We start from the raw sequence: 132,272 nt of genomic DNA on the forward strand, positions 1-132,272 counted from the left end.
ATTAGATATTATATTATTAGCTATTATTGTTGTGTCCGAATTTAAAAGTGACTTCTAGAAAACTTCCGTTTAGTTGCCATGATACGGTGACGGATTCAATATTGAATGACCGCTGTTCCCTTCCCTCCTTGACCACTTGTCCTCGCCCAAGGAAACAGGCAGTCGCTGCATAAAGGATGTGCTGAAACGAGACGGAACTCAGCCTGTGCCTGGGACGTTAAAGTTGAAAGGACGCGTTGCGTCGCGCCGCTCCATTGGCTGCGGCTACGCTACGTTCAATTTTCAATGAGCCGCCATATTAGCAAGCCAAGCCCCCTCTTTCATTCGGTTGTGGAAGGTAAGACATTGGTCGTAGTTTTCCAAAGTACTTATAGAGCGGTTGAATTAAACTCGTTGTACTTAGACTACTGATACCATTTTTTTTCTTCTTTATTTTGTTTCACCCAGATTACCATATTTTTCTAAAATGGCTACCCCGGGTCGACCTCTCGCCGGCCAGAGAAGCACATGCGGCACACCGATGAGCCCGACGAGGAAAACCAGACTGCAGGAGAAAGAGGAGCTCAGCAATCTGAACGATCGTCTGGCCGTCTATATCGATAGAGTCCGGAGCCTAGAGTCTGAAAACGATGTGCTTCACCTGCAAATCAGCGAGAAGGAAGAAGTACAAAGCCGGGAGGTTACCGGACTGAAAGCCCTTTATGAGACGGAGCTGGCCGACACCAGAAAGTCTCTGGACGACTCCTCCAAGGAGCGGGCCAGGCTGCAGATTGAACTGGGAAAGATCAAACTCGAGCATGAGCAGCTGCTCCAGAGGTAAGGCCTTAACTTTTCTGAAATATTGTATTACTGGATACAAAAACAAACTCAAAATGGCTAAACGGCTATACGCTGACTTTGATTTTCGAGCCATTTTCGCAACATTACGTACGCAAATCCACCCACAATGCGTTACGTTCTCCCCGGTTTGGAGAGAACGTCACTCCAAACTGTATTCAAAAATCTGGCGATGTAATGTTCTTGCTGTTAGACTTGCTTACCACATAAAATAAGTCTCGATGCATTTTCTCTCCAATACGGCATAGACATGATAGGCCAAGCAGCATTTACTTAAAAAACATATTTATTTTTTTTTTTAGAATTGGTTCACGCTGCTTGCTACCGCCCACCATTGTGTAGGCTATGGTGGAAGAAACCAGCTGACCAGGGTACAGCTGGTTTTCCATCCTAGCAGGTAATTGCATCCACCTGGTGTCCCAGCTGTAAATCAGCCTGTGGTTAGATGGCTAGAATGAAAACCAGCAGGGCTCTGGGTCCTGAGGACCAGGGCTGACAGCCACTGCCCTAAAAGAAGACCCACATGTGGGTAAAGAATTTGCATTGGCTCGATTCGTAGTCATAATTAAACAAATATTGACCCCATGTCTGTCAAATTTGAACTGGCTTTACATTGTCGTGCCATCGATCCCGCTACTCATACTGTTTCAGATTAGTCTTATTGTCTGTTGTGGATTCCTGCATCAAAGTGTGTCTGTACAAAGTTGTGTCTGCCTTCAGTTTGGACGTTTGCCCACTAGATGTCGTCTGTTTTTGAATGGCAGATAACACAGGCGTCCATGTCCATAGATGGACACGTGCTGCCTTCAGGGTCCTCTCATAAGCTCCTACTTATGAGTTGAGAAGATGTAAATACGACCTGCCGCGCATTCAAGTGCTTCTGGTCCGAAATGGCAAAATGGACTCCGTACCAAATGGTTTTTGGTGTATTTTGTTGTATGTTTTAGAAAAATCCCGTTTTCCCAGTCTCATTTATGGTTAGGGTTACAATATTTCCAACAGTATTTGAAGTTAACTGTTAGGTACAGCTAATGACGTGCAGTGCATGCACAAGGGGGCTACCCTACAATATAGCTAAGGAAAATAATCCTCATACTAATTCCATGATGACACTTAATTGTCAGATACTCCAGTAATATTAGACTACACAGAACTGCTAATTAGAGTAGTAGAGCTGCAACGATTAATCGATTAGTTGTCAACTATTAAATTAATCGCCAACTATTTTGTTAATTGATTAATCGGTTTGTGTAATTTTTTAAGAAAAATAAGTCAAATTCTCTGATTCCAGCTTCTTAAATGTGAATATTTTCTGGTTTCTTTCCTCCTCTATGACAGTAAACTGAATATCTTTGGGTTGTGGACAAAACAAGACATTTGAGGACGTCATCTTGGGCTTTGGGAAACACTGATCGACATTTTTCACCATTTACTGACATTTTATAGACCAAACAACTAATCGATTAATCGAGAAAATAATCGACAGATGAATCGACAGTGAAAATAATCGTTAGTTGCAGCCCTGGGTTGAAGTGATCGCGGTCTGCGCTTGAACTGAACAAGTTGATTTGGACAGACTCTGTGGAAATGCAGCGTCCATGGTACACACAAACCCAAACCTAGTAGTTTGAGTTTTTGTGCTAAAACAATATTGTATGTAGTGGTGTGCTGATCATGCTGTGGAGTTGGACATGTAGCCGTTATGAGCGCAACGGCACTCGTGAGCGGAAGATTATGGTAATGGGAAAAGCCGGATGTTTCTCCAAACGCTTACACAAGTGGCACTGTACAGAGGCAGTACTGTGTGTGTGTGTGTGTGGTCATGTGCCCTAACATAATTTATTGAACACAGGTGATCGTGACAGTGTGTGTGTGTGTGTTTTGCTGCGAGCCAGTTCAAATCATTTCAACACATTTGTTACACAGTTCAGTTTTCTTAAATAGTCCTGATACAGTACTACTCAAAGAGCAATAACTAAAATACACTAAATGCACATATTTCTACATTTTATGATACCAGCTGTGAAGTAGGCAATTCTGTTACCACTCACAGCTAGGCTATATATTATCAATGCTCAATGCCACAACTTAACCAGGAAGCATACTTAATCAGGAAAGTTTAACAGTTTTTCAGGCAAGTAAATTAAAATGACTCTAGTATTTTACACTTGTATTTTAAATGGGATCAAGGTGTCAGAATGCCTGAAAACCATAAAAAAACATTCCCTGGGGGAACCTGACCCGACCCCGGGACCCCCTAGCTGGCTACGTGTCCCTTTGGCCTGCTTCTTAATGTGCTTTAGCTCAGTCATTCTCAACCTTTTTCATATCAAGGACCCATAATTTAGTCCACATTAGGGCCACGGACCCCCATTTGATGAGTTTTGCCTCTCTGACCCAAGTCTGAGAATAGTTTTTTTGTTAGATATGATTTTATCTAGAATTCCATGACTATCTATCTATACTGTAGGTAGAGAGAAAACAGTGAAACGATGATCAAAATAGTCATGCTTCTACATTCTCTAATTGTGTTAACTTCTTGTAAATGAAATAATAGTGAAGTTAACAATTCATCAATTTGCTGGGGACCCCCTGGAACCCTCTCAAGGACCCCTGGTGGTCCCCGGACCCCATGTTGAGAACCACCGCTTTAGGTGAACACCCCTTGCTGCTACCTGTGTCCTTCAGCCATAATACCTTCTCACTTCCCAGCTGATGTTCTTGCACGGTCGTCTCCAACATGTCACACTTTCCTATTCATTTTCTATTCACTTTGTTTGGCAATTTGTACCTTGACTTGTCAGGCGTTTTGTCATGTAATGCAATGCTGTGGTCCCAGTGAGAATTCTCCTGTGACATGAAAGCCAGTAGGATCAGTGGCTTTGCCTCCCCCGGCAGATTTTTCTCACTAGAATGTGAAATACCAGACATACCGGCATGCATTCCATTCATACCTTGCTCAGCTTGGCAGCGCTCCGACCCGCCCGTCATGACCTGAGGCAAACCATGAGAAAATAACTGGCCCCAACCCCAGAGGGGCCTCCCGACAACTTCACTCACAAATCCTTTGAAAACGTCAGACTGTTCCCTTTGTTAAAACGGGCAGAGAGCTGGGAAACAGATGTAGCACTGGGCTACCTGAACCGGACATCTTTTGTGCAGTACTCATTATGCTATGCAGGCATGAGAAAGATTGAACAAAGATTGAACAAGTCTCATAGCCACTACCGTATAACTTCAAGTAATAGCAGTGAGTGAGTGAGCATCATTGGCAACCGGCTTCTAATTGAGACCGGCCTTTATTTGTCAAAACGTGTAGCCACACCCGGCCAGCAAAAGGGAATTTGAAGTTTTACGGTATATTAATCCGAGAGAGAGTCCAACTCATACTATTACATAGCCCTGCAATACCAAGTGACAGTGAGTGAGCACCCCCGCCCCCCCCTCCACACACAAGTCAACCCAGTCCCAGAATGATGTTGATATGATGTTCATATTGTTACACATGTAATACACTTTGGCAATACAAATATGTGAATTTTGTCATGCCAATAAAGCACCATAGAGAGAGAAGAAGACAAGTTATCAAGTTACTGTTTACAAATCCTGTTACTAACGCAGGAGAGATTGGAATCAGTACCAGTTTTATTCGGATACTTAAGTAAATACGCCAACAGAATGTATTTTATAGTGCATTTAAAAACCACATAAGTTGACCAAAGTGCTGTAAAAATTCTTTAGATTGATACAGGACAGAGCTGTACATTTTTAAGTAGGCTAGCCTAACCTTTGCATAACTGCATACAGATGAAACACTGCTTCAAAATGAAGACTTTTTTTCAGCACAAGATCCTCAATTTCCCTTGGCTGCCTATAGTAGGGCTGGGCGATAATTCAATATTATCGTTTATCGTCTTTCAGTGGAATCCTATCGTGATGATATGAAGATATTTTGATATCGTGACACACATTTCTGCTGTCTAAATTGATGATGACAAGCACATTTTACTTAAAAACTCTCATAAAATGAGGTATGGTAGGAATATTTGAATATTTCTGTTTTGTTTGACATCACACCTAACATTGCCATTCGGTTCAATGAGATGAAGATTAATTTGATTATTTAACGTGATTTTGCATACAGTACATGAACCATATCGTGATATATATTGATATCGAGAAAAATCCCTATGATTATCGTGATATTGATTTCAACTATATCGCCCAGCCCTAGCCTATAGGCGGGGACACAAAATATTTTTCCAATCATAATTGAGCAGCACACATTTAACAACTGAAATGTGCAGATTTTCAGTCTGTTGTGATGCACATGCACAATAGCTGTCTTTGAGGAGCATGAAATAAAGACCACAGACTTTATTGCGACAGTTTGTTTTTTCTTTTTTTTCTTTTTTAAATTGTTTTTTTGTGGTACACCTGCACTCACAATGTAAAACCCCTGACATCTTTAGGATTCCCATGCGATACCCCATCATAGGATTCTTGTGCCTTTTTTAAAACTTAAAGTCTCTGAAGTCACACAAACACCAGCATCACACACTTACATACATGCACCCGCTCTGCCTTGTCCTTCTCCCTCTAGCTACACCAAGAGGGACTCTGAGGCAGCAGGAGCCCAGGCCAGACTGAAAGACCTGGAGGCTCAGCTGAACTCTAAGGAGGCCATGCTGACTACGGCGCTGTCTGAGAAGAGAGGCTTGGAAGCCACTCTGGCGGATCTGCAAGAACAACTGCAAGAGGTAGGGCCTTACTATTAATATTCATATGATTTGGCTAGGTGTTGATCTAAAAGACAGAACTACCAAGTATTGTGCAAGCCTACAAGAAAAAGAGAAATGGTCTTTTTTTGCTTATTGATTACAATGTTTTGCATAAAATATCCTTGAATCGGCCATATCTCTTTTAGTTGTTTGTTGTTGTTTTTTACAAAAATGTAATAACCACTTTTTTTTTTATCCCTTACAAAATATTTGCAAAATCAGAAATGAATAGAATACAATCCATGTTAAAAAAAAATACCACAAGATGCACAACCATATTAAAAAAAAGCAAAAAGCTGTGATTTTCAGTCTAAAATATAACTTTCTAAAATCATTCTACAAGCAATATAAAAAGGTTGAAAAAAGGCTTTTGCTGTTAAGAAAATAAACAAACGCTCTATTTCTTAGCTGCTCGTCCTCTTCGTCCTTTTAGTTGTGTTAGTGTTACTGCAAGTCTGGTTAGTAGGCATGTAACGATTCACACCTTGTACCTTTCTGTCAGCAAAGGTACATATTATCCCATAAAATAAGACTAAGGGCGTTTTCACACCTGGGCTTTTAGTCCGGTTAAATCAGACTCTGGTTCGTTTTCCCCCTTGGTGCGATTCGTTTGGGCAGGTGTGGACACAGTAATCGCACTCGGGTGCGGACCAAAACAACCGCACCGAGACCCTTTAGAGGAGGCGGTCTCGGTCCGGTCCCGAACGAACTCTGGAGCAGTTCGTTTGTGGTGGGAACGTGATCCGACCTCGATCCGACCCAACTACCAGGTGTACTCAATTTACTAAGCACTTTGAATTGCCCCAGTGTATGAAATGTGCTATACAAATAAAGCTGCATTGCCTTGCCTTGCCTTACTCTGCAAGTTTGAGCTAAACGGCTCCTGTAGCCAGGTAGCAGGTATAGCAGATATAGCAGGTACAGCAGGTATAGCAGGTACAGCAGGTATAGCCAGTATAGCATTTTCAAGAGGTTTCCTCGAAGTGCATTGGGCATTCTGCTGGTAGAGTTTTGCCTGGTATATTGCCCAGATAATTACAACAGTTATGAGCAAATGCCAACTCTGCCGTTGCTCCATGTTGCATAGCAATGTGCACTAGTCCAGAACACAGGACCTTCTTCCTTTACTTTCTTGCTCCCGCCCCAGACACATCTGACCAATAAGCGGAGTGAACATTCTCACGTGGTTTGTAGTGATGCATTTTGGTTCGCTTGGATTTTGACACAGAATTAAGGAATACCAGGATAAAAACAATGAATCTTCTGACACGGCTAGCCATTAGTTGTAGTTGTTGGACTTGTTAAGATTGCTAGTAACCTTTTGCATTTGTCTACACTTGTTTTCTTGCACTGACCTTTGTGTTGCGTGTTACCAGTTGGATACAGGTCTGGCACAGGCCAAGAAGCATCTTGGAGATGAGATGCTACTTCGCCTTGACTTGGACAACCGCTGCCAAACTCTGACTGAGGAACTGGAGTTCCGCAAGAGCATGTACGAGGAGGTAAGAACTTCAATAACATCCCATTCAATCACTCTGACGAAACACTTGATACTGGGGCCATAACATACACATGGTTTATCAGACTTTCACGCATGTCTTCAGTTGGGTAGTTTTACATATGTTTGGGAGCATGTGAGTGATGTCCTTCAAATTTGGCGATGCTGACACCTAGGCCTGTGCTGATATGAAAATTTCATAGTACGATATTATCTCGATAATTATTACAAAGATGAAAACCTTAGCAGGAGAATTTGACAGGGATGGTGATTCTGATTTATCACTTGCAGCCTGATTATCCCCAGGAGGGCAAAGTTGACATTTCCATCAACCATTGACTTTCCCTATATGGGAGGTTACTTCACATAAGCAATCTAAAAAGCATACAGCTTTGATTTTGAAATATGTTGTACTAAGCATCAACACATCTTGGCTTTATTTCACAAAAATCCATTCAGTATTAGTTACATGAACGATAAAATTAGTTAAACTACACTACCCAGCATGCTTATAACCTAGTGTCGCTAGTTGGAATGTTCCATCTCCTGCAAAGGGAACAAGCTACAGTAGCCAAACAGCTAGTTACAGCTTCACAGGTTACTGTGAAAAAATGTTGGCAGTTACTGTCATGAGCCTGAACTCATATTTAGTGAAGTCCCTGTATCACTTACCTACCCATTAGGGCTGAACGATTTTGAAAAAATATCTAATTGCGATTATTTTGACTGATATTGCAATTGCGATATGATTTGCGATATTAGAGGGAATGATCATTTTTACATCGTTATTCTCATTTTCACATCGTTATTCTCATTTTCATTGAAAAAACATATTAAAATGATTATGGTGTGATTTTTGCGGGGATCTGTACCAAACAAAGATGTTTTCTTAAGTCTGTAGAATATGATGTGTAGGCCAGGACATCTCTGCAGCACCACAATATTTCATTTAAAATGGTATTTTGACACACATTTCGCCTTTAACAAATATTGCGCGTCCTGCGATTTGAAAATTGCAGTAGGCCATATTGCGATTTCGCTAAAATTTTTAATTAATTGTTCAGCCCTACTACCCATACGCAACTGCATCTACTCCCCACCCAGTCGGATCTTCCCCGCTGTCAACAGTTGGTACATTCTACATTGTACTCCATACAAAGTCTTTTCTGTGAGTTTCTATGCCTAAAATAACAAACGTGCAGATCGTCTAAAAGCTTATGGTACGTAGTGAGCCGAGACGTGAATCTCAACACCATTCGTTGCTTTGTTAGTTGCAGAACAAATTATTATTTGTGTTCAATGGAAAATCGCGTTAGCCATTTAGCCGCTAGTCAACCACGGGAAGGCTTCAGCCTACACTTCCGCTCCGGCTCCCAATCACGCTGTTCACTTCCCAATGAGTGGTAGAGGATTAGAGGGCTCCCCCTTCTGGAGGAAATAAAATATAATGATGACATACGAGACAGAACTGGGCCTGTGCTGTGTGTTTGAGTTTGTTATTCTGCCTTCCAACAAGTCGCCGGTTATTGCGGTGGTCACGGTAATAAAAATTAGGGAAGGTGTCATAATTGTTAATGTTTTTTACCGCTATATATAGTAATACCAGTTATTGTCCCATCCCTACTGACACCGTGTAGCAGTTAAAGGTGCGTTCATAATGATGCCAGTTGAGCCTAGGAGGTTAAAGCAACATTCCACTTAGTTTTAACATGGGGGTTATTGCCACTTGACCACCATGAAAACCAGAATATAAACTAATCGCTAAGATTGGATACAGCTGGGAGGAGTTTGTAGCGTTCAGATTTTTACTTCCCATTCATTTGAATGAGGCCATGAAAATAGCCTGAAAACTGACATTTAACAAGTTGGTGAACAGATTCTACAACCGATCCTGCTTTTAAAACAATGAAGCAATCTTGGGTCCTTCGTCATTTTGCATTTCTGTCCTTGCTTTACACTAAAATTACTATTTAAAAATAAAAATAGATCCGGTCTCCCAAATAGGAGCTAGCCTATCTCTCCTAAATGGTATCCCTCCGCTATGTTCTCGTCTATCAGTGAAAATGCTATTTGGTGAAATGACGCTCTAAAAAGTAAGACCAAACATCAATACATCGTCACAGTAGTTGGCATTAGGATTTGTTGTGCAGCCTGGGTCTCAGGCTGCAGCTGGGGGGGGGGGGTTATACATACATGAGATATAGCTAGGTATCCAGACTTGGACAAGACTTGAAAGTTTTCAAATCAAATTACAATCAAACTCACAGGCACACAGTGTAGATGAGTTCAAACAGGGGTAATGTGGTCCAACATTTGTGAAGGAAAGAGAATTCTCTGCAATCTGGAATCTGTTCAAACAAGATGAGGGTATGTAAACAAATTTGTGTTGTAAAAGCCAAAACAATATTTTTTTTTTAACCAGCTTTGGAATGAAAAAATACTCAACGATCTTATAATATGGCTCAGTGTTTAAACATTACCATAATCAAAGACAACCCTTATATTCTTAAAAAAAAGCTTGGTCTATGGAAGTAAAGGGCCAAGACACAACTGAATTTGTCTAGAGATGTGCTCAGGGCCAATATCAAGGGACCCATTTTTGCTTGACTCAGTGATATAAATCTTTGGACATTAATTTCTTCACATCAGCTACACAGTCATGTCATGCTTTTACCATCCTGGGATTGATTGGTTTATCCGATGGATCCCGAATTTCCCCAAGGGGATTAATAAAGTCTTATCTTATCTTATCTTATACAGCTGAGAATTGTTAGCATTGAAGTGCAGTGAAAAATATATCTTTTTTTGTGTGCTTAGTTATGTGTATGATTTCAGTGCTTTAGAGGGTAAATATCTCCTGCAGTTGTTTGTTGGTCTTACGGAGTACAGTCAAGGTTTCCATTTACGTTTTAACGCCAGATGATTTTTGAGCGGATTAAATTACATTTTGTAGAAGATTGTCTAAAGGTGTTGGTCTTTAGTCCAGTGTCTGTGTGACTTTGACTATGCCATTCGTTCATAGTTTGGGGCTTGAATTGATCGTTGAAACAAAACCTTGCTAACTTTTACTGTTGATGGTTACACTAACCCAGTGGGCCAAGTGGTTTGGATACCTTTGTTACTTTAAAGTGGTTGTGGAGGCATCTGTAATTTGCCTGGCCATACTAATGAAAGTAATATTTGTTGAGAAGGACCCAACATGCCCATTAGCAAAGCAGGGATTCTGTCTGGGTCTTCTGCAATGGTTGAGCCCCAAGGAATGGAGTTTTCTACACTTGATTTGGCTAGCAGTTACAGCCAAGTGGAAGGGATGGAGAAGGACTGACACAAGAAAGAACAAAGCGGGGGAAGGCGACTTTGGAGAATTGAGCAAAAAATTTGAAAGTATACAACAACAAAATCCCCGCCTCCCTCTCTGCCCCCTACCTCCCTCCCATAACTCCCTCTCCAAACGAGGCTCAGGTGTTCTAAAGCACTGCAAATTTAATAAATTCCAAATATTTTACACAAAACACAGCTCTGCTAGCTCAATCTAGTTGTTATTCGGCAGCAAAAATAATTTTTGTCAGCATAGATTAGTCATTGCATTTACAAACGCATTGTGATACAAACATTCGTTGAGCGAGGTTCACTCTGCACTTCACTCCAAACCATTTACGGAAAACACAGCTCTGCTAGATCAGTCTAGTGGTTACTGAAATATTTGCCAGCTTTTTTTTTTTTTTTTTTTTTTTTTTTTTTTTTTTTTTTGGTCACACATAGATTAGCTACTGCATTTGCAAAGCCATTGCTACCAAACACCGGTTGACTGATTGACCTGAATGTGGCTCCTTCTTGATAAACAGGTCTGAACACAAGTTTGTTCCTGTCCCAGTATTCAGTTTGGATTATGGCTGGTTGACATGATCTCTTCTGATTATAGGGCCTGGGACAGTCACAGAGACCGGATGTTTTTTTCTCTCAGAGCGTTTGATTTGTTGATAGCTGTCACTGTAAAGAGATTTTCACAGAATATTTCCAATGTGGTTCTAAAAAAAATGTCTACCCCAGCTTTAAGGGTGATGTAGCCAGACATAAGTAATATTGATCCAGTTTGAGGTAGGATTTAGGGGTTGGGCAAACCATCTCTGAAGATATATGAATTAAGTATTTGAATCACACCAAACACTTAAATTGTTTGAGATAATGGCATATTAGTATTGTGACTTTTGCATATTGTGTGTGAGCATAAGTTTCAAATATAAGTGTCACTTTTATCCTTTTTGGATGTCATACAAATTGAACAATTGTTGCCTTGTAGGAAGAGTAAGAGTAATCTGTGATGAACTAGTGTTGTCAAATACATACTGTATACTTTGTAGTGCTATTAGTTGATTGGCAGAAAATCACTTGATTAGAATTATGATAATCGATTTTAGTCATTTATTCAGTATCAGTAAAAATCCAAACATTTGCTGGTTACAGCTTCACAAATGATAAGATGCTTCCTTTTCTCTGTTTCATATACTTTTAGGAGTTTTATTGGCTGCTGATCAGATTAATTAAGCAATTTAAAACGTCTCTGTGGGCTCCACTAACCTGTGATGGCCATTTGTCATTGTTTTATGACATTTTATAGACTAAATGATCAATCAATGCCTATCCAATTAGAGTTGTTCCGATACCAGTATTGGAAATGCCTCCGATACAGCCTAAAATGCTGGATCGGGTATCGGCAAGTATGCGAGTCTATGCACCGAAAAAAAATCAACTTTAAAGTAGTTTCACCCGGATAAAACGGCAGATTTCCTGGAAATCTATACTTATATACTAAATTTATACTGTTACTGTACTATTTAAAATTTTAACTGTCTTCTATTTTACTAAATTGTGGCTGCACATTAACAGTTTTTTAAAGGAATTGTTATTTATTCCTAGATTTATTTATTTATGTTCTTTTTCAGTTATAACTGACTGTCAAACTAGATAATAAAGTTCTATGGCATTCATTTTCTGTATGTATTTGTTCATGTTTTACAAAGGGTTTAGCCTGAGCCAGGCCATACAACAATAGCGGTATCGGTTGATACGCAAGTTCAGGTATCGGAATTGGTATTGGGAAGGAAAAAATGGTATCGGAACATCTCTATATCCAATCAATCGGAAAAACAACAATAACTGACAGATTAAACTATAATAAAAATAATCGGGAGTTTCAGCCCTAATACTTTGGTTATTGTTTACGTTGAACTATTCATGATATTTTATGGAACCATGTAATGTTCAGATGTAACTAATTCCATGCTCTCGAACTGTAGTGCCTGGGTGAACACAACTGGTCACGTGAGGGGAGCCATGTTGTTGATAGGGTAGGCCTCGCCTTCTATAGTGGGTGAGTGTAAACTCCTGGTGTTGACGATGTTGTCCAGAATGATATTGAGATTTTTTTATGTAACCATTTGATGTGCTATTTTTCATGTATGTTGCCTGCAGTGCTAGTATTGTGTCTTTGTGTGTGCTCACAGACTGTGTGTATGCCACTGTTGTGGGGGTTTTTTTAGGTCTCTTCTTAGTGCGCTTACAAATGAAATCTTAGCTGCATAGCCCTAAAGCACTGCTGCACTATATTTTTAAACAAAAATACTATGCAGTGATAGCAGTGTTAGATGATCAAATGAAATGGATAGTCATCTAGAGTTTGCCTCTTGGTAGAAAAGATGCCATTGAACCACAGCTCTGTTATAGAATTTTTTCCCCCCTCAGATAACCAATTGACCACTATCTTGAGTCAGATTTTATACAACCACGTTCTAAAATAAACGCCGATGCTTCATTCATGTAGTTAGATCCTGTAACGATACGTGCGCAGATCTATCATTTTTGCTAGCAGTCCCGTCCAAAAAATGTAAACTTTTAATATAGAACAGGGTCAATTTACGTTTATATTTATTATATACATATATGTTTTTTTTACAAAGCAAAAAAAAAATGCGAGTACTCTATATGTTGAACTGTACTGACATCCATATCGAGTACTCATGCCCATCCCTAATCAAATCATGTCAATATTGCATATGAAATATAGGAAAGTTTCACGTTACCTCTTACTGAAAATCCTTTTGCATGTGGATACTGGTAGTTCACGCGGTGGGGAGGTGGTGGTGCGGTCGAAGCGACATTTTAAGTCATTTTAAATCCAGTGAATTTTGTTTTTTTATATTTTTTGGACATCTTACTACCTGGATGGCTGAACTGAATCTACACAGACATTTTGCAATAGTGCCACTAGGAGTCACCAAAGTCAAAAATGTTCAAATCATGCATGAAAGGGCGGTAAAGGGATAGTTCACCTAAAAGTAAAAATTCGGTCATGCCAGTACAAACTTAACCAGGATTTTGCCAGGTTCACTGCCTGAAGAGCTTTTTTCCAAACAATTGCAGTAAATGGAGGCCAGTCCTTTAGACTTCAAAAAGGGCAAAAAACGAAATTTTATAAATGATTTAATGCAAATCAAGTCTTCCTCCATTGTATTCAGCCTCTACGTTACCAAACCTTGCGAGATCATGCGGCCAAAGAAGACACACAAACCAAGCGGCCACAGTGGACGGAGGAAGAATCGATTTGCACTGAAGGATAACGCTGGTGTTTTTTAATGCATTTCTTATGTCAACAAATCCTATGAAAATAACAAAATCAACAATGCGTTTGCTCTACTCCTGTTACTTTCTGACTTCCCACGTTCCCTTTGTAGCCTTCAAACTGGAAGTCATTGGCTCCAATTGTAAGCTAAAAACCTTGAAATACAGCTCACAAAGACATAGTTTACATTTTAAAAATCACTAACTGTTACCACGAAAAGTCCGATTGTTGTAGTTATTACTTCATTACGCCGGGGACTATTTTCGATGCTATGGAACTATGTTCCTGAGATCGCAAAGTGTTTACAGCCGGCTTATGAAGTTGTTTGAGGAAAAAGTCGTCCGGCCTGGTGCATCGCGATGATGAAATATGCTGCCCAGAGCAACTACATGGCTCTGTGACGTGTTTTTAATAGTTTTTTAATGCAACGGAGTTCTATGGCTGCTGGGACATGGCTGCATTGGGCACCAGCTTCATCAAAAAAATCATTGCTGATTTTGTTATTTTCATAGGATTTGTTGACAGTAAGAAAGTTAAAAAACACCAGCCTTATCCTTTAAATAATTGACAAAAATGGCTGCCACTCCGACCATCCAGGAACATTGATTTGGATGGGCAAGACCATTCTATCCATTCAAGTTCTGTGGTTACAATAAGGTAGGGAACATTTATCTCTAGAAGATGAGAACAAAAGGAAATTATTAGTGAGAATATAATGCTATATTGTACACTCTGTATGTTTTTTAGTGGTGCCAGCCAAGTGTTGCAGCTTTAAGTATATTTTCCTCTTTGTACACAGATTTGATAACATTAGTATCTTGAACCCTTTGAAGACCACCACCAAGGTTAAAATTAACCTTTTTTTGAGTTGTTAGTTGTTAGTACTTAATCATAAGGAAGAGTGCAGGGAAATTTGCACTCAATATAGTACAAAGTTTTTTCCTAATTTTTCCTACATTGAACAATAGATTGCTTAATGTGTATGCAGGCGCTTTTAGCATTTTGTACGTCTCTAAGCAAGCTTACAGTACCGTGGGTGCTGGTGAAACATAGAAATCGCACAGTGGGTATTGCGTCAAGAAGGTTCCTCTTTGGTATGAGACAAAGCTTAGTTTTCTCTCTTCCACCCTTCCTCCGACAAGCAGGAGGAAGGATGGAAGAGACTTTGACTTTAACTGCAATTTTAGTTACATATCCACTACATCATATCTCATGTACAGTCATCTTCAAGGTATCTAATATAAATCTATCTTAACTCTGAATCACATTTCTGAACCTCAAATTATCTTTTAGTCAAAAGTCCCTTCAGACAGTGGATTAATAAAGCAGAAAAAAAATCCAATCTGTGCAACACTGAGTTGTGAAAATAAGCAAGACTTTCTTGCACAATCAAGTGCACAAACACACACATACTCTCTCACTATAGGTCTAAGCTTCACAGTAACTCACTGGGCCACTTGTTGGACTACTGTTTTTTTTTTTAGAGTGGCTTTTTTTAGCATTCTTAATTCATCTTCTATGTTAGGATTCTTAATTGGCAACTTAAAGGTAGATTCATGGGAGCAAGTAATGCCAAATTCACATTCACCTTTTGGAAATGTGTACCCCACCAGTAAATGCACATTTTTATCCTGCATTTGGCAAAGGTGAATGATGGGTGAATTTGTACTTTTTCTTTTCCTACACTGACTGCAACACATACATCCCAAGATTTGGAAAATCAGCCAAGAAACAAAACAAAATGCACTCTTCGGTGAGAGTCTCGACTCTATCTTAGTGTGTCTGGACCCACTCAGCAATTGGCTTTACCACTGTTAGAGCAGCAGATGGGAGGGAAACTGAACCCCACACTGTCCCATTGATAAGCTGGGCAATAGCCTGACATGCATGCTTCCCTCAGGGTAGCGGTGCATTGTGTTCTGCTGCGTGGTGGCCCAGCTTATCTGATTACACTCATTGACTGACCGGTGCACCCGCTGACCTGAAATCAACCACGCCGCCCTGACTCTTACGCAACTATCATCCCAACGGAATTGTTATCCTACTCCATTTAGCTTTGACTCTTTTCCGTGCTTGGCATCCACACAGCATTGTGATTCACCGTAGATGTGTTGCCGTCTTAACGTTTAGTTCCGTTTTGTTTATCGCTTCTGCTTGCCATTGCCGAGTTAACACTAGAAGGGCCAGTGGGTTTTCGGGGTCTAAGAAGATCAACAAGCTTTCAGTTTAAGGAGGGGTAATATAATTGTGACTACTAGTTCCTTGCATCACTGGTTTGTATAGAAAGTCGTGATTCTAGAAAAGTCATGCAGGGACTTTCAAATTTAAAAACGGCTGTTAATTCACAGCAGTTTGGCCTTTCTATTGTGAAACATTTGAGTGTTTACGGCATATGAACCTTCCATATGTATCCCCGTTTGAGGTTCGTATTCTCCCTGACTTCAAATCGGTTCGACATGAGCAAATCAAGACGGCGCAAAATTGCGACGATGTTCTCGGCCACTGACTCTGTGCTGTTTTTTGTTTTTTTTCTCTCGCAGGAGATCAAGGACAGCCGGTACAGGCACGCCACCCAGCTGGTGGAGGTCGACTCCGGGCGGAAGGAGGAATACGAGTTCAAGCTGGCCCAGGCTCTGACCGAGATGAGGGCCCAGCACGAGGAACAGGTCAAGGGGTACAAGGATTCGTTGGAGAACACCTACCTGGCCAAAGTATGAACACACACACACAGACACACAGGCTCATATGACACTGCAGAGGAATGAACCTGTTGTTGCCAGCTGCCATATCTTCCACTGGCATTTCAACCATTTCAGAATCATTCAAAACTGGCAAATACATGAATAACTCCAGTGGTGTAGTGCATGGTATACGCAGGTACACGGCGTATACCTACTTATTTTTCAGTCGGCATTGCGCATACCCACTTCTAAATCCCCTCTGATGCGCATCATTCAGTAGAGTGCTGCAAAGAGCGAGAGAGAGAGAGAGAGAGAGAGAGAGAATGAGCGAGAGAGAACGCGACAGAGAGAGAGAGACAGAGGGAGAGAGACAGAGGGAGAGCGCAAGAGACAGAGAGAGAGAGCGAGAGACAGACCGCACAAAGAGACTACTTCTGTTTGGATCTCTTCCCAACTCGTCTCTCCCTAACATTTTCGTCTCGTTTTTATTCGTCGACGAAATTGTCAATACACTTTGTGATAGTTTTTGTCATCATAAATTATTTTTTATTTAGTTATCTCGTTTTCGTCAATGAAAAAATGGCGATGACGAAAACTATTCGTCAACGAAATTAACATTTGCAAACTGCCCCATGACAAATAATGTTAATTTTATAATGGTGGCACACTCTGGCCTACACTATCTGCTGCAAATCAGCTGTTCCAAGAGACAGTTTACAAAAGAAACTACTGGCCCATAGACTACTTGCAAGGTGAGAGAATAGTTGTCCAATTTTCATGTGTGGATGGACTAAGGAATAAGGAATAGTTCACTCAAAATGCATAATTATGTCTCACCCTATCGTCTGTGGGCCAGTATTGATTGCAAAATCTGCCCCTCTTCTGTGGCTAATGTTAATTTCATAATGATCCTTACTCCCTGAAGTCAAGCAGCAGAAGTTAGTGACAATATGCAAATACTAGGCTACTGGCCTATTTTTGGGTGAACTAAATATGCAAGAGTAGTCTTACATGTCACTGTTTATAACACAGGACGTTTATCCTTTGCTGGACGGGCCGCTTTAAAACAAACTTTGGGGCATAAATTAAGTGTATACCCACTTCTCCAGGCACCACTACACCACTGAATAACTCCAACTACTAGGTAAACACACCAAAACACCCCAGCGCTTTCTCTCTTCTCTCGCTCTCGGTGAAGGACTTCCTCCTCGTCTTGCCAGGAAATGATCTGACACTTCGCCAGTTCCTCTTCTAGTAGTGGCTGCACACAAGTACATGTATGTGTGTGCGAACGCGTAGGAAACATTTTAGACCTTTCCCGACGCCATAACCGTCTTTTCCATCTCCCCCCCCCCCCCCCCCCAGCTGGAGGACTTTCGCCGGCTGTCGGAGATGAACAGCGCGTCGGCCGGCATGGCCCGCGAGGAGCTGCGGGAATCCACCCTGCGCATGGAGAGCCTGGCCGCCCAGCTGGCCAGCCTGCAGAAAGAGGTGAGGGGCCGTGTAGGGGGTGAGGTGAGGGGGCACGCGTATTGAAATGACGGTTTTTCCGCCGTATTTCCCCCAGAAATGGCCGTAAAGGTTGATAATGTTAAATGAACGCGTGTTCCCGTTGGGTCGTGGAATTTAGGCATTTCATGGAAGTTTTAAAGGTGTATTCCACACAGAGAAAGTAAGTGAATTTTATAATTTCTCTGGGTAAATTGGGAATATCAGGGAATTTAACAACTGACTATTTTAATAATTTTTTTATTTCAGTTGTCATCTTATGGATTGTTGTTGTCTTTTACTCCCTATTGTTCCTGCTGCCATTTAGATTCTGTTATCCAGGGCAATAGTGGCTTTGCATCTTCATTTATTTTTTATTTTTTAAGTAATTTACTAATGTGAGGGTTTTTTTTTTTTTTTGTTTTGAGGCAGGATTATTTTTAAATGTGCCTTGGGGTGTTTTCATCTCCCCACCTAGATTACAGATTGCATCCCTTTGTAGGTTTTCTTTATCATATTGTACCACAAACCATTTTGCAGCCACAAGTCTTAAGTCTTAATCCTGCAACTTGAGTAATCTTTCGTGTTCAACAATGCTATGTATTAGGGCTGCAACTAACGATTATTTTCATTGTCGATTAATCTGACGATTATTTTCTCGATTAATCGATTAGTTGTTTGGTCTATAAAATGTCAGAAAATGGTGAAAAATGTGGATCGGTGTTTCCCAAAGCCCAAGATGACGTCCTCAAATGTCTTGTTTTGTCCACAACCCAAAGATATTCAGTTTACTGTCATAGAGGAGGAAAGAAACCAGAAAATATTCACATTTAAGAAGCTGGAATCAGAGAATTTTGACTTATTTTTCTTCAAAAATCACTCAAAATGATTAATCGATTATCAAAATAGTTGGCGATTAATTTAATAGTTGACAACTAATCGATTAATCGTTGCAGCTCTACTACGTATTGAGTTTCATTTTCATATCGGCAATCATTTTATCAAAGCTGATACAAATGTTTTCCAAATGATGGATAATGAAAGTCCTGCTCCCTGACGCATGCGTAAACTCCGACTCTCTCTCGTCCGCGGTCAGACTCGGGGCTGGTGCGATCGCATCGGGGAGCTGGAGGCGGCGCTGGACCAGGAGAAGGACACCAGCCGCCGGCTCCTCGCGGAGAAGGAGCGGGAGGTGGCCGAGATCCGAGCCAAGATGCAGCAGCAGCTGAACGAGTACGAGCAGCTGCTGGACGTCAAGCTGGCCCTGGACATGGAGATCAGTGCCTACCGCAAACTGCTGGAGAGCGAGGAGGAGAGGTCAGGGCGCACGCGAGCCTACCGATTTGAACCGCCATGCACACCGAAAGCACTGGAGGACAAGATTAGGGCTGGGTATCGTTTAAAAAAAATCGCGATACCAGTACCAATACCAGTACCCTTAAAGCGATACCGATACCAATAGAGTACTTCATTCGATACCTTTTTTTTTACGTTCTGGTGGCATCTCAGCACGCTTTCTAGATCTGTGTACAAAAAGTATCGAATGCAGGTATCGTTTGACTGGAGACGTTTCGATACTACTTGGTACTGGGTTATTTCGGTCGATACCTTAAAGGTATCGAGTACCGATACCCAGCCCTAGACAAGATGCAGCCACACACACACACACACATTAACACATAGCTATAGTCTACATCAGGGCTCTATGCTTACTGTTTTTTTGGGGGGGGGTTTTGGGAACACCTGTCAAAAATGTAGGGGTACAGTCAAAGTGCCTAACATTAATGCATTATTATTATAATACTAAACAGACACACAGAAACATCTCTTCATAATTATAAGTGTTCTCAAGTTGAAACAATTTCAACTTTGTCTGAAGCACACCGCTCGTCAATGTCACTTCAGAGTTCCACCAACCAATAAGGGTGAAGCAGGGGCGGGACCAAGAGCAGGCTAAGTGAACTTGCTAACCAAGAGCCAACAGTTTGTTCAGGTTAACTGACGTGACTCTGCTCTGACTTGTAGCTTGAGAAGAGCCACAGTGTACTGTGTCACAGTAACCTACATCTACCTTATCAAGCCATGTGCTTTCAGCTAGACCATTACTGTATGGACCTACACCCATGACTTGTATCTTTTTCAGGTATATCTCTTTATTCTAGCCTCTGTATCAGACATTATTTTTGCTAAGCCAATTCTCCAATGGACCTCCATGATGGCCGTAGCTGTTTGCTGGATTTCTGACACAACTGCAAAGCTTCTGCATTGCCCCAGTACATCAGTCTAAGGGCGTTTTCACACCTGTCCGGTTAAATCAGACTCTGGTTTGTTTTCCCCCTTGGTGCGATTCGTTTGGGCAGGTGTGAACACAGTAATCGCACTCAGGTGCGGACCAAAACAACCGCACCGAGACCCTTTAGAGGAGGCGGTCTCAGTCCGGTCTCAAACAAACTCTGGAGCGGTTCGTTTGAGGGGGGAACGTGATCCGACCTCGATCCGACCCAACTACCAGGTGTACTCAATTTACTCCGCAAGTTTGAGCTAAACGGCTCCTATAGCCAGGTACAGCAGGTATAGCAGGTATAGCAGGTATAGCCAGTATAGCATTTTCAAGAGGTTTCCTCGAAGTGCATTGGACATTCTGCTGGTACAGTGTTGCCTGGTATATTGCCCAGATAATTACAACAGTTATGAGCAAATGCCAACTCTGCCGTTGCTCCATGTTGCATAGCAATGTGCACTAGTCCAGAACACAGGACCTTCTTCCTGTATTTACTTTCTTGCTCCCGCCCCAGACACATCTGACCAATAAGCGGAGTGAACGTTCTCACGTTGTTTGTTGTGATGCATTTTGGTTCGCTTGGATTTTTCTCCGTGTGAAAAGAAACCGAACCAAGGGGAAAACGCTCCAAGTTTACAAACTCATCAACTGATTCAGACCACAGCAAACGAACTATAGGTGTGAAAACGCCCTAACACTAGTGTTGCCCCCCCCTCCGCAGGCTGAAGCTGTCACCCAGCCCCTCGTCTCGAGTCACGGTGTCGCGAGCCTCGTCCAGCAGCCGCAGCGTCCGCACCACCAAGGGGAAGCGGAAGCGCGTGGAGCTGGAGGAGCACGAGGCCAGCCGCTCGGTGTCCATCGCCCACTCTGCCTCCGCCACGGGGCCCGTCTGCATCGACGAGCTCGACACCGACGGCAAGTTCATCCGCCTGCACAACACCGGCGAGGAGGTGAGGTCCCGCGTCGAGGGGGGGGTTATCGCATCGTTTTGGTTCGCTGCAATTAAAGACTCATAGATTTCAACTTTTTGTACATGAGGTGTAATTCTGTATTCTCTATGCCGACGTCCGTCTCAGGACCAGGCCATGGTGGGGTATGAGATGACCAAGACCATCGGAGAGGCCACGGCCACCTACAAGTTCACCCCCAAATATGTCCTGAAGGCCGGCCAGAAAGTCACGGTAAGACTTCGTTCATCTGTCTGCTCGAGTTAAGACAAGTGAAATAAGGCAAACGCCATGACTTGTGTAGTTTCACCAAAAAATGTGAATGGGACCTGCAGTAGTATCCATTTTATTCTCTTATGTTATATTATATCACTTCCAGCTGGTCATATTATGCATGTCCTATTTCTTAGACTGCCCATTTCTCAGTTCCCCCCCCCCCCCCCAGGTGGATCAATATATTCATCAACAGAAATAAATAGCTAACTCGTTGTCTAATAAATGCAATTATAATTTAAAAAAAAAAACAGAGATAACAGAGAAACTATGATCAAAACAGTCATTCTTCTACATTCTCTAACTGTGTTAACTTCTTGTAAATGAAATAATGCTGAAGTCAATTAATCAATTTTCTGGGGACCCCCTGGAACCCCCTCAAGGACCCCTGGTGGTCCCCAGACCCCACGTTGAGAACCACTGAGCTAGACAACGCCATAACCACATCACAAAGTGCAAGTGGGAATGTAGTGTTTCTTTAACGGTAGCATTGCTAAAGCCATGCGCTATTAATCAAATGGTAATATTTTAACCAGTCATAGCTTTCATCATAGTTGACACAGACCAAATATGAGAAATTATATCATGCACCAGCTGCTGAACCCCACAGGCAAATGTTTTGATGCAACTCAAACAGAAGCACTTTTACACTGTATGCAGTACCATAGCTGATAAAGAGGAAGACTGGACATAAAACACTGAAATGACATTTAGTATACTTATGTATACTGTAGAAATGTCCCCTAGTTGTCACTTGCTGTCTGGGTCAAGAACTCTTGACCTGAAGCCTCAGGAGAGACAGAAGGCTCAGCCGCACTTCAGTGACATCTAGAGGCTGTGAGACGCAACTGCAGGGCAATTTTGATTTTCTACATAATTGTGACTTTACTGTTTTTCTGTGGCACAGCTGCATCGTGGAAAACCAGGGGGAAAACAAATATTTTCAGAACTTTCATTTGCTATGTGCAATCAGAAATAGGCTGCTTTTGCCAAATTTTTGTTTCTTTATTATTATTATTTTTAAATTCATCTTTTAAATTGATCTTAAAATCATTTCCAGGTAGCATCTTAAAAAGAATAAAAAATACACTGCCCATCAAAAGTTTGGGGGCAGTTTCTTTATTTTTACTATTTTCCACATTTTAGAATAATAGTAAAGACATCAAACTATGAAATAACACAAATGGAATTATGCAGTGACCAAAAAAGTGTTAAACAAATCCAAACTATCTTATATTTTAGATTCTTTAAGTAGCCGCCCTTTGCCTTGATGGAAAGGCAAAGGCTTTGGAAAGAAATTCATACATAGGATCAACTTTACTATTTATATTTGTCTAAGAAACACATTTCAAGCATTTAAGAATACGCCTTTAGATCAAAATGGCTTTAAGAGAATGAAAAACATGGTACATTCAATCAGGTGGGTCCAGACTTTTTCTGAACTAAGCGTTAGAGAAGAATTGTTTCCTCATGTGTCCCCAATATGCTGTGTCCCCAGGTTTGGGCCTCCAGCGCCGGGGTGAGCTCCAACCCTCCGACAGACCTGGTGTGGAAGGGCCAGACCTCCTGGGGCTCAGGGGAGGACCTCCACGTGGCGCTGATGAACCCTCAGGGAGAGGTGAGCCGATCGCCCGACCGTCTCCACCCATCCACTCCTCCCTTCATTCATCCATCTCCAAACAACCCTCCTTAACATTCACATCCACTGTCTCTGTCCGTTCTTTCATTTGCCTTCATCTAAGTTTCATTCATTTGGTCCGACCATCAAATTATCCACCAACACAAAACAAGTTATGGGACACTCCCTATTATTTATGCTAACTGCTCTTTGTGTCTCTTCCTGATGTTACCTTTTGGCTAATGAGCGATACACACTGGATTTGAAAGGTTCCCAAGTGGTTATGAGCCACCAAACCTGTTTGTAGTTACACCTTTTGGCCACCAGTGTGAGCTGTGGTTCCAACTTTACAAGCACTACATGGTTTCATAACCAGACGGTAATAATAATAATGACAATAATAATACTAACCTTTGTTTGTATAGCACATTTCATACACAACATGCAGCTCAAAGTGCTTTACATCAATAGAAGGCAGATAAAAGACAGATAAGAAGATAAAATTCATATAAAAGAACAAGCAAAATGCATTGCATTAAAAGAAACAAATCAAGTAAAATAGAAAGATAAAAGAACACAATAAATACTCCCACTTTTAGATGCACATTGTGAGTGAACCCATATGTTTTTCTGTAATTTTCTTTTCCCCTGATTCTACTCTTGATCTGATATTTACGTCAGATCTCACTGCCATAGATTCTCCTCTTGGTCAAAAACCTCACCATCCACAGATGGATGATTCAATACCTTGTATGTATGTGTGTGTGTGTGTGTGTGTGTCGGCAGGAGGTGGCGAGGAGAACCACTACATACTCGACGGCAGTAGAAGAGGAGCAGGATGAGGAAGAGGAGGACGAGGGAGTGGAGGTCATCGAGGAAGACCTCTTCCACCAGCAGGTAAAACAAACTGGGACATGGCCTCACTACAGAGAGTTTTGGGGAATATTTAGTATTTTATCCAAGTGCAAATGTGTTTCATGTTTCAGATGTACAGTAAGTTCTCATCCATAAACCAGCTATCATGGAAATAGCAACAATATACATTTTTTTCACTTTTATAATAGTGATATTTGTGTCAAGAACGAATTAAATGGCTGAAAACCTGAAAGCAGATTTGGTAGATTTTCTTTGTGCATAATAACTTGATTATAAATCTATGAATGCATTATGTTCATGATATGACAATGCTGTAAGGCGTTCTGTATGTACAGAAACACAAAGCACATGATGTGTCGGTGAATTTATGTGCTCACCACCATTATGTGTACATTATGGGTCAGTGGTTTAGATGAACATGAATGAAACGTGTCTGGTAGCTTCCAATAAAAAACAAAAAACATTTTTTAACATTACACTGCTTTGTCATGTTAAAGCACTATGAAATAAAATAGGGTAGGGTAATCGGGAGGACCTGCACTGCCAGCTCTGTTAAAGCCAAAAATTCAAGTTAATTTGATGTAGAGATATTTTCTGATGCATTTAAACTAGTGAAATAGCGAGGACTGCATCTAAAAAAAAACATGCTGCATAAACCTTTTCACATTGCAAGCCCGGTCTGTGAGTCTGTTCTCATAGTCCACTATAGTCACAAAAGTCTCCAGTGTTGCTTTCTGTGGAACTGAGCAGTGTGAAATATCACAAGTCCGGTCCAAAAGTCCAGAAACGCCTCACCATCTCCATAACATCACCTTCAGTTGAAGTAGAGGCATATAACCAGCAGTTTAACCGATGGCTTAGCATTAGACCAATAGTAGATCTAGTCAGTCAGTCAGTCAATAACCTGACATTTTCATTAATTCATTCATTAATAAATTCACTCCTTCATGCAAAATCCCCTTAAAATTAATTAAGGGAGTTATTAATAGAGGAGATCCCATTGAAATCTCCTTAAACACCCCCTTAATCTTGACTCTTTTACTCCTTCACTTCATAATTTAATGTAAAATTCAGGGAAACAGGAACTTTTCCATTAATTTCCACTTAATAACCTGTAAACCTGCACAAAAGGCATAAAAAAAAAAATCCCTTAATTACTAGTGTCTCTGTGAATCAACCCATGAATAAATCCCTTATAAACCCATGATACTAACCTTGCTTTTTGTTATTTTGTTTTTTGTTATTTTTAATGGATAGTTAACATTCATGTAATGAGAAATTGAGGCAATTTCAGGGATAAAATTAAGGGGTTTGGTTTCATAGATGGAGGCTCCTCCCTGGCCACAGCTAGCGAATATGTTTTTTGTTATCATTTTTAATATCAGATGTCTGACCAGAGGAATCATTCCAGTGTTGGGATGGTTTTACTCAACAGCTCCAGGAGCATCAGTGTGTAAAACCTGCAGTAAAACTTTCCTCACCCTGCCTTAACGAGCTGCTAACCCACCAAAAAATAATTGAAAGCTACTTATAAATGCTAGTACAGAGGGCGAATAGACTAGCAGGCAGCTTCAATCAAACAGTATTAGTGTCAGCCTTCAGAAACCCATATTGCTCTAACTCTAGTTGTGTCTAGTGATGGGTTACTAATGGAGTCTAGGTGAGTACATAAAGTAGGGCTGAACAGTTAATCGAAATTTTATTGCGATTTCAATAAAATTTTGATTATGGCCTACTGCAGTTTTCAACTCGCAGGAGGCGCAATATTTGTTAAAGGTGAAATGTGTCAAAATAGCATTTTAAATGAAATATCGTGGTGCTGCAGAGATGTCCTGGCCTACACATCATATTCTACAGACTTAAGAAAACATCTTTGTTTGGTACAGATCCCCGCAAAAATCACACCATAATCATTTTAATACGTTTTTTCAATGAAAATGAGAATAATGATGTAAAAATGATCATTCCCTCTAATATCGCAAATCATATCGCAATTGTAATATCGGTCAAAATAATCGCAATTAGGTATTTTTTCAAAATCGTTCAGCCCTAACATAAAACGAGTAGTTGTGTAATTCAGTGGTTCTCAACGTGGGGTCCAGGGTCCACCAGGGGTCCTTGGGGGGGATTCCAGGGGGTCCCCAGCAAATTGATGAATTGTTAAACTTCAGCATTATTTCATTTACAAGAAGTTGACACAATTAGAGAATGTAGAAGAATGACTGTTTTGATCATAGTTTCACTGTTATCTCTCTACCTACAATACAGATAGTCGTGGAATTCTGGACAAAATCATTGCTAACGATAAAAATATTTTCATATTTGGGTTCAAGAGACAAAATGTCATCAAGTAAATTGTTGCATAACTGTTGTTCCTGGTTTCTTGTGTTTGCAGGGAGACCCGCGCACTGCCAGGAGCGGCTGCTCCATCATGTGAAAACACTACACACTAACCAACAACCTCCTCCTCACACCCCCAGCCAGTCTCTGCTGCCAACTGTAATACGCAGAACTATTTTTATATCTTTTGTAGTATATTTTAAGAACTGTGTGAATTTTGTTACTGTTTTTTTTTGTTTTTTCATAACGCTCTCTCATAACGATGCAGAACCGCCTTTCGGTAAGGTTTCTTTTTATCCGAAGACTCGAAACCAAAACACGGTTTTCTGAACAAAAATTTGTATTTTGTAGTTCAGAATGTACTTTTTGTTCGTTTTCTTGTAGAGTGCAACTTTTGGCCGCTCTGAAGAAGCGGACAGCTTGCAGACATAGAAATTGTTACAGGTGCTGTGATATTTAAATTTTAAATTTTTTTTTTTAAACATCGTTTGTCAGAATTTTTGAATTTTAACTTTGTGAAAAGCCTCTTCATAGAATGTAATATTCTAGTGTGTCTAGTGTGACAGTAATATCGATAATTAAGGGTTGAGAAAATGTGGGTTATATAATTTGATTTGTGTGTTATTTTTTTTTTTGGGGGGTGGGGGTGGTGTCCTGGGATTTTACAGTAAGAGGACCTCTGTTAAATGGCATTCTTCCAGCATCTTTTTGAAGCCACTATTTGCTGAAAACAATACCATGATATTGATTGTATTTGTAAGGAATTCAGGACAATTTAGATTCGTTAGTAATGATTGAGCTTATCATGAGTTCCTTGTCTTTTTATGAAAATAGATTGAAATGTACACTCATGTAACTTAAGCAGAAATGTATTTTTGCTGACTTTGCATAACCATTGTACCACTCATTAACAAGTGTTGATTGTATGATTTTTTTTTTTTCCACTTATTTGAAATGTTGGATTTTTTTGTGTTGGTGTGTTACTATGCATGCAATGTTTCTGTAACCTTCATATTTCAATGATAAAATAATAATAAAAAAAAAAGTACTGATTTGTTGCAGCCCTGTTTCAGTGGATTTTTCCCTGCTCCTGACAGCAGTATGGACTCTGACATAATTAGAATTAAATACATTTAAATATTAAATGCAAAATAAATAAGGAATAGAATCCATAGAAATCTGGAAATAAACACTTTACAACACTTTACCTGAAAGCTTTCACTTGACTTGAAAATGGCCATTTCTAGACCAGCAGTCTTCAAAAATTGATTCAGCTGGAGATTCTCATCAGAGAAACTTTTCCACTTTTTGTTTTTGCTCTATTTAAAAAGCTCTGTTTGCTCTGTTCATCATGCTGAGCTATTTTGTTTTGGATTTCCTGAGATCACAAGTCTCTGGAGAGCGATTGATTTAAAAAACATTACGGTCTAGACCAGTGGTTCTCAACGTGGGGTCCGGGGACCAACAGGGGTCCTTGAGGAGGTTTCCGGCGGTCCCCAGCAACTTGATGAATTGTTAAACTTTAGCATTATTTAAGAAGTTAACAGAGAATGTAGAAGAATGACTGTTTTGATCAATATCGTTTCTCTGTTATCTCTCTACAGACAGTCATGGAATTCTGGACAAAATATTTAACAATAAATATAATAATATTCTCAGATTTGGGTCTGAGAGACAAAATCCCATCAAATGGTCTGTGACCCTGATGGGGACTAAATTAGCGGTCCTTGATATGATAAAGGTTGAGAATCACTGGTCTAGATGCCTCCAGCCACCCTTCTGTCAAACTATGCAAGGTACTTCTTGAAGCATTTTTATACAATGGCGTCCTAAGGCCACTGTGAAAAAAAAAAAGAAATATAAGATTTTGAGAAAAAAAGTCATATTTGGAGAATAATGTCCTGTAGCCCACAAGCGCCATCATGAGAGATAGTCTTTTCCCCACAGCCATCCCATGCCTTAGTTTATTGATCCCCAGGATTTAGGTCAGCGCATCAGTATGTCATAGTGTTATGAGCCAAGAGATGGTGGATTTTTTTTAATCTCATCTATGTGGTTAGGCACTTACACAGACTTGGTGTGTATAGTTTAATTGTTTTAGTGTTATCACAAATATCTGCATGTATGATTATTTTTTTTCCTCATACTAAACCTAGTTAGTCTTTAGTGGGGTTAAGTTATTGCAAACCGACAAAGAAAATACACTTATTTATTAAACATTTTCAAAAGCTAGGTGTCCCCAAATTTTTGACTTAGACTTTGTTGACAAAGGGAAAATATGGTGGTTCATTAATTAAATTGCTTTGTTTTATGTATAAGTACACAGTCCTGGAGTTGTTAAAAATGGTTTCACTGAATGTAAGTTATAAACTGCAGTTGCAGACAAAAAAAGACAAATCACCAAATTTTAATGAAGCAGTCTCAAAAAAAACCAAACAAACACATTCTCCCATTTTACCCGAAGGAACAATACATGACTAACGACAGCATTTGAACAAATAAATAGTTTGCTAGTTACATAAGTGCTCCATTGTACCACTTCAATTTCAGAAGATGGTTCAAGTGATTTTTGGCCTTCATGAACATAAATATGAAGAATCGTAATGGAGCGAATGCCATTACCTTTCCTAAAATAAAACATGAATACACTTCAGAAAGCTGTGGGGATGAAGTCACTGAAAAGAAAAATCACCATACTGACATTTTCGAAAACCAATACTTCTGTAAATCCATGACATGTCAGGTCCCAGGTTTCCAAAGCTTTTTTTTTTTTTTTTTTTTTTTTTTTTTTTTAAATCGGATGCAAATGTTAAATAAAGTAACATGAGCATAAAGTTTGACTCTACTAAATGTATGACATTTTATTACATTTGTGGTCCCCATGGAAAATTCACTCTAGCTTGGGAAAGCTTGGAAAACCTGGTCTGACGTACCAAGCGAATACAATGTCAATGCTATGATTACATAAAATAAATGAATGACAAACACTGGGAAAAACTGCAGAAAATTCCAACAAATTATGATTAAGCGTTGTATTTTACAGTTTTTTTCCACACAAACACACACAGAAAACAAAGATTTTAAGCCAAAATGTCTCCAATAATTAATAACAAAAAAAAAATCCTTTGGTTGATATGTGTCCCTATCGATCGATCTCAGCGCCAAAACTGTCCATGGTGTTGGTTAATCCACTTTAATCAAATTCATTGTGATTACATTAAATAAGAGCTATTAGCGTACATTAACCTCTACCGGGACAGCACTTTAAGGCTGTGCTTGACTTTCTTTGAGGCACAAAGACCCACACGGATTAGAGTCCGGAATACCAGTTTTGATGCGACAACAATTCTGTAGCATCAGTACAGCATGTGGGTTTGATTTTTTTTTCGCTCAAATGTAAAAAAGGTGCCTGCGAAACTCCTCGTTCTCGTTCAAAGTAAACAGTCATTCTTAAGTAATACTTAGAGGCAGTCGGTTAAGTGGTGTGAGAACGTCTAATCGGGACTTCAAATGAAGACCTGAATGCGTGGCTCTTATTACGGCAGTCCCAGATGACCATCACAGTGACAAATAAGAGAGTTTGGCCTGGTGTTCGTTTTGGTCCGCCGGAACACTGCGGTAATGTAGTCCCATCCAGGATCGGGATTCCTCGCTTGGCAGTACATACGTCCCGGGGGTTGGGGGAAGAGAGTCCTCCTTTATTCACAGTGAATTTGAGGAGGAGCTGTCGTGGGGGGGGGGGGGGCGCGCTACGTGGACCGAAGGCACCTCGAATCTGGCGAAGCGTTCTCAGAGCAAAGTGCAATGCAGAAGACGGGGGGGGGTGAAAATCCAAGACCCTCCGTCCGCTGGTGAAACCTTCGCCAAAGAGTTCCCCACCCCCCGCTTGTCTTTTGAGACGGTCCCCCCCGGACGGGCCGGCCTCAGACGATCGTCTCTTTGGACGGTCGCTTCTCTCGCCGCGGGCCCGGCAGAGAGGGCGGCGCCGGCGGCTCGCCGTGCGACTTGGGGAGGAGGAGGACGACTCTCTGGTTGGTCAGCCGCCACTCGTTGTACAGCCGACAGTGGTACCTGAGGGACACCTGTCGCACGGTGAGAGAGGACGCGCATGAAAAATCAGGAATTCAGAAGTAACTGTAAAACTAACCCTAACCCCTAACCCTAGTACCGTATTTCCTCTAATAGTGGCCTTTATTTACCTCAGCTGCAGAGGGTACCAGGCCTTTATTGGAAGCAGGCTTGTATTAGAGACAGGCCTTTATTTCTAATTCCCTCTGTTTGATAAGTATATTTGCTCATATTTTAGTACGAAGCCTCCTTGTTTTCTGATCTGCAGAAGCATTACTTACTGCAATGCATTACCGATAATTACGGTAATCGATGGCATGCTCCAGAGACTTCCGCCGGCCGAGCCGTCTTGTGGCATACTGCCATCTTGTGGCACTTGTACGTTACTACAAACTACAGTTACATTATATAACAGGCACCAGGAGTTTACCGGTATCCACCGTTGTTTTTTCCTTTGTTTGTTTCCCCCGGCCTGTATTTGAGGCCGGCCTTTATTTGTTCGTGTCGACCACGGCCCCGGCTATTATCGGAGACCCGGCTTTTAATTGACTACCGGCCACTATTAGAGGAAATACGGTAGTTTGCCATCAAGACCCAAGAGCCTGCAGGTTTTCATTCAGTCCAACCACAGCAGCTGACTTCACTGCAGGGTTCATACAGACAATATTAAATCAAATTCAAGGACTTTCAATGACTTTTTCCAGCATTATTTTTCTGTTCATAAGGACATTTGGTCTTCTTTTCTCTGTTTGACTTGCATTCTGTCAAACACTGCAAACATTTTATTTATTTATTTATTTATTTACTTGCTTATTTATTTATTTCAAGCTCTTTAAGCACTTCCCCGCATTTCAGGCTCATTTTCCAAGTATTCCAGTACTTACATCTTCAAAAGTTAAATTCAAGGACTTTAAGCACTTTAAGGACCATGTATGATCCCTGTCACTGACTAACACACCTTCACCCAGAGGTGGGAGTTCATCAGTGAAACCAGCTGCTGTAGTGTTGGGCGGGAATGAAAACATGCAGACTGTTGGGTCTTGATCACCAAGGTTATTAATGTTTTCTCAAACCCTTACAGGATTTTAACTGCCCGATGACCATAATAGATCTGCTGAGGGTTGATAGGGTTGTTGATCAATACCAATGACTCAACGAATACTTGGCCAGCTGCTGAGATTTTTGCCTTTCAAAGCTCACTTTCTGGCCTGTAAACAACCCCCCACCCCTCCCTCCGCCAACCTTCGTGACTAATTTGGGTAAATGGATCAACACATTTTTTTTTTTACCCATTTTGTAAAAATAGAGTAAAGAGAGTTGCCATGCCCACTCTCTTTAGTTTTGCAAGATAGTGACTAAAGTGATAAGATTGCTTCAAATCATCAAAAGTCAAGTGCCCAGCAAAGAAATGAAAAAAGGGAACATGAGAATTGCAAGGGAGTTCATCAAAGATTAGCACAGCAACTTGCTCAGAAAGATACAGAAGAGGATTAGAGCCACATGTGAAAACATTATTTGAGTTCTGACTTTAATCTCAGAAATTCTGACTGGTTTTGACTGATGGAGTTCTACACAAAAACCTTGCATAGTGCAGCTTTAATCGAATATAATTACGGTTTATTTTGTCCCAAACTACACACACTTCTCAGCCTACTAACCAGGGTCCAGAAGAGGTAAATGGTGAAGAGGGCGACGGTGAGCGCGATGAGCCCCACGGCCTCCAGGCGGCTGGAGAAGTGAAGGTGATCCACGGCGCCGCGGAGGCAGAGCCAGCCGGAGATGGTGGCCAGCGGGGTGATGAGCAGGAAGCACACCATGTCCCCGAACAGGGTGCGCTTCTCCTGCCGAAGACCGGGGTTCTGCATCCACTGCGGGGACAAGGAGCGTCACGCCAGAGTCGGCAACACAGGCTGGTTTCATTGTCGTTTCGCACACACCGAGACCCAGGATGATTCACCTTATTCACGTGGCGGCCATTTTGAACACTTGGGGTGGGGAACGCTACCTGGAAGAGCGAGTTCAGCTCTGTGCTACTGTTGTGAACCAAGATAGATCATACAAACGTTTATCATTTCACATTCTCCACTAAAAAACATGTGAAACGAATGGAACTCAAGAATCCAGAGGGATATGTTTACATTTTAATATTTAGTCCATTACCGCGAACTGGCTAGAGTCTAGCCTAGGTAGCTAGCTAGTAGCTTACTAACTAGCTAGTAAGCTAACTAACTTCCCTGCTAAATTAAAAAGTTGTTGTGGTAGTTGTTCTCATATTGTTACCTAATTTAGTAACAGTTAGGTTTATCTGTATTTTGTGCTCATTTATGTGTTTAAGTAGCCTAATCCTACTTTTATATAGGATGTGCCAATCTTCCGGGTAAAGTTTCCCACCTCTAGTGTTCAAAATGGCCGCTGTGGGAATAAGGTCCATACTATTACTTCTGCAACTACTGCTACCACTACTACTGCTGCTACTACAGACACATTGACTTATACAAAGAAGTTAAAACTCTTTTAGAACAGTTACATATAAAAAAGGTCTTGAACCATGCGCAATGCATTCTCAAAGGCTCCTTTATAACACATCTCAACACATTCAATATCATATTAAAAGAACATTTACAGTATAAGAACCCGATGTTCCTAGTTTTATTTTTTCCATAGACAGTATTCAACCCCGGGTCATCAATGACTAACTTTTTCTCATGGTGAATCTCTTTTCAATGTGGTATAAAGAGGAAATCTTTTCTATTTTTTTTTGTTTTTTTTATCCGTATGGCAGTATGAAGTATGGCGATCCATTTTAGCAGCAGTTCATTTGCTTTTATCACAAAGGATTGATTTGAATTCTTTTAAAAAGGAGAGCAAATAAGGTCAAAGCTGAAATCATTATCCCACGTGAGGAAACCTATGGAAATAAGCATTTACTACAAAACAAAACAGGGTAAGTCAGCAGTCACAGACCTGAACTAATTTGCCCTCAGACGTTTTTATAATGGAGGCAAGAGTGATGGAACTGGCTGATGTTTGCTATTGTGTGTTAGTAGCACATTTTAACCTTTCAGTTTTAAAGAGGGTATTCCAGTCATGAAGAATGACCCCACACACACACACAGTCCAAGAGTGTTTTTTTTTCTTCATGTCGTATCACATTAGTGTTACAGTGATGAGCTCAGACTGGATAAATGTGTTACTGGAGGATTAAGATGACAGATGGGGTGTAATGGAGTATATACCCTCTGTGTGTGTGTGTGTGTGTGTGTGTGGGTGTGTGTGTGTGTGTGTGTGTGTGTGTTAAACTCTGTTGTCTCCCTGCAGTAGATTGTTCCCAAGGGATGTATTACCCCAGGAAAATAATTAAGAGATTCCATTACAGCGTTACAAATTGTTTTCATTTAGCCATTTTAGTGTCAGAATGATCTAAATGTTTTAATAATTTCTTGGGTTTTCTTATTCTGTAACAAGCCGTCACTCTCTTTATCTCTCTTTCAAAAATAATTTAAAAAAAACCCAAATAAGGAGCTACAGCCACAACAGGACAATGGGCATTCTAAATGAAATACAAAATATGAAAAAAGGATAAATTCATGCTTTTCTGAAGATAGGATTGATTTTTGTTTATATTGGTGGGTGTTTGCCTCATGAGGATCACCAACTGGAGGTCCTAGTTTACCCTCCTTTATTTACCACTATATCCTTGAGTGTGGCTTGGAATTTATTCTGTTATTCTGTCTGTTCCTCTGTGTTGCGTTCAAAAACAAAAACAGAAAAAGGAACACATACCTACTTATACCTATTGTAGGTATATGTAGGGTAAAAAAAACAACATATCGGTATTATCCTATCCCTAACTCCTATACCGTATAAATGCATCCAAACTGACCGTGCAGGCTTCCCCCTCCCCCCCCGCCCTCCCCCTGTACCTCCAGCAGCGGCCGGGACTTCCTCTGGACGCTGAACTGGTAGTGGCAGAGCTCGCAGAAGCTGGTCCCCGAGGCGGAGAGCCAGTGCTCCAGGCAGCTCCGGTGGATGGTGGCCAGGGTGCCGGCGCACTCGCAGGGGGACAGCAGCTCCTCCTGGGCGCCGCCGTCGTGACAGATCCGACACATGGGCCGCTCCGGCAGGGCGCTGAGGGGGGGGGGGGGAAGGAGGAGGGGATTCTTTTTATTTCACTCATTTCTCCCATTTTGCACCCGACAAGCCTCGGATCATCTGGTTGCTGTTGTTTCAGTTAACAGCCAGGAACCAGCTGTTCCTAAACGGAATTCTGCATAGTCAAGACTTTGTTGTATTTTCTCCCATCCAGTCATACAAATAATAAATGACCAGAAAACATAAGAAAGTGCACCACCTACAGATCATTTTCCAATCACTTGAAATCATGGCTCATCAGTAATCAACTATGCAGTCACTAATTCTAGTCGGACTGATTTTATTTATTTTTTTTTTTCCTTTAACTGTATATTGATTTTGTGTTGATGTTCAGATCTCTATTTACTTGACTTGTGTGTGTGTGTGTGTGTGTGTGTGTGTGTGTGTGTGTGTGTGTGTGTGTGTGTGTGTGTGTGTGTGTGTGTGTGTGTGTGTGTATATATATATATATATATATATATATATATATATATATACATACACACACACACACACACATACAAGTCAAGTATTGACACTGATACTTCCACTATCTACTGATAATGCTCTTACTAACTACTGATGATATTGATGAATTTACACTAATTATTTTAGTTGAACTGATCTTATCTTATGTTTGTCTACTGTTATACAGTTTATGTCAGTGGTTCTCAACGTGGGGTCCGGGGACCACCAGGGGTCCTTGAGGGGGTTCCAGGGGGTCCCCAGCAAATCGATCAACTGTTAAACTTCATCATTATTTAATTCACGAGAAGTTAACACCATTAGAGAATGTAGAAGAATGACTGTTTTGATCACAGTTTCTCTGTTATCTCTTTACCTACAATACAAATAGTCATGGAATTCTGGACAAAATCATATCTGACAATAAAAATATTCTCAGATTTGGGTTCGAGAGACAAAATCTCATCAAATGGGGGTCCGTGGCCCCAATGTGTACCTTCTATTAACCAATGTATGTCTATCTAATGTCTAATGTCCAATGCTTGTTCTTTATACTACCTGCCCAGGGACTACGGATGAAAACTAGCCTTCTTGGCTAATTCCGGCATAATTTTTAACATGCACTGTCCCTGTCAAATAAACTAATAAATAAATAAATGAAGTGACTCTTTGGGAATCTTTTACAGCGGCGAGAGTCTCTTCAAACCTATAAAATTGATCTTTTTAACAAAATATAACACCACAGTAGAGAAATGTCACACTCGGTGTCAAGTTTTCTGACCACATAGCACATAGCAACAAGGCTACGCGCCGTCCAGTAAAAAAACACCAGTCTACAGAGCAGAGTACTCCGATCGTAAAAAGCATGACCTACTTCATTCACACCTACACGCCTTCTGTGCTTCATAAAGCAGAAGCTGTGATAAGACTTAAAAAGGCAAGGGTGTGTTTATTTGCTAAAAAAAAAGTGGAAGAGTAAGGCGGAGCTGTTAAATATGAGAAGAATCAATGCCTTTGTTCTCCGGGTGAACCGTGCACGATAACTACACTGCAAAAAAAAAAGTCCACCTTAACACGTCGTTTAGTCTCATATTCAGCCTTCAAATCTTATTTTTATTAAAACACGAGAAACATTCTGCCGGTGAGGAGAGATAACTCTGCTTGTTTCCAATGCAGCTTCACGTTTCAGGAATTTTCTAGAAATGAGTGTCAGTATCTTGAAACAAGTCAGATCGCTGCACTACTATCATGAAAATGACACAGATTCTGCACAATTATTGAAACAAGTTGATTTGCATTGGAAACAAGTGATTTTATCTAATTCCACTGGCAGAGTTCTTCAGTTATTTTAAGAAAATTATAATTTTAGGACTCAATAATTGACTAAATGACTTGGAGATTTTTTCCAGTGTATGAGGAAATCACTGAGATTAAATTTAACAAAAATAAAAGTAATCTTAATCTACCCACATACTACACATACTGTACATGGACATATATTTTTTGCTCTCCATTTCTACTTTTACTTTACATGACACATTAATCTAAATATAATCTGGATTGGCATTAAACATTTGCATCTAGGATTTATTTTGTCCTTTTTGCTTTCATTACTGTATGGATATGTAACATATGATTTGCCAGTTTTTTTTTTTTTTACACAGCATCTAATCATCTTTCATCCAGGGTGATTACAGATGCGCGTTTATCGCCTTACTTCACCAGGAACTAAGCCTCTGGTGCAGGAACGCCCCTCTCCATCTCCAAAATCATAAACACTGGCAAAATCTACAACATCGGAACGATCATCTTCAGGAAAAATCAAAACAACAAAACAACTCATGGCAGACAGCACTGCTAGAACAACACTTGAGATACACAAACGTCAGAGTAAATCTCTTAATCTCTCTGTAATGCGTGTCTATTTTCACCCATTTCATGAAAACAACCAAGAAAAACAAAAATGTTTTGGTCATTTTTATGGCAACATACGAACGAACTACTACTTTTCACTTTTCTCAACAGAATTTCATTAAAATATTACTTATATTAAATAAACGATATAGCACCATGTCACTGTTAACTGCAACATACCCAGATTACAACAAACAAACAGTAGAAAGACTTGCTGCCTCTACACCCAGGGCCATTTTGGTGTGTAATTTCCACCTATTGATTACGAATACCATCCATTTCCACTTCAGGGGCCAGTTGATGACCAGGAGCGATCTGAAAATCAATACATAAGCGCAGGACAATTTAGGTTTGAGTGTCATGTCCGGTGACATTTCAGCTCCGGTTCTGCTTCTAATGCGGCTTGTAACGGCTCCAAATTGGATACTTATGGATACTTACCCCAATCTGTGACATTTGCATACAAATAAATGTGTTTTGCTCCTCTCTATCCGACTGATATGACACAATAGTGATTCAACCTATTTCCTAATAATTTCCTAGAAAGGAGCTGTTAATTTCTTAAGATGTTTCCTGGAAAGAACCATTATGTTATGGGTAACATTTTACAATGTTAATTAAGGTTAGTTAATGCTTATTAAGCAGTTAACTAATGTGTCTGGTAATCATTTATTAATGGTGTTCATGTTAACTAAGGTATTCATTTATACATTTTTAATAGTCATCTTTATAAACTATTAAATAACGTATAAATTAATACCTTAATTAACATGAACACCATTAATAAATGATTACCAGACACATTAGTTAACTGTTAATTAAGGGTTAGTTAGTGCTTATTAAGCATTAACTAATTGAATGGTAGTTGGTAAGTACCTCCAATTTCTTCTGTTGTTTCCAAGACAGAACCATGAAATTATGTAATATTTATACAGAAAATTAGAAATTAGAGGAGGGACTTCAACAAATAACTATATTATATAATTATATGAATAATGACTTGGGTTACCAAATTGACCTCTGCCTAGTATTTTCCAGTAAATAGTATAGTTTAGCAGTTCTTTCCAGGAAATTCTTTTAGAAATGTACAGTATCTTATATCTATCTTATCAACTCACCAGCCTGCCTACATACATACTACATAACTACTACATCACTTCATGGTTCTTTCCTGGCAACTTCCTGAGAAATGGACACGCTGTTTGAGTGACAGCTGATCTCTGGGAAGAGCAGTGCAGAAACAAAACAGGGTTCCTACACATATTCAATTAAAAAATTCCATACTTTTTCCAGACCTTGACTTGTTTTGAAGATTTTGTCTGGTGTTCAATATGATTTACGCAGATAGACATCTTGCCCCTGCTAACTAGGTCATATCACTATAGATGAAGACTGTTCTTCACAGAGACAAATATCACAATATGTGAGATGATTGGCAGGGTTCCTACACGCTTTCCATTTTAAAATTCCATATTTTTCCCAGACCCTATGTTCTTGACCGGATTTGATTTTGGTGGGTATTTGATATAATGCATGCTGACAGCGGCTGGGTAATAAGAGCGTCCCTCTATCTGAACATTATTCTTCACATCAACAAAAACTGTGGACTCAAAGTGGCTCTACAACAACATAAAAGCTAGAATTATGTGTGTATCGGACCTGAACCGCAACATTTTCCATACTTTTCCAGACATTTTTTTTCAAATTCCCAAACTATTCAGGACCTGGAAATGATCAAATTAATTTTTAATACTTTTTCTAGACTTTCCAGACCTGCGTAGGAACCCTGACAAAACGGCGATGAGCGCTTAGCACCAAAGATGGAGAGAAAATAAAAACACAAACAAAAAAAAAAAACCCAGAGGAATTCACAGATTAGCATTAGAAAACAGGACTCAATTATCGGGTTACTTTCTGACTATTCTCATTTTCACTAGTGATGAAAACAACAGGCGCTAATACGATGATGACATTGGCCTACGCTGCTTGTCCATATGGTGGGTCTCTGCTAGGTCTTGTACCGCTCGGAGATACTAACAGTTGTTTTCTGCCTGGACAACAGCAGCTGTGGCAGCTGCTTAATCCAAAGCCTCCTCTTGTCTCCATGGGCTGGGCATGTGGGTGTGGAGATAGCTGGGATATGAGATTGGTGTGTGTGTGTGTGTGTGTGTGTAGGCATGTGTGTTCCAGGGCCAACAGAGAAGAATTGATGTAATTATCCATCATGCTTTTGAGGATACTTTTAGTCAGTTGTACAAAAAAAAAAAAAAGACCCATTTCATGCATTTCTATGTTTTTTTTTTTCAATCATTTTGTGTGGTTATGTTTAATGTGACTGACATTATCAACCTGCCAGGTCGAATTCCTTCTGATTACTGGTATAGTATTGTTATTAACTGATTATGGCTGCTTTTTAGATTTTATATTTTCCAATTTCTAACTTTGAAATGCCAAACTTTCGGTTACACCACCAGTCGGATTTTGAGGAAACAGAAAGGATGCATCTAGTTACTGATTGGCCAAAGTTGTCTACATCATTCGTGGGGAATGCCATATTTACTCGTTTCATTCCGATCTCGTTGCAAAGCTATCTTCACACACACCAGCTTAGGGAAAACAGTCTCACGTATAGTCCGATGGCTCGACTCTCTAAAAGTGTGTTTAAAGATAGTTTCGCTTTACTTTTGATAGTTTCACTTTACTTGAAAACTATTTCAAAATGACTGTTATCTCTTGGACAAATGTGTAAGCTCTGTTCAACTTTTAAAGCCACAATTTAAAACAAATAAACATCCAGTTGTATCATAAATTCAGTGTACATCATGTAAATTCAGCATGTAAATTAGCATGTTCCATCTTGGACACATGGGAGAACACACAAACACAACACACAAAGGTGTTTCTGAGTGTAACAAACAACACAACATTCCTACCACTGTTTGGTGAACGCCTCCACTACTGGGGACAGCAGCTGCCCGTCCAGCTTGGTCGACACCTGCGTGTAATACTGAGGCTGGCCGCTAGCCGGCGCGCCGCACTCCTCCATGGTTTTGCCCGGGAGGGGGGGCTCGGCGGAGAAGTCCAGGTCGCGGTCGGCCGGGCGTCCCGCGCGGGCCGACAGAGACCGATCCGGCGAAACCTCCGGCAACGGGGTGCAGCGGCTCGCCGTCATGCTGGCAGAGGGGGGACTACTGGGCACGGACTGGGGCTCTCACTGGGCATCTTCCATCTAGAGGAGCAAGACAGACACTTCTATTATTAGTTCATCCGATGCTTTATGTGTTGTGAGCTTTGGAATATTGACCGCTGCAGATCAGAGGAGACAGGAGGTTGGGAGGTTGGAGGGGTTGACCTCATACCCTGGCCCTCTCTGCTGTTTTCCCTGACGTAACTGTAAAAGGTCAGCCGTCATGTGGATCTGCTGGAGAGATCCATGTTGAGGCCGGAGCACAGGCAGCGTGCCACGACTACTTAACTAACAATAGCCCTCTTTCAGGGGTTGATGGACAGGAGAAGCTGAGCTACCTGTTGACTCGTGCTCCATGAACAGGCAGGTAGCAACTCATAATGGAATAACTCACAGATAATATAATAACTTAGCAAAATGGGTTGGAAATGTAAAAAAAAAAACTGCAAATCTATTCAATTGTTGGATAATGTAATAACATTACATCACTACATTAACCAGTGATTATTACTTCATAAGGGGTGCAATAGGGCTGGGCGATATGGACAAAATCAAATATCACAATATTTTTGACCAAATACCTCCATATCGATATTGCGACAATATTGTAGGGATGACTATTGGTGCTTCCACAAAATATTTACACAATGAGATTTTTGATAAATAATCATCAGTAATGTGGATATAATGACTAAGTGGGTAAAGGCAAATAATAGAACAGCTCGAACAGTCTGGTAAGTTCAGAAAATGACATCACTTTACTGTAATGCAGCCTTTAAAACCAGGAAAAGACACTTATGCCATATCACCATATTACCATATCCAAAATCTAAGACGATATCTAGTCTCATATCACGATATCAATATAATATTGATATATTGCCCAGCCCTAGGGTGCAACATATATTTAATTGACTAATAATGAATGCAACAGACTTATTACGCTGTTAGTCGACATTATTATTTCAGTATCAATTAAAAATGTTATGCTCGTCATGATGGTTATGAGTCATATAATAATGTGATGATATGGAATTCTTTACCACTGTCACTGACTAAATTAACACAGAAATCAATGTTTAAAAAGCAAATAATATCATATTTGTAGGATACTATGCATATGCGGATTTGTAGTTTTTTCCTGGTAACTTTGAGAGAGTCATCAGTGTAAGTTTTACTCATACATATTAATGTTTTGTTTTTATTTTTGTTTTTTGTTTTTTTTTATATAAGTGTTATGTTGATGTTTGGTGTTTGCTATTTGTGTTAATTGTAATGTTTAATGTATGTTTTTAAATGTGGACCCCAGGAAGACTAGCTGCGCTTTAGGGCAAAGCTAATGGGGATCCTAACAAATAAACAAATAAACAGATATCACATTGTGCGGAAATGTATTACATTACATGTTTTATTACATTTTCAACCATTTAGAGGGAAATGTTTTTACACTTTGCTAAAATATTAGGATTATGCGGCACTGATTTGCCTATATTATCAGTTGCTACAGAGCATGAAAAGACAATAGAAAAGATACAAATTATGAGGCAAAGAGCAGCTTGGAGCCAAACTAAGCAAACAAAACAACACAGTGCCCATTTGAAAACTGAGTTAAATCCCCTTGTGTTCATATTTACCTCCCTGCCCAATTATGCTATGGGACAGGGAGGTGATCGATTTCCGGTGGCCACAGACTAAACAGAACACACTGTTGAGTTCTGCTAGATGGTATGGGCTGAAACAAATAGGGAGGAGGAGAAGCGGAGGGGACAGCCACCCGTGCCGTAACGCAACCGAACAAAGCCGTCAACATGAAACTAATTTGCAGCAATGTGGCTGAGGTCATACGTCTGGTATGTAGACATAAACACTCTGTCGACACAGCATGTTTGACACGCAACTAGAAGCTGGGGGTTTCAGGCCGAAGACTGTGCTTCAGCCTGGAGTAGCTGAATGAATTCTCATATATTGTTCATAATCAAAGAATCCAGAGTGGTTTTCCTGATTGAACAGACTTTAAGCCAGGCAGCATTTAGTATTGTTGACTTAGCCATGTCTTCTTCTTTGTCTTTTTCCATTTCATTCTTCCCCATTACGTTAGCTACCATTCACAGAAAGTGGACAAACTACAAGGTTTTTATCTGTTATTTACAATACAGATCACACGATATATTGTCTAAGTGTAAAAGCATTGGAGCCAGAGGTTAGGGGTGGGAGAAGACTTTAGGGTTCTTATCTAGAGTGCTATCATCTACCATCATCTGGTAGAACCAAACCGGTATGAAACCATTTCCTGGATCTGCATAATGCTATGTAGACAATGTAACTGTGTAACAGTGTAACTGTAACTGCCTCTTAAACTCCATTTTCCCATGGTACGGTGAGTTCTACAAATGAACAGACCACTGGGTATTGAACCACAATACTGGATCAGGTCGTTGGGTTTATTTTCTTTGGTCTGAACTGTAGTGGAAGTTTATTTTGTTGCATTTTTGTATTTGGTTTGTTTTGATTCACTCTGCCAGTTACACGCAAACCAGGGCTTGTAAACAAAAGTCACATGGACTCACAAGGAGCTTGTTTACTGGACAGAGTTTTGGTAAGTGGTCATCCCACCAGGTTAAAGATTTTGGTGGTGGGGGTTGGGGGGAATGGGAGAGGTCGCCCACGCTTCGTTTTGTTATGGTAGGCTTTCCATATCTCCTTATACCCATAATACCTTGTGTTTTGGGGTCGTTTCCTGTAGTTGAATGAATGAACCGCACGACAGTTTTACTGGAAGAGGACTGAGACTAATGGCATTGTTCACACCTGGCCAAACAAACTAAAGGAGGAAACAGTCCATAGCTTGAATAAACCGTTGATTATCTCTGGTGGCACTGTAACTTGCTGGCTTCTGCCTATTTCATATTTGCCAATCCCTGGCCTCCTCTAACTGAATGAATGAATGAATGAACTTTATTTTGGTTGTTCACATTCAAAAAAAAAAAACTGTACATTTCTCGAGATTAAAATTATTATAACCAAAAAAGGGTTGGGCAGAAGCAATGCTTTTTTTTTAGCCCATCCTGTACATTACATCAAACAACTCCAACACTCCAACAACAACACTTTCAAACAATTTTTTTTTTTTTTCCCCCCATTATGCTCACATTCCTCCATAACAATATGTAAATTATATTCTTTATTCAATTAAACAAATTCATTACTTATTAATGAAACACATACATTATTCAATTAGTCACACAATTAATATTTCTTAATAATTTCACATTTTAAACATTTTTTAAATTTTGACAGAGTACTTATTAACATGAATTGATCACTGAGATCATTCCATAGTTTTACCCAGACAACTGAAACACATCTTTGTTTGACATTGGTTCTTATTTTACTTGTTTCAAACCTAAGCAAACCTCTTAAACTATAATGCCCTCTTCTTAATTTGAAGAGGGATTGAATGCTCATGGGGAGGCTCCTATTCACAACTCGAAACAGAATTTCCATCAATTTTACCCTAACTATATCCATAAATTTTAAGTGTTTGGATTTTATAAAAAGCCGACTGGTCGATTCTCTGTATCCAGCGTTATTTATTATTCTTATCGCCCTTTTTTGTAATTTAACTATTGGGTCTAGATATGTTTTGCAAGCATTTCCCCAAATTTCCGAGCAATATGATAAGTACGGCATCACAAGAGAGGAGTACAATATATGCAGACACTTTGTTTTCAGAAAAGTTTTAGTTTTATAGAGTATACCAATGGTTTTTGATAATTTACTCTTGATGTACTGTATATGTGGTTTCCAGCAAATCTGGTGATCTATTATTACCCCTAAAAACTTAGTTTCATAAACTCGTTCTATTTCAGTTCCATTCAAACACAACGTTACACTGGAATTTTTCTCACAGGATCCAAAAATCATACATTTTCTTTTCTTTTCATTTAAAAATAACTTATTAAGGTCAAACCAATTTTTTAAATGATTCAATTCCATTTCTACTTTCAAGATTAACTGATTTAGGTCCTGTCCTGAGCAAAATAAGTTTGTATCATCTGCAAAAATAACCATCTTCAATAGTTAAGATAGGTTACAAATATCATTCAAATAAAGGATAAATAATTTTGGTCCCAAAACAGAACCTTGGGGGATGCCACAAGATACATTTTTTTGAAGTGATACGGTGCCATTAATTTGTACATACTGAAGTCTGTTATTTAAGTAGCTTTGTAACCAACTATTGACCACACCCCTTATCCCATAGTATTGACACTTCTGTAAAAGTAAAGAATGACTGATAGTGTCGAACGCTTTTCGCAGATCAATAAATATCCCAATAGCACTTTCCTAACTTGTGCCAGTAACAACTCTCTCCTGACCTCTTGTTTGCATAAAAAGCCAGTTTGGCACATAGTGTGTTTTCCTGAATTGCGAAAGAGAGTGAGTTATTGGGTTAGGACGGGTAAATCGATTTCAATTTTGTTTACCCTTGGTTTGCCACCAAGTGTACTGACCTTGAAGAAAAAGACAGGCATGAAAGTAATAGTACTTTTTTTTTTTTAAATTCGCTGCCATGGATCAACAGAGGAAAATTGTTGCTGTTGCTGGATCGCTTTCTGTTAGAGCCTAGCTCCATGCAATAGCATACCTGCCAACATTAGGCTGTGAAAAAGAGGGAGATTTTCTTACGAATGGATAGGCTATACATTGTCTATATTCGGGGGGTGGGGGGGGGGGGAATCAAAATCTGTAATCCAATCTAGAAATAACAGAATTAAATGCAGTATGAAATGTAAAAAAAAAGCACTTAAAATATCAAATATGACCCTACCAAAGTAGTTTGTTTGTTTACCATGGTAGTTTCCATTTCCATTTTCCAGTAACTAAGAAAAACTCAGTTTCTATACCAGATAAGCAAGCATTCAGTAAGTGTTGATATTTCTAGATTATGCCACTTGGTTTATACAAAATAGCTAGTAAATAGCTAGTACATTTACAAGTTTGCTGATGTGGCTCGCGGTTAGAAAGGGGAAGGTGTCGCACCAAGTGGACTGACGTGTGGAAGGGTATTTCTTCTTCTTGGGACCTGGTTTCAGTGGCAAACTGAGCGGAGCAGAGCGGGGGGCTTGAGCGAGCGCAGTGACGAGTGACACACGTCAGGCAGGGTCGTCCGCGCACGCTCACCTCTGCCTCTGGGCTGGGTTGCCAGGTACCACGACACATATCCCCCACAGAAACTGAAAAACACCCATTTGATTTGTATCACTATGGAATCGGGAGATTAACGGGAGAAATTACCAATCGGGAGCACAGCGGGAGAAAGGGTTAAAAATAGGGAGACTCCCGCGAAAATCGGGAGTGTTGGCAGGTATGCAATAGAACAAACCATCTGTCTGCTTATCAACTCCTTGATCATAACACAATATAGTAACTTTCACCACTATTTAGAAAGGCCACTGTAAGAAAACCTGTTCTTTGTTTAGATTATCAAACGGACAATGGATCATTTGTTTGTTTCTGGCTGCTAGCGTTAGCTAGCGTTGCTAGCGTTAGCAACATGGCTAACTTTGCTAACGCTAGCAGCCAGAAACAAACATAATTAGGAGTTTGTTTCTTTTGTTCTTTGTTTGTTCTTTGTTTCGTTTTGTTCTCTTTTGTTCATTTTGTTCTGTTAATGGTGAAAATGGGGTCTATGACAACAGTATCAGAGCTTGAAAAACCTTATCGTAGGCAGGACGTCCCATCACGCTTTCTCATACTAGGTCATGTTATCTACCTCACGCTGACATCCCTTTGCATTAGGATTAAAACCTAGGCCATGTCCAACACAGTTCACAATAAAGAAACACTTTATCTGGTTTCAACAATATCCGCTGAGTCTTCGGACGGGACTTATTCCCCAGCCAATGCTGTCAAAAACGGGGCCAAGCTGTGGCAGAGTCTGAGCGCTGCACCGTATAGATAAGACGACTAGCTTGTACTGATAAATGAGGTGGAGATTCCTCAGAAGCCCGGTTTGTCTCACACCTACTTAGAATAAAATAACATGAAACTTTAGAAAATAAATGTAGATAGAGAAAATTGTCGAATGTGAAATCAAGTGTTGAAATGGTAACATTACATGGGTCAGAATCTCTTTCAAAAGTTATCATAAGTGTTATAAAACCTGTTAATGTCATATGAATTACATTAACGGGAAAATGCTTTTACACCAACAGGAGATAGCATTTATTACATTTGTGGGAAATCTATTACGTTAACAGGCTTATTTTATCTTTTATCTTCATTATATGAATGGTTTATGACGTTTACTGGAAGTTATTGTGTTTACAGTTGAAACAAGGCTTTTGGGAAGGAAAAGGAAATGAGCAGTGTTTTACCACACTGTGACCTCCACCCCTCCAACCGACAAGCTGCTGTGGGAGCCTCCCGGCCAGCAGCTGTGGCCCAACAGTTGTCACCAGTCAACTTCTTCAAGGCATTTCTCGCTGATCAGCATTTTTTTCGGGCTGAGGCGTGGTCCAGCTCTGAGACAGACTGGATACAAGGGTTTGACTCCTATGGGTTTTGGAAGGCCTTCAGCTGATACAGGGTGTATGCAGGAATCCCGAAGTTCAATTCAATACCTTTTAAGACCTTTTTTTAAGAACTTTTCAATAGATTTTAAGACCTCAACGCCACTTTGAGCTGTAACCGGTTACATCAGCAACACACCTTTAACTTACATTTACTATACATTGATTTTGAGATTGCAAAACTAAACAAGTCTTAGTTTGCGCAATAACTTCTATGGACCACTGTATCAATACAACAGAATTCAGTAGTTTGTTGTAGTAGTTGTGAGGAGCCAAAATAAATAAATTCACGCAAACTTTTAGCTTTGGACAAATAGGCTATTAACATTGAAAAAAATAGCAACAAAATTTAATACCTCATAAAATGGCGATTAAGACGTTTTAATACTTTTTAAAAAAGGTCCTTAATTTTCACGAAATTGATTTATTACCTTTTAATACGTTTTAAGACCCCGTGGACACCCTGTGATATTTTGTGCTGATGTCCATTTAAACTGGACCATTTTCATGCCCATGAATTCCACGTTTTCAGTGTTTCCCGCAGAATTGTATTCTTGTCAGGGTGGAAAAGCGTCTGAAACAGCATTTAGACTAGAATTGCTCCGATACCGACAAAAAAAAAAAAAAAAAAAAAATCAACTTTAAAAGTAATTTCACCCGGATAAAACAGCCATTTTCTCGGAAATCAATTCAATCAATTGATTTCCGGTAATTTATCACGTGATGATAGCTCATTTACGCTACACAGGCAAACAACAACACGTGCGGTGCTAGCGGAGAGTGTAACGTTAGCCAGACCTAGCAAAATGTCAGCAATTTGGCAATAATGTAAAGGACAATTTAAAGGAATTGTAATTTATTCCGAGATGTATTTATTTATGTTCTTTTTCGGTTATGACTGACTGTCAAACTAGATACTAAAGGAAAGTTCTATGGCATTCAATCTCTGTATGCATTTGTTCATGTTTTACAAAGGGTTTAACCTGAGCCAGGCCATACAACGATAGCAATCATATCACATCCATACAGGGTTAGTAGTATAAAGCTGTTAAATAATAATAATAATAATATCAATTTTTTTTTTTTAACGCACTGGTTTTCGGATCGGCCGATACGCAAGTTCAGGAATCGGAAAGGAAGAAATGGTATCGAAACATCTCTAATTTAGACCATCATGGGACACTGCATCTATTCAGTGACGGTGAAACTCTGTGATACATTACTTTCTGTAAAGAAGACTTATTAAAGAAGAGTTGAATTAACAAAAACCATTATTGAACAATTAAAAGAATAAATTAAATGTGTAATGAAAATCAAATGTCAGGTCAGAGTGTTTTGTTTTTGTAGCTGTGGTCAGGAGGAACCTCCATCATATCACAGGTGGACCACACTGACTGGCTGATATCTGACATGTAATAATAGCTCCCATACACAACAATGTTTGACTGACTGGTGACTCATGAGCCATGACTCAACACAGTTCAATACTCTTCACTCCTCTCAATCGCACTAAGTACCTCACTATATTCAGATGTATTGATATTGGAAAACAATTACACGGGGCGTCATGGCAAATGGCTTCCCATTCTTCAGGAGGTCAGCCTGCATACTAAATGCATCATGCGTTTTGTCTCTGGGATGCCGATCCTTTCAAGATAAAAAGGGGAGAAAGGAAAGGCTCCACCATATCGAATCCATTAATCGCGTGGTGTGACACTTTATTGGGCTGCCTTATGCTCTAGGGGATAAACATGAAGACAGAGCAGGGAGGGTAGCGATGACATTGGGTTTGCCAGAGTCATTTGTCTGGCCAGGAGGATTTACTCTCTCCTGGTAGATCGTTCAACTCCGAGCTAGTGTTTGGAAACGGGTAAACTGTGAGCGGAGAAATTGGTATCTCTGCTTCTTCTTCTCTGGTGGATTTCTCCCTGTGTGATTGTTGAGCGCCGATGCAAAAACGTTGAGTCTAGAAAGAAGCCCTCGCTCTTTTTCTCGATATCAATATTGGCTATATCACGATATGGTTCATGTATGCAAAATCACGTTAAATAATCAAATTAATGTTCATCTCATTGAACCGAATGGTAATGTTAGGTGTGATGTCAAACAAAACTGAAATATTCAAATAATATTCCTACCATACCTCATTTTATGAGAGTTTTTAAGTAAAATTTGCTTGTCATCATCAATTTAGACAGCAGAAATGTGTGTCACGATATTAATATATCTTCATATCATCACCATATGATTCCACTGAAAGACGATAAACGATAATATTGAATTATCACCCAGCCCTATTCCAGGGGAATATGACAAATATAATACCGAACAACAAAATGGACCCAGACATGCAAGGTATAATCGGCAATAGTTGTTTTTAACCGTGTTTAAGTGTTCCCTGTGACACCATTAACCCTTTAAATAATTGGGTTGTTTTTTTTTTGTTTGTTTTTTTAATGGCACTGAAATAGGGCTAAACAACTAATCGAAATTTTATCGAAATCACAATATGGCCTACTGCAATTTTCAAATCGCAGGAGGCGCAATATTTGTTAAAGGTGAAATGTGTCAAAATAGCATTTTAAAGTAAATATTGTGGTGCTGCAGAGATGTCCTGGCCTACACATCATATTCTACAGACTTAAGAAAACATCTTTGTTTGGTACAGATCCCCGCAAAAATCACACCATAATCATTTTAAGACATTTTTCAATGAAAATGAGAATAATGATGTAAAAATGATCATTCCCTCTAATATCGCAAATGATACCGCGATTGCAATATCAGTCAAAATAATCGCAATTAGATATTTTTTCAAAATCATTCAGCCCTACACTGAAATAATGTACACGAAGAGCATTTTTGAAGAGAACATACTATCAGAACATACTAAGCATCATGTCTACAGCATGTTACTACCATGTCGCCCTAACGAGTCATACCCTTTGCCTTATCTTGATGTCTCCTCTTACATTCCCCGAGCGCTGAGACTGTGGGAATGGGAGCAGTTGGGATTAAAAATAGCTTCTCCCCACCCAGTCGATCGGCACTTTTCCACAACCCCCGCTGACCGCAGACGCTGACCTCCAGCCGGTTCCGACTTCACACACGGGGAAGCTCGTTCCCTCCCAAAGCCTCTAAAAGGAGTGAGAGTAGTTTGTTGAGACACAAGAGGTTTAAAGGCCAACGTGGAAAAATGAGTCAGTTCTTGCTGGGAATTTTGCATCCAAGATTGCGCTGCCAAAAGACTGCCATAATGAATTACCCTGGCTGCTGTAAAAAAAAATTATCCACATCTAAAGTAGGACCGATTTTGAAGCCCAATAACAGGAGAAAAAAGAGGGTAATTTTTAATCAATTGCCTATTTCTTCTTAATGGGAGTACAAGATAGGGCTAACAATTTTGAGCAAATATCTAATTGCGATTATTTTGACTTATTTTATTTCTTATCTTATTTTTTTACTTATTTTGCAATTGCGATATGATTTATGATATTAGAGGAAATTATAATTTTTACATCATTATTCTCATTTTCATTGAAAAACGTATTAAAATGATTATGGTGTGATTTTTGCGGGGATCTGTACCAAACAAAGATGTTTTCTTAAGTCTGTAGAATATGATGTGTAGGCCAGGACATCTCTGCAGCACCACAATATTTCATTTAAAATGCTATTTTGACACACATTTTGCCTTTAACAAATATTGCGCCTCCTGCGATTTGAAAATTGCAGTAGGCCATATTGCGATTTCGATAAAATTTCGATTAATTGCCCTAGTACAAGACTAAATGTGAAATACAATCATTTGGAATTTATTCTAGTAATATGTAACCTGGGACCCCTGTCATTTATAAACACACTGAAATTGTGAACAAATTAAATGAAATGGGTTAAAAAAAAACAATTAGGCTCATATCAGTATCATAGTTATTTCATAGTATTATGATTACTGTCAATAATTTGAAATATTTTTCAAGAATTTTTCAAAAGAATTGGGCTCAACGTACATTTCAACGTTGCCGTGTCTTCCCATGTGATCATGGCTGTCATTGATTGAGCTCACGAAGCTCAAGAACAACAAGAGATGCAAAATGTGCTCAAGTCAGATGAGATCAATGTAGGTCAGGGCTTTCACACACTAAGACTTTACACATTACAAATAGATTTACCACAATCACGATAGATAGAATTGCAACTGGGTGTGATATCTTGATGAAACGCAGCATTATCATGTCACTGAAATAAGCACACAGAATGACAGTTTCAATTTAAATGTTCATAGCGGGTCTTCATCTCTGAACGCTTCTTATATCCAGTGTCTAAATGCAAATTGCCCCTTTTGGAGAATAGCACTCCTGTATAAATTCAACACGTACATCCACTAAGACACTTTGCATGTAAGCATCATCGTTTCTTCACAATGACGCTTCACTTACTTCCCAGAAGAAGACTAACTGATGTTTTTTCTTATCTTACTTCCTTCAAGGCACATAGTCCTTGATGTTGAGACCGCTCACTGCAGCTTCTTAGATAAGGAAGAGGATTAGGGCCACATGTGAATAATTCATTTGAGTTCTGAGTTTAAAGTCAGAATTCTGAGAATAAAGTCAGAACTCAGAATTCTGACTTTAAAGCCAGAATTCTGACTTTTTTTTCTTTTTTCTTGTGTATCCACGTTACTCAAACTACACAAATTAATAACTGCTCACTGTAATAACGTGTCTTCGCTAAAACTCTGCCACAAACAAACAAACAACATCATGATGTTTACCGCTTACTCCCAAGACCAGTGGTTCTCAACGTGGGGTCCGGGGACCACCAGGGGTCCTTGAGGGGGTTCCAGGGGGTCTACAGCAAATTGATGAATTGTTAAACTTCACCATTATTTCATTTACAAGAAGTGAAGACAATTAGAGAATGACTGTTTTGATCATAGTTTCACTGTTATCTCTCTATCTACAATACAAATAGTCATGGAATTCTGGACAAAATTATATCTAACAATAAAAAGATTCTCAGATTTGGGTCCAAGAGATAACATCTCATCAAATAGGGGTCTGTGGCTCTAATGTGGACTGAATAAGGGTCCTTGATATGAAAAAGGTTGAGAATCACTGCCCAAGACTATAGTGTGACAATGATCAGTTCTTGGCAAAAATTGGGGAATTTTTGAATGAATCCAATCTTACCAAAGGGGTCAAACTCAGACTGAACACCTGCAGAGATGTTTAGCCGAGGGGAAAAGACTATATTTTTCCATCATGGTATATCATGATGGTGCCTATGCCTAAGGAAGGCCAGTTTGAACAAACACGTAAATGGTGCCATAGTCATCAGCCCAACTTCAAAGCCTCATCAATAAATTTCCACTCATCCCCATTCAATACAAGCTCCATCAGATGTAAACTAGACATGAGAGCAAGCATTTCTAAGTGACTTTCGATTGACTGCCCTCTAAAGGGCCTCCGCTTCCCGGTTTAATGATGGCTGCCCTGCAGGATTGGCATAACGCCCGATATGGGTGATATGAATCAATATGGGTCAGGACTCAGGACAGGACCAGCTGAACGACACTGAATTGTCCTGTACTGTAACATATTTGTTTCCACACAGATTTTCAGCATCTCATATCTTTCTCATTATCTTCAACTTGCATTGTAAATTAAGGAAGCTAAGACTATTTTTGTTGTGCTGAGATCATTTTTCAAGTGGGCAACACGTTGCTGACGCATTCAAACAACCAACCTGTGCTGGTGCATGTAGACTCTCACAACTTAAATCTAACTTTTGTATATCTACCTCTGCATATTCTCTGTATCTACTGAATCAAATCTACTTTAAGAATCTATATTATATCAGTGTCTTACAGCAGGGATTCTCGATCTTTTTCATATCGAGGACCCCTAATTTAGTCCACATTAGAGCCACAGACTCCCATTTGATGAGATTTTACCCCTCGGACCCAAATCTGAGAATATTTTTTATTGTTAGATATGATGTTGTCAAGAATCCCATGACTATCTGTACTGTAGGTAGAGAGATAGCAGTGGAACTATATGATCAAAACAGTCATTCTTCTACATTCTCTAATTGTGTTCACTTCTTGTAAATGAAATGATGCTGAAGTTTAACAATTCATCAAGTTGCTGGGGACCGCCTGGAACCCCCTCAAGGACCCCCCTGGTGGTCCCCCGGACCCCATGTTGTGAACCACTGTCTTTTACAGTACAAACACTGCCAAGCACTGTATGAGGGAAAACAGCTAGAAGGCTGGAGCATTTATTCGCTTTGATGTTAAAGACTGTGTGGAGTTAGGTGTTTCTGGTTAAAAACGGTCCTCTGTTAATCCCATGGAAAAAGAGAGATGGCACTCTGAAATGAGTTAAAAAGCCCTTTTTTTCTATTTGGCTTGTCATAAATGTAAGTTAATACACTGATGAAAGCCATGATTTTTAACTTATAATTTTGACTAGCTAAACTGCTACCAGGCTGATTTTTGGAGTGCCTTGGATGGTTCCTCTTTCCACACAAGCACTGTATGATATTTAGCCTTTTTTTATGCCACACAGCATAATTCGCCCTGGGTTTGCAAGGCTTTGCATCCTCTACACAGTCTGTAGGCGTTGTGGCTCAGACCGCAGACACAAGCAGGTGCAGTTTGAAGAAGTAGAACAACTTGAGCTATTCTCAAAAGTAAACAGCACAGATGAAAACCACTACTAACGTTTTGGAAGACTTGGCTCCCGTCTACACCTATGCGTGTAAGCTAAAAAAAACCCAAACTGCTGATAAAAAAAAACCGATACAATACCCCCACTTAACGGGCTAGTTCGTTTTACTCTCATAATGGAAACCAGGCTGGGCTTCGGCGTGAGAAGCTATGCGACAGCTGAGCCCTCTCAACGACTTGAGAAACACCCTGACTAATCAAAGTTAGTTGGGGGGGGGGAATGTGTCTTTGCAGCCGTGTCAGCTATTTCTGACTGATGTCGACAGAGAAGATGCCTCAGTCCTCGTGGGAGGCTTCGCAAAAGGCTCGCGCTAGAAATGGCAGTCAGCATTTTGAGTAAAGATGACAGGCTGAGCGACGTGTTGTATGGGTGTTTTAACCGTGTGCACTACTATTACAAGCCTACATTGGCTATTTAACGGTCACGGCGAGAATATAAACAAGTAGGCTGGCCTGCAACGCCACCGGCTTGATGCTAGAATACAAGGAGTCCATGCTGCTGGAGCCGAAGCGCATTGTTGTGACAGCAGACAAGGACAGTTAACGTTACAGCAGGCCTAAATGTGCCACACCTTGCCCTGCTATTCTTTTACACATTCCCAGAGGCTTACCTTGATAGTCGACGTCCCGAATTCACAGTACAGACCGGCTGAATGGCAGAGGGCGATAAGGACAATTTCCCCTGTAACTCTGGTATCAATAAGCACTCTGAACTTCCGCTTTCTGCTAGTGTTGTTCAGCCGTCCGGGCCAGGCAGACAAATACAGCGTACTGGCTTCCCCTCAGCCAATCACATCACCACAATAACAACGTGACGGTTCCCCCTCAGCCAATCACGTCACCGCCATAACAACCCCCCCCCCCCCCGTCACCAGCGGGAGGGCCTCCAGCTGAGGCACGGTGCCAGGGAAAATGGCGACTCCTATTGGTTTCCCCTGAAACTACCATTGGATTGAAAATAATTCAAACAGAACTGATGATTACAGATTGTTTGAGACTTGGAATCACTGGATGATCCGTTGAAATGAAACTAGCGAATAACTTCAACAAAAAAAAATCCTCATAACAGAGTTATGGCAAAGTCCCTGCATGGTCTATATCAGTGATTCTCAACCTTTTTCATATCAAGGACCCCTAATGTAGTCCACATTAGGACCCCCATTTGACACAAATCTGAAAATATTTTTATTGTTAGATATCATTTTGACTATCTGTACTGTAGGTATAGTGATAACAGTGAAACTATGATCAAAACAGTCATTCTTCTACATTCTCTAATGGTGTTAACTTCTTGTAAATGAAATAATGATGAAGTTTAACAGTTGATCAATTTGCTGGGGACCCCCTGGAATCCCCTCAAGGACCCCTGGTGGTCCCCGGACCCCATGTTGAGAACCACTGGTCTATATCATTTACCACCAAAACTTGCAAACCTGTTTATCCACTAAATTTCTCACTGATGACTGACAAGATACTATCATTTGGTCAGATGAATTATTAGTCGTAGGTCACCAAGCTTTAAGCTTAGAGGGGAACACTGGGTCAGAATGTTCTCTAGATATTTGACACCCATGAATTGCGATGAAGCGTAAGTGAAAATATTCATTTATTTCACAATCCTCTGAACAGGTACAAACAGCTGGTGCTGCGTTCGATTTGAGTTGAGTCATCTGTACACAAAAGGAAAGGTCGCGTCATTCTTCCCCTGCTTTAGCCAGCTGTTCCTCCAGCAGGAGAGTGTTGACTCGGTGCTTCATCAGGAACCGTCCGTTCAGGTGGAAGACGGGGATGTCGTACTTGTACCTGTCATACCAAACTTTGTTCTCTGGCAGCTTGATATCTACCTGCTGAAAGACGTACTGAGGAGGAGAGAGGAAGCCGTTACAAAAAACGCTACTTGCCGTATATGACCGTGTACTTCATCTTTAGTCCGAGTGAAAATATTCTCACCCTGTGCTCATACGGTTCGAGGACTTCTTTGGCTTCATCGCACAACGGACACGGATCCTTCATAAAATGACAAAGATACATATTCAGTGGTTTTATATACCCGTTTTGGGAAGAAATTGCCTTGTGGTTATTGTTCAACAAAGCAACAAGTGTCCCTCAGACAATATTTTGAGATGTAAAAGTCTTAACATAGCTAATGAATTCAATAATATTCCTTAATGAGTTTTACCAGCAGCCATGATATAAGAGTAGGGCTGTTGAGTATTGCAATATTTTTTTCCACGATACTGTATCGATTTTCCAGCTCCTCGAATCGTTACATTAAAAATTTGGATTTTAGGGGAAAAAAATTCCCTCAAATCCCTTTGAATTAAATCGTTTTGACTCAATTTGTCCGCTGAGTTATCAATATGTGATGTACATATTAGACTACCAGGTGGTACACAGCAAGTTGTAATTTCAGCTCTATTTTTAAAATTTCAGTAAATTATGTAGAGTATTGCAATGTATCGCAATATGTATCGTATCACAATTTATCGTGATACAATCGTATTGTGACCCATGTATCGTGATACGTATCGTATCGTGAGGTCCTTGCCAATACCCAGCCTTATGTAAGAGCAGATGTCTGTTTTTTCAGATGGATTTGTAAAGAAACTTCTAATCTCAATACTGGAACATACATTAAAGGTGCTATGTGTAGCATATTTAAACATCTATATCATTGTCAAACTAATTGTGATACTTTACTGTAAACAAATGAGAGCACATGGAGACATGGGCAGCCTTTATCTCACACCAGTGGCACTTTTGGTGTTAGCTAGTGTTTCCCCAAATTAAAGCACCTACATGCAGAGTATTAACCTCAATATATCATTCTCAAATTAAGTTTGATAGTGTAATAGCTCTAGAAAAATGAGACCATCATTGACCGTGAAAATTGGTTGTGAGTTACTTGTTAGTACATAAAAAGTACAGATGCTGTCCAGTCCCACAGCGCCTAGCTAGGTGTAGCAACTGTTGCTGTAGTTGAAGTTGCTACAGTCCTGGAATAATCAGGATAACCACATCATTCACACATGTATTGTCAAGAAGAATATATCCACTCTACTATCCAGAAGAATATATCCACTCTACTATCCAGAAGAATATATCCACTCTACTATCCAGAAGAATATATCCACTCTACTATCCAGCTACGCTCCGGCAGGTTAGCCGTCTTTCAGTATCATAGTAGCCTGTTAGCCAAAATGTTTTGTTAGCATTGCCCAAACTAGGGCTGGGCAATATATCGATATTATATCGATATCGTGATATGAGACTAGATATCGTCTTAGATTTTGGATATCGTAATATTGTGATATGGCATAAGTGTTGTCTTTTCCTGGTTTTATCGCAATATCGATATTGAGGTATTTGGTCAAAAATATTGTGATATTTGATTTTGTCCATATCGCCCAGCCCTACTTACAACTGAACATTTAGTGTATATCATATCGTGTAACGCCATTCAGCCCAAAAATACCGAGATATGATTTTTGGTCCATATCGCCCAGCCCTAGCCCAAACTTAAGAAATTCCAAAATTGTTGCGCAAAAAACGACTTTGCTAGTTCAATCTAGTTGTTACTAAAATATTCGCCAACAATTCTTTTTCTTGTTAGAAACAGATTAGCCACCGCAGTTGCAAAAGTATAGGCCCATCTAATACCGGGCGAGCAAGTATCACTCAATACATCACATTGTCTACATTTGGCCAGCTATCCACAGGAAAAAAAGGAAAAAATAAGAATAATCATTTTTTTAAAAAGAAGAAAAAGACACCATGAAACAACAAAATGGGCCCAGAAATGCAAGATATGCTACATTATGAATGAGTGGATTTTACCTTTAACATCATAAAGGAAAAAAAAGTAAACAGTGATCAATAGCCATGTGGACTCATACGTTAACTACTAGCCGATACCAAGGTTGGGGTCAATCCAGCACAAGCACAATGCGTAGGTTGCCATATCACCTCTTAGGAAATAGATGAAAATGAATGTGCTGGGACAAAAAAAAAAAAAAAAAAAAAGGAACAGCAGTGTCTATTTAATTTGGACGTGACTGAGCTGACCTTGACTCACACACACACCACATATCTGTGACTCATACAGCGGGGGATCTGTACCTTTGTAAACAGTGTTAAAGTTGGTAGTGGCTTCTGGGAGTAGAGTCTCTGAAGCAGAAGAGCTGGGCCCTTTGTGTGAGGAAAGCTTCTCAGTATCAGGCCATGCATTCTCTTTTGACTAAGGAGAGAGGTGAGTGAGAGAGAGAGAGAGAGAGAGAGAGAGAGAGAGAGAGAGAGAGAAAGAAACCATGATGACAGTGCATCTTCATAATACCCCCACTTCGTATTCATTCGGGTAGTCGATTAAACGATTAGTCGATCAACAGAAAAATTGTCAATTATAATTATCATAATCAATTATTCGTTAGTCATTTATGAAGTAAAAATACCAAATGATATGATTTGATGCTTTTCTCTGTTCCATATCATTATTAAATGAATACTTTGGGGTTTTATGGCTGCTGGTCAGACTAAGTGAACAATTTTAAGAATCACTTTGGGCTCTGGTAAATGATTGATTCAGCAAAAAGATCATCGCTAAATTAATTCATAATGAAAATAATCTTTAGTTACAGCCCTAGTAGTGGGCCAAACCTTATACCCCAACATTTAAAACACAGAAATTGCGCGTTTAAATTTTTAACTTTTATTCATCCAGATAAAATCGACAGACCTTATTGCTCTTTTTCCAGTCCCACTCTGCTTCACATTCATACAGCTCCAGTTTTTGAAAGATCTTCAAAAGATCTCAATAACTACAAGTCAGAAAGATACCAAATTTGGAAGGTAAATTCACTGGAAAAGCCTTACAATAAGTTTACAACATGCTGAAATTAGTCAGAAACGGATGAAAATAACCAGAAATTGATAAAACAATTTCTGAATAAAATGTTTAATATACTGACTGTTTATCTGTGAGGGGAAAATCAATTTTAAGTGTTTAACTTTTATCAAAAAATGTATCTTTCAACATCCCAGCGAGTTTGAAGATGGTGACGTGAAAGACACAGAAATTAGACACATTTTGATTTTTTTCAAACAAATGTCACCAAAATCAGTAGACTACAGGAGTTCACTGAACAGGTCTTATCATAGTTTGTGAAAAGCTTTCATATGGCAAAAATATGAATTGAGTAATGTTTGTTCAGATGGATAATAATAATGCTAATGCTAATAGTAATGCTAATTCTTTTTAGGGGAATTTGTCCAATGTCAATCAATATAATCCATTGTTGAGTGGCATCTTTTTGCGAAACTTTTATCCCCTTTTTCTCATTCACATCTGTAATACTGACCGTTTATCTGTGAGGGGAAAATCAATTTTAAGTGTTTAACTTTTATCAAAAAATGTATCTTTCAACATCCCAGCGAGTTTGAAGATGGTGACGTGAAAGACACAGAAATTAGACACATTTCGATTTTTTTCAAACAAATGTCACCAAAATCAGAAGACTACAGGAGTTCACTGAACAGGTCTTATCATAGTTTGTGAAAAGCTTTCATATGGCAAAAATATGAATTGAGTAATGTTTGTTCAGATGGATAATAATAATGCTAATGCTAATAGTAATGCTAATTCTTTTTAGGGGAATTTGTCCAATGTCAATCAATATAATCCATTGTTGAGTGGCATCTTTTTGCGAAACTTTTATCCCCTTTTTCTCATTCACATCTGTAATACTGACCGTTTATCTGTGAGGGGAAAATCAATTTTAAGTGTTTAACTTTTATCAAAAAATTTATCTTTCAACATCCCAGCGAGTTTGAAGATGGTGACGTGAAAGACACAGAAATTAGACACATTTAAAAGTTTGGACAAATTTTGATTTTTTTTCAAACAAATGTCACCAAAATCAATAGACTACAGGAGTTCACTGAACAGGTCTTATCATAGTTTGTGGAAAGATTACATATGGCAAAAATATGAATTGAGTAATGTTTGTTCAGATGGATAATAATAATGCTAATGCTAATAGTAATGCTAATTCATTTTAGGGGAATTTGTCCAATGTCAATCAATATAATCCATTGTTGAGTGGCATCTTTTTGCAAAACTCATTCACATCTGTAATGCCACATTTTTAAATAGACCCCTGAAAGAACAGCTATTGGCAGATATATATATATATTTTTTTAATATGTGTATTCACAATTCCGGCTCTTGTGAAGGAGGCATCAGATCTTTTTCAGGTTCACTTGAGCTCTGAAGTCTCAGTCCACTTTTGGTTCACATCTACATTGTTCTTTACAAGTCGGCTCATTATGGCTATTATTCATGGCAATTTGTGTTCATTATGCGATTGTGTGTTCATTCATATGACCTGTATATTTCTGTATATCTCCGTACATATGCCTGGGAACACATGCTACTTCCATCTGTAAATATGATCTGATAATGTGAATAGTTTACAATACACATTTCTGTATATTTTTTTGTCCATCTGTATAAATATCTTCTTTTAATCAGTTGTATTATATTGAGTACTTTGTCTATATCTTTCTTCTATCCTGATTACCGCAATAACCCAGCTACTGCACTTTATTGACCCCCTATGGGGATCAATAAAGTTTCATCTAAAGGTTGTAGGTGGAGAGCAATGGAAACACGGTGGACTACTTTCTGCTGTCCACCATCATGATCAGGACAGATGCAGGACTAAAACTAATGACCCAGGAAACTATACTGAGATCACTGCTGAAGTGGAGACATTTTATCCTGGTTTGAATTTACAATGCTCACTTTGAATTGGACATGGGCCACACTCATTTAATATTGTATGAGCTTTTAAACGTTTAAACCTATAATCTACTAGTGGTAGGATATTAAAAAAAACAATTAATTAAATCAAACAATTAATAAAAATTTTATCGAAATCGCAATATGGCCTACTGCAATTTTCAAATCGCAGGAGGCTCAATATTTGTTAAAGGTGAAATGTGTCAAAATACCATTTCAAATGAAATATTGTGGTGCTGCAGAGATGTCCTGGCCTACACATCATATTCTACAGACTTAAGAAGACATCTTTGTTTGGTACAGATCCCCGCAAAATAATGATGTCAAAATTATCATTCCCTCTAATATCGCAAATCATATCGCATATCGAAATAGCAGATAATATCGTATATAGTATATATTTTGCTGGGACAGTATCGCGATATTAAATTTGGGATATCGCCCAAGCCTACTTTGAATAATACAGTCAAGCAACCCACTTATTGGTGCAAGATTTGCTGTATTTATTTTTCTCTATTCTTTTGTGTTTTATGTATGAGCAAATAATTAAACTCTAAAGTTTTGGATTTTATGTAATTGTTTTAGGGTTAGGGTTAGGGTTAGGTTAGGGTTAGGGTTAGGTTAGGGTTAGGGTTTGTCTACTTGTCTTGTTTATAATCCATTGAATGCATTAATTTTTTTTCGAACAAATTTTCTTGAATGAATGAATGAATCCTATTTTTCATCTACTTTTGCTATTATTGTTTTTTATGTCTTCCTGTAAAGCACTTTGTAAACTAGACATAAGTTCTATGTAAAGTTTATTATTATGATTATTACAGCCTGAAAACACCCTATATGCGACCTTCACACACAATTAGTAATGTGTGCAGCAGCCGCTCACTCTCAGTTTGCGACTGTGAAACCGCCACTTATAAAATATATTTACACATTGGGTTAATGCTTCAGAATAAATCAGGTGTCGAGGGCTTGGAGCCAAAGGGGCGTAAGTGCGATTTTGGGCGAATATGAGCAATTGAAAGGTCTCAGTGAGATCTTTTCAGTGCCAAAAGGACACAACTGAAATCATGACCCATAAGTTTGAACAACAAAAACTGAAAGCCGTAACAGTAAAAGTAGGGTTTTGCTTGATGTCAAAAGGGCGTAACTGCACTTACGCCCTTTTGACACCAAGGAAAACCCCCACTTTTGACACTGAACAAGCATTGTGGGTAGAGGATTCTAACAGCACTTAGGTCAACTCAAAATGCATGCTGACATAAGTAATGCTAGCATGGCAGCATGATCACATCATTTTTAGTATCCTATTCATATCCTAATTAATATTCTAGGTCAATATTAGATGAATGTAAATATGTTAATATTCCCATGAAATACTTAGGCCTATAGATTCAAAATGATATTTTATAATGTTAGGAGTGTGAACTGGTCAAGATGAGCTCTGATAGTCAGACTGCTGGTAGCTGAAGTTCTCCCTCAGTGTTATGAGGAGTTTTACATGTCTAATACATACAAAAATGTATTCTAGCAAAAGAAAAAAAAGTAGTAGTTTAGAATCAAAAGTAGTTTCTTATGTCTATAGAGGTTTATTAAAAAGGTTTATTAAAAGTTTTTAACAGAATTTTTTTTTATAGTAATGCTCAATCTGATAACACAAAAGGTTAAAGTATTGTGCTTAGTATGTGGTAACAGCGGGTTAGGGTTAGGGTTAGGGTTAGGGTTAGGGTTAGGGTTAGGGGTTGGGGTTAGGGTTGTAATGCTCAATCTGATAACACAAAAGGTTAAAGTATTGTGCTTAGTATGTGGTAACAGCAGCTGATCAAGGTTGGATCAACATTTGTTTTGGCTCTCCTGTAAAAATCTACTACAACGCACTTAACGCCCGTTTTGCGCCAAGCCCTCGGTGTGGATACAGTAGAGCAGTGGTTCTCAACGTGGGGTCCGGGGACCACCAGGGGTCCTTGAGGGGGGGGGTTCCAGGGGGTCCCCAGCAAATTGATGAATTATTAAACTTCACCATTATTTCATTTACAATTAGTGAACACAATTAGAGAATGTAGAGGAATGACTGTTTTGATCATAGTTTCTCTGTTATCTCTCTACCTACAATACAGATAGTCATGGGATTCTGGACAAAATCATATCTAGCAATACAAGATATCGTCAGATTTGGGTCCGAGAGACAAAATCTCATTAAATGGGGGGGTCCGTGGCCCTAATGTGGACTAAATTAGGGTCCTTGATATGAAAAAGGTTGAGAATCACTGCAGTAGAGAGTAGGTTGGTGCAAATTGTGTAAGGAGGGCAATGCAGCTGAACGGCAGAATCTCACCTGTAAAACAACGTATCGGTACTATGCAGCTCAGTGTAATGTAGTTTAACTGTAATCCTGAAGCATAACACAGATTATTATTGTATGGATCAGCTCCACTCACCGCATCTGTCCTATAACCTACACGTTATTTCTGTGATTCCGCCTCGCGACACTGAACCCGGAATAAAAACACAGTGAAGTAAAGAGGCAGGGCTATAACATCATGCACTTCCTGTCGGATATCAAAATAAAAGCTCCATAGACTGAACGTTACTCTACGAACCAGTAATCCCTTAAAATAACCTTACATGTTCATTCATTAATTACATGAATTCACCCCTTAATTCATGCAAAAATCCCCGTACAATTAAGTTAAATGAGGAGATCCCTTCGAAATCTCCTTAAACACCCCCTTAATCTTAACTCCTTACTTTCTAATTTAATGAAAAATTCAGGGAGACAGGAACTTTTTCATTCATTTCCACTTAATAACCCTGTAAACCTGCCCAAAAGGCATGAAGCTCATGAATAAATCCCTTATAAACCCTAATACTAACCTTACAGCAATGTTATTTTTGATGGATAATTAATCTTAATGTAATGGAGAAATTAAGGACATTTCGGGGATAAAATGAAGGGGTTTGCTTTCGTAGTAACTTGCTAATATAATACAGAAGGCTATAGAGAAATTAACATTATGTTTCCGATTCACAACTTCTTAATTGTCTGCTAAATGAAAAAAAAGAAGGGGAAACCTAAATCTGTTTCTGACCCTGTAAAATATCAACACACTTTGAGCTATGGAGAATAAAATATTAGAACATCATTCAGTTATTAAACATGAGAATGAGAAAAATACGAGTCACTGCTAAACTACTGAAGCATTATAGCACAACTAATCTATCATCTCAGTCTATCTTCAACGTGAATAAAGTCTCTATATAAAGCAATTTTTTAACTATTCATCTAAAATGTTGTTAAAAATGTAGTTAAAAAGTTTTTTCTCTGTGATTTTGAACAGTGGGGGGGGGGGGGGACAAAAAAAACAGTTGGAAATCCCACCCACTTGTGCATCATTGACTGATAATTGCCTATGGGTCTAATTAGTATAAACCATTTAGCCAAGTCTCAGTTATCATCATTATGTCAGAAAGTAATGGGCAGCTCCATTCTCAAATTAGGGTAAAGAATGAAGAGAATGAATATATGAAAGTTTTAGACACTTTCAGAACATACATTTAGGCAACACATGCAAAACTTTGTTGAAAAAGTATTTTGTACATTCTCATCTCATGTAACCTCTTGACTTGTCATGTTCACAGATAAGATAAGACTGATTTACTGCGCTGTACAATGCTGCCACCTACAGTATTTGGATTGCAACTGTTGTGGTTAAATAACAGTGGTGGAAGAAGTACTCTGATCCTAGCCACAACCAGCCCACTGTTGGTACCAATACAGCAATGTAAAAATACTCCATTACAAGTAAAAGCCCTGCATGAAAAATCCTACTTAAGTAAAAGTACATAAGTATTAGCAGCAAAATGTAGTTAAAGTATTAAAGTAAAAGTAGTGGTTTGGTCCCTCTGACTGATATTTGACTTATATATGACATCATTAGATTATTAATACTGAAGCATCAGTGTGTAAACAGCATGTTACAGTTAGCTAGTTTAGTCCAGTGGTTCCCAACCTAGGGGTCGGGCCCCTCCAAAGGGTCACCAGATAAATCTGAGGGGTCGTGAGATGATTAATGGGAGAGGAAAGAAGAAAAAACAAAGTTCTGATACACAAATCTGTTTTCAGTTTTTGGACTTTTTCTCTCATCTTTGATTTTTGCTGAAATATTGGATCATTTGAACATTTATTGAAATGAAACCATGTGAGGTTTAGAGGGAAAAATCACTATTTGGTGGAGCTGTTAACAACTCATAGACATCTGAAATGTGACCCGACTACACACTGCTTTTTGTAAGACGTCAAAAGACAAAAAGGTTGGAAACCACTAGTTTCATCTTTAACAATGTGTTGTATTTTAAAAGCTTGTTATATTATCCATTGTGTCAAATCTCCATCTGAAAAGTAACCAAAGCTGTCAAATAAATGTAGTGGAGTAAAAAGTACAATATTTCCCTCTGAAATGTAGTGGAGTGGAAGTATAAAGTAGCATCAAATGGAAATACTCAAGTAAAGTACAAGTACCTCCAAATTGTACTTAAGTACAGTACTTGAGTAAATGTACTTAGTTACTTTCCACCACTGTTAAATAATAAAATGGACTGAGAGACAAAATCTCATCAAATGGGGGTCTGTTGCTCTAATTTGGACTAAATTGCGAGTCTTTGATATGAAAAAGGTTGAGAATCACTGCTCTAATGTATCAAACACATAAGCAGGAAGGAAACAGTTGACTGGCACGAAGAAGATGTTCTGATGTCTGAAGGAGCATCCACCCATCTACCAGGTCTGTAACTTTACATTTACATTAATTTGCCCCTTAATTCATGTAAAATCCCCTTAAAACGAGTTAAGGGAGTTATTAATGGAAGAGGTCCCATTGAAACCGACAAGGCATAAAAATACTTTCATTTCTAGTGTCTAACCATAATTTTTTAAAGCTATGTTGTTTTTAATGGATAATAAATGTTAATGTAATGAGAAATTACAGACATTTCAGGGATAAAGTTAAGGGGTTTGGGGTTTTATTACACTATATTGTAATTATGTATGATTGTTATTAAGGGAGACACTCCATAAGCCCCTCAGGGTTTCTTTGGTCTTCCTTGCACATGCTCTATATGATGTTGGTATACATTATGGATATTTTGTTTGAACTACTAATGAGTTACTACTTCGTTAATAACTCATTAATAATCCTGTAAACCATGCATAAAAGAAATGAAAAATCAGACACAGAGGATCCTGATGCACAAAGTGTCAGTTTACAGTGATGAGGGAAGACTGTTGTGGTTGTTCTCTTCAGTCAGAGACAGATGGAAGTAAACTGTTTTTTGTTTTTTTTTTGTTTTTTACATACACAGAAAAATAAAGGTGCAAACTGGAGCCAAAAATGGTTCTTCAGAGTGATGCCATAGAAGAACCATTTCTGGTTCTGCAAAGAACCTTTCAAGAACTTTACTCTAACCTTGGTCTGAAAGGTTCTTTGTGGAACCAGAAATGGTTCCAGAAGAAATCCCAGCAGAAATCCTATGGAGTGGGACAAAATAGCAGTTATTAGCAACACTGATCTCTGGTGGTGTAACATGGTTATGGCAGTTTTGTTTATTGCTCTGTACTGATGTATGGAAATGGCTCATTTAGTGACAACTCTGAAAAGTTGAACATATATCAGATAGATAGATAGATAGATAGATAGATAGATAGATAGATACCTTTATTGTCACTGTACGAGTACAATGAAATGTCGTTTGGAGCAAGCCTATAGATGCCTAATTAAGGATAAAAACTATAAGAAAACATAAACACTATAGAGTATAAGATACAAAAATATAAAATAGATAAGAACGAAATAATACTGTATATACACAGAATAAAAGAGTGAAATGTCCGGTACTGGGAGCAAGTGGAGCCAGTAATGTATGGCAGTAATTTATTCATGGGTTGATTCACAGAGACACAAGGAATTAAGGGGGTTTGCCTTTTGTGCATGGTTTACACAGTTATTAATGAGTTATTAATGGTAAATTCCTGTTTCCCTGAATTTGACATTAAATTAGAAAGTTAGGAGTCAAGATTAAGGGGATGTTTAAGGAGGTTTTGATGCGATCTCCTCCGTTAATAACTAAGGGGCGAATTCATGTCAATTAATGAAAACGCAAGGGTGTTTTAAGGCAGCGGTTCTCAACGTGGGGTCCGGGGACCACCAGGGGGGCCTTGAGGGGGTTCCGGGGGGTCCCCAGCAAATTGATGAATTATTAAACTTCCGCATTATTTCATTTACAAGAAGTGAACACAATTAGAGAATGCAGAAGAATGACTGTTTTGATCATAGTTTCACTGTTATCTCTCTACCTACAATACAGATAGTCGTGGAATTCTGGACAAAATCATATCTAACAATAACAATATTCTCAGATTTGGGTCTGAGAGACAAAACCTCATCAAATGGGGGGTCCGTGGCTCTAATGTGGACTAAATTAGGCAGGTCCAATATGAAAAAGGTTGAGAATCACTGTTTTTAAGGGATTACTGGTTCGTAGGGGTAGTCGCCGCCCCCTCATTGGCTGAGAGCGCGGTGACGTCACGGCTGCACTTTTTTTTTTTTTTTTTTTCAGAATAGGGGAGAAAAAAAAGTTTCTCACTGTTAGTCTCCGACGCCGAGGAGGACGCATCGTGTTCTCCGGCTGCCCCGCTGGCCGACCACAGCGCTGCAGCGAGCGGCTTCCCGAAAGGACTGGACATCCCTTTGCTTTTTTTTTTTTGGAGGAAAACACTCTTTCTTTCATCACTTTTTTTTTTGTTCACGAGGCTGCAGTTTGGAGATTTATTCGGGTTTTTTTTTTTTTTTTTTTTTTTTGCGGAGCACACCAAAGGACGGATCCATGAGCCCAGGCGGGATCGTCATTTTTCTCATAGAAAAGGTAACGCATTTTCTAGCTTGTAACAATATGTGGATGATAACAGAGGTTTGGATACAGACCCGTATAGTAGGCTATTGATCTGCCTACTGATATTTGACAACACCGATGTTCAAGGGATGCAGAGAGGGGCAATGATCAAACTTTTCTCCCTCAATCACCAGTGAGGTTTTTTTTTTTTTTTTTTTTTTTTTTGTAATAAACAAAGAAGTGATGGAGACACATAGGAATCTTTTACTGTGATCATTTTATCGAATTGTGCTGACTCTACGAACCCTTAAAATAACCTTTGAATTCACCCCTTAATTCATGCAAAATCCCTTTAAAATCAATGAAGGCAGTTATTAATGCAGATCGAAGCCTCCTTAATCTTGACTTAAACTGAATGTGAAATTCAAGAAGGCAGGAACTTTTCATGAATAACTCATTAATAACCCTGTGAACCATGCATAAAAGGCATGAAAAAAACCCTTAAATTCTAGTGTCTCTGTGAATCAACCCATGGACAAATCCCTTATAAACCCATGATCCCTTACTTTTTTTTTTTTTTTTTTAAAGCTATTTTTAATGGATAATTCATGTTTATGCAATGGAGAAATGAAGGACATTTCAGGGAATTTCAGCTGAACTGAAGTGTTTGATTTTACCACAACACATTTTGTAAGCCTTGACATATTTTCTTTTTTAGAAGATTTGTCTTACCCCTCTCCAGGAAGGAGCCTCTGGACATTTGGCAGAGATGAAAGATGTTCAAAGTTTATTATCAGTGTGCAGATAAAACAGACTTTTAGGAATCTCTCTGCTAATGAATGAGACCCCCTGTTTTCCCACTTTCTCCTCTGTAGTGGCTTGCAGTGTAATGCCACTTCTATTCTGGGTCATTCATGCACTTGAGAACAGGCCTTTGTTTATGTGTGTGTGTGTGTGTGTGTGTGTTTCTGTTTGAATGCATGTACCTGTGTGTCTGTGATGTCTGGCTCGTCTCTCGAAGCCTCGCCCCTTCTGAATAGCAAGGCTCCCGACGAGTTAACAGGAATGTCTAGCCCACCACTAAAACAGCCCACCACTAAACTAGACTTCCGAGCCGCTCTTTGCCACAAGGCAGACCTATTTTTGTGCTGAGGGAAACGCTTCTGCCAGTGTTTTCCCTTAACAGTCATATAACACACAGTCTGAACGGACAGTTTGTGGTTCTGGGCCTGGTTGCACAAAACACCCTTAAGTCTTCTCCTTAAGGTTTCCTTAAAATGTTCACTTAAGTATTTAAGGTTTTCCTCATATCTTGGTCTTATACTTAAGGAGTCTCTTAAAGTTAGTTAAACCGTTGCACAAAAGACCTTAGCAACCAAAGTAAGGAAAAAAACTTAAGGTACCTCTGACTCTATCTTAACCACAACATGGCCGAGTTTATGGCGATAAATGAAGACAAGAAGTTCATGGTTCACTTCTTGAATAAATTTTCGTTGCAATTTCCTCCCACATTTGTTGTTTTCTGTTGGGATCAAATTTACTTTTTAGTATGTGCTTTCTTTTATTGTATTCCTCCAGAAGTATAATCTTTTCCTCCTCTGACCAATTTGGTGTTCTTGTCTTCTTTTCTTCTGCCATTTTTTTATTATCTATAGGCCAACTCTGTGACACGATAACAGGTGAGGTGATAACAGGTATCACAAGCGCAAGTGCAAGCAAACGGTCTCCATGGAAACTGTAGAATTTTACCGCTGTAAAATCTCTTTCAATGCAGTAAATGCCTTAACGTTTTTCCTTAACTAAGGAAACCTTTTAAGGGATTCTGTGCAACACCCTTAAGTAAGTCCCTCAGCTAAGGAGAAATTAAGCCTTAAGTGTCATACTTAAGGAGAAAACTTAAGTTCTGAAACTATTCACGCAACTCAGATGTGTCGGGGAGTTGCGAGTTGCCTGAGGTTTATGCAACTTTGCTGTTACACAATACATGTCAGTTTCGACCAAAGTCATGTTTTAACAACAGCAAACATTATTTTGTGTTGACATCAAGTTAAAAAGTAAGTAATTCAGCTTATTAAATCTCTTCACTGTGGCATAATATTAACATAACATACGCTATGTCCACAGTTAGCCTTTAAGCTAACACCAGCTAACGTCCACTAGGGCTGAACAATTAATCGAAATTTTATCGAAATGTCAGAATGGCCTACTGCAATTTTCAAATCGCAGGAGGTGCAATATTTGTTAAAGGCAAAATGTGTGTCAAAATACCATTTTAAATGAAATATTGTGGTGCTGCAGAGATGTCCTGGCCTACACATCATATTCTACAGACTTAAGAAAACATCTTTGTTTGGTACAGATCCCCGCAAAAATCACACCGTAATCATTTTAATACGTTTTTCAATGAAAATGAGAATAATGATGTAAAAATGATCATTCCCTCTAATATCGCACATCATATCGCAATTGCAATATCAGTCAAAATAATCGCAATCAGATATTTTTTCAAAATCGTTCAGCCCTAACATCCACTGCCAAGTTAACTTTCTATACAGAAAATACGACTATATATAATTGTAAAGTTAATCCACAAACCTTCAAAATAGTGGCAGTAGATGACAGTGATTTATTTTTTTTTGGATGTATGTCGCCAGCTGTTTGCCGTTTCCGTTGTTTTTGTTAGTTACACTATCAGCTGGTCGTAGTAGCACTATAACTGTCCCAACTGAAAGTCACGTGACATGATATCAGCATTTTGATTGGCTGTTGCATGAACCTAGCTGGAAAAAGTTCAGTTGGTAACACTTTAGATTAGGGAACACATATTAATTAACTATTAATAAGTTTCTTATTAACATGCATATTAGTAGTCTTTTGGTTCATTATTAGTCATTACAAACCACTTATTAGCACCTTATTCTGCACTGTTGTATTCTACAAGTATAGCCCATAAACTATGGGTTTTCCCTCAATAGCATCCTAATTAGTGCTTATAGCAGACAGTAAGGAAGTTGTTGCACATGAATTGGGCTTTTAGTCTGCTTTGCTCAGTATGGGGCTTATAAGGTGCCAGTATTACATATTATTGAGAGAAATTATTAAACTATTGAGGAAAACCCATAGTTAATAGCTAAAATGTGTTCCCTAATCTAAAGTGTTACCGTTCAGTTTCATGACGAGGTTGCACGCAACTTTTCAGTTAATTGCAGGGAGTCACACACAGTGAAGCGCCAATGAAACTCAGTTGCATACAACCGAGTTGCGTGAAAAGGTTTCACTGTGTAACGCCGGCCTAAGGTTTTCATATTCTCGGTCACACCGCTCAGTATGTGCTTGTACACATACAGGAGATGGAATTGCAACATCTGCACACCTGATGCAAATCAACCTGACGATGTCCTCAATCAACCTTCCACCTCCTCAACCAATTCTAAACTGATTTAGACCAGTGGTTCTCAACGTGGGGTCCGGGGACCACCAGGGGTCCCTGAGGGGGTTCCAGGGGGTCCCCAGGACATTGATGAATTGTTAAACTTCACCATTATTTCATTTACAAGCAGTGAACACAGTTAGGGAATGTAGAGGAATGACTGTTTTGATCATAATGTCACTGTTATCTCTCTACCTACAATACAGATAGTCATGGAATTCTGGACAAAATCATATCCAACGATAAATATATTCTCAGATTTGGTTCCGAGAGACAAAATCTCATCAAATAGGGGTCCGTGGCTCTAATGTGGACTAAATTAGGGGTCCTTGATATGAAAAAGGTTGAGAATCACTGATTTAGACAAAAGTGGTTAAATCACGTGGGAAGAATCTCATTCCCTACTGGTCATTAAAAACCTGCGCACATAATTGCTCTTCATAAATACTCACCAAATGTCATTTCTCACTGGGAGGTGTCGGATACAGCTTTTATTTGGAGACCATTTCAAAGTCGCTCCGGAAAAAAAACCCCATCATCCATTCAGGAAAAATTGGTCTTTTACAGCAGAAAAGCCCAGGCTGTCATAATACAATAATAGTCTTCCTAATAATGGATGGAGGCACAGCAAAAGGGGGAAAAGTTAATAGAGGGACTACACTATAACATGCTAATCCCTGTACGATGCCCATATCATTATTCTAATATAGTTTTGTTTGTTATGGGGAGTGGCAAGCCTCCCCAGCTGGTAGCAATGAAAGCATCATTATTCCTCAACATAATGAAGGGGTTACAGTTACAGAATGGGAGTGATAAAAATAAATCGGTGCCTGTCAACCGATTTTTGCTCATTCTCTTTTTGGCAGAACGGCTCCCTGTTTTCATGTGTCTCTTGATGAGCCTATAAAACCACGATCTTGTACATTTTCGGGGAATCATCGAGCACCGATGTTCAATATGCCTCTTGTTCTGTTTACTGTGGCCATAAAAGGATGAAGGTTGATCAGTATTCAGTGAAACCTGATGAGCAGAAAGTGTGTAGTGGTGGTGGGTGCCAAGAAAAGGTACAGAGCATTAATATGAACCAAGTACTCAAAGATTGGCATTTCTTCTTTTGAACGTCCTTCATTTCTGAACATTGCTTTTTAACTGACACCACAGTAACTATAAACCGTGTCCGAGCCAGTCAGTTTTTTTTCCTGTGCATAAATAGTGCTTTTATGAGTTGCTTCTTCCCCGAAGTGATACAAAATTGTCAAGGCCTCTGGTATTAAGATCTGGAATGTCTCTGGCATTCTATGTCTCTTCCCCTCTATACTACATAGAGCATGACCAATGCGTTGTTTCGACCCTGGGTCATGGCGTACCTCAGGGAGTTCTCGATCCATCTCAGCATTGAGAAGTATTTGTCCAATTCAGCTGTTACATTTACACTTTTGACATATGCTGTATCTGATGCTATCCTCCAGAGCGACTTAACAGTGATAACAACAGTAGAAGATGCTTCAATTCCTAGATCACACAAAGATTCCAACAACTAAAAATAAGGAAGACAAAGTAGAATGCGCTAGAAGTTCCTTTTAGATGAAATGAAAGTAGAGAGGGGAAATAATGAAGTGGGAATAGGGCGATGTCAGTGGAGCGGTGATGAGGATCTGTATCCTGACGATAGGTCTCCATGAAGACCTGCTGCAGGGCCACTGCACCACTGCAGATCTTGAACTGATCAGTGGCATTCATGAGAGGGACTTTGGTTTTCAGGATGGGGTAACCATCCATGGTTGAGTTCAGTGTTGCATCAGGGAACCAGCTGTAGTGGTATTGGTAGGGTTAGGGTTAGGGTTAGTGAAAGGGTTAGGTTTAGGTTTGGTATTTGGTTTAGGTTAGGGCTGCAACTAACGATTATTTTCATTGTTGTTTGGTCTATAAAATGTCAGAAAATGGTGAAAAATGTGGATCAGTGTTTCCCAAAGCCCAAGATGACATCCTCAAATGTCTTGTTTTGTCCACAACCCAAAGATATTCAGTTTACTGTCATAGAGGAGGAAAGAAACCAGAAAATATTCACATTTAAGAAGCTGGAATCAGAGAATTTTGACTTGTTTTTCTTAAAAAAGTACTCAAACCGATTAATCGATTAGCAAAATAGTTGTCGATTAATTTAATAGTTGACAACTAATCGATTAATCATTGCAGCTCTAGTTTAGGTAAAAGGGAGGTAAAAGGGAATCACTTCTTAGCATGTACCAGGATGGTATCACACACCTACAAAGTGACTGAATGCAACATTTTTATGAATATGGTACACACAAAGACACAAATCATATTCTTTTATACGCAATCTCGGAACCCATCGTCTATCGGTCTGACGACGATTAGACTCTGGGAGCGACGGACAATATTTCGGGGGTTCCAGTGTAGCCAGCGGACATCCGGGCCAATCGTTGTCAGACCGATAGACGATGGGTTCAGAGATTGTTTTATACACTGTAATACAAAGTAAGATTTGTCTAGGAAACTATCTAAATAAGGTGAGATAACAGTCTGTTATCAGAATTGGTGGTAGGGTCCTATAAGGCATGATATGGTCTAACATTGATATAGGTTGTCCTAACTAATACCAGTATGATCGTGGATAACAAAATATACCAGTTTAGCTTCTGTAAGTTGTAGACAATAACACATTTGAAAAAGCAAAACAAATGAGAACGGCGAACAACTGTCTCCACGTTTCTTCATACAATCCACATGGATCTATTTAACACTTCTGATGGGGCTGGCATAGATGTGAAAGGCACACTTAAAGGATGTTTGACCTCTTCTTTACCTGGAAGTACATGATGAGAGTGTAGCAGCTACTACAATACAGTGGTAAAACTGCTGTCTAAAATAGGCTAATGCTACACATCTGTAACTCACATCTATAGCTGTGCTTTGATGTTCACCTGGATCCTGTTAAGCTTGAATTCTTTGCATTTCTGCAGGCTTGGTAATTCATGACTGGACTTTTTTTTAATATATGATTTCTGTTTCTTACTCTATTAATACCAGAGATGAGGTAGCCTATACCAGTGGTTCTCAAACTGGGGTCCGGGGACTCCCAGGGGTCCGTGGCACTCTGCCAGGGGGTCAGTGAAAAGTTTTCAGATTCATTCATTTAAATTATCATGATATAAAAAAAAGTTTTTTTGAAATGCACTTCAAATTAGCACTTTTCTCCTGATTTCCCTTTGATATTTTGTTTAGGTACAGTGTTACTTGCAGCTAATTGATTGATTGTTTTATGGGTATTCAATGTTGAGAAGGTGCAAATATTTTTAATACATATCTAATATCTTTCTAATACATTTCTCTTGTGTTGTTCTTTCACATAACTAAGATTATAGAAGTGTAAAAAATAGGCTACGTCAGATTATTCCAAGGGACATAGATGTCAAGTCAATTTTTATTTCTATATAGCCCAAAATCACAAATCAGAATGAGGGGGTCCCCGGTATATTCTCTATCTTGTAAGGGGTCCTTCGCTGAAAAACAATTGAGAACCTCTGGCCTATACAACTTATACAAGCCCCCCTCTTCATGATCCCCGTGAGGCATTCGGGTCAGTGCAGCAGCAAATAGTAATAGGATACAGCAAAGACAAATAGAATAGAAATAAGAATAGAGCAAATTTAGGGTATTAAACATAATGCAACCCACATTTGTCCTTTCCTCACAGGCAAGGAAGTTAAGAGAAATGGGGCTGACACAGTTTGGAAAGAAGTCATGTAACATTTTGATTAAACACTTACTAACTACAAACTAATGCATTGCACACAGCTTTTTTCACCACTGTCCCGAAAATGAAATCTTTTTTCAGCTACACAGCTGCAGTGCCAAATGGGTGATTCAAACACACAAAACCTAGTACAATGCAGTTGTCATACATCAGTTAAATAAGGATCTGAAAATGTGGTAAATGTATCATTATTGTTATCAATAGGCAACATTTGTCTAACAATCAAATTGCAGGGAGAGAGACAAAACCTACACACACCATCCTGCTAGGTCCAAGGTTATTATAATTTTGCATTTTTCATTAGTTTTTATTTTTATTTCGTTTTGACATTTTGTTTTCAATTTCAGTTTAGTTTTAATTCGTTTTCAAAGCGGGTTTGCTAGTTAGTTTAGTTTTTATTTTTTGAAAATGCTTCGTTTTAGTTTAGTTTTTCTTAGCTTCAGTGTCTCTATAATTTTAGTTTATTTTAGTTAGTTTTGTAAACACACAATACAGTTTCAGTTAGTTATCGTTTTTATAAAGCCTCATTTTTATTTTTATTTCAGTTAACGTAAATGTTTTTTCACTGCTAGTATTCATTATTTCCTTAGTTTTCGTTAACGATAATAACCTTGGTTAGGTCAAAGTAACTATAAGGGAGACGGATTTTGTAATTAGCCAATGTGTAGATGTCAGACCCAATAGTAGGCTAAGAATGACATCAGCAGGATTTTTCAAACTTGGTCTGTTTTTACCTAGGCTATGTATATTTATGTATCTAATGACACTGGATCAGTTGATAAAATTTTAACATAATTAAATCATTACCACATTAATTTTGAGACATTAGTATAATTACCTTAAATAAATGAGATCATCACCGAGAAGATTGTCAGCCTCTACTCTGCATTTTACATTGTGAGCCGCCAGGTCCGATTTGGCGGGAAATCTGCTGGATCGCTTTACGGCACAAAACAGGAAGAGGTTCTGTTCTTCCAGAGTGCAAACAGAGTGAAAGCTTTCAGAGTTTCTGGCAACGGTTATTCTCTTCAGGGAGGGGTAGGGGAGACAGGAAGCAACAGGGTTTATGGGAAATGTCGTCTTAATTTTGAGAAACAATATTGAGCACTAACAATACCACTGGTGTGAGATAGAGTCTCCATCACGGTCTCATTTGTTTACGGTAATACCAAGGCATCACAATTCATTTGAAGACAGTATCATTGCTAGCTAATGGAGACAGCCACTAACAGTGCTGTGTTTTATTTATTTTATTTATTTATTTATTTAGCAGAAAAGAGTAGTTCAAACAAAATATCCATAATGTATACCAACATCATAAAGAGCATGTGCAAGGAAGACCAAAGAAACCCTGAGGGGCTTGTGGAGTGTCTCCCTTAATGACAATCATACATAATTACAATATAGTGTAATAAAACCTAAAAAAAAAGTTTAGAAAGAACAAAACAATATAAACCATTCAATAGATAAATTAATTCTATTAAATAAATCGGGGGAAAAGTGGAAAATAAGTAAAGGAATATTGAATTAAAACAAAAAGAAAAGAAGAAAAAGCGGAGTAAAGGGATAAAGAAACAAAACAAAACAAAACAAAAAAACAAAGGAAAAGAGAAGTTAACATGAAGTGATTATACCAAAAAAAGTGACAGCAGTATGATCACCTCAATAAACGAAGATTGTGAAATAAATACTGTTTGACAGCTTTTTTGAACAGATTGGGTGTGAGATCAAAGAAATGCTGGGGGGAGTTGACTGAAAACTTTGGCTCCTCTAAAATGAAGACTAAACTGAGACATGGATGTTCGAGTAAGAGGCAACAAAAGTTGTCTCTTACATCTTGTATTGTAACTATGATTTTCTTCACTATTGAACGTAGAGGGAAGCTCACGATGAATTGCTTTGAAGACAAACTGTGCTGTGAGGAGGAAGTTTACTTGAAAGATGTTCAGAGTGCTTGCCAGTTCGGAGAGCTTATTTAGTTCTTGCTTTTTCGATTGACTCAAGATGACATCTACAAAGGGGTCACAGGAGGTGATGCAAATTATACTTAATAATTCACACATAGACACAGCACTCCAAACAACACCCAATGTTTTCGAGACAGTAGACTTCAGGGGTTTGAATTATTAAGCACCATTTCTACTTTTGTATTTTCCCCCTTCGTTGATGTCAATTTGGTTGTTTTTTTTTGACGGTGTGCACTACAACCTCACAAATCTAACTAACTAACTAACTCTAAAATACTATCCACTCCTGGTATGTCCATATTAAGGACCGAAAACATTGTGGGGCTTCCTTCAAAATCATCTCGAGACATCATGAGACATGCAACCTTGGTCAGATCCTCTTGTCTTTACACCATTGTCCCAAATCCCAAGATGTTATGTTTTGGTGTCACTTAGGCCAGTGATTCTCAACTTTTTCATATCAAGGACCCCTAGTTTAGTCCACATTAGGGCCACGGACCCCCATTTGATGAGATTTAAATTCTCTGACTCAAATCTGAGAATATTTTTATTGTTAGATATGATTTTGTCTAGAATTCCATGACTATCTGTATTGATAACAGAGAAACTATGATCAAAACAGTCATTCCTCTACATTCCCTAACTGTGTTCACTTCTTGTAAATTAAATAATGGTGAAGTTTAACAATTCATCAATTTGCTGGGGACCCCCTGGAACCCCCTCAAGGACCCATGATGGTCCCTGGACCCCACATTGAGAACCATCGTCTTAGGCTATTTTCTGTAGAAATACACGTCCAGATGTGCAGCCTCTGTCTAGTGCCGCCAAAAACCACGTCCGAATTCTGACTTTAACCTCAGAATTCTGACTTTAAACTCAGAACTCAAATACATTTTTCATGTGGCCCTAATCCTCTTCTGTAATATCAGGAAGCTGAATGGTTTGCAATGAATTTCTGATCCAAATTTGTAATGGAAAAGCATCCTTACAATCTACATACAGTCTCTCTGCCTTCTCCTGTTCATCCTGGTTCCTATAAAACCTCTGTCTACTGATTTCTGGGCTGCTGGTTTGCAGTGCTATTGAATGAAACTGGTCACTTGCAAAAGGACAAAAGGAAGAGGATTGTTTTCTAGGGCGGTTTATCAAACCTCTGACGGCTTCTGTTGGATTTCTACTCGACAAGACCACTGCTGTGTTTTCAAATCATCTTTGAAGGTGTGAATTTTGGAGATATTATAGATACATGCCACCAGGACTTTTGCGGTCTTCAAGTCTAGACTTTTATTGTCCGTTGTAAACCTGTTATTCCTATGTGCATGGATCACTTGTCATTCTATTGCAGTATACAGCTTTTCTGAATGCGCCACCTGTTCCTGTTAACAGTAGTGCTGGGACTCATTGGAGTGGGAGCATTTTAACAAATAGCGCCTGGGAGACTTTAATGTGGCTAATAAGTTGCAGCTGCCAGAATCACACACACACTCACACTTTTTCCAGACGACCAACTGCAAGTGTTGCGTGATGTGAAGCCTGAGGAAGGGCCGGTGCCTGTCAGATGCAACCACAACAACATGGTGCTTGCTGGTGTTTGGTGTCGACAGTACTGACTTCAGTAAACAACATTGTTGGTACTTGGTGGCCTCCGTATCCAACGTGCTGCCCAAAGTTACTTTTTAAAGTTTAATATACTTTTCAAAAGGCACTCCCTGTTGCATAATTGAGGTCTGCATGATGGTCTAATACAGTGATTCTCAACTTTTTCATATCAAGGACCCCTAGTTTAGTCCACATTAGAGCCACAGACCCGCTTTTGATGAGTTTTAATCTCTCTGAGTCAAATCTGAGAATATTTTTATTGTTAGATATGATTTTGTCCAGAATTCCATGACTATCTGTATTGTAGGTAGAGAGATAACAGAGAAACTATGATCAAAACAGTCATTCTTCTACATTCTCTAACTGTGTTAACTTCTTGTAAATTAAATAATGGTGAAGTTTAACACTTGGTACCCCCTCTGGAACCCCCTCAAGGACCCATGGTGGTCCTCGGACCCCACGTTGAGAACCATCGGTCTAATGGTTAGAGAGCCTGTCTGCTCATTGAAAAATAACAAGTTTGACTTTTTTTAATCAGCTATGTGTCCTGTCAAAATGTCCTTGAGCAAGACATCGATGTAGTGGTAAATAAAAAGGATGTAAACTATTACCTTGAGTTGGTGATGAGCATGAGACAAACAACCATCTCTATAAAAAAAAAAAAAAACATTTTCAGAAAAACATGAATTCATACTTTTTTCCTTAAAATACCTTATACCCATATAGCTTATATCAGCTTTCTAGGATACTACTTACTATGTTGACTTACTATGACCAGTGGTGGAAGAAGTATTCAGATCTTTGACTTAAGTAAAAGTAGCAATACCACAGTGTAAAAATACTTTGTTACAAGTAAAAGTCCTGCATTCAAAATGTTACTTAAGTCAAAGTACAAAAGTATTAGCATCAAAATATACTTAAAGTAGCAAAAGTAAAAGTAGTCATTATGCAGAATGGCCCATTTCAGAATCATATACTGTATATCATGTTATTGGACTATAATTATTGATGCATTAATGTGTTCAACACTTTAATGCTGCAGCTGGTAAAGATGGAGCTAATTTGAATTACTTTATATACTGCTGGGTAGCTTAACTTATAAAAATATATCATAATTTATTAGTTGATTTATAATTTGTATTAATAATCTAAATCTGCAAAGTAACTAACTAAAGCTGTCAAATAAATGTAGTGGAGTAAAAAGTACAATATTTCCCTCTGAAATGTAGTGGAGTAGAAGTATAAAGTAGCATCAAATGGAAATACTCAAGTAAAGTACAAGTACCTCTAAATTGTACTTAAGTACAGTACTTGAGTAAATGCACTTAGTTACATTCCACCACTGACTATGACCATCATAGAAATGAATGTTAACCTAAAAAGTCAAAACAAAGACCTTTCAGCAGCTTCAGGAGGATTCTCAGTTGTGAGGCTTTTCCCTAGTGAAAGCATGCTGAGGAAAAGTCAGCTTGCCCTGCAGGAGGGCCGATCACAGCTGACTCTGTCAGGTGAAAGCCGAACACAACAACGTGGACAACAACACAAGACAGGACAGCAGACACAACAATGCATCCACACATGCTCACACACACAGCAGCTGTGTTTTCTCAGTGGCCTCACCCAGCCAGTCACAACTGATGGGTGTTTCAGAGTCTGCTATGGAAAATTGTTTCCAAAAGACCTGAAAAATCATAATAAAGAGTAAAATTGATTTTATCTGATGCAGTCTAGTCTTAATATGCTTCAAAACTGCCTTTATAATTAAATTGTATTCATCCAGTTTCCCATTGAAACTGGGGTTACCTCGTTGTAAACAGCCAGATAGAACTTCATAGAGCCAAACCCAGATTGACTTTACAGAACTATAAGGTCCTGTATTTGTTTGGGCTCTTTTAAAAAAATCCCACTTCTAATTGTCCTATGATTCTGATGTTTTGCGCTTGGTGTACCATGGGGATGTGCGCATCGATTTCACTGCATAGTATTTGACGCTCAATATCTGAAAAATGCACTCAAGTTGGAACCTTGTAGTAGTGCGGCTACTTTAAAGCAGTGATTCTCAACCTTTTTCACATCAAGGACCCCTAGTTTAGTCCACTTCGGGGCCACGGACCCCCATTTGATGAGATTCTGTCTCTCGGACCCAAATCTGAGAATATTTTTATTGTTAGATATGATTTTGACTATCTGTACTGTAGGTAGAGAGATAGTCATTCTTCTACATTCTCTAATTGTGTCAGCGTCTTGTAGCCTAAATAAAATAATGGTGAAATCTAACAATTCATCAATTTGCTGGGGACCCCCTGGAACCCCCTCAAGGACCCCTGGTGGTCCCCACATTGAGAACCTCTGCTTTAAAGAATCTAAAATATAAGATAGTTTTGATTTGTTTTAACACTTTTTTGGTCGGTGCATAATTCCATTTGTGTTATTTCATAGATTTGATGTCTTTACTATTACTCTAAAATGGTGAAAATAGGAAAAATAAAGAAAAATGTGGTGTGTGATGTGAACACTGGGAATTTTGCCGTAGCCTATGAGCACCAAGGCATCTAAAAAGATCCAGTCATCGCAAATGTAACCATCAGATCCCTTGTAACTGCTCTGCCAATGTTGTCGTCCCCGAAATCTCGAAACACTTCTCGCTTTAGCTAACTTTGGACGCTTAATCCCCCCGCGCTGCCCGAAGAAGCCCCGCGTTTGTTGGCGAATAAAATATTTCCCGACGCGGTCTCAGTGCCGCCTTTGTCCCCCCGGCGGGGCCCTTGGAGGGACTTCAGACGCCGGGGCTCTCGGTTCCTGGCGGGCCCTTTTGTGAACGGACGGACGGGGGGAGAAGAGGAGGGGGCGTCGACGCTCTACGGACCCGCTTGGAACGGCGTATCAAAGCCTGCGCGGGACCGGGGGCCTAATCCGCTCCATTAAGGGGGGGTGGGAGGTGGGGTTGTGTGTCCAGAGCCGTCTGTCATACACACACACACGCCCTTGTTTGTGCAGCGGCGCAGTTGTCTCGGGGGTGGGGGGGTGGGGGGGTGGGGGTCTCAGCGCCGGTGGCTGCAGCTGTGCCCCCTCTTAGCTCAGTGAAACCAGAGAGCGCTGCTGGGGCCCCCGCTGGCCCCCGTTAACCCGACCTCGCACAGACACACTGTCAACAGGCATACGACCACTGAAGACATCTTGCAGACTTCCACCGTCAACTAAGGTTTCAAGAGAAGGCTATAGCCAAAAGGCACAGGGGTATAACCTATTTGTTTAGCTAGCGCAGCTCACCAGTGCCGAGAGATGCGTGGAGCAGCTGGAGTAATAAAATTGGCCGTATCATGTGGTGCGGTCACCAGTTGTTTCTCCAGAAAAAGGCCGTGCTCGATCCGGACGGTGCTGGCAAATCGTTCAGACACAGGCAGGGATGTAGTGGGACACCTAAACTTCACCCTCTTTTTTTTTATAGGCCCTTTTCACAAACCATGGCTGCCGCACTTCCGCAGGGTAATATCCCTTCTCACCATTGGCGGCAGTGTTAAAGGAATAGTTCACCCAGAAATGAAAATTCTGTCATCATCTACTCCCCCTCATGCCAGTTGAAACACAGGTGAAGTTTGTCCATATAACACACAGGGAGGCTGCAGCACAACTCCATAGCAGCCTTCTCCAAAACAACTGAAGTCAGTGGGGACCAGTTCTTCAGAGTTCCAAAAAGACCTACAGTATATTTACACCATCATTTAGTGCAAATCTTAACTACAGCTGATTGATTTGCAACAAATAATGGTGTATAGGTCTTTCTATTCACAGTGTGATTGTTTGGCTGTTTTTGTATTGGAACTCTAAAGAACAGGTCCCCATTGACTTCAGTTGTTTTGGAGAAGGCTGCTACCAAGTTGTGCTGGCAACCTCCCTGTGTGTTATATGGACTAACAAATTTCACCTGTGTTTCATTTGGCATGAGGGTGAGTAGATGATGACAGAAATTTCATTTTTGGGTGAACTATTCCTTTAAAAAGCCAACTTTCTGTCGCCCATAACTCTGTCTGTGATCACCTATTCCGTATTTCAACATAATGTAGAACACAGTACAGGTGTTGCCACTGACATATCTTTCTGTTTCTGTTGTCAGACGACTGCACCACTATAAAAACCTGGATTTGAAAATGCTAACAGTGCAGGAATTAGTGTTAGCCTTGGTTAGCCAGTTAGCATCTTGTGACCCTCAATTACAATTACTGCTGGAGGTGGAGCTAGTTTGAACTACTTTATATACAGTTAGCTAGTTTAGTCCGGTGGTTCCCAACCTAGGGGTCGGGCCCCTCCAAAGGGTCACCAGATAAATCTGAGGGGTCGTGAGATGATTAATGGGAGAGGAAAGAAGAAAAAACAAAGTTCTGATACACAAATCTGTTTTCAGTTTTTGGACTTTTTCTCTAATCTTGATTTTTGCTGAAATATTGGATCATTTGAACATTTATTGAAATGAAAGCATGTGAGGTTTAGAGGGAAAAATCACTATTTGGTGGAGCTGTTAACAACTCATAGACATCTGAAATGTGACCCGACTACACACTGCTTTTTGGAAGACGTCAAAAGCCAAAAAGGTTGGAAACCACTGGTTTCATCTTTAACAATGTGTTGTATTTTAAAAGCTTGTTATATTATCCATTGTGTTAAATCTCCATCTGAAAAGTAACTAAAGCTGTCAAATAAATGTAGTGGAGTAGAAAGTACAATATTTCCCTCTGAAATGTAGTGGAGTGGAAGTATAAAGTAGCATCAAATGGAAATACTCAAGTAAAGTACAAGTATCTCAAAATTGTACTTAAGTACAGTACTTGGGGAAATGTACTTAGTTACTTTCCACCACTGCCACCTTGTTAGTTTGACATTAATCTTTCTGATATCAATTTCACAGTATACATTGTACTACATTCTAACTGATTCAAGTTATGATCTTTTAACTGAAACAGAAAACACAAATGAATGCCTCTCTGAAAATATACCTGATTTTTGTTTAGGTCGTTGGTTGTTTGCCTTATGATGATGACTGACTGGAGGTCATAGTTTACTCTCCTTTTTTTTCCCACTGGTTACAGCATGTACCGGTGGAAAAACTAAACTAAAGCCATGACATAGACACAGAGAGAGTTGGTTAACTACTTCTTGGGGCACTGTTGCGAACATACGCCGTGCCATTTCCAAACGCCAACCTGAGACTCGAGCACATTTCTTTAGAACTTCTGCTCGTGAAAATTCATTACGGGGCATTACTCTGCTTTCTCGCTGCCCTCTCTCTCTCTCTCCCAGATTAAATCCACACAGGTGATGTGACATGACTACTGATGCCAGCGATGCTTTGTAAGGCCTTTTAACTGGGCAGACAGGGAAATATGCTCGACTGAATGGGAGAGAGAGAGAGAGAGCGAAGGGGGAGTGGGGGGGTGCATGACAAACAAGGCTTTGGTTTTCCTGAATTGTGTAAACTGAGGACATGCCCTCTTGCCCCTTTATACACTTCACCAGTAGATCGCAACTAGCTGCAATTACATTAGTACAGAGTTTAACCAGAGTCTTTATGCTTGTTGACTTCTTTCCTCTTTCTTTATTAGGATCCCCCATTAGCACCAGCATAAGCATTGGCTAGTCTTCCTGGGGGTCCACCACACATACAGTCACACACACTTATACACACTATAACCACATAAACACAACAAACAAAACAGCTCATCTCATTGAATTAACAATCAAGTACATACGGAAGAGAAACAATATTGTCATTAAGCCAAGCACAAAAATCATAAATCGATCACAATTCCTCAAGAATTAATAGCAAACTTGTAAATCCTTCTTAAATTATATATTTATCCATCCTACACTTTCACACATGTAATTCCAAGAAAATAGGGTATTAAAATACATTTCTCATTCTCTGCCAAGGGGATTTCTACTTTCATCCAGGTATACATTTTATTTCCTATACACCATTTTTTCCTAGTTTACTCACACACAATTCAATTATGGTATTTAATTATTAAGTATTTGGAGATACTGTTTTAACAAAATTTTGTACCGATCTTTAGTATTCTCGTGGCTCTTAGCTTTAAGTTTCATGTCAAGGATTTGACACGAAGCAAAAAGCACAGGCTGGATTTCACTTCTTGAAACACTCCACATCTGGGAGAAAGGGAAGTTGACATTTTGAGAATTCACACGAATAGTGAGGTTTCGGGTGGATGTGGATGTGCCGGGTATTAGACAAAGGTTTTATCATCCAGTCCAAGTGTTGAACCCTAAACACCGTATTGGTGTGACCTTGCTCGGCATACCCCACCCACCTGCTCCAGGTGGGTGGGGTAACCAACTGAATGTTGCTATTTTTTTTTAGATTAGATTCAACTTTATTGTCATTGCACAGAGTACAAGTACTGAGACAATGAAATGCAGTTTAGCATCTAACCAGAAGTGCAAAAGAAGCAGTTAAAGTGCAGTGCAATGTAATGTGCATATGTATAATATATAAATAGAATAAGCTGTAAGGGTAGTATGAATGTGCTAAGATATATACAGTATGAACAGTATTAACAGTATCAACAGTATGAACAGTGGATATGAGTATGTGAGATATATGAATATGCAAGATGTATATAGTGATATATATAGTATATGCAGTATGGTGTATATACTGTATTAACAGAATGAACAGAGTGGTATGAATACGCTAAGTATATAAATAGAATAAACTGTAAGGGGTAGTATGAGTGTGCTAAGATAAATAACAGTATAAATAACAGATAAATAACAGTATGAACAGTATAGTATGAGTGTGCTAAGATAAATAACAGTATAAATAACAGATAAATAACAGTATGAACATATGCATACAAAGGTATAACATGCACCATTACAAAGGGATGTTCTGTTTTGAAGTCATTTAAATGTGATGTGCTCACTTGAATGCTTTAATTCATCTGCATGATATGCATAACAGCAATACTGTATAGAATTATCCAATTCATCTAAACACATGGGTTCCTGTAGTTTTCTTTTTTAAAGACTAAATAACAAAAGTATGTAAACCAAACAAATAGGTGGAGTCAGGCTTGGGCCGATATTCGATATTATCGAATATCGCGATCGATAACTTGTGAATATCGCGATATTTCCCACGATATCGTATATACTTGAAGTGAAAAATGAGTCTTTGTAATTCAAGTGGGTTCCCTTTTACACAATCAGCCCATTTTGTCAGTCCTTTTCAAATTGGGGATGAATGAGGAACAGATTTATTATATTTTAGTCAAGCTCACAGAGAGAAAACCACTGCATTGTGGCGTTGTCATGTGTCTCATGTTGCTGCCCTGGAAATAGAAGAAGACTAAACAATACAATAGCAAACCCTTAGCTTCAAGCTGTCAGTGCTTGGGATAGTCTGTATTTGTGCGTAGTCAGTATGGGTATCATTTTTATTTAAAGGAAATAATTACTAGTTCTCTTATCAGGCTAAAGAAGTGTTGCCCCTTAGACAAAATACTTGGTCTGTGCCTTGTAGGTCTTCCTTATCATTATAGGAGGCTTTGAAATTCCCAAATAGCATTGGGGCATTTTGGAACCACCAATCTTTTGGTAAAGTCCTGTCATTCTGGTAAACAAAATACCACAGTCGTGTAAAAGAAAGCAAAGTATCTTTAGTTTCTGTGGTTCCACACGGTCCAGTAAAGACAGAATAGTGTCGAATACTGTTCATTATATGACCTAGATTTGTTTTAATCAAACATTTATGTGACTAGAATAAAGGCACACATTTTTTTTTTTTTTGGAAATTGAAGGTCCACAGTAGAAGACATACTTATGTGTTTAGTGGTGTAAGTGTTCTGCAAATTGCAATGTCTACAGATCTTCTGGATTTCACATTCCTAGCAGATGGTGAAATAAAAAGCAGAGGTAGAAAGCTCTCCAAAAATAAGCTTTCATAATAATTTTCAGATGTCATTATCCGAAGTCAGTTTCGGTACCTTCTGCTACCGAGGGGAAAGGCTGCTTTCAGTCAAATTCACACTTCAGAGCATTTTGAATTGAACATACAAACATATTTATTGGAAAAATAATAGGCAGAGGTCAATTATCAGATGTCATTATTCATATAATTATATAATATAGTTATTTGTTGAATTCCTGCCTCTAATTTCAAATTTTCTATATAACTACTATATAATTTCATGATTCTGTCTTGGAAATTACCAGGTACGACTACCAACTACCATTGAATTCTTTCTCTATTTTCCCCATAATTAATACATAATGCTTCTTTCCAGGAAGCTTCCTAAGAAATTAACAGGTTTTTCTTTTAGGAAATTATGATGAATTATGATGACAGATTAAATTATTAGGAAATTGCGGACCCGGAAAATAAAGTGTTACCAAACATACAAGTATGCTGCTCAAATTGTGTAACTTAAGTACTCTGATCCTTTACTTAAGTAAAAGAACCAATACAGCAATGTAAAAATACTCCATTACAAGTAAAAGTCTTGCATGAAAAATCCTACTTAAGTAAAAGTACATAAGTATTAGCAGCAAAATGTAGTTAAAGTATTAAAGTAAAAGTAGTGGTTTGGTCCCTCTGACTGATATTTTATTATATATGACATCATTAGATTATTAATACTGAAGCATCAGCTGCTGGAGGTGGAGCTAGTTTGAACTACTTTATATACAGTTAGCTAGTGTAGTCCAGTGGTTCCCAACCTAGGGGTCGGGCCCCTCCAAAGGGTCACCAGATAAATCTGAGGGGTCGTGAGATGATTAATGGGAGAGGAAAGAAGAAAAAACAAAGTTCTGATACACAAATCTGTTTTCAGTTTTTGGACTTTTTCTCTAATCTTTGATTTTTGCTTAAATATTGGAAAATTTGAACATTTATTGAAATGAAACCATGTGAGGTTTAGAGGGAAAAATCACTATTTGGTGGAGCTGTTAACAACTCATAGACATCTGAAATGTGACCCGACTACACACTGCTTTTTGTAAGACGTCAAAAGCCAAAAAGGTTGGAAACCACTGGTTTCATCTTTAACAATGTGTTGTATTTTAAAAGCTTGTTATATTATCCATTGTGTCAAATCTCCATCTGAAAAGTAACTAAAGCTGTCAAATAAATGTAGTGGAGTAGAAAGTACAATATTTCCCTCTGAAATGTAGTGGAGTGGAAGTATAAAGTAGCATCAAATGGAAATACTCAAGTAAAGTACAAGTATCTCAAAATTGTACTTAAGTACAGTACTTGAGGAAATGTACTTAGTTGCTTTACACCACTGCTTATATGCTTCTTAAATATGTGGGCTTCCGTTTTTCCATCAGTGAATTGAACTCAGTTTTTGTCATCAGTGGGTGACCCTGTGTGACCCTGTGTTTAGGTCAGTAAGGACATAGAAGAAATGCTGTGTCCTTGTGAAGCATTTCTTCTATGTCCTTACTGACCCAAACACAGGGTCACACAGGTTCATCCTATTTTTGGTCTTCCTCAATCCACCATTTGTACTTTACTGAACCCTTTTACAAGCTCCTTCCATACTTGGATGCCAATGAAATAACCAACATAACATAACATAGCAAATGTGTCCAGTTGTTGCCAATGAAAAATATATATCACACACTGACTTACAGCTGCAGTTCCCTGCCAGGCAATATTCATAGATGATAACTACGACATGTCATTTTGCCTATATGTGAGTGTTTTTTTTGTAGATTTTAATGAAAGTACATGATCAAAAAGTAGGCGGTGGAAGTTTTCATGAAAATCAGAAGATTACAACGTCATGACAACATGAAGAACAAAGTTTGGGGCGTACTGTGATTTGAATAACATCTGGGAGAATAAAAATATAATGGGTTTTTAATATCGCTTAACCGAAACTAAAATCGTAAGACGCAGAGAATTCACTTCTGGCCCATCGTCCAATGTTAACCAAATCATCCCCGTCTCTACAGGTGTAGCTCTGACCAAGATGGCCGTGTCACTGTGGTGCGGCAGGACGATCCTATTGGCTGTGGCCTTCTGCTTCCTGCCTTGCATCACTTCCTCCCTCAACCTGGAGGATCCCAACGTCTGCAGCCACTGGGAGAGGTCAGTCCAACTCCATTCCCACAAGGGGAGTCATTCCTATGTTCCCAGGGTCCTATGTTCCCAGGGTCCTATGTTCCCAGAGTCCTATGTTCCCAAGATCCTATGTTCCCAGGGTCCTATGTTCCCAGGGTCCTATGTTCCCAGGGTCCTATGTTCCCAGGGTCCTATGTTCCCCAGATTTATATGGCACATAATGGGAACATGACAAAGGGTCCTATGTTCCCAGGATCCTATGTTCCCAGGATCCTATGTTCCAAGGGTCCTATGTTCCCAGGGTCCTATGTTCCCCAGTTCTAGGGTTTAGGGTTAGAGACATTCAAAATAAAATAAAATGATAACCATTGGTTTTGTTGTGTTTATATAGCTGTTTTGAAGCCTTGTTCCAATAAAAAAAACTGGATAATATTTATGAAATATTTTAACTTGAAACGAGTCAAATTTGACCCGAACACAATAGGAGGGTTAATGTGTGTTAACAGAATATTGAACTGGGGAACATAGGACCCTGGGAACATAGATACGCTCCCTATTACAGGCACGCACATTTTGAAGGATGGACTGTAACGGCATGTATCATGGTACTAGGGTTGGGACGATATATCGAAACTCAATATATCACGATACAAAAATGTGACGATATGTATCGTGGGGCAGAAGAATGAATCGCAATATCGGCTCCATTTTATTCTGCTGTAGTAATCACAAATGAGACGGTTTGACCATTACAGTTTCACAAGCTCTCCATCCAAATTATATTATCGTCACTTTGTAATGACATTTTGAAATTGTTGTTTACATTCTAGCAGCCAATGCCATTGTGTCTCAGAAAGAAAAATAATTCTGCGCTGTCATACTTTGGTGTCACTGAACTTTTATTTATTACATCGAATCATGGTTGTATTGAATCCTGAACCCCATATCATGCACGGAATTGTATCATGAGGTAAGCATATCGTCCCATTCCTACATGGTACATTTGTTTTCTCGAATTTGAAACTTTTCAAATTTCTAAAAATGCTTCTGAAGGTGTAAAAGACTGATACCTTAGATGTCTCAGCTGTTTGAAAGGGAATCCTGTTCTGATGCACAGGACGACTGCAGGTGTCTGCAGGTTAAATTTAGGACCTTTAAAGGACCTTCAGACATAGAAACAGTGATGTCACTATACTTTGTCTTCCGTTGTCTGCCATCTGTCTTCCCACAGCTGCGCGACCATTTACTTCTACTTTTTCTATTGCTTTCCTCATATTCCTCACGTGTTTGGAGTTGAGGTAATGATAATTCTTCTTCGTTGTTTGCAGCACTTTCAGTCACCATTTCTCCTCTCACGTTTCTAACCAAGCCAGTGACGGCATGGCACTTCCAGGTCCAGGTTCGGTCCTGAAATAAATTCCTCTAGATGTCCACTAAAGGAGAAATAATCACGTAAAGAACTTCAAAAAGTACTTAAAAAAACATAAGTACAGCACTGGAATAAGTGTGCTAGTGCTTGCGTACTTACGACCATATATATATATATAGTATGTGTGTGTGTATATATGTGAGTGGTGAACAGTTAAACTAGAAGAATGATATCTCCAAGTCTCAATTAATGTAATAAAATGAGCATATCTTCTACTGTGTCATAAATGAAATATACATCTTTCCCTGTTCAGCAATAAACATAAGAAATTATCTTTTCCATTTATATATTATAATACTCAATGAAACCAAATTGTAAGATACAAGCCTGGCCATGTACAATAGGGCATTAGCCAACGTAGCCCCATGCTAGACTAATTAGCAGCCTCACTAGCATACTGCCAATTAGGATGGAAGTTACAATTGACGTTAATTACTAAGCATTACAAACTGGAAACAACTCAAGATGAATGCAATCCGCCACTACAAACACATAAATACAAAGTTACAAACTTACATCGTCTCTGACTTTAGTACAGACAACCACTGTAATGAGAGGAAAAACACAAGGCTGTCGCTAGGACCAATGATACATAACTTACGCTATTAACGTACGTAATTTGTGTAACGCGTAACTACGCACAATATAACCCGCTCAGTCTCTGCTACATGGGGAATTCACAACACTGTTCCATAAATCATCTTGTAAACCCCCCAAAATTATCTCGCGACCCCCCGGAGGGGTCCCGACCCCCAGGTTGAGAACCTCTGGCTTAGAGTAACAGTAAATATAGACATGCTCGCAGGTCCAGTTTCGCATGTCACTGGGGCTAATCCTGTGTCACATCCTTACAGATGCACATTTATTTGAGCTTTCCTGTCCTTGAGGCATTTTAGGACTTTGTAAAGTGTAAATGGCAAACATAACCGTAAGACATTAATTCACAAATATTTATTAGAATACATTATCCAGCCTCAAAACCATTCCGTGTAAAAACTGCACTGTGCAGAAAGAAAGTTGACACTTAAATTGATCTTTTTTTCATTACAAAAGTGTCTGTTGGATCCTAACGGACACCGGAATAGACGCGGAGGTTTTTTAATGAGCTGATGATTTCCAAATTAAAAGGAAGCTTGGAAATCCATTAAGCCCGATTGAAAAGAACAAAGGTTGGAGGCAGCGTTTCCCAGCTAGATAGACTTTCACCGACTAATCTGAGGAAACAGCTGCATACGCACTCAGAGCCTCTCGCTGTGTGTTGTTATTGTCCTGAAAACGGAGGGGAGAGGTGGGGGGGGGGGAGACAGAGGGAGGAGAGGAAAGAGTGAAAACACGGGGGTCGTTAAGTCGTCTTAAGTTGCATTTACATCTCAGACAGACAATATTCAATTTTTTCGTTACAGTCAATGAAGACACTTGATAACAACAACGTCATATACTCCTATACTGGTTTAAAGTGCTTCAGCTATACTATAATTATTATGCATATTCCACATCATATCATACATAGCTTTTGAATGGTAGTCTACTTGTATCTCCATTTTATTTTGTAATCGTTTCTTGTTTCTTTACTGTTTTTTTTAACTTATTTAGCTACTTATTGCTCTCCATTTGTTTTCTAGTTGTATCGGTTCATCACCAGTATTACCATTTTATTCCTTTTTTTAAATGTATTTATTTTTATTATTCAACTCTATTTTATTGATTTCATTGCGGTAGCTTTACATCACTGTCTCGTTGGGTTTTATTGTACGTAAAACACTTTGTGAACACTGATTTTTACAAATTTTCTAGTTATTATTATTCTTGTTGTACACTGTTTCTCCAGCCGTTTGAAACAAAGCCTCACTCACTTCACGATAATACCAAGAGAGTCAAATACTTGTACATTTCCTTCTGAGAGTTTCAGCAGCTCACTCCCATTTTTGAAAAGAGCTTTTCACTGATGCGTCACCACTGCAGTCAGATGCATACCACCAAAAAGAGCCTGAGGCAACAACAGTTCACAAGGCAGTCACAAGGGAAGCTTTTGTCACAACCTCAAGTCTGTTTGATTTGCCTGCCCGACATAATCATTCAAGGATTTATAAAAACGGTCGCAAGTTTAGGGCCATGTCGGCTTACTCCCCTCTGCAAAAATGCAGGGCCACACATACAGTACGAGAGCTGTGTCACTGGTCAATGCCGCAAAAAAGCCAAGCGGGGGGGAGTCGAGGAAAAGCTGTTTGATACCTAATCCTGCTTGGATACACACAAGCAGCTTAATGAGGGCCTTATTAAAGCGCTCGGCGGTTAGTGTGGCTGTAGCGGAGGTGCTTCTTGACTTACAGGACCACACGTGAATCGTGGCGGATGAACATGGGTGGTGGGATGTCGGGCATGAAACCCCTACACACACACACACACACATTTATACACTCTTTTTCTCATGTCTGACAGCAGATCTCTCTTTCTCCCGTAGCTACTCTGTCACAGTCCAGGAGTCGTACGCCCATCCCTTTGATCAGATTTATTACACCAGCTGCACCGACATCCTCAACTGGTTCAAGTGCACCAGACACAGGTAAGGAGAGGACTGTGTGTGTGTGTGGGTGTGTGTGTGGGTGCAGAGAGAGGGGTGGCTTATTAACAGTGGTGGAAAGTAACTAAGTACATTTACTCAATTACTGTACTTAAGTACAATTTAGAGGTACTTGTACTTGAGTATTTCCATTTCATGCTACTTATACTTCCACTCCACTACATTTCAGAGGGAAATATTGTACTTTCTACTCCATTACATTTATTTGACAGCTTTAGTTACTAGTTACTTTGCAGATTTAGATTATTAATACAAATTATCAATCAACTAATAAATTATGATCTATTTTTATAGGTTAAGCTACCCAGCAGTATATAAAGTAATTAAAATTAGCTCCACCTTTACCAGCTGCAACATTAAAGTGATGAACACATTAATGCATCAATAATTATAGTCCAATAACATGATATATATGATTCTGAAATGGGCCATTCTGCATAATGACTGCAGGACTTTTACTTGTAACAAAGTATTTTTACACTGTGGTATTGCTACTTTTACTTAAGTCAAAGATCTGAATACTTCTTCCACCATTAAGCAAGAGGGAGTGAAGATGTAGTACGATACAACTTGCCTTTGAGCATGATATTACTTTTACACAACATTATACATTTTAGGATCAAACGTTAAAGATACAGCCTTTGGGTTTTAATTAGGGCTGGACGATATGGTTGAAATCAATATCACGATAATCATAAGGATTTTTTTCGATATCGATATATATGACGATATGGCTCACATGAGCGAAATCACGTTAAATAATCAAATTAATGTTCATCATATTGAACCGAATGGTAATGTTTGGTGTGATGTCAAACTAAACTGAAATTTTCACATAACATTCCTATCATACTTCATTTTGTCTGAGTTTCTAAATAAGATTAGCTTGTTCTCATCAGTTCAGACAGCAGAATTGTGTGCCTCAATATCCCAAAATCATCATATAATACAACAATATAATCCCACTGAAAGACGATAAATGATAATATTGAATTATCGTCCAGCCGTAGTTTTAATTTGATAATTATATTTTGGCCATTGCTAAGCATAAACATTTTTGGTTATTTCATTCTTCAAACGTGAGCAAGGCAGAGTGATGCCACTGGAGATAAAAGGTACAGGTGCATATATTGTGGTTATAAGAACTCATGGAACGTATTTTGACCAATCACAATGTGCGGTTGGAAGCAAATGTGTAAAAGCGTATATCTCAAATTCTGATGCTTCAGGATCTGATTTTGTACCGCATATCCATGTGGTACAGAACTGAAGTAATGTGACTCCATGCTCACACTGATTAGATTGATATTGATAGACAAGAACATAGCGGAGGGATACCATTTAGGAGATAGTTCCTGCTTGGGAGACCGGATCTACTTTTTAAATGCTAATTTTAGTGTAAACCAAGAATAGAAATGCAAAATGACGACAGACCCAGGACTGCTTTAATGTCTGAAAAGTGGGATCTGTTGAGTAAGAGCAGCAGCTTCTCAACACGACAGTATCAGCCAAAGAGAGCAAGAGAGACATGAGTGTGTATGTGTGTGTGTGTGTGAAGTACCATTTCCTAATGTGATTGTCTTGTCTTCTATGTGACCATGCTTCCTCCTGGTCTGAAGGGTGAGCTATCGGACAGCCTATCGCAGAGGAGAGAAGACCATGTACCGCCGAAAGTCCCAGTGCTGCCCAGGTTTCTACGAGAGTGGAGAGATGTGTGTCCGTAAGTATCTCTGTCCAGATACACCTGTCCAATACCACACAGCAATATGATGATCGGGCAACATTTAGGCAGGTAATAACATGGTAAGGTAATAATAGGTAATAATAGGCAGGTAATAACAAATAACATTTGATATTAAAGCTCACAAACGTGTACGTGAATTTCTGTAGGAATTCTTCGACACGGAGTCATTCCTGTGTTCCCAGGGTCCTATGTTCCCCAGATTTATATGGCACATAATAGGAACATGACAAAGGGTCCTATGTTCCCAAGGTCCTATGTTCCCCAGATTTATATGGCACATTATGGGAACATGACAAAGGGTCCTGTGTTCCCAGGGTCCTATGTTCCCGAGTTCTAGGGTTAGGGTTTAGGGTTAGAGACCTTCAAAATCAAATAAAATGATAACCATTGGTTTTGTTGTGTTTATATATCTGTTTTGAAGCCTTGTTCCAATAAAAAAAACTGGATAATATTTATGAAATATTTTAACTTGAAACAGGTGAAATTTGACCCGAACAGAATAGGAGGGTTAATGTGTGTTAACAGAATATTGAACTGGGGAACATAGGACCCTGGAAACATAGATACGCTATATATATATATATATATATATATATATATATATATCCCAATTTTTTTGGGCAGGGTGTTTTATTTTATTTCTTCCAAATTACATCAAATTGCTAGGCTATAATAGTAATAATTATTAACAGCCTAGAAATTTGAATTTGACCAACGGCCATTTGGTATAATTTGCCCATTCCTGCTATTTCCAGAAAAACGGGCTGATTGTGGAAAAGGGAACCCACTTGAATATAAAAGACAAATTTTTCATTTGAAGTATGAATATTTGACATCGCGGGAAATGACAAAGCGATATTCACGAAATATCGCGATATTTGATAATATCAAATATCGGTATTTGATAATATCAAATATCGGCCCAAGACTAGAGCCCACAGTTGCAGTTTTCGAAATCACCACGCTAGGATTCATGACGCATTTTTGATGTAACAAATCCTGAAACCCAGACTTTGGAAAACAAAAATATCTGAGCAGAGACAGCATTGTCGAAAGGCGCCAAAGAAGTCAATTATAACACCTAAGTAACTCCTGAAATGCACTGAGCATCACAAATTGGTATCTAACAGTGCAAGAGGATCCAAAGAAGGAATTTTCCTTCAAGACCATGTGTCACCTTATAGCTTCATCAAGTGCAATCATCCTACTCAACTAAGACTCACATCTATAGACTCTTCCCTAGCACCCAAAATGTCTTTAAAGCTGCTACTGCTATTTTTGTGTTATAACAAAGTTGCATTTGCACAATCTCATGAAGTTTGCACAATCCTGTTTAATTTAAGACTGCATGGTACAACTCTTTAGCCTCAGGGATTGCATGTCAATTCTGTAAGGCTTATAATTTATTTCTGTTTAGTTATATTTAGAATAACTATTGTGCCACAGTGGATACAGCAGATTGAATGCTGTGTGTATATACAGTACTGTGAAAAAGTCACCCTAGATTTTTTATATAAATTTCTTAGATGTCTTAGATGTGTATTTGTTTTCTGCATTAGTGTGTCAGTAGACTGCTGTTTATTGTACATTTTTGATATTCAGAAACTTCTCATTTCATTAGTTTTGAAAGCATCTTCACTTTATGGATTTCTTTGACATATGCCTAAGACTTTTGCACAGTACTGTATGTAGAGTGATGTCTTACCTGTCCATTTGCACTGTATAATCGCACTCCAATCTCCCAGTCTCCTCCAATGTGTTCATTATTTCCATGCACTTTAACAGTGAACATCACATAGTGTGAAAGTGGCAATTATTGCCTTTATTGGCTGTATCAAATGATGTTATTTGGTCTTTGCTGTAAGAAAGAACTATATCATTGTGTTTTGTCTGAACATTAAATCACAAGGTTAGATTCGCTGCCAGAAAAGTGAAGTGCAGACAGATCAGATTGATATGAACTGGATTTCTGTAATTACAGGCTGTTGCATCCACTCACAATGGAAATATGTTCAGGAACAAATCTATTCCCTGCTGTGGAAAAACAGGAAACATGGTCAGGCCGAATGACTGTCACTGGCATGTGTTGCCAGTCAGCAACAACAACCACGGCTTGGTGTCTCGGAACCTGGCAGGGAAAACCCAGTGTGTGCACTGTACAGTTGTGCAGTGGCATGTTTTACACAGTTACCCCGGGAAAACACTGACAGGATCTCATTTGCACATGAGGACGCCGTGCTTTACTCCTCCTCCTTTCTCTTTCTAGCCAGCAGCCGGGAACAGGTGTGAAGCACAGAGGGAAAAAACAGTGACCAAAACAACAACTGATGTAGTCAAGCGGCAACAGGAGGCGTAAAAAGAAACGTTAGCTTAGCACTCAGCCTGTAGTTAGCGAACACTTACGAAATTGCGGTATCTGTCCTTTGATATCGCAGAGGCAGAGTAGAATCAAAGGGATTAAAGTCAATTCCAGTTAATCTAACAAGCTAACAGATGGATTGATACTGGTTATTTCCTTTAATTGCAGTTTCATTCGTCTGTGGATTGTAATTATGTGACTTGGAAGCTCAAAAGAGACTTTCTTTGGGTCTAAAAAGGCTCTGTTGTAGTGAGCAACCATCACATGCTACCGTTGATAATCTCACTTTGTTCCTCATCGATACACTTCAAGCTTAAATGCACAGTATGTAATTTCTGCCGCGAGGAGTCTCTCAATAAAAACAATAACAAAAGACGTAGTTTGATGACGTCGTGAAGTAGCATGGGATTATGGGAGTTTTTTTACGGGGACAGCTTTGGCGACAGAACGCGCAGCAAACGGGAATGAATAATCGTGATTCGTCACGATTGAGCGATAAAAACAATAGAATGAAAAAAAGAACAGAGCGGCTAGAGCGGCTAGCTAGCTAGTTGGCCGACTTCCTTCCTCACTCTCTGACGTATCATCTGGGGTTTCCTGTGTTCCCCCGGAAGTTAGGGGGTAAAGGGGATATGACGCCATGACAGGAAGTTAGGGGGTAAAGGGGATATGACGCCATGACAGGAAGTTAGGGGGTAAAGGGGATATGACGCCATTGACAAGCGACCAAATGAAACACACCGTTACCTTGAATAAAATTACGGATTTCTCTGGGTTTGAACATTGTTGGAAACATTTGGGATAATATAAGTACACAACTCAAAAAAATATATAACATAGGTCTAGTCGTTTTAGATATTTTAATGCGGACATGTTACATATTATACCTTTAACAAGGACGACAGACGGCAGTTTTAGAGTTTACATTAGAGTTTGAAAGGGCACTGAGAAACGTAGTTCATGAAGCGGGTCTTTGAGTGCTTATTCAAATTTCTAGTAATATCTAAAATTACCTAGCGATTAATTGTATTGTGATTCTGATAGGGATAAACGTATGCACAGTCATGCTTTGTCATCAACTTTTATTTATGACATCGTATCGTGGTTGTATCGAATTGTGAACTCCATATCGCGTATTCGAAACGTATCGTGAGATAAGCGTATCGTCCCATCCCTAATTGTTATGATTATATTGTTACTATTATTACTATCATTATGCATTGCAAAGTAACACCAATGTGGGTTGTTTCAAACCAGCAAAGGGGAAAGTTAGAAGCGTTTAGAAATAATTAGTTATTTTGCTTTGTTACTCACCTAAAAACGTAGCTAGTTGCGTTACAAAGCTACTCTTTATTAAAAGTAACTTGCTAGACTACTTTTGCGTTACTCACATCAGAAACAATATGTCTTGTGCTGTTGTTGATCATTGTTTTAAAATCCAGACTTTCGCTCAGTTTTTCCACTTTTTTGTACTTTTTTGAAACAATACGAAATAAAAATAAAAGTGGAGACGTTCTAATTTGCAATCTAAGTTGCTAGTTGCTAAAGTTGCTAGTTACCGCAAAAAGTATTGTGAGTATTCTACCCCCAACACTATAAACCAGACACACAAATGTGTTAAAAAATGACATGTTCTTTTTTTGCTATCTTTTTAAGCTTATATAAATATTTAAGATATAAATGCATAGTGTATGTACATCATAATACGTTGTACCAAACCGATTCAAGAATATGACGAATGAGGAAAAAATCATAAATGAATGCTTTTCTGAAAATAGAATTGATTTCTCTTTGTATTGGTGGTTGTTTGCCTTATGATGATCACCAATTTATATTTGAAAGAGCTTTCTCACTTCCTTACTGACCGTTTGCTTTCTCTCCTCTCTCCTCTATGTCCAGCCCACTGTGCAGAGAAGTGCATGCACGGACGCTGCGTGGCCCCCAACACCTGCCAGTGTGAGCCGGGGTGGGGGGGCCCCGACTGCTCCAGCGGTAAGTCCTCGCAGCTGTGCTTGTCTGTGAGCGCGTCTGTCTTTGTGTGTGTGACTTGGGATGTCCTGTGAAAGGCACGCTGAAAACACTCTCGCCTCACTCTACTTCCACAAGACCGGTCAAAAGTTCGGACACACCCGATTGAATGTGCTATGTTTTTCATCATCTTAAATGCGATATTATCGTATATCGTGATATTTTGGCGGGACACAGTATCGCGATGTCAAATTTTGGCCTAGTCTGTGATATACCAAAGGGACAAGAGAGGAAAAAGATCTACACCCGATTGAATGTGCTATGTTTTTCATCATCTTAAACGCAATATTATCGTATATCGCGATATTTTGGCGGGACACAGTATCGCGATGTCAAATTTTGGCCTAGTCTGTGATATACCAAAGGGACAAGAGAGGAAAAAGATCTACACCCAATTGAATGTGCTATGTTTTTCATCATCTTAAACGCGATATTATCATATATCGCGATATTATCATATATCGCGATATTTTGGCGGGACACAGTATCGCAGTGTCAAATTTTGGCCTAGTCTGTGATATACCGAAGGGACAGGAGAGGAAAAAGGTCTACGCCCGATTGAATGTGCTATGTTTTTCATCATATTAAACGCGATAATATCGTATATCGCAATATTTTGGCGGGACACAGTATGGCGATGTCAAATTTTGGCCTAGTCTGTGATATACCAAAGGGACAAGAGAGGAAAAAGATCTACACCCAATTGAATGTGCTATGTTTTTCATCATCTTAAACGCGATATTATCATATATCGCGATATTATCATATATCGCGATATTTTGGCGGGACACAGTATCGCAATGTCAAATTTTGGCCTAGTCTGTGATATACCAAAGGGACAAGAGAGGAAAAAGATCTACACCCGATTGAATGTGCTATGTTTTTCATCATCTTAAACGCAATATTATCGTATATCGCGATATTTTGGCGGGACACAGTATCGCAATGTCAAATTTTGGCCTAGTCTGTGATATACCAAAGGGACAAGAGAGGAAAAAGATCTACACCCAATTGAATGTGCTATGTTTTTCATCATCTTAAACGCAATATTATCATATATCGCGATATTATCATATATCGCGATATTTTGGCGGGACACAGTATCGCAGTGTCAAATTTTGGCCTAGTCTGTGATATACCGAAGGGACAAGAGAGGAAAAAGATCTACGCCCGATTGAATGTGCTATGTTTTTCATCATATTAAACGCGATAATATCGTATATCGCGATATTTTGGCGGGACACAGTATGGCGATGTCAAATTTTGGCCTAGTCTGTGATATACCAAAGGGACAAGAGAGGAAAAATATCTACACCCGATTGAATGTGCTATGTTTTTCATCATCTTAAACGCGATATTATCGTATATCGCGATATTTTGGCAGGACACAGTATCGCGATGTCAAATTTTGGCCAAGTCTGTGATATACCGAAAGGACAAGAGAGGAAAAATATCTACACCCGATTGAATGTGCTATGTTTTTCATCATCTTAAACGCGATAATATCGTATATCGCGATATGTTGGTGGGACACAGTATCGCAATGTCAAATTTTGGCCTAGTCTGTGATATACCGAAGGGTATCTACTACTACTACTCTACTACTTTACTTTGCTGAGTCACTGCTGTTTAGGATTTCACTCTGAAGTTTGGATTCGTCACTCCCTGTGTGGAGAAGGTTTCCCACCAGTGTGCATATCCAACACCAGAATTGAATTTGGGAAAACAGGGTGAATCTGTTAGTGGGGATGTGATAAGACGGCTGGATATTTACATAAAAATCTTGCCTAGCGCAGCTTTAAATTGGCATGGGTTATGTCACACTGTTTTTGTTCTGCGGCGCCTCTTTGATGTGCAAAGCGGATTCGACGGACAACACCGCCAGTTCAGGCTTTTTATAGACAGCTGTGGACAGAGTGGGGGAACTCCTGTGTGTCTTGTGAGATTGCCAGGGCCTCGTCTTTCCGTCTGAGCTGGAACGGGACTCTTCAAAGCTCCCGGACTGTCCTCAGACTGTCCTCATCCGTCCCATGTGCTCCGGCTAATGTTACTTCTGCCTGTCTATTGGCATCATAGCTTGAAATACGGAAGAGTGTTAGGGCCACACGTGAGAAATGTATTTGAGTTCTGAGATTAAGTTCAGAATTCTGAGGAAAAAAGTTCTGAGTTCAAGTTAGAATTCTGAGTTCTGACTTCAAACTAAGAAGAACTCAGATAAATGTTTCACTCATGGCCCTGATCCTCTTTCGTAGAATAGCCATTGTTTGCATTATGTGATGTGTCAGTGCGAGTTTGCACATATTAGCTGTTTGCGGGTGACTATTTTTGTGACAGTGTGGAAGCGTACTTATGACCATGCGTGCTCGTCAATGTGTAAGTATGTATGCGTGCGGGCCCAAGGGGTGTTCCCTGCTGTCTTGGGTTTCAGGCTTGTAATAAAGGAGCTTATTGTTGTGTCTGGAGCCTGGGGCTCCCCTGGGCCCCCACAGGCTGGGCCTTTCTGTCTGCTCAGAGACATGGCGATACAGTGATAGCACTCCTCTAGCTAACAGTTTTCTCACAGGTTCACTGATTCTGTGTTTTGCTTTTCAAGACTTTATTGTTACTCCAATATTGTCGGCACAGTATTTCTACCACCAGTATACACTGGCTGTGTTTCCATGCACACGGTCACCTGGCTTTTGTCCATACTCTGGTTCAGGTCTCATTCAAGTCAATCTGTTAACATCGATTCCCTGTGACTGAGTCTCTCTGTTACCATGAATAAACCAGTAAACACAATATTCCCCCTCTCTTTTTGACTGAGCAATGGTAGATTACTTCTAATACAGGGGGAAGTAATGAAGATCACAATAGTAACAGTAAGTCGTGACCTTGGTATTATAAGGTTCTATCTGACCTAGGGCTGGGCGATATGGTTGAAATCAATATCACGATAATCATAAGGATTTTTCTCAATATCAATATATATCACGATATGGTTCATGTATGCAAAATCATGTTAAATATTCAAATTAATGTTCATCTCATTGAACTGAATGGTAATGTTAGGTGTGATGTCAAACAAAACAGAATATTCAAATAATATTCCTACCATACCTCATTTAATGAGAGTTTTTAAGTAAAATTTGCTTGTCATCATCAATTTAGACAGCAGAAATGTGTGTCATGATATCAAAATATCTTCATATCATCACGATATGATTCCACTGAAAGACAATAAACGATAATATTGAATTATTGCCCAGCCCTAATCTGACCTTTTTGTCAAAAGTGAGTTAGTCGCATGAACCTATTCTATGAGTGCCTGTTGATGTGGTGTTAGTTTTAAAAATAATGATTTTTGAGTCTGTAGTTTCTAAAACAAAAGGACCCATCTCCATTTAACTCAATGGATGCTGAAAACTTTGAAGCTCAATATCTCAGAACTATCCTGAAGGCAGATAGAACCTTATAATTCTAAGCTCACAAAATACTGCTCGCTGCCATGTTTTATGTTTACATCAACATGTACCCATAATGCTGTGCAAGTCTGGGAAACCCCAAAAGTGGAAGCAGTGAGATGTTTCCATGCTACAGAAAGCTGTTTAATACTGGAGTGATCCAGGCATCTGAACCAGGAGTCTGAGTTTACCAGGTTATTCTAACTCAGTCATGAGGTTTACACACACATCCTACTGGATCTGGGTCTCATTTAATCTCTTTCTCAACAATACCCATGGGTCTGGGCCTCAGGGCCATAATGTCATTTGTGGCTGCGGTACATAATGCCCACAGATCAATACAAGGCCAAACCCTAGGCAGACCCCCGCGGTGGTTTTGTCAGCATCAGTATCTGTCAGATTGATTCCCAGTGATTCATATGTTTGTCCGGGGGAGACTTGTGGCGTATGCTCTCATTCTCAAATAAGAACTTTTCCTCAATGGCATTTGCACTGTATATTCTCATTCAAATAACTGCACATTTACAGTTATGAAGTAAATTATTTGTATGTATTTTGAGCTGGATGATTGGATATGAGAAGAAGAAGCAATATAGCGAGATTGGTCTTAAATCTACCCACATCCGTCTTATTACATTGAGATTAGAGCTGGTTCATTGAGTGGAACAGTGTATCCTTGCGCAGAATATCCACGTCTTTGTAAAAAAAAAAAAAAAAAAACCCCAGCACATATACTCTGTACGGTTTCCACTGAAAGAGATCGTGCCAGTCGCTCGCTGCATTCAGCCCTTACATCCCCCCTTTAGTAATATAACTTTCATTTCCTCAAGAGCGCTACACAGCACCCGGGGTCAGACGTATTGACTGTGCTTTACGGGTCAGCGGGCCCCGACAATATGTCTAAGGATCTGATTCGGAGGGGCCCGAGAACAGGAAAGGGTGGAAAGCTCTCTTTTGGGGGGAGAGAGGAGGAATAATAGGAGGAAAAAAATAAATGGTGATGTCGGAAATCACCTCGGGGGCCTGGAGCTTGTGATTTAGTAGGCTGCACACATGATAACAACCCAAGATGTTCAAGAGACCTTTCTTCGGAGATTCGAACTCGAAAAAAAAAACAACACACACACACACAAAAAGAGTTTTAGAAAGACTAATTTCCTTTCAAACCAGCCAATGATAACAGCTATACAGTATATTGTGAGCTGAGTTTGTCGCTAATGCAGAACTCTCAAATTAGACATTTTTTCCCAGCTGTTGCGGGAGATTCAATTTCAATCTCACGGCCCCGGTTCTTCACACCCTGTCTGTTGAAATAAAACTGTTACTTTACAGGGCGGGCGGAGGGTTTTCCTTGCTAGTTAGTGTGGAGCCTGCAAAGCTGGTATGGATTATATGCAGTGATGGTTGTGCAGCAAGAAGAGCCACCACTCTGTGTTTCTTCAGTGGCACTGCTAGCAGGGCTGTAGTACTGGTCTCGGACTCGTAGTTAATATGACACGGACTTGAAACGATCTCGGGAGTGAATATGGCTCGGTCTTGAATCGGTCTCGGATGAATTAACGTTACATAACATTATTGTTTTTATAATTATAATCTCATCTAAGAAAGTGACCAGCAGCGAATGATTTGATGAATTTTCACAATTGATAAAGTTAGGCGCCCACCGAAAGGTTTAGTGACTGCTGATTGGTGATATGCCAACAACCCAACCAATGACAAAAACTCACCATGTCCATATGTAACGTTACTCCTGCTCTCGCTCTGTCTTTCTCTGTCTCTTTTCCTTCGTGAAATAGATGAATCCACTTCTAGTTAAGTAAAGGTGCAACTACTGTATGTTATGAACATAAACAAGCTGCCTACAATTAATTTTGTCCTCAAAACATGCTAATTTTGTTGAAATGTCTTTAGAAACCTCCCTTCTATTTTAGGCAATAAACAAAAATATGCTATTTTAGTCAATACATACAATGGCAGCCTTGGATGACTCATTGCTATGGTATTGGTCTCGAATTGGACTCGTAGTTTTGCGGTCTTGGTCTCGACTCAGTCTCGATCCCCCTCGGTCTTGGTCTTGAATCGGACTCGATTCACCAATGACTCGATCTGGACTTGGACTCGACCAAGGTGGTCTCGACTACAGCCCTGACTGCTAGTAGTAAGTGCAAAGAAATGCCAAGGAGCTGGATGGGGGTTATGTTTTTGCCCCATTCCATCTGTCTGTCTGTTTGTCTGTTAGCAGGATAACTCCAAAAGTTCTGAACAGCATTTGCATGGAACTTCGTAGAAAGTTTGGTCATGAGGCAAGGAAGAACTGATTCACTTTTCACACCAATCGGTCACGGGGGGGGGGGGGGGGGGGGGCAGTGGGCGTGGCTTCTCATAAAAAGTCATATAACTTCCGAACAGATTCACGCAACGCCATCAGACTTTGTGGCCAATCAGCAGACAGAAGAAGAGGCAAACCCTCCATTATTGGGGCACTGGAGAGCTCATTTCCAGTTTAGACATATCCTCCCTGCTAATTTTTCCAAAACTTGGTCCAGTGGTAGAAGAGCAGCACTAATGACCAGTATGGGGTTTTGAAGGCCAATATTGATGCTGATATTTTTGGGATTGAAGCTGATCGCTGAAGTTTCGTGGCGACATGCAATATCATTTTCATGCCAAAGAATTCATCATTCAGAAAAAGTATTCAGTGTTTCCCCAAGATTTTTTTCTGAAACTGCATTAAAACCGTGACACGCTAAAATCTATCATAATATCTCAAAACGTCTCATTAGATCAGATTACACATATCAGTTCAGGTGAAGGACTTGCCATGGACCACTAGTGTACTATCAGTCAATTATACAACCAGACTGCATCCCAACATATCAGAGGTGGACCACACTGATTGGACAAGATTTTATTTTTAATATAAGGACAATATTGGCTCCATACATCAGTAGAGCAGTATATCAGTCCTATAAAAGACCTTTGTTTATGACAGTATTTTTGATATTGTTGCAGCTAGTGAATAGCAGTTTTATTACTCATTTGCACAATGAATCAAGGTGTCAGCAAACATAACTTATCTGCCCTTAACTTTGTTTGATAGCTTTACATTCAAGGTGCATATGATCTGCTCATGTAAAATGGATAATCACTTAATCTAATCCAATCAGATAATGTTGTTTATTGTACTTAACCACCAAAAACAATTGTGGTACCTGCACTACCATCACTTCTCCCATAAATGAATGCAAGATATTTTTCCTTTCAAGGGTAATTCCATAGTCTTTCCATTCTGTAATACAAGGCATGAAATGCTCTGGCACTGGGCTTCCATAATGAAGCCAGTGAGTTTTCCCTGTTCAGCTTTTTGAAGGATGCAGAAAGTTAACACTGCAGTCTGTGGGGGACTTCTCATAATCCACTGTGGCATTTTCTCCAAAATCACATGACTACTAAACCTGTCTTAAATTGATTTTTGTTTCACAAAACAGAGTAAAAAAATAAGTCATATCTCACAGACAAACACACCAAATATAACACTGATTTAATAGTGCTGTCACAGGCAACACTATGCTATATGCTACATGCTAACAGTTTGTAGTGTGTAGTGCTACACTACAGGCTAACAGTTTGTAGCATGTAGTATGCTATATACTACACGCTAACAGTTTCTAGTGTACATGCTATATACTACATGCTAACAGTTTCTAGTGTAGGCTACATGCTATATACTACACACTAACAGTTTCTAGTGTACATGCTATATACTACATGCTAACAGTTTCTAGTGTAGGCTACATACTATATACTACACGCTAACAGTTTCTAATGTAGGCTACATGCTATATACTACACGCTAACAGTTTCTAGTGTACATGCTATATATACTACTACACGCTAACAGTTTCTAGTGTACATGCTATATATACTACTACACGCTAACAGTTTCTAGTCTACATGCTATATATACTACTACACGCTAACAGTTTTGTAGTGTAGGCTACATATACTACAGGCTAACAGTTTGTAGCTAGCTAGCAGAGAGCTAGCTAGAGATCATGCATTTTGGTGTGATGAATTAAACTTTATTGCTTTCCCGTCTCTCATCAGCAGATGTTTTTTATGTAGCCTATCTGATCTACACTGTTGAAATATTCCATAACATAATTGATTTCTCGGGTTATATGGGTTGTAAAATGATTGCGTGGGCGACTGGGCTGTTAGCAAAGCTGTGTCTAAAGATTAGAGAAGCTCTTACAGGGCATTTAGGGCAATTTTTCTGCATTATGGTCTGGGCTCTCTATTTTTCTGTGGTGTGAACCCACTTTCTGTGATGCCTTCCTGTTTTGCATTATTAGCTTTTGTCTCACTTCACAAAATTCAAATGCAAATTGTAATTTATGCAGTTTATGCAGCACTGATGGAACTTTGATTCCCATCATCACTGCATAAACTGGTTTACTTTATAGATTTGGTACGGGAATATTAGGAGATTTCCAGTATTTGAGGTCTGTCCTAAATCTAGGCCTACATCTACTCTTAAAAACATGGTACCCCTAAAGATATTTCTTCATGTTGAGCTGATGAATTGTGTAAAATGACGATAAAAATATGGAGGAGGATTTGCACACACTTACACTCACCATGGAAGAAGACTTGGAAGGCTACAGATGTTTTTTCTCACTGGGAATCCTCCATGTCTCTGTGAAATGTATGTCTGTTCCCATGAGCACACCATGCCTAGTAGAGTGGGTAATCACAAAATAGATGGAAAAACATCCCTCCCTGGACTGGGGAGCGAGATCTGGGCCAACTCTCAACAACTGGCAGGTCAAATTACTGGATGATGTTTTCCCTCCATTGACAGACACTTTTCCCCCCTAAAATCCTTACTTGTGCGAGCTGTGAAGAAGTATTTTTAGATGTCTTTTTAGGCTTGCTTGATTGTGTGAGTGGGTCCTTAGTCATGTAGAACGGTGTTCCTCAACGCGGGGTCCAGGGACCAACAGGGGTCCTTGAGGGGGTTCCAGGGGGTCCCCAGCAAATGTGTTAAACTTCAGCATTATTTCAGAAGTTAACACAATTAGAGAATGTAGAAGAATGACTGTTTTGATCATAGTTTCTCTGTTATCTCTCTACCTACAGTACAGATAGTCATGGAATTCTGGACAAAATCATATCTAACAATAAAAATATTCTCAGATTTGGGTCCGAGAGACAAAATCTCATCAAATGGGGGTCTAATGTGGATTAAATTAGGGCTCCTTGATATAAAAAAGGTTGAGAATCACTGGTGTAGAACTCTTGTTTCATTCACTGCGATAGATAATGACGCATATTTCCCAGATGAGATAATCAAGTCTCTCTGCTTTGATGCTTATGACAACAATATGGATGAATGGATTTATTAATAACATATGACAGAACAAAGCGAAACACCACCGAACAATCGGTCCAAATGACGCTGAGTGAACTTTTTCTCTTTGTGACGAACATCTTCCTTAATAAATAACGTTGGATGCCGCCTCAGACTGTGACACGTACGGCCTCGAGATCAAACCCTGGCACGGCGCACTCGTTTTTTTTTTTCTTTTTCTTTTTTTCACGGCCGGCCTCGGCATCTTGAATAGGCCGATGAAAGAGAACAGTCTGTCCCGAGGCAAGGGGATGCGGAGCCCCCCGAAAGCTTCTGGAGTTTGGCCCTAATCTAGGTCAGGTTTCACAAAGGTACCCAGGATGCCAGGGTTGAATGTAAGAGGGTTTTTACATGTGTGTCTCCGTGTCTTCGGATCTCTTCCTCTTTGTCTCCTGTCCTCGTCACACGGAGCATGGTTGCCCTCGAGGAAAGGCAATATGCACTTTTTTTTTTTTTTAATCGGGTCAAAGTGAAAGAGGCTAATGCAGGAGGAATAAAAGAGCCTGTTAAGCGCTTGAGCAGCTCCTGGGTTTGGTAGAGAATGGTTAGAATAGGAGTATGCTTGTAGATGGCAATGTTACTCTGCATGCTTGGCATATGAAGACCAGGCTGTGTTTATGTAGTGTAAGAGAGGAACTGAAATGTGAGGTGTTAATTCCTTTCACTGTTGGCCTCCATAAGCATTCATATTAGTTCACTTTTTTATGTGTATATATTGATAAAATGGTACAACATCAAACTAGGCTTGGGCCTAGGGCTGGGCGATAATTCAATGTTATCGTTTATCGTCTTTCAGTGGAATCATATCGTGATGATATGAAGATATTTTGATATCGTGACACACATTTCTGCTGTCTGAATTGATGATGACGAGCAAATTTTACTTAAAAACTCTCATAAAATGAGGTATGCTAGGAATATTATTTGAATATTTCTGTTTTGTTTGACATCACACCTAACATTACCATTCGGTTCAATGAGATGAACATTCATTTGATTATTTAACATGATTTTGCATACATGAACCATATCGTGATATATATTTTGATATTGAGAAAAATCCTTATGATTTTCATGATATTGATTTCAACCGTATCGCCCAGCCCTGCTTGGGCCGATATGTCGATATTATCAAATATTGCAATATTTCGGGAATATCACGATGTTTCTCGCGATATTGAATTCCATGACACCATGTGTTACTTAGATCACAATTATACAAGCTTTATAACGTAGAAACCCATAATCTAAATAAACCGACTACTAGGATAGTAAAAAAATAAAAAATAAATAATCATACTTGAAGTGAGAAATTTGTCTTTTTAATTCAAGTGGGTTCCCTTTTCCACAATCAGCCTATTTTTCTGGAAACAGCAGGAATGAACAAATTATACCAAATGGCCATTGTTTCCTCCAATGCTTGAATAGGCTGTTAATGATAATTATTGTTATTATAGCCTAGACATTTGATGTCATTTGGAAGAAAGAAAAGAAAAGAAAAGAAAAAATGGAAAGAATTTCAGTGCTGTTATAAATTTTTAGAATAGCTGAGTCTCTCCTCCATGTCAACAAATTCGTCACAACTGCTGACAAGATCCTGTACCTCAGTCACACAAGCAAATGTTTCAAAATGCACGATTCAAACTCCCTAAATAAAATGAAAACCAATGAACTCTATCTGCTGACAAGCATACAAGACATCCTTCAAAGTGGGGGAATCCTGTTGCATTAAAACAGGATTAAAAGTGGAATATGTGAACATGGAGATGTGGTACTAAAGTGCATTTTGGCATCTTTCTATTGGTTTTCTCATATAGTTTTGAAGTGTAATGTCTCAAAAATGGCTTGGGCGTGACATTTGAAATCTGCCATTACAAAATTGTTCACTGCTTTTGGACTCATTTTGTCCTTCCTACTTTCATTTCAGTATCACTCTAACATTAGGTTCACAAAGACGGAACACCTTACTGTATAAGTTTGAAAATAGGGATACAGAACAGCAGGATTATTATTTTATTTGTTATAGTGAAAGCTAGAAAGCTAAAAACTTATCTATTCACTTTAGCCTTTAACTAGCTATGACTTTCCTGATACAGGCCTTAAACTCTTTTTTGCTCTTTGCTTCGCACTTATGCACTGCTGCACTTCTTTTAAAAAATATTGTATTTTACTTGATTTTATGCATTCTATGTACTCTATATATATATTTTTTTTTAACTTTATTTTTACTATTATTATTCAGTGGGTTTTATTTTCCATCTTATGTTATGCATTCCTCATTTTTTATCTTATTTTTACTATTATTATCAAGTGGGTTTTATTCTCCATTTTTTTTACATTAATTATGACATTCTATCCCTGTTTTTATGCTCATTCTATCTCTATTTTCATGTGAAGATGCATTCTATGTATTCTATTCTCATCTTCATCTTATTTTCACTATTATTATCAAGTTTTATGTGAAGCACTTTGAGCTGCATTTCTTGTATGAAAGGTGCTATACAAATAAAGTTTATTATTATTACATTGGGATCTTACTGGGGAGTAGTAAGTAGTAAAAGTGACTGTGTACGCAGGAAAGGCTTTGAGTCACATTTTGCTTCCCTCTGTGTTTACCTTATGAAGTGGCAGCCAGGTTCACTCTCTGCAGTAATAAACACAGACTCCATATTACACATACAGATACGAAAGCACATATAATTACAAACTTAAGTGACACCATCAGTCCAAACATGCTCTAATCAGGCTAAATTACACATTTAGCCGCAGAGGTCGGGGCTGGCCTGATGCCACGGCACATGTGGGACAGGAAGGGTTTATACTGGAGGGTATATACCCATAGGTGAAGTTCTGAAACCCTAAACTGGGATGAAATGGGGTTTAAGCTGAATGATTTTGGATACAGGCTTGAAAGGGTGAACTTTCGAACTTTGTTCTCAGCAACTGGGTCACATCTCTAAGATCACCTACTGTATAACACCAAGAATACCAAGTTTAGCGTAGCGTAATTAGAACTTAGCAGGTCTAGAGCAGTGGTTCTCAACATGAGGTCCGGGGACCACCAGGGGTCCTTGAGGGGGTTCCAGGGGGTCCCCAGCAAATTGATGAATTGTTAAACTTCAGCATTATTTAATTTACTAGAAGTTAACACAATTAGAGAATGTAGAAGAATGACTGTTTTGATCATAGTTTCACTGTTATCTCCCTGCCTATAATACAGATAATCATGGGATTCTGGACAAAATCATATCTAACAATAAAAAATATGGGTCCAAGAGACAAAATTTCATCAAATGGGGGTCTGTGGCTCTAATGTGGACTAAATTAGGGGTCCTTGATATGAAAAAGGTTGAGAATCACTGGTCTAGAGTATGAAAATTCTGTCATCATCTCCTCACCCTCATGCCAGTTGAAACACAGGTGAAGTTTGTCCATATAACACACAGGGAGGTTGGCAGCACAACTCCATAGCAGCCTTCTCCAAAACAACTGAAGTCAGTGGGGACCAGTTCTTCAGAGTTCCAAAAAGACCTACAGTATATTTACACCATCATTTAGTGCAAATCTTAACTACAGCTGATTGATTTGCAACAAATAATGGTGTATAGGTCTTTCTATTCACAGTGTGATTGTTTGGCTGTTTTTGTTTTGGAACTCTAAAGAACAGGTCCCCATTGACTTCAATTGTTTTGGAGGAGGCTGCTACCAAGTTGTGCTGGCAACCTCCCTGTGTGTTATATGGACTAACAAATTTCACCTGTGTTTCATTTGGCATGAGGGTGAGTAGATGATGACAGAATTTTCATTTTTGGGTGAACTATTCCTTTAACTGCAATCTCAATATACTGTAAGTTATCGGATGTCCCTGTCTGAACTTTCATTTTCTGCCCGAGCATTTCTTCGTAGCGCAAAAATCTCACTTTCCCCCCAAACTTTATATAGACCTCCATGACGTAGAGTACTGTAATGAAAGGTTTGGCAGCCGTAAACCTTCTCGACTCCCTCCGTATTTTTTTCCCCTAGTCATTGCCAGACCCTGCGAGGGCAGTGGCCTCTTTACGTGTTCTCTACAAGATGAAAGAACATCTAGAATAAACATGCGGTACGAAGTTTACCAGTTGACTGCGGTCACAGGGGCACATGATGAAGCTCCCATGCTGGAACCCGATGACGGGAAGGCCAGAGGCATCGGTAGAGCCGTGCGTACGAGGTGTGGTCCCGCATGCGGTCGAAATCCGGCAGCAAAAGGTTAACGACGCGGGTTAAGGTCGCAGCGCACCATGCCCTAAAATAATTGACTCTACCCCTGCCTTTAGGGTCATGTGTTTTTGATGTCAGTGATGAGGCGCAGGCTCCGGTTTCAGCCGCCAAAGTTTACGCTTGTTCGAGCGAGTTAAGGTGATTGATGGTGCGGTGCCACTCGGGCTTCCTGTCAAAACTCAAATTAGGCGCGGCAGTTGCCCCCGCTGACGACGAGCCGTGATTGGACTCGTTTCCGTGTGAGATGGATAGGTGGAAATCGGGAGCGAGACAAAGTGGAGAAGGTTGAGGAAGGGTTCTGGTTTGATGGAAGCTGCTCCACTCAAGCTTGGTCAGTTTTTTTTTTACAGTCTTTAACACTTCTCTTAAGGCTTCATGGCTTCATTTTCAAAACTATTGGGTGGGACTGGAGCCTTATATAGGCTGCAGGCCTGTTACATTTGGGTCCTCACATTTCATTTCATTTCAGTGTTTATTTGAATAGGGATGGACACATAAACATAGAACATTCTAACGAAAAATAGTCTGATATCACATAGAACAGTGATTCTCAACCTTTTTCATATCAAGGACCCTAATTCAGTCCACATTAGAGCCACAGACCCCCATTTCCCCCACACCCAAATCTGAGAATATTTTTTATTGTTAGATATAATTTTGTCCAGAATTCCATGACTATTTGTATTGTAGATAGAGAGATAACAGAGAAACTATGATCAAAACAGTCATTCTCTAATTGTCTTCACTTCTTGTAAATGAAATAATGGTGAAGTTAACAATTCATCAATTTGCTGTGGACCCCCTGGAACCCCCTCAAGGACCCCTGGTGATCCCCGGACCCCACGTTGAGAACCACTGACATAGAACATTTATAGCCCAAGCTAATTTGCAATGTTTGTCCCTAGATGGGCTTTTGTAAAAAAAAAACTTTTGTTAAAATACAGATATAGAATGCAACAGATATAGAATACACACACAAAAGGGTGTTGTCAACATAAGACAGATGGTACCAAAGATGATATTTAGAAAGAGAAAGAAAAAAAAGAAAGAAAGAAAAGGAAACAAGGAAATTTGAAATATTTGAGAGAGAGGTAGAGAGAGAAAGAAAGAAATCCATGGATAGATGGATGGCTGGCTGGATGGATGGATGGATGGATGGAAGGACGGAGGGACGGACAGATGGATGGCTGGATGGATGGATGGATGGATAGATGGATGGATGGCTGGATGGATAGATGGATGGCTGGCTGGATGGATGGAAGGACGGACGGACGGACGGACAGATGGACGGACAGATGGATGATGGCTGGATGGATGGATGGATGGATGGATAGATGGATGGCTGGCTGGATGGATGGATGGAAGGACGGACGGACGGACAGATGGACGGACGGATGGATGATGGCTGGCTGGATGGATGGATGGATGGATGGATGGATGGATGGGTAGATGGATGGCTGGCTGGATGGATAGATGGATAGATGGATGGCTGGCTGGATGGATGGATAGGTGGATGGCTGGCTGGCTGGATGGATGGAGGGACGGACGGATGGAAGGATGGACGGACGGACAGATGGACGGACGGATGGATGATGGCTGGATGTATGGCTGGATGGACGGACGGACGGACGGATGGACGATGGATGGATGGATGGATACATACTTGCTGACCTCAGAATTCTGAGTTTAAATTCAGAATTCTGACTTTAAACTCAGAATTCAGACTCAGAAGTCCAAGTTTTCACATGTGGCCCTAATCCTCCTCCGTAGGACACAGTACCTCCCACTGGATGGCAGTAACTTGAAACAGTCAAAGAGCGGGGGGGGGGGGGGGGGGGGGGGTTTGACGAGTCAGAGACGATGAACTAAACATGTATCCTTTCCTTCCGTCTTCCTTCAGCTTGCGACAGTAACCACTGGGGTCCCCACTGCAGCAACCGGTGCCAGTGCCAGAACGGCGCGCTCTGCAACCCCATCACCGGCGCCTGCATCTGCAACCCGGGCTACCGGGGCTGGCGCTGCGAGGCCCCGTGCGACGCCGGCGCCTACGGTAACGGGTGCCAACAGAAGTGCCAGTGCCAGAACGGCGCCGCCTGCCACCACGTGACCGGGGAGTGCACGTGCTCGCCGGGATACACCGGGGCTTTGTAAGTCGGAGTCTTAACAGTGGCATTCAAGGAATAGTTCACCCAAAAAATGAAAATTCAGTCATTATCTACTCACCCCCCCCACCCCCATGCCAGTTGAAGCTGTGGTGAAGTTTGCCGGTCCATAAAAACACTCCCGGAGCTTCCCAGCACGACTTTCTTTCTTTGAGGACCGATCTTTAGAGTTCCAAAAATAACCATAGAATGACTCCAAACGGCTCGTGAAGCATAATCCGAGTCGCACAGACATCGTCCAAGACACACAGACACTATGCATAAGTGCACATAAGTGGCTCTCTAGATGATTGGTATGTCATTCAGCAGTAGTTAGTCAGTGGCTTTGTTTACATGCGTGGAGAATTCCATTCTAAACCCGGTTTCTCAAGTAACCCGGTTCTGGGTCGGAGCGCCCAGGTTGTTCTTGCCCAGTTTTGACGTTTCCATGTGACCTAAAACCTAAAACCTAAAACCATGTTAAATGAGAGACCGGTTAACAGGGAGACTCAATCTCTGGGTATCAAATCTTCATGTAAACCTGAGTAAGTAAGACCTTAACCAGAGCAAACATAGCCACTGTTTCTTCAACCAATAAGGATATTTTAAGACCAAAGTGGCCAATAGCCAGTATTTTGTGCCACTATTCAATATCTATAAATTTGCCGGTAACACTTTACAGTAAGGGTACATTAATTAAGGGTTAGTTAATGCTTAATAAGCATGCTTAATAAGCTTTATGTTAATGATTAATAAGCATTAACATAACATAAGCATTAGCAATAAGCATCTATAAGTTAATGCTTAATAAGCATTAACTAACCCTTAATTAACAGTTAACTAATGTGTCTGGTAATAATTTACTAATGGTGTTCATGTTAACTAAGGTATTCATTTATACATTATTTAATAGTTTATAAAGATGACTATTAAATAATGTATAAATTAATACCTTAGTTAACATGAACACCATTAGTAAATGATTACCAGACACATTAGTTAACTGTTAATTAAGGGTTAGTTAATGCTTATTAAGCATTAACTAACCCTTAACTAATGTACCCTTATAGTAAACTGTTACCAATTTGCCTATTTTCATGACAAAACACGCAAATATTCAGTGTTTCTCCCAGAATCTCTCCCAGTCTAACCCTACTTTATGCTCTCTCAAATTCTCAAATATTTAGTGCAACTTCCAATAAAAGGAAACGTTCAAATATCACCTCCAAAAATGGAGCATGGATAAATGATAAATGCTTGTTGTTTTGTTTTTCCCCCTAGCTGTGAGGACCTGTGTCCGCCGGGTAAACACGGGCAGCAGTGTGAGGAGAGATGCCCGTGTCAGAACGGAGGAGTGTGTCACCACGTCACCGGAGAGTGCTCGTGTCCCGCAGGATGGATGGTACACACACACACACACACACACACACAGATATCCACTCTACATAGCCTCTTCCTCTTACCATTATATTATACCATAGCATTATCAATATCATCTTTGACACAACTTTTTCAAACATATTTTATAGATTTACTTTTATGCAATGCCTTTTTGTCCTATTATTTTTCCTATTATATTGTTTTTTATCCTCTATTCATACCTTCTTATCTCATTTATTTCCTTACTTTTACATTAATTATTGTAATTAATAATTACAATAATTAATTATTTTATGAGTATGATGTTTGTTTTTTTGACTGTCAAAGCACTGTAATCTCGGCTTGAAAAAAGTGCTGTATAAATACAGTTTATTGGGTAACACTTTACAAAAAGGGTACATTAATTAAGGGTTAGTTAATGCTTAATAAGGGTTAGTTAACGCTTATTAAGCATTAACTAACCCTTAATTAACAGTTAACTAATGTGTAATTTACTAATGGTGTTCATGTTAACTAAGGTATTAATTTATACATTATTTAATAGTTAATTAAGGGTTAGTTAATGCTTATTAAGCATTAACTAACCCTTAATTAATGTACCCTTATTGTAAAGTGTTACCGTTTATTGTTATTATGTCTACAGAAGCCACACATGAACAGAAAGAATCGAAGCATAAAAACTAGTCACCTTCAGTTTGAACACTAGGTCTCCTCTTGTTATTGCTGTGCAGGGTACAGTGTGTGGCCAGCCGTGTCCAGAGGGACGTTTTGGACGAAATTGTTCCCAGGAATGTCAGTGTCACAACGAAGGGATTTGCGTCTCGTCTACCGGACAATGTCTCTGCAGCCCCGGATACACCGGAGAACGGTGAGACCAACATTTTACAATATTTCTGGCGGGTTTTAGCCATAAGGTGCGGCTATAGCGGACTGTTGTCGGTGAGCCTGTGGTTTCAAGGCACTTCATCCCCAAGCTGATCCCGCAGGGTTCCCACTGGTCATGGAGTATCTGGAGTGTCATGTCATTTAAGGACGTGTATTCTAGGCTTGGGCCGATATCGCAGGAAATATCGCGATATTTCCCGTGATGCTGGATATCGCCATGGCACCATGTGTTGGTTAGATCACAATTGTACAAGCTTTTAAACTTAGAAACTAGGGCTGGGTGATAATTCAATATTATCGTTTATCATCTTTCAGAGGAATCATATCATGATGATATGAAGATATTTTAATATCGTGACACACATTTCTGCTGTCTGAATTGATGATGACGAGCAAATTTAAACTTGAGGGCATTCCAGGGGGTCCCCAGCAAATTGATGAATTGTTAAACTTCATTATTTCATTTATAAGAACAAGAATGTAGAAGAATGACTGTTTTGATCATTTCACTGTTATCTATCTACCTACAATACAGATAGTCATTAAATTCTGGACAAAATCATATTTAACAATAAAAAATATTTTCAGATTTGGGTCCAAGAGAGAAAATCTCATCAATCTCATCAATCTCATCTTATTTTACATTAATTATGGCATTCTATCCCTGTTTCTATGCTCATTCTATGTCTATTTTCATGTGAAGATGCATTCTATGTATTCTATTCTCATCTTTATCTTATTTTTATTATTATTATCAAGTTTTATGTGAAGCACTTTGAGCTGCATTTCTTGTATGAAAGGTGCTATACAAATAAAGTTTATTATTATTATTATTATTCATAATAATAATATTTCCTGCAAATATGACAGCCACCCGATTACACAAATGCATCGCATTTTATTGGAAATTCTTTATTAGGAATAACCCCTTGAGATGTACAATCTCGTTTTCAAGGGGGTCCTTAACGACAAAAATACAATATAAACATAATTAGACAAAACATTTAACAAAACAAAACAAGACAAAACAATAAATATCAAATAGTAAGACATACAAAATCAGGAGATTATACTCCAAGCAGAGCATGATAAAATGGATCATTCATTCATAGATTATAGAAAAAGTAATAATGTCAGTGATAGCATTATTCATTACAGCATTTTTCAGGATTCTGAGAATGAAGTCAGTCAGTTTTTCTCTGAATTCTGACTGTCTGGCCAAACCTGCGCCCTAACTAGTGGGAGGACGGAGAATTTCACCCTTGGAGACTCAACAAAGAATATTAAATCCAAAAATGAAATCATTCCTATGACATAGGATACTCGCACAGAACCCCTGTTGTCCTCCTAGACTGTGCGTTTTATTTCTATGGTGTTCTGTAGTCTCATTTTCTGATCAAATTTTTCTTCTTTCTGCCATCCTGTCAGTACTGCATGGGCAGAGGCTGGCAGTGGAAACAAAGAACACACTATTAATCCTCTACAGCATCACTAACCCACATCTGACTCGAGGAATATGTCGACATCTACTGAAAACGCCAAAGGAATCAAAACAACGCTGAATCCGTGACCCACTTTGCAGCTGACAAAAAAAATCTGATGTGGCCAAACTACTGAAATGGGTCAATACGATTCGTTTGAGCCCAGACCGGTGTTTAACACGCAAACATTTTGGCGTGGAAATCCCTGCTACTTTTATAGCTCATGGTTTTTTTGCGTTGGCCCCGGGCCCGGGAATATAAGCACCGCTCTGCCCTTCTGCGGTAAAAAAAAAACGGCAAATGATATTGCATGGCATGACAGACAGAGGTGGGGACTCGGGTCACGTGACTTGGACTCGAGTCACAGTTTGAATTGCTTGAGACTCGACTCGATGCATGAAGAGAAGACTTGAGACTTGACTTGGGTTCTGGTGACTTGGGACTTGACTCTGACTTGTACTCTGATGACTTGAAAAGGTTTCTAAAGTCTTGACTTGAGATCTTGTGTTTGTGTAAATGACTCAGATTGAAAGTGATGAGATTTGTTCCAGCAGACGACTGAATTTCAATTCTGCTTTCTGAATTTGTATGGAATGATTGAATTTATTGAAGTTGAAACTGATTATAGAAATCAAACTCATGATGCTCTTACCAAGTTTTTATCCTATTAAAACCATATTGCATTGAAAAGTCCTAGATATTTAGTTTTCTTTAACATATTAAATTGATACTGGACTCTTGATTTGTTCTGACTTGACTTGCTGTTCTACATTTAGACTTGAGACTTGACATTAATGACTTGGACTTGACTTGGACTTGAGCCTCAAGACTTGAGACTGACTTTGGACTCGAGCAAAGTCGACTTGGTCACACCTCTGCAGACAGAGTAAATTCATTTTAGATGAGGTTACTATGCTTTGACTTGCTGAAAATTTTGAAATTGAATTAGTGCATATTAATTATATTTCACCAATCACAATGTCAGCATAGCATAAGCCAGTGATTCTCTACCTTTTTCATATCAAGGACCCCTAAGTTAGTACACATTAGGGCCATGGACCCCCATTTGTCTCTCGGACCCAAATCTGAGAATATTTTTATTGTTAGATATGATTTTGTCCAGAATTCCATGACTATCTGTATTGTAGGCAAAGAGATAACAGTGAAACTATGATCAAAACAGTCATTCTTCTACATTCTGTAACTGTGTTCACTTCTTGTACCGCTGGTGGTCCCTGGACCCCACGTTGAGAACCACTGGCATAAGCAGCTAAAATGCATCATTTAAACCTTTTAGTTACTGAAAAGTCACAAGTGAAAAATTCCATCTGTTCTGAAAATGCCATAAGGAAAAAATCGGAAAAACATCTTCCATATGTCCCGATCTGTCCTCTACATCCTTCACGCCGTCTTTAGAGAGGAAAACACAACCAGGAAGCCTCCGGTCGGTGTTTTCACAGACAAATCTCTCCCAGTGTGTGTGTGTGTGTGTGTGTGTGTGTGTGTGTGTGTGTGCCGGGCCAGAGCTGGGGCTTCAAGTCCATATAATTAGCGAAATATCAGAGAGCGCGCACCATATACTTAGCCAGACCAGCGAGGAGACAAGAATAGGCCCTTCAAGTGCGCTTTTATGAGTAAATAAGGGCCTTGAGGGAAGCCAAACGTCAGGCTACAGCGCCGCCCGGGTAGCCGGGGCCCGTACCGTGCCCCACCCTTTACCCACTGGAAACCATTAACGGGACCTCGGGGGGGGGGGGGGGGGGGGGGGGGGGGGGGCGTGAACAATGTTTCTTTTTTTGTCTTGTTTTCATTCAATTTGGGATCCTATAATATCCTACTTTAAAAGATTAAAAACCCTCCCCCCTAAACTGACCTTTCTCTATTACCTTCTTTTAACCCATTGTTAACATCTCCTCCGATCACCACCAAAATTGGTATGTAGCATCTACAGACCAGTCGCATGAAAAGTTGTTAAAAGGTTGTCGATATCTACTGTCGTTTTTAAGATATTCATTTTTACATTTGTGAGAAGGCGTGGCCTATCAGCTAAATTGTTATAGCTTCATGACCGATTGTTCAGTCATCATGAAACTTGGTGAACTTGTTCAGATATCGTCACTGACCATGTGCGCACAGCTGTGTTAAGATTGAACAGTAGGGGGCGCTACAAATGCCAAAAAACTGTATCTCCTAATCCCGATGATGAAATCGCAGGAAATTTGGTACACATGTGGGCGGGGCCTATGGTGTAATAACCATGTAACAGCCGGTAAATCAAAGTCCATTTGCATAATCGGTCCCAAACTTCTCAACCTCGTCTGGAATGGCATTTTTAACATGTGTACCGAATTTTGTGCGATTCGACTAAAAGGGGGCACCGCAAACGGCAAAAATGGGCGTGGCCTAACAGAAAAACTGCCATCACACCCGTTTGTTCAATGACCGCAAAACTTGGCAGATATATCAAGGGATATATTTGGACGATGTCTTCGGAACCATTGACACTTTTTTTACGACGTCAGTACTGTTCAGAAAAGGCTTGAACCCCTTTCATGGCCGCTTGCGGCTATATTTGTTCTTGTTGTTTTATTTTATTTTTATTTCTTTGTTATTTTTCTTCAGTCATTCTAAAATGACAAAATAATGAAGTTTAACAATTCATCAATTTGCTGGGGACCCCCTGGAATGCCCTCAAGGATCACCTGGTGGTCCTCGGATCCCACGTTGAGAACCACTGCTCTAGATAAGCACTGAAAGCGTTATTATCTGGCCCCCGCAGGGAGACTGGGACTGTCAGCAACTGGAAAACAGAGTCCAGCGCTTATTGACAACACCGTGTTGGAATGAGGATGATATAATGCGGTGGTTCTCAACGTGGGGTCCGGGGACCACCAGGGGTCCTTGAGGGGGTTCCAGGGGGTCTCCAGCAAATGAATGAAGTGTTAAACTTCAGCATTATTTCATTTATAATAAGTGAATACAATTAGAGAATGTAGAAGAATGACTGTTTTGATCATAGTTTCACTGTTATCTCTCTACCTACAATACAGATTTCATTCTCAAACCGTGTGACAGCTGACACAAATAGCCTGACTGGGCGGTTGCGGTCGGTCTGCTGTATGTAATCAAGGGAAAGATAATGGGGACCATCACATTGTTTGTTTGAAAATTGTTTGTTTTGCTTAGCAGCTTAGCCACATTAGCTAAACTTCCTTGTTCCAGCAGATGACTGTGCTGCCGAGTCAGCAGGGAAACCACAACTGCAGCCTTTTGACTTCAGCCAGCAGTGTGTGTGTGGTTGTGTATGAAACAAGCATGTGAATTACAAGTGCTTGAATGTATTGCCATGAAACTCTTTTGATCCCAGTAGGGAAATAGTGTTGTCTCTTGCCCTCCTCCGCAGAGAGGTCAGAGGTCAGAGGTCAAAATATCCTACTAAAGTAGAAAACCTGGTACTTTGCCGAAAGCTTTCATAGCTCATTTACAATGTGTGCAGAGTAAAAGCTTCTGAATTAACACGTATAGCAACACGTATATGAGCAACATAAAGCCATTGTTTATATTACAGAAAAGAGCAGTAAGAATTATTCATAAAGTGGATTCAAGAGAACACACCAACAGACTGTTTATTAAGTCAGGTTTCTCAGTTTAGTTGAGTTACAGACATTATTAGTTATGTACAGGGCAAAAAGCAGCGTATTACCAGAAAATTTAAAAAGGTTGTTTGTTTTTAGTTCAGAGGACGAGGACCATAGAAGGAAATTTAATTTGAAGCATCAGTATGCACGGACCACTTTAAAGCAGATGTGTATGTCAAACTGTGGAATTCTCTACAGAATGATTTAAAGGGTTGTATAAATATCTTTCAGTTCAAGAAAATGTATAAAGAAAGAATAATTAGATTATATGAAGTGTCAGGTAATGGGTTTCCTTAGTTGATGGTGAATTATTGTGTATGGCTTTTGATTCTTCTTTATTTATCGTGTTACTGTAAGTATTGGTTGTTAAGTAACTGTAATTGACAGACCATCTGAGTTACTAGTTACCTTGCAGAATAAGATTTTACACGCAAAACATACGATAAGCTCATGAAATATGTTGCATTGTTAGAGTTTAAACTCCCCAACAGTATATGGAGCAGTTAGACCGACAACATTAACATACTTCTGACAGGTTCCTGCTTCAATAATTTAACTCCTGAACGAATGAGGACTTTTTCTGTTGATACCTCAGTACATTTTACTGCTAATACTTCTAGACTTTTACTGAAGTAAACTTTTGAATGCAGAACTAGAAAGTATGTGAGTAACACTTTACAATAAGGGTCTTTAAGTTAAGGGTTAGTTAATGCTATAAGAGTTAATGCTTAATAAGAGTTAGTTAATGCTTAATAAGAGTTAATGCTTAATAAGAGTTAGTTAATGCTTAATAAGAGTTAGTTAATGCTTAATAAGAGTTAATGCTTAATAAGAGTTAGTTAATGCTTAATAAGGATGAATGCTTAATAAGAGTTAGTTAATGCTTAATAAGAGTTAGTTAATGCTTAATAAGAGTTAGTTAATGCTTAATAAGAGTTAGTTAATGCTTAATAAGGATGAATGCTTAATAAGAGTTAGTTAATGCTTAATAAGAGTTAGTTAATGCTTAATAAGGGTTAGTTCAGGCTTAATAAGAGTAGTTAATGCTTAATAAGAGTTAGTTAATGCTTAATAAGAGTTAATGCTTAATAAGAGTTAATGCTTTAATAAGAGTTAGTTAATGCTTAATAAGGGGTTAGTTAATGCTTAATAAGAGTTAGTTAATGCTTAATAAGAGTTAGATAAGCTTAATAAGAGTTAGTTAATGCTTAATAAGAGTTAATGCTTAATAAGAAGTTAGTTAATGCTTAATAAGAGTTAGTTAATGCTTAATATGAGTTAATGCTTAATAAGAGTTTTAATGCTTAATAAGGGTTAGTTAATGCTTAATAAGAGTAATGCTTAATAAGAGTTAATGCTTAAGAGTAGTTAATGCTTAATAAGGGATAGTTAATGCTTATAAGAGTTATGCTTAATAAGAGTTAGTTAATGCTTAATAAGGGTTAGTTAATGCTTAATAAGAGTTAATGCTTAATAAGAGTTAGTTAATGCTTAATAAGAGTTAGTAATGCTTAAATAAGAGTATGTTAATGCTTAATAAGAGTTAATGCTTAATAAGGGTTAGTTAATGCTTAATAAGAGTTAATGCTTAATAAGAGTTAATACTTAATACGGGTTAGTTGATGCTTAATAAGAGTTAGTTCATGCTTAATAAGCATGAACTAACCTTATTAACAGTTAACTAATGTGTAATTTACTAATGGTGTTCATGTTAACTAAGGTATTAATTTATACATTATTTAATAGACTATTAAATAATGTATAAATGAATACCTTAGTTAACATGAACACCATTAGTAAATGATTACCAGACACATTAAGTTAACTGTTAATTAAGGGTTAGTTCATGCTTATTAAACATGAGCTAACCCTTAACTTAGTGACTCTTACTGTAAAGTGTTACCAGTATTTTTCCATTATGGCATTGCTACTTTTACTTCAATAAAGGATTCAAATATTTTTCCACCACTGCTCTATTATAGCAACAGACAGATAGAACATGGACACTTCACAGCAGACTTATATACAGACATATTGGTAATACAAGTCACTGACCACTGGTGTGCTGTCTCTCCCTCTGTACAGGTGCCAGGACGAGTGTCCAGTTGGTACTTACGGTGCGGCTGTGCACAGACCTGCCGCTGTATGAACAACGCCAAATGCTACCACATCAATGGGATGTGTCTCTGCGAGCGGGCTACACAGGGGAGACGGGGAGAGGTCCGACTGTGTCCGAAGGCCACTACGGCCTCAAGTGTGACAAGAAGTGTCCCCTGCTACGCCCAGAACACACGCAGGTAATCCATAATCAATAGCCGGTAATGTAGCGTTAAAGCAATATTCCACTTAGTTTTACATGGGGTTATTCTGCTCTTGACCACCATGAAAACCAGAATATAAACTAATCACCAAGATCAGATGCAGCTGGACGAGTTTGTAGAGTTCAGATTTTTACTTCCCATTCATTTGAATGAGGCAGGAAAATAGACTGAAAACTGACATTTAACACGTTGGTGAACAGATTCTGTGATTTTCAACTGACTGTGGTCCAACGTTTTAGAACATAATTTCACCGAGTAGCATTTTTATTAGAGAACATAGCGGAGGGATACCATTTAGGAGAGCTGTTCCTGCTTGGGAGACCGGATCTACTTTCATTTCTAAATACAAATTTTAGTTAAACCAAGAATAGAAATACAAAATGACGATTTCTGCGTTTTCCTCACAAGCTATAGTCTGTAAAATGGAACAGAAATTCAAACTTTATTTTACACAATGACGGCTTAAAATCGGCCCCTTCTTTACTGGGAGGAACTTGTGATATTTAGACAGCGTTGGTTTCCAAATATTTACTTTGAAAAACAACAAAGACAAGGGAAAAATAGCAAATATGTCATAATATGATAGAAACACTGGGAAACCATCTACAGTAATGAGTAAAAAAAACTCCAATCAGGCTTGGAATTCTCCTTTTTAAAGAAGCTGCTGACCCACCTAAAATAAGGTAACACTTTACAATAAGGGTCACTAAGTTAAGGGTTAGTTAATGCTTATTAAGGGTTAGTTAATGCTTAATAATAATGCTTAATTAACAGTTAACTAATGTGTCATTTACTAATGGTGTTCATGTTAACTAAGGTGTTAATTTAGACATTATTTAATAGTTTATAAAGATGACTATTAAATAATGTATAAATGAATACCTTAGTTAACATGAACACCATTAGTAAATGATTACCAGACACATTAGTTAACTGTTAATTAAGGGTTAGTTAATGCTTATTAAGCATTAACTAACCCTTAACTTAGTGAGCCTTATTGTAAAGTGTTACCTAAAATAATTTCACTAGTCTGAGTCTGTGTTTCAGTGGAGAGTTTTAGTGTCCCATGATGGTCTAAATGCTGTTTCAGAGGCTTTTCCACCCTGACAAGAATAAAATGAATATTAATATTGGTGATTTTTTTTTTTTTTTTTTTGCATGAGTTCAAAGATACTGAATAACCACGAGCAGCGTAAAAATTCAAAAATATCGGTATCGGCCTTCAAAAACCTGTATCGGTCGAACCCTGGTGTTAACCGGCTTAAGTGTTCATGCATGTGTCTGGGATTATGTCAGGTCTGTATGTGTATGTCAGTCAGACCGTTAACCAGGCAGACAGTGGACCGTTGTGAGCCAGTGGCGGACTACCGGACAGGTCGGCACAGCTGCCGGGCCGCATGTGTTGCGGGGTGAGGACAGCTGTCCCGCTGCTTCTCAATGGGACTGCTGTTTCAGGTGGGGCAGCTGTCAGTCAAGCGCATAACAAATACAAGTCCTTTCCACCTCCTCTCTGCCGCTACAGTTAATGTCACAGTTCACGTTTCTTATTTTGTCTTATGAATATTAAACTGTTAAGCAGATACTGTCAGTTTGGTGTGGAATTTTTGATCTCTAAAACTGTAGAGGTAAGTAATAAGTAATAAGTAATTCCTCAGGAGTTTATGTTTTTCATGATGACTTTTCTTTCTTGGGTGGTGCCCTACACAATGAAACCCACACAAACTAAAAAAATTGATCCACTATTGCTCAAAAAGTGTGTTTTCCTATTGACCTGCACAGTTTCTTAGGCTCCAGGGGGGATTTTTGAAAGTACATTTATCTTGATTTTTTTCTCTGAAATCTTTTCAAAGTGAAGAAGAACTTTTAGAAATGTCCGTGAAAGAAGGTAGAATCAAAATGTAGAATCTAAATAAACTAAATAGATATACAGAAGGTATAATCTAAATAAGCTATTTAGAGCAAGCAGTATAATGAACACAGTGAGTAACATGTTCTAGTGTTGTAATTGTCAACTGCGTTATGTTTAATACCCCCCTTTTGGTATATTCTTATTAATATCCTATTTGTCTTTGCTAGTATTATACTATTATATAACCGGTAACACTTTACAATAAGGGTCACTAAGTTAAGGGTTAGTTAATGCTTAATAAGCATTAACTAACCCTTAATTAACAGTTTAATAATGTGTAATTTACTAATGGTGTTCATGTTAACTAAGGTATTCATTTATACATGATTTAATAGTTTATAAAGATGACTATTAAATAATGTATAAATTAATACCTTAGTTAACATGAACACCATTAGTAAATGATTACCAGACACATTAGTTAACTGTTAATTAAGGGTTAGTTAATGTTTATGACGCATTAACTAACCCTTAACTTAGTGACCCTTATTGTAAAGTGTTACCAAATAACCTATTAAACCATAAGCCCATAACCCATATAATATACAGCGTGACTTGTGACGGTCAATGCTCATTTTTATTCTGCATGTACAATGCCTCCTTATTTCCAAATGAAGTCACTGGGTTTACAGTGCCTACAGGCTTACTGGACATAACTGTGACTCAGAGCTTAGGATATGATTATTTTAGCCCCTGAAGAAGAAGGGGGGTCTATAATACTTTGTTGTTGTCTTATTTTCATACCTCATGTACATTTCAAAAAATGTCCCCTCTACTTAAATAAACTTAAATATGATATTTCCCCCCTCTTGTCCCCAGCTGCCACCCGATGTCAGGGGAGTGTACGTGTCAGCCCGGCTGGTCGGGCCTCTACTGCAACGAGACCTGCACCCCGGGCTTTTTTGGCGAGTCTTGCCAGCAGGTTTGCCAGTGCCAGAACGGTGCCGACTGCCACAGTGTGACCGGAGAGTGTATCTGCGCACCAGGCTTCAAGGTATACCCATTTCTAACATGTGCAACACTGGTTCTTAACGTTGGGGTCTGGGGACCACCAGGGGTCCTTGAGGGGGTTCCAGGGGGTCCCCAGCAAATTGATGAAGTGTTAAACTTCACTGTTATTTCATATACAAGAAGTTAACACAATTAGAGAATGTGGAAGAATGACTGTTTTGATCGTAGTTTCTCTGTTATCTCTCTACCTACAATACAGATAGTCATGGGATTCTGGACAAAATCATATCTAACAATAACAATTTTCTCAAATTTGGGTCAGAGAGACAAAATCTCGTCAAATGGGGGTCTGTGGCTGTAATGTGGACTAACTAAGGGGTCCTTGATGAATGTTACAGGATGCTTAATTTCACTTATTAAACCTTAATTCGGTTCAGTTACTGTGTGGTTCTCCCATAGAGCTGTTGGTTGTGATTCTTAGACATGATATCGCTGTTGTCATGTGAAAACCTTGGAATTCCAATTTTGGTAATTTTCATGTTTTCACTTCAGTTGAAGTGTTACATGATCCTCCATGTATTGAGAAATTTGGGCTGATGAAACTCTTCTAAAACCCAGTGGAAAATGGCAAAAATGCATGGTGGTCAAGCTACAAACAATGCTGACAGGATACAAGGTTTTCGCCTGTCAGTGACAATGTGTTAGCATTTGTGATTTGCTCCAGTCACTGTTCTGTGATGCTGGAATGTCATGTGGTAATTCCAATCAAACAAGGTTCACACAGTATTTTGGCCATGCATCTTTAGAATAGAGATTTATAAGCAGCTGGTCTCTGTATGGTTCCACAGGTGGCACACACACAGGACACACAGGACGAAGTTGACTAATCTCAGTTTCACCAATTTATTTCTCAACAAACATGCTAATGTTTCAGCCTAGTGGCCTTCATCAGAGCCTGTATATGCATTTGCAAATTTAAGAAAAACATTAAAAAAAAAAGTGGAAGATGCCCTTCAAAAAAGTAATGTATGTGAAAACACATGTGAATTCAAAGCACATGTGCTTTCGGGATATGTTGGTTTTCACATGTGAACACATTTTCTTATGTTGTATTCTGACATCATGTGACAGTTTTTACTTCAGTCTAGATGAAGTGTTGTTTTTTTGTTCACGTGAACTTTTTCACATTTTCACAAGCCAATATGTCGATAGTTGTTTCACATGTGAAGACTTCATGTCACATTCAAAGAGACAATTCACAGGTGAAAATGTCAATGGGAAATTTCACATGTTCACATAGGAAAACCAACATATATCCAAAAAGCACATGTGCTTTGAATTCACATGTGGGTTTTCACGTGACTTTTTTGTAAGGGATATGTAAGACTTTGTACTTCTTAACAGCCGTAGCTAGGAAATGGACTACAAGTTCCATATTTGTTTAAGTGTGCTGACAGCTGGAAGGACCACCAACACTGCAGTTGGCGACAACCATAATGGCGCAATGTTTTCAGCCGTATTTAAGCAATATCACACGAGATGGAGTGCTGTTGTACTGTATATCAGCACGGCTGTGATTCGGTTGCAAGTTATGAAGTTATTTTTGCCTTGACCTGACAAACCTGACTAGTTTGTTCATTATCTAGCCAATACATAGCATAAAGCATAGTATATAATACATTATGTAATATAATAATACAGCATCATGACAAGCTCTACTGCTTTATATGTCAAAATGGCAATCGGACACTAGGAGGGCACAGATATAGCTAGGCTTATGGTTACTGTAGTAGCTGTAATGGACACGGCAGTACCTGAGGTTGAAACAGCATTTCTCAAAATGGAAGTTGAAACATTTATTATCAATGAAAGGACTTCCTATCCAGTAGAACATGCTTTGGCTACTTGATACCCTTAAGCATTTATCACCAATAGACACATACATTTAATGGTTGGCGAACATGAGAAAAAAATAAAAAATGTCTTCCAGAACCACATATCACCTTCCATCATGAAGTCCACTGGAGAGCTGGCTGTGCACAAATTATGTCTAACAAAATAACAGACAACAAAAGCAAATATCTGAAAAAGATTGTTTTGGTGTGTGTGTGTAGATCCATTCAACGTTATAAGTAAAAGTGAGTAGGCTGATGAGGTAGATTTGTTCATAAATGTAGGTTAAAGTAAACTGTCTTGTCTCTAGCCCTAGTCTCTACTCTGAAACACTTGAAAGCTTGAAAAGAGCTCAGTTAACCTGAACAAACTGTTAGCTAGCTAACTAGCCAGCAGGCAAATATAGCAACGCAACCGTAAATATTAACATGCGACTAGCCACTGCTAACGCTACCTTCTAAGAGATACATTAGCTAGTTTGCAAATCAGATGTGTTGACAACAAGGCAGTGATGGTTAGCTGCCAGATAGCTAGCTAACATGCTGACATTATCTAAACATGAAATCATCGGGAGCGTATCTATGTTGCCAGGGTCCTAAGTTCCCAAGGTCCTATGTTCCCAAGGTCCTAAGTTCCCAGGGTCCTATGTTCCCAAGGTCCTATGTTCCCAGGGTCCTATGTTCCCAAGGTCCTATGTTCCCAGGGTCCTATGTTCCCAAGGTCCTATGTTCCCAGGGTCCTATGTTCCCCAGTTCAATATTCTGTTAACACACATTAACCCTCCTAATGTGTTCGGGTCAAATTTGACCCGTTTCAAGTTAAAATATTTCATAAATATTATCCAGTTTTTTTTATTTGAACAAGGCTTCAAAACAGCTATATAAACACAGCAAAATCAATGGTTATCATTTTATTTGATTTTGAAGGTCTCTAACCAAGTACAATCAAATAACGGTGGATGACCTGTGCCTAACCTGGATAGTTCTGATAAAAAGCCCCTTTGTTCTTTGAAACAGTTGTGGTCAGGGCTCTGGGTAAAAATCTACAACCAACAAACCTATCCCTACTAACCCTAACCCTAACCCAAGAACGGGGGAACATAGGACCCTGGGAACATAGGACCCTTTGTCATGTTCCCATTATGTGCCATATAAATCTGGGGAACATAGCACCCTGGGAACATAGGAATGACTCTGAAATGATCAGAACATGTCACCTGAAAGCCCTCTATTGTATGAGAATACGTGTTATAACCATTTGACTATTGATGTTGCCAGGGCTCCAACTGTTCAGTCCCCTGCCCAGTAGGAACACATGGGATTAACTGCTCCTCCAGCTGCAACTGCAAGAATGGAGCTCAGTGTTCACCAGTGGATGGATCCTGCTCCTGTAAAGCAGGTGAGATGAGGAGGAAAGAGGAGGAAAGGAGGAAAAGGAGAGGAGAGAAGAAGAGAGGAGAGGAGGAGACAGTACTATGATAACATATTTGTCTTAAAGTGTCTTTGGTTATTTTACAGTAGACTGAACAGACTAGAAACAATTCAAACTGAATTGGTTGAACCTCAACAGGAGGTAATACTCTTATCATTAAAAGTTACTTTTGAACTTTGACCCGTTGATGCTACCTCACTTAAAACAAATCAAAGATTCTGGAAACTAGAAGACTAAAGACATGTATTCCATTCTATATGTGTCTGCCAGAATTGAATATCTCAACAAGGTCACTACATAGTGTATACCACATTACACATAACATTGATTAATCAGTATTTTATCACATTTTTTGACCTGCTTTGCTTTTTGCTTGCTAAACTAAGGTACGTCCAGTGAACTCACCTACCGAATTTGGCGTCATTTGGCACTTTTGACTCTTTTTGATTGGGGAGTAAGTTCATAGCCTATTAATGTGTCCTTAACCATAAACCAACATTTCAGCAATATACTTTTTATGAGGCCATCATGATGACCTTCGTTGTTGTTATTATTTCAATGTAGCAGATGTATACGTACCAAGAAGATCCATTTGTTACACCGGAAATTGTTTTTTTTGCTGTTTTACATCACAAAAAGTATAATCATGTCTGTTGAAAGTTTCTTTACTTTATTTAAACCTCTCTTAGGTTGGCATGGCGTGGACTGTTCCATCAACTGCCCCAGTGGTACCTGGGGTTTGGGTTGCAACCTCACCTGTATGTGTGGAAATGGGGGGGCGTGCAACGCCCTGGATGGACATTGTACCTGCGCGCCGGGCTGGAGAGGCGACAGATGTGACCTCCATTGCCAGGTGAGGAAAAGACCCTCTTTACACCTGCTATTAAAATGCGATCTGCATCTGGATATGTCTCCTGGATAATAAACAACCAGATCACTCGCTTACATGCATTTTTGTTGTCTGGATTTTGTCCGCTTTGTAATCGCATCTACATTTTGGCAAAGCACGTTTTTACCCGCGGTGATGACATTTGTACCCAGGGGATGATGTTTTACCCGTGACGATGACATTTGTACCCATGGAATGACGTTTCTACCGCCGGTGATGACATTTGTAGCCATGGGATGACGTTTCTACCCGCGACGATGACATTTGTACCCATGGGATGACGTTTCTACCCACGGTGATGACATTTGTACCCAGGGAATGACGTTTCTCCCCGCGACAATGACATTTGTAAACCTGGGATGATGTTTCTACCCACAGTGATGACATTTGTACCCATGAGATGACATTTCTACCATCGGTGATGACATTTGTACCCATGGGATGACGTTTCTACCCATGACGATGACATTTGTACCCATGGAATGACGTTTCTACCCCCGTTGATAAGGTTTCTACACAGTGATGATGTTTCTACCTGCCTGCGGTGATGGCATTTCTTCCTGCGTTGATGACATTTCTACCTAACTGCGGCAGTGATGTTTCTACCTGTGTGATGACGTTTCCCAGCGGCGATGACATTTGTACCCATGATGATGACGTTTGTAGCTGGGATGATGACGTTTCTACCCATGGCAATGGCATCTTTACTTGTGAGATGACATTTCTACCTGCAATAATGACATTTCTATCTACCGACAGTGATTACATTTCTACCCATGGCAATGACATTTCAACCCGTGATGTCATTTCTGCCTGTGGTGATGACGTTTCTCCCCGCGGTGATGATGTCTCTTTCTAACTACCTGCCTGCGGAGATGAAATTTCATCTTGCATTGATAACGTTTCTACCAATGATGGGACACATACTGGAAATCCAAATTTCATGTGTGAAACCGATAGGTGATGCTTTCTTCCTGTAGGCTGTATACTGTGTGGTAGTCTAACTAATTAGGCAACAGCTGCATTTGTGAAATATTATACTGGCAGAGTGTAATGCATGCATCTTGTGTTTTCTCAATTCCTCATTTTCCCACAATAGAAAGTGTTTGGCACATGAATTCCATTACCTTCTCTCTGGACTGGACTCTATCTCTGGACCTTTACAATATTGCTGTCCCTGCTGTAGGATTCTAGGTTAGGGAGACTTTGGTTTTCTGCCTTGATACTCGCTTTTTGCACAATATAGGCCTATTTGTTGATAGACCTTAATTGTCACAAGTCATCATACCCAAGACATACCCATACCCAATACTCAACGAGGTTTATATTGTTGGTTTATTCTGCCTTCCTTTGGATAGCATGTTACCAGCTACCAATGTATTGTCTTTCTCTGACACTTTGAAAACTTCCAGAGTGGTGACTGCCCAACCATGCAGTAGACATGCTGTTCACTTATTGGCAGTGAAAAATTAGCCAGTTGTTGCAGCTGTGTTCATGTGCTATAATCCTCTAACTAGTGACACCATGAAGGTGTGCCTGAAGGAAGTTGCTTAACATCAGTTCACTTCGAGGTAGTTTGGCAGCATACAGCCTAGGACCTCTCACATGTCTAAAGCCACAGTCAGTCAGTACCCACCCAGAATGCCGTGGGGTATAAACTTGACCTCAGTTACTAGGAATTGGCACACATTTTTCTGTCATAGGATATTGTGTGGATTGTATTGGATCTTGCCTGGTCCTAACCAGACTTTTTGACTCTTTGACCCAAAGAACCTGGGGACTTTGTTTGATGTTGCCTACAGCGATAGCTGAGGAAGTGAGTGTTGTTGTGACTGGACCACTGTCTTTCAGATTCATCTTGTTATTTAGACAAAATGTCCACAGGTGCAGGTACAGGAAATCTTATGTATGATCATAATATGTTGTTTTAATGTTGCTTTGGCGGAACAGAATAGAATATATGACAAAGACACAATGTATGCTATGCTATGTCCCAAGTTAAGTGCAACATTGTACACTTGAACTGTAGTGCACAGTATGTAGTGTGTGGTTGAGTCCCTCTCTCTCCCTAGGAGCCCGTCCCTCCTGGAAGTCAGGAGGTTAAATGAATTAATGGTCTTGGTTTAAGAAAACTCCATATCTGTCATATGAGTAAATCAGTTGTTTATGGATTTGATTGTGGTACATTTTGCGGAGTATATTTGTAGGCTTGTCGGTCTTTTGTAGTTGAAGTTAATTATGAAGTGTA

General features: G+C 39.3%; 4 protein-coding genes across 8 annotated transcripts; 2 read left to right on the forward strand and 2 right to left on the reverse strand.

The window, feature by feature from the left end:
* Positions 1 to 314: 314 nt before the first annotated feature.
* On the forward strand, positions 315 to 27,290 carry lmnb1 (lamin B1). The gene is made up of 12 exons (XM_071530540.1): positions 315 to 337; positions 448 to 816; positions 5,441 to 5,597; positions 6,995 to 7,120; positions 16,276 to 16,446; positions 17,782 to 17,907; positions 19,001 to 19,221; positions 20,907 to 21,135; positions 21,262 to 21,366; positions 22,904 to 23,023; positions 23,810 to 23,920; positions 26,295 to 27,290. Exons 2-12 carry the CDS (start codon positions 467 to 469, stop codon positions 26,334 to 26,336), a joined length of 1,758 nt encoding a protein of 585 aa, XP_071386641.1. The 5' UTR covers positions 315 to 337; positions 448 to 466; the 3' UTR covers positions 26,337 to 27,290.
* A 1,340-nt stretch (positions 27,291 to 28,630) lies between these two features.
* On the reverse strand, positions 28,631 to 54,053 carry LOC139653642 (E3 ubiquitin-protein ligase MARCHF3-like). 2 transcript variants are annotated; one of them, XM_071530552.1, is made up of 5 exons: positions 53,924 to 54,053; positions 39,751 to 40,046; positions 34,231 to 34,435; positions 31,966 to 32,175; positions 28,631 to 30,321 (listed from the first exon to the last, which is right to left on the reverse strand). In XM_071530552.1, the coding sequence occupies exons 2-5, from the start codon at positions 39,987 to 39,989 to the stop codon at positions 30,163 to 30,165; spliced, it is 813 nt and encodes a 270-aa protein (XP_071386653.1). In that variant the 5' UTR covers positions 39,990 to 40,046; positions 53,924 to 54,053; the 3' UTR covers positions 28,631 to 30,162. The 2 variants fall into 2 exon arrangements, with proteins under 2 accessions (XP_071386653.1, XP_071386661.1); XM_071530560.1 differs by lacking the exon at positions 53,924 to 54,053 and having other exon boundaries at positions 39,751 to 39,884; positions 39,927 to 39,989.
* An 875-nt stretch (positions 54,054 to 54,928) lies between these two features.
* Positions 54,929 to 62,605, reverse strand: cunh5orf63 (chromosome unknown C5orf63 homolog). 4 transcript variants are annotated; one of them, XM_071530592.1, is made up of 5 exons: positions 62,544 to 62,596; positions 58,045 to 58,126; positions 57,432 to 57,549; positions 55,263 to 55,319; positions 54,929 to 55,171 (listed from the first exon to the last, which is right to left on the reverse strand). In XM_071530592.1, exons 2-5 carry the CDS (start codon positions 58,083 to 58,085, stop codon positions 55,007 to 55,009), a joined length of 381 nt encoding a protein of 126 aa, XP_071386693.1. In that variant the 5' UTR covers positions 58,086 to 58,126; positions 62,544 to 62,596; the 3' UTR covers positions 54,929 to 55,006. The 4 variants fall into 4 exon arrangements, with proteins under 4 accessions (XP_071386693.1, XP_071386685.1, XP_071386699.1 ...); XM_071530584.1 differs by having other exon boundaries at positions 62,441 to 62,590; XM_071530598.1 differs by lacking the exon at positions 58,045 to 58,126 and having other exon boundaries at positions 62,544 to 62,605.
* Positions 62,606 to 87,756: 25,151 nt separating this feature from the next.
* megf10 (multiple EGF-like-domains 10) lies at positions 87,757 to 129,988 on the forward strand (the record flags this gene model as incomplete). Its single annotated transcript, XM_071530571.1, is given in 12 exon segments — positions 87,757 to 87,875; positions 91,739 to 91,840; positions 93,478 to 93,578; positions 97,861 to 97,953; positions 113,006 to 113,252; positions 114,528 to 114,648; positions 115,358 to 115,494; positions 122,716 to 122,747; positions 122,750 to 122,927; positions 125,680 to 125,854; positions 128,982 to 129,102; positions 129,825 to 129,988. Coding segments are annotated over 12 exon segments (1,590 nt in total), but the record flags the coding sequence as incomplete, so codon positions are not given.
* Between the last annotated feature and the right edge of the window lie 2,284 nt (positions 129,989 to 132,272).

This window comes from Centroberyx affinis, unplaced genomic scaffold (genome assembly GCF_046629955.1).
Source record: "Centroberyx affinis isolate AG114_WGS23_722 - 3 ecotype Tasmania unplaced genomic scaffold, CSIRO-AGI_Caff_v1 ptg000134l_1, whole genome shotgun sequence".
Lineage (NCBI taxonomy): Eukaryota > Metazoa > Chordata > Actinopteri > Beryciformes > Berycidae > Centroberyx > Centroberyx affinis.

What these genes read in the sequence shown, in the direction of transcription:
- cunh5orf63 (XM_071530592.1), bottom strand. Translation starts at nt 58,085, where the DNA reads ATGAATGTGAAGCAGAGTGGGACTGGAAAAAGAGCAATAAG. An exon ending in ACTGGAAAAAGAGCAATAAG is followed by an intron (nt 57,550 to 58,044) that starts GTCTGTCGATTT and finishes CTCTCTCCTTAG; the next exon opens with TCAAAAGAGAATGCATGGCC. An exon ending in TCGAACCGTATGAGCACAGG is followed by an intron (nt 55,172 to 55,262) that starts GTGAGAATATTT and finishes TCTCCTCCTCAG; the next exon opens with TACGTCTTTCAGCAGGTAGA.
- lmnb1 (XM_071530540.1), top strand. Translation starts at nt 467, where the DNA reads ATGGCTACCCCGGGTCGACCTCTCGCCGGCCAGAGAAGCACATGCGGC. An exon ending in AGAACACCTACCTGGCCAAA is followed by an intron (nt 16,447 to 17,781) that starts GTATGAACACAC and finishes CCCCCCCCCCAG; the next exon opens with CTGGAGGACTTTCGCCGGCT. An exon ending in TGGCCAGCCTGCAGAAAGAG is followed by an intron (nt 17,908 to 19,000) that starts GTGAGGGGCCGT and finishes GTCCGCGGTCAG; the next exon opens with ACTCGGGGCTGGTGCGATCG.
- LOC139653642 (XM_071530552.1), bottom strand. Translation starts at nt 39,989, where the DNA reads ATGACGGCGAGCCGCTGCACCCCGTTGCCGGAGGTTTCGCCGGATCGG. An exon ending in GAGGCGTTCACCAAACAGTG is followed by an intron (nt 34,436 to 39,750) that starts GTAGGAATGTTG and finishes CCCCCCCCTCAG; the next exon opens with CGCCCTGCCGGAGCGGCCCA. An exon ending in AGTCCCGGCCGCTGCTGGAG is followed by an intron (nt 32,176 to 34,230) that starts GTACAGGGGGAG and finishes TTGTCCCCGCAG; the next exon opens with TGGATGCAGAACCCCGGTCT.